Source organism: Panthera tigris, chromosome E3, assembly GCF_018350195.1.
Source record: "Panthera tigris isolate Pti1 chromosome E3, P.tigris_Pti1_mat1.1, whole genome shotgun sequence".
Lineage (NCBI taxonomy): Eukaryota > Metazoa > Chordata > Mammalia > Carnivora > Felidae > Panthera > Panthera tigris.
In genome coordinates this window covers 21,885,824-22,030,002 of record NC_056675.1, presented here as the reverse complement: position 1 = coordinate 22,030,002, position 144,179 = coordinate 21,885,824, and the positions used below count along the sequence as shown (strand labels likewise).

Sequence of the window (144,179 nt, the reverse complement as noted above, 5' to 3'; positions counted from 1 at the left end):
GTCTGAGGGCAGGGAGCAGGTGTTCCCTGTCTCTGACACCAGCTCGTCACGAAGGTGCTGGCCAATTCCGCACTCCAGTACCGTCCGTGGGAGACGAGGGAGTAGCCAGTGGTTCATAACCCCGTACTCAGCCCAACCGCATTCTCCTCGCGGCGATAGTAGGAGAAGAGGGGAAGAAAGAGTACCGAGAGTCGTGACTGTAGTAACAGGTCGTAGTAACAGGAGGAGTGGCTGTTGTAAGTGGCAACAGCAGAGACGGTCGCGGTGCTACTGGCAGGAACCGTGTACTGAACACCTGATGTGGGTCGAGTGTTGGGCTGAGTTCTCCATGCGTCTGCTTGTTTGTTCTCATCGCAACCCCGCAAGCTACTCTTCCGACCTCCGTTTTACAGATGAGACATGGAGGCTTGACGAGCTCAGATAATTGGCTGGGAAATAACAGAGCTGCGAGTCTAAGGTCACTGTGACTCCCAGGTTCGTGCTCTTCGCGGCCAGAGACAACATCTCCCCCAAGGGTCTCCGGAACGCGATGCTTCGTACCCTTCCAAAGGCAACGGAAATGCTGCTTCAGCAATTCATGTATAATTTAAAGGAATTCTGAAGCAATTTGAATATTTAAATTATATCTTATCGAGGCAATGTAAAAAAAAAAATCTGCTTCTCTTCAGCCTACTACTAGGATCCCCAGAGTTTTGGTGGACTATTTGAGAACCCTCCAGTCTCTAGTCCGTCTCCAAACACCCCCAGCCCCATCCGTGCCATCTCCAGCTTCACTGGTCTCCCGTTTCACTGAAGAAATGAGATTCAGATGGAAAAGTACTGGCACAAGCTTGACCGAGGTTCTCTAATAAAGACACTGTGCATCACGTCTCAGCTGCTGGCTGTTGCCATGGCGACAGCCACAATTTCTCCCAGACAGCTTGGGTCTGAAGGGAGGGTGGACCCTAGGGGAACAAGTGGATTTCTCCAACCTGTCAGTCCCTCTCACCTTTCCTGTTCCTGTCATCTCCCCCACTCCCACCAGCCCCCCCCCCCCGCCCCCCACACTTCCTTAGATGACGCTGACAGCGGGTACCAGCACCCTCCGGGCCATCGTAATTAGCATTTGGCTCTGAGCCCAGTCTTCTGGCAGCACATTCCTCACCTTCCTCGCCAGCCAATCTCCTTTCCCCAGCATCCCTCCATCGGTGCTGCCCACTGCTGCATCTGCGGCACCAACAACCTCAGCACCAAGGTCACCACCGGGGCCAACGATGACGAAGCACCCCCTTCCTCCTTGGTTGGGCATTACACCGGCTAATGCCTCACTCTTGTCTGAGGCACTCGGTGTAATAAGACAGCGATACTGAAAAAAGAGGGTGTCCTCAGGAGAACGGGTAAGGGGAAACACCAGTTCTTGGAGGGGCTAAGAGATTCCTTCGGTTTAGGATTCCTCAGTTAAGTTCTCCTGGACAGAAGGGACGAAGCCAAAGTGAGCACGGAATACCCCCAGAAAGGTGAGGAAAGAATCAGAACAGTTCACATGTGGAAGCAGCTTGGAGCCTGGGGCACTGAACATGGTGGTGGTGATGATGCAGGTGAGGACAAGGACGTTGACCAGGAGGATGACAACAGCTCATTGATTGACCAGGAGGATGACAACAGCTCATTGATTGAGCACTTGCTGTATGCCAGACACCCTACGAAGCACTTTGCAAGCATTATTGCACGTAATCCTCACATCAGCTGCACGGTAGCAGGTACTGGCCAGGTGGTAGCTACTGTTCCTACATCCAGTTCACAGGTGGGGATCTAAGATGTAGAAAAGTTAAGTATCACACCCCGAGGGAGAACAATCCCACAAATCCAAAATGTGGGCCATTCTACGAGACAGACCACTGGCCTGGACTCTTCAAAAATATTGATGTCATTTATGAAAGGGTAGGGATATCTCCCAGAAAAAAAAAAAAGAGTAAAGAGACTAAGAACCAAATGCAATTTGTGATCCTACGTGGAATCCTGATATGGAAAATAAAAACTGTATAAAAGACGTTTGAGGGACATTTGGTGGGATTTTAATATGGGCTGTGTATTAGATGACATTAGGAATCACTGTGAATTTTTATTAAGTGTGATACTAGTCTTATGCTTATGTAGGAGAACGTACTTATTTTTAGGTGGATATAGGCGGAAATATTTAGGGAACAAGTCTCATGATGTCTATAATTTACTTGTACATATACATACTCTGTGATGTTTTCCTTTTTTTTTATTTTTAAAATTTTATTTGAGAGAGAGAGAGAGAGATAGCACAAATGGGGAAGGGGAGCAGAGGAAAAGAGAGAGAGAATCCCAAGCAGGCTCCACACTCAGCACGGAGCCCAACGCAGGGCTCGATTCCATGACTCCTGGGATCACGACCTGAGCCGAAATCAAGAGTTGGACGCTCAAGTGACTGATCCACCCAGGCGCCCCTCTGTGACGGTTTCAATCAGTTCTCTGATTCTCTGGACTCCAACTGGGGTCTTACAATTCAATTGTGACACTACCCAGAGTTAGCTCAGACCCCACAGGTTAAGGGGTTGGTCCCACAAGACTGCCCCACTTGAGATACCAGCCCACAGTCCCCTCAGGAAAGCATTTTACGTATATTTACTGGTTTATTATGAAGGATACCACTCAGGAACAGCCAAATGGGGAAGATGCACAGGGCAGGGGAGAAGGGCATAGAGCTTCCATGCCCTGTCTGGGCTGGGCACACTGCCCTCCCAGCCTCTCCATGTGCTCACTAATCCCTGTTATTTGGAGGCTCTTATGGAAGTCTCATATCACATAGGATTGATGAAATCACGGACCATTGGCGACCTACTCAAATCTCCAACCTCTCTTCCCTCCCCAGATGTGGGGGGTAGGGGGGCTGAAAGTTCCAAGCATCTAATTGTGCCTTGGTCTTTCTGGTGACCGGCCCCCATCCTGAAGCTACCTAGGGACAGCGAGTCACCAGTCATTCATTAGCATACAAAAGACACTCTTACCACTCCTAGGGATCCAGGGGTTTTTAGGAGCTATGTGCCAGGAACCGGGGACAAGACCAAATTTTGATTTTTGTTATGATATCACACTTACACACACACATATAGAGCAAATATAGCAAAATGTGAATAATTATTGAAACTTGGTGGTTCATCATTGGGTTGTCAGTAGTATGTCACATGGGTCATCGTAGTACTATTCTCTCAACTTTTCTGTATGTATGAAATTCTTCATAGTAAGTGTGAGGGAAAGTAGAAAAGAAAGGTTGAGTCATTGCCTAAGGTCACATAGCTATAAGGTGTCAGAAGTGAACTCTGATCTGAGCCACCTGGCTTCAAAGCCTGTGTTCCAGAACCCTGCTCTACTGCTCACCTTAGAGATACCAGAAGCTTCCCTTTGTAAGGGACCATGTACTCAGCAAAGGTAAGGCAGCAGGTTCTGGCACGGTGTGAGAATTCCCACCGGCCCAAGCAGTGAAACAACCCTTCAACTATTCCTTCAAGAGAGATTTTTGTGAGACAACAATGTGACTGTCTGCGGCTAAAGAAACGCAGTTGTGAATGAAAGCAGACAAAAGTTCCCGCCTTTGTGCGGTTTACATGGCAACCCCTTTAGACTACATTCTCAGAGTCTGGCATCAGATACCATTTGAAACATATTTCTGGGTGCAGCCTAGGGAGGGGAGTCGGGAGCCTATAATTTTTGTAGCATCAAAATATCTGCAGTATCAATAACAACATCAACATTAACAATAGCATCAAGAATATGTCTTAAAAGCACCGAGTCCAAATTTTACTTTCAACATTCGACTTAACAAGCCTGCAAGTCTTAAAGTAATCATGTGGCCAACCAGGAACTCCGGCTGACTGCCACTGTCCCAGCATCGTTAAAAGAGGATCGTACTGTATATCCCTAGCCAGGGCAAAGATCCAAATTCAAAATCTGAAATACAGTTTCGACCGAACGCATATTGCTTTCACACCAACGAAAAGTCGAAAAATCTGAGTCGAACCATCGTAAATCAGGGCCATCTGTAGTGGTTGAAACATCTACTCAATCTTGAAGACATTCCAGCCACACATATGTAGATTTTTTAAAAAGTAAACTAATAGATTATCAATGAGTAAAAAAAAAAACCTTGGGATGTATGAAAACATTTAACAGCCTGAGGCAAATTACAAAGATCAAAGAGCTCGGAAGAAAATCTCTCTCCAGATACAAACATTTACTGCCAAGAAGGCAGCCTGTTTGAAAAATGCTCTCTACTCAATGAGATACAAGGGCAGGTTATAAACCAAGAATGAAAAGAAGAAATGGATAGAAAGGATCAACTTGGTTAAAATTTCACTGAAGGCAGGAAAAGCAGAAATGACACAGGAGAAAGTTGTATCAGTACAACAGAAGAAGAACTTGGGAAATGCAGAGGAAATTAATCAAGAAGAATAGAATCATGGAGCTTCTGGCTTCCCTGTGATGGGAAAGAACTGGCAGTGGCCTTAAAGCTAAAACTGGTGATGCAATACAGCCATGGTTCCCTCCCCGGAATCATTGCCATGTGGAAGAGAGACGATGGAAAAGGCTACACAAAACCCCTGGAGGTTTTGTTATAGGTGATCAAAGGCTGATTGAGGGGACATCACATCACACCCGGAAGCATCATGAGTCTCTTCCAGGGAGAAAAATCTACAGATTGCAAGTCATTTTTATTGACAATAACATTTTGCAAAAGTTAACTGTTTTCGGATCCTAAACGCAGGTCAGTGTCTGAACGTGAGTTAATAAAATGAAATGGGGGGAGGGGAGGTTGGTTTAAAACAAAAACAAAACAGCGGGGGGAATGATTTGGGGGAAGGCAGGTAAACATGAAAATGCCATCGGCAAATTAGTTCTGAAATTTTCCAGCCCGAGGTACCTCTTTCTAAATGCTACTTCCCAATGGAAAGCCATTCAGGGAGAATGCTAATGTTTACCAATGGCTTACTTTTTATTTCCAACTTGTAGGTGATTCTAAAAGTAAAATGGTAAGTAAGTGATCTGGTAGACCCGCAAACAGGGAGGCACCGGTTTTCCTGGGTGGACTGAATAATTTGGGACTAACCAGGAAGGGATTTTGCAAGTAATAGACCCTTGTAAGGACAGCAGGTGGAGGTGGGGTGTCCTCACCATTGCTACACAGTGACACACAAAAGCAGGTACACTGTTCAGTGCATTGTGACAGAAGCGGACACCCTGAAACGTGATCCTTTTAAGCATGAGTAAATACTCTCTTAAAATACCCCTCTCCCAACACACACACGTACAGGTTGGACTAAATCTTGAGCAGTCATGTTCATCAACTTGTTTAAAGGGTTATGGAAAGGCTTCCACACGACCCATCTTGGTGAATCCACTCCAGTTTTCCAGCCAACACTGCCAGTTTCGTACAGTTTTCTGATCCCAAGGGGGTAGGCAAGGCTTCTGGTGGACAGAGAGAACAAACCGAAATTGCAAAAGAAGTCCACGAAGACATTTCACGCGAGGAAAGCTATGATTCTTCCTACTTAAATAATAGATGCCTGGATTTCCTAAAACTCCAGGTTGCTATAGGATATGAATGCATTTCAGCTTTGGATGAAGATTCATTTAAAAAACTTTTTAATGTTTATTTATTTTTGAGAAAGAGCAAGAGACAGAACACAAACGGGGGAGGAGCAGAGAGAGGGAGACACAGAATCTGAAGCAGGCTCTAGGCTCTGAGCTGTCAGCACAGAGCCCGACGAGAGGCTTGAACTCAGGAGCCGTGAGATCATGACCTGAGCCGAAGTTGGATGCTTAACTGACTGAGCCATCCAGGGGCCCCGAAGATTCGTTTTAGAAAAGCGATGTTGAGTACCCACATGGGATCCAGGCGTTTGTGCCACACCCGCCATTGTGCTCCTGGAGATCTTTGCTTCTCTGTTTACTGGAGGTCCCACATCTTCACAACCACGGTCTAGAAGGATGCGCCACCCTGGCTGGTTTCTCTCCCCTCTGTTTCCCCACCTGTCGAAAGCAATCCTGTTCTTCTTGCCTAATGGAATGGTTCCCAACCAAAGCAACAGGACTCAATGAAAAGGAATTGCTGGCAGCCTCCCAGACACTAAAATAACTGCAAGGATGGACATTTAATTCAGATAATGCCTCAGAATTCACATACGTGCCAATGAGTGAAAGCAGGTGAGAGTGATTTGCACTCACTAGCTCTGTTCCTCAACTGTCTCCACTTCCCAGTCACCACTTCTGAAACCGTTCCCACCGGAAACTCTTCTCATCATGGTCACCTACAGCCTCCTTTTTGCGCCAAGGGAGGCATCTTGATTTCTTGACTGAGTTTGATGTATCTGATAACTCCTTTATTTTCCGATTCTTTGCTCCTGCAGAATCCATGGCAGCCCCTCCTTGTCTCTCTGACTTCTTCCTTACCTTCTCCTTCCTTTTTCCTCCTTCCTTTTGCCCTTCTCTTTCCTTTTCCCCACCCCCTAGATGTTCCCAGTCATCAGGGTCCCACCAGCCTTCTATTCTCTCTGTAGTCACTGATGTAGCTTTAAATGCCACCACCATGCCACTTATGCCTTATTTTCTGTCTCCAGTTCAGGCATCCCTTCTGCGCTCCTAGGTTGGTGTCCAGTTGACCCTTGACCCTTAAATTCAACACGTCCAACACTCGGCTTAGTATCTTCCCTGAGTCTATTCCGCCTCCCCTCAGGCAAGGGCACCAGAGTCCACCAGTTGTCCAACCTTAAAACATGGGAGTCACCCTGATCTCCTCCCTCCCCTTCACTCACCGCATCTAATCGGTCACAGGCTGTGGTGAGTTTACCTGTGACATCACTTGTGAATTGCATGACCGCTCTCTCTTCTTCCTTAAGCTTATACTCCAGTTGCTTTTTCTTGCCTCTGCTGTACTGTGAACTCCATGAGGTCTGTCTGCAGCTTGGTCTGTCTTGTTCATCATCGTATCCCCTGTACTAGGACAGCGCCTAAGCACAAAGTAGGTACTCAATACGTATTTGTTGAATTGATGAGCAGTCTGTGCTTGAGCTACGCGTGCTTCCTCTTTATATCCATGGTTCATGTAATTGCTGGATTATCTTTCCAACAGCAGACGACCTCCAAGATGGTTCCCAATGATTCTTGACTTCTTATCTTCGTGCCCTTATATAATTTCCTCCCCTTACGCTTGGGCTGAGCCTAGTGAATCACTTCTAATGCATAGAATATGGCAAAAGAAGTGACAGATGTCACTTCTAAGATTAGGTGACAAAAAGACTCTGGCTTCCTTTTTGCATGCCTTTTCTCGCTTGCTCTCTCTGAGGGAAGACAGCTACTATGTTGTGAGCTATCGAGTGGAATGACCTTCATGGCAAGGAACTGAGGAAGACCCTCCAACCAACAGCCAGCAAGGAGACCCCTCAACAACCATGTGAGTGAGCTGGGAAGTGGATTCTCCCCCACTTGAGCCACAGATGAAACTATAGTCCCGGCCAACACCTTGCCTGCAGCCTTGTGGGAGACCCTGATCCACAGAAACTGTAAGATAATAAATATTTATTGTTTTAAGCTGCTAAATTCCATGGTGATTTGTTATGTAAATATAGATAACTAATACATGACCTAAGGCTTAATTTCAAATTGCGATTTCTAATAACTGACATTAACTGTGGTATACCCATACTATGAATATTTTGGAGTGGTTAAGAGAAGCTAAGTCAATCTATACTAATGTGAAAAGGCTTTCAAGACACTGGATTTTAAAAAGCAAGGTGCAGGGGTGCCTGGGTGGCCCAGTTGGTTAGGCATCCGATTTCGGCTCTGGTCATGATCTCGTGGCTCACGAGTTTGAGCCCCACATCGGGCTCTGTGCTGACAGCTCAGAGCCTGGAGCCTGCTTCAGACTCTGTGTCTCCCTCTCTCTCTGCCCCTCCCTTGCTTGCGCTCTGTCTCTGTCTCAAAAACAAATAAAAACATATTTTTTAAAAAATATTTAAAAAAACAAGGTGCAGAGTAATACTTAACGTAGGGTATCATTCACGTAAAAGAAAAAACTCCAACACAACGCACAAAATATTGTCTATAGCTATGTGTAAGTGTATGCAAATGCATGTAAAATGCAAAATAATTCTGGAGCTAACCATATCCAGAGATAGCAGTGGTTACCTTGGGGTGGTTAAGAAGGACTTAAGCTTTGTCTATAGTTTTTGAAACTTCAACTCCAAGCATGTATTGATGGATAATTGCAAAAGCAAATATTACTCTGAAAAGGAAGGAAGGAGACATAGTGGTTTGGTTGTTCAAAATGGAAATTTCTTTAATTAGTAAAGCTTATTCCAGGAAAACTCAAATAATACAGACTGTGTAAAATAAAAGAGGAAAGTCCGTGATAACTCCCATCTCCCCAGTTAACCGTTATTAACAGTTTGTTCTATATTCTTCCATAGTTTTTTCTAAACCAAAAAATACAAATGGGATCCTACTTCACTTAGTGTTCTGTAGCCTGGAGTTTTCTTTAAAAAAAAAAAAAAATGTATTTATTTTTGAGAGAGAGAAGGACAGAAACAGAGAATCCCAAACAGGCTCCGCCCTGTGAGCACAGAGCCTGATAAAGGGGCCTGAACTCACAAACTGTGAGATCATGACCTGAGCCAAATTGAAGAGTCAGATGCTTAACCAACTAAGCCACTGATCTTTTTTGTTAATGATATATCATGGGCATCTTTCTATACTCACACATATGGAACTATTAATTTTTTTTTTCTGCGTATGCTTCCCGCTCTGTCCTTGGGGGTTGGCACAGTGCTTGAAGCCTAGTAGGTACTCCAAAAATACCCACTGAGTCCTTTACCTAGTCAACTACTGGTAGACAGTTGGTTTGATTCTGTATTCATCTCTATGGCTATTCAACTGTCAATATTGTCCTGGGGAACGGACACCAGGCAGAATGCACTGAGCCTACCCAGCGTGCTTGGGAAATTCATTTAAATGAAGAGTGCCGCAGTCGGGGTCCCAGCAGGAAAGAGAAGGCACACTCAAATTAGGTAATTTGAGCAACGTTTAACAAAGGGACCCTTTCCAAAGGAGGGTGGGGTATCAGAGCGCCTCAAGCATCCGCAAGGACTAGGTAGGAAGGCTCTGTTACCACCCGAGGCCTGCAGAGGCTGGCAGAAGGGCGGCTAACTACTGTAGCCTGGACCCTGACAGGCCCACGTGGAGGGGCTGGCTCTGTCACCCTTAGGCACCCAGAGACCCGACAGGAAGGAAGCTGGCAATTTAGTACCCCCAATCGTACTCTCCTCCTTCCCCCTCTTCCCCGTCACCTTCTGGGACTCCCTCTGGGTCAAAACCAATGGGCAGCCAGAGGGCAAGGGAACCCTTTGAGAATAGTCTGTGCACTTGGCCTTCCGAGGCATAAGGCATACAGCATACAGTAAGTGCTCAATAAATGTGTCGTTGAATATAACACTCACAGCAATTCTTCAAGGTAGGCACTTACGTTTCAATGGGGAAACTGAGGCTCAGAGAGATTACCTAACTTGCCCAAGGTCACACTAGTCTTCGAGGGCTCCTGAGCTCTGTGCTCTTGAGGGCCGCGGAGCTTGGATCTGAGGGCACGTAGGCAATAGTCAGCACAAACCTGTTGTCGAATGTTGAAATTCCCCAACACAGGGCAAAGCTGTGGATCCAAACTCTCCTGTAGCTTCTGTGACAGGCGAGGTGGTAGCTCAGGGCGGGTAGACGAGTCCCCAGCCACCATGGAGGCGCGCCCAGGAGAGGTGACAGTGCAGGCTGCAAGTCTGATTCTGGACGCAACTGCTCAAGTTCAAGTCCTGCTCTGCACCCCCTCCCCCCGGGGCTGTGTAACCCCGGGCAAGCTCCTTAGCTCATCCTGGTTCTGTCTGTCCCTCTGTAAAGTGAGGGTAATCATGGCACTTATTTCAGAAGGACTGTCGTGAGGGCTTCATGAGTGAAAACATGTGGAGCACGCGGCTCATTTTTCTCATGTCTACTCTAAGTCATGGAGGACAGCTGCCTTCTGGCCTCTCCTGCCCTGCAAAGGCCCTGAGGTAACATCTCTCCTTAGTTCGACTCTGCTCCCCAAAGCCAGAGGCGTCTCATCTAGGGCTGTAAAGGGCCAAACATTCGATGTTTCTGGCTTTATGGACCCTACATCTTTGTCACAGCTGCTCACCTCTGCCTTCCCAGGGCCAAAGCCACCAGAGACCCGTCAGTAAACGTGGGTGCAGCTGGGTTCCAATAAACCTTTATTTATGGACACTGAAATCTATATTTCCTGTCGCAAAATAATATTTTTTTATTCTTTTCCAATGACTTAACATTTCTCAAACCGTTCTTAATTCGTGGGCCAACGAGAGGCAAGCCAGAATTAGCCCCCAGTCTGCAATTAGCCAACCCCTAGTCTGAACCCCTTCAGGCAGAACGGCGCCCATGAAACCTGACTGTCTTCTGTGTTCGCTCGATGTCAGGCCTGGGAACAAACCCCACCTCTTCCGGTTAGAGATAAATCTACCACGGGGCCCCGTGTGATCCAGCTTCTGGCACTCGCCTCCGTGGTGCTGGGAACTTCGGCCCCTCTGGCCTTTTTCCAGTTCTTCCAAGGGGCCAACTCCTTCCTGCCTTAGGGCTTCCAGAAGGACACTTCCCTCTGTCCTGAATGCACCTGCCCACAGCGTGATCGTGGGACTGAACGTGTCTTTGTTTCCGCAGTACTGTAGTGCCTCGCATACAGTGAGTGCCCCATAAACGTGCATCAAATTTAACCCCACAACAGTCCCTCAAGGTAGGTGCCTCTATACCAACGGGAAAACTGAGGCTCAGAGAGATGACTTCACTTGCTCAAGGTCACACAGCTAGTTTTGGAGGCTTCAGAGCCCTGTACTCTGCTGCCCCTGAACCCTCAAAGCATCTCATGTTCTGGTGCCACCATCAACTATCTGGCGACCCTGGACGAGTCACTTAGTCTTTCTGTGTCTCAGTTTCCTCGTCAGTAAAATGGGCATGATAATAAGAACAATGCCTTTCTCATTGGGTTGTCGTGAGGATTGAATGAGCTCATAGACTTACAGTGTGTAGAAATGTGCCCGGCACACAGCAGGCACCAAATAAATGGTAATCCTTATCAGCATTAAGCTCTCAGCTGCGAAGGAGACTGAGGAGGAGGTCTTCTGGGCAAAGAAAAATGGCTTCCTCCTTCAGCCCCGGGGTGACACTGCCCCCAGAGACGCTGAGGGGGCTGGGGTGGCCGCGCAGCCCTTGGTGCTGAGGGCCCTTGGGCATTTCTAGTGAAAATCAGGACCTCTCAGACTAGGAGGTGAGGCTACCCTGGCTTCGTGGGGGTTAAGTCCAACCAGAACGTGTTTATTTTCCCCTGTGTCTGGAAGGGCCTCTCTGGTCTCCATGGCAACGTGATTTCCTGTCCTGGTTTTCCCTTGGACGAGATACCTGCTGAATGCAGAGACGTCTGGGCTAAAGCTTGGGGCGGAGGCCAGGGTTGAGGCAGGCCGCTTTAGCTGCCAACCCCACGCCAGCCGGGTGGGCAGCCCAGCCAGGGCCCATGTCACAAGAGCCTTTGTTTACCGGCCCAGACATCCAACTTGAGGGTGACGTCATGGAATCCAACCCGGAATCCTTGCTACGCCCCATTTTCTTTCTTTCTTCCTTTTCAAGGGTTTTGTTGCTTCCTGCGGCTGAGGAAACGGAGGCTCACACACGACCCCAGTTTGCTAAGAATATTTCTGAGCGCCATCTAATCACAGGTCATGCCCTGAGTCTGGAAATGTCACTAACATTCATTCATTCATTCATATTTTTTTTTTAGTAGTTGTTTCATTCATTCAACAAACATGTGCGTACTGGATTAAATGCCAAACTCTACTGGAGCTGAAGAAGCGAGGGGGAATAGATTGGGTCTTTAGTCTGTCTGAGGAGCATGGCCACTCGAGAATGGGGACAGGAGTGGGAGTGACTAAACACTCTCCAACATGCCTCGTGCCTTGACAGAGGACTCTGCAGGGTGCTACGCAACTGTGGGGGCAAGCTCAACCTCTGCCACCTGCCCGCATTCAGATCCAGCTCCCAAACTCCATGGCCTTATGCAAGTCCTAGCCCGAGCCTTGGCCTTCTCATCTGTACAACGGGCATACCCACTTGGAGCGTTCCAGAGCACGGTGGTTAAGAGTCTGCCTTCTGGAGTGGCACTGACTGATTCAGGTCTCAGCTCTATCACTTATCAGCTCTGTGTCCTGGGGCAAGTTAGATAACCTGTCTGTTCAGCAGGGACTGACCTAGTGCCCACTGCACAGAGCTGTTTGAGGTTTAAATGAGTGAATGCATGCACCTGGGACAACAGTCTTAGATCTGTTGTGTTATCGCCACTACCTCCGGGGACCCCGGGAGCTCAGAGGAGGGAGATGCTGGGTCTTCGTGGAGAATTGGAGGATAAGCAGTGAGAGAGGCCTTACCAGAGGAGGTAGCATCTAGATAATTAGCTATTCAACATCTGTACCTTCCCCTACCTCCTTGAGGTCAAGGATCATATCTGCATTATTTCCCCATCTTACTCCTACCTCCTAGCATAGTCTGTGGAGCAGGAGATCAGTGAATATGTGAGTGATTGAACAGCTAACGAGTAAGTCCAACCTCACTGTCACCCATACAATTTGACTAAGAACCATTGTAATGGTTAATTTTATGTGTCAACTTGACTGGGCCACAGGGTGTCTAGATATTTGGTTAAACATTATTTCTGGATGTGTCTGTGAGAGTCTTTCTGGATGTGATTACCACTGGAATTGGTAGACTGAGGAAAGCAGATTGTTCTACCCAGTGTGGGTGGGCCTCATCTAATCTGTTGAAGGCCCGAACAGAATAAGAGGCTGAATAAGAAAGAATTTTCTCTCTCTGCCTGACTGTATTCAAGCTGGGACATTAGTCTTCTGCCTTCAGACTCAGACTCAGGCTGCAGTTCATACCGCTGGCTCTCCTGGGTCTCAGACCTTCAGACTTGGTCTAGAACAATACCATTGGTTCTCCCGGGTTCAGATTTCTTATCCTCCATAATCATGTGAATCAATTCCTTATAATAAATCTCTTTATCTATGCTTCTTATTATTTCTGTCTCTCTGAATAGTCCCATCATTCACTTAATCTAATTTCTGGAAATTCTTCCTAGCCCACCACACTAGGCTCTAGTTGTAACAAATCTTAAGAAGACATGGCTTTAGGAGCACCTGGGTAGATCAGTCAAGCAACTGCCTCTTGGTTTCGGCTCAGGTCATGATATACAGTTCATGAGTTCAAGTCCCGAATCGGGCTCTGTACTCATGGTGCGGAGCCTGCTTGGGATTCTCTCCCAGTCTCTCTGCCCCTCCCCTGCTTGCATACTGTCACTCTCTCAAAAATAAATAAATAAACATTAAAAAAAGAAGAAGAAGCAGCAGCCACGGCTTTATGGACTGTCCCAACTTTCTTGTACATCCTTCTTTTTTTCTTTTTCCTGGCAGGTGAAACCCTACTCCTTCATTTACTCATTTACTCACATATATTCAAAATAACAACTATGGTCATTGAAGCAATAGTGTATGGGATGCTATGAAATACAGTAAAACCTGGGATTGTGAGTAGCTTGCTCTGTGAGTGTTCCACAAGACTAGCAAGCATTTCTAATACATTTTTTTAAATTATTTAATGTTTTTATTTATTTTTGAGACAGAGAGAGACAGAGCATGAGCAGGGGAGGGGCAGAGAGAGGGGGAGACACAGAATCTGAAGCGGGCTCCAGGCTCTGAGCTGTCAGCACAGAGCCTGACGCGGGGCTCGAACCCACGGAGTGTGAGATCATGACCTGAGCTGAAGTCGGACGCTCAACCGACTGAGCCACCCAGGTGCCCCTCTAATACATTTTAACTTAATAAAACGAGTGATGTCTTGCAATATGAGTCATACGTGACACCGAATGTCACGTGATCACAACTGAGCCAAAGGTTCTTGAAATTCACTTCAATATACAAGTGCTTTGGGTTACAATCGTGTTTCCAGAACAAAGTATGCTCACAAACCAAGGTTTTACTGTATTTCATCTTTTATGTCAGTGATTCAGAAATCTAGATCTACGTCAATCCAAGTATGGCATTCTCTCAGAGACAAGAACTGGGTTAAGGATGGGCAATGACCCAACTCAGTCTATTGAGGCCCAATGACTTAGAGAAGGACTCACAGCACTCAAGATACATCAGTCCCTCCTCTTCTGGACATTGTTGGGTGAAGAAGTGAGGCCAGCACTGAAGCTATTTTCTTTACAAGCCTGTGAAAGAAATCTATGCGTGACTAAAGCCCAGGCTACTGGAGCAGGAACCACTGGGTCAAATCAGACTTGAAATCTACGCCACATCTGGACTCTATTGGATTTGATTAATTTCTGTATTGTTTAAGTCAGTTGGTAAAAGAAAAGAAAAGAAAAAAGAAAAGAAAGGAAGGAAGGAAGGAAGGAAGGAAGGAAGGAAGGAAGGAAGGAAGGAAAAGGAAAATAAAAATCCAGGGGCATCCTAACTGGTATAAACATGTAGCCTGGAGATCCAGCCATCAAGAGGCAACGTAGGATCTTGTAGAGAAGAGTAACATGACTGGATCTAATGCTGTAAAAAGAGCCCTCTGGTGGTAGTGAGGAAAGTGAGTAGGATTTAAGAGTAGAGGTAGGACATCCGGTGTGAGTGTGTGGACCAAGGACAACGAAGGTAACACTAAAGACTGGAAGTAATATATACACACGGACAAGGATTATTCCTTAGGCTCCAAATGCCCTGAGACTGTGGGACCACATGACAGGCCAGGAGAAAATTTAGGAATATTTGTTCATTCATCCAACACATTTTTTGGAACTCTTCTGTGCCAGTACTGTGCTAGCTGCTGGGGACGGAGCAGTGGAGGAGACAGACACAAATTGCTGCCCTTCTAGACTCAATATCTTAGCGGAGGAGCAGACAATAAAGAAAATGAATAAGCACACCTCCAGAATTGGTTGTATGGTGATCTGTCCCATGAAGAAAAACTTTAAAAAGGGAAAAAGGAATAAGGATTTGTCAGGGAAGGGAAATTACAAGCCAGAAGTTCCCAATCCATGGCTTTCCAAAGTAGAGGTTTTTCTCAACAAAAAGTTAGGGGTTTTTTTTGTTTGTTTTTTGAAAGAGAGTATGAGTGAGAGAGGGGCAGAGAGAATCTTAAGCAGGCTCAACACAGGGCTCGATCTCATGACTGTGAGAATATAACCTGAGCTGAAAACAAGAGTCCGATGCTTAACCGACTGAGCCACACAGTGCCCCATCAACAAAGAGCTTTGACAAACAGTACCTTTCTGTACTCTGTGACTAAGTACACAAGAGTAACGCTGTAATGGTAGAATAACCCTGGTATTTATTGGGTGCCTACTACGTGAAAACCAAACACATTATTCCAATCTGTTCACAAACATTATTTTATTTAGTTTCCATTTTATAGATATGGGAACCAAAAGCCAGTCATGTAAAGTAAGCCACCCAAGATGGCACAATGGCAATAGATTGTGGGTCCAGCCAACAGCACTCTGTTTTCCTTTTTTTTAAATGTTTTATTTATTTGTTTGTTTGTTTTGGGAGAGAGAGAGCAAGCACAAGCAGGGGAGGGGCAGAGAGAGAGGGAGAGAAAGAATCCCAAGCAGGCTCCATGCTGTCAGAGAGAAGCCCCATCTGGGGCTCGAACCCACCACCATGAGATCATGACCTGAGCTGAAATCAAGAGTCAGACACTCAACCAACTGAGGCACCCAGGTGCCCCTGTTTTCCTTTTTGACGGTATGGTGGTAACTTAGTAGGGTCCAAAGTCATGTTTCTCAGAAGCTAGGAGCAGTGCTATTAGAAAAGAAAAGGAAAGAGAAAATGAATTCACTATGAAGGCTATGTGTGATCAGATGAATGAAATCTTTCCAGTGTATTCCATGAGAGGAAGCATAAAGGTTTTTAAAGGGTAAAGATAGTTAAGCCTGCCCTGAAGACCTGGTGAGGCTTTTCACCACAATTCTTGATTATCTCTGTCTCCATTGCCCACGTATCTCCTCTTTGTGCGTCCACGGTTATCATCTCTGGGAGCTGCCTAGAGTTTGTTAGAGTACAGGAACAGACCCAGAACGTGAAGGTCTTTGGAACTTGGAGCAGTGAGTTGACCAGATTTCAGAGAAAGGGCTCCTTGTTTCTTTCTCAAACCAACAGAAAACTATAGTTATGGAAACCCTTTAGGGGCAAAAGACCCAAGGGCAAAAAGCAAAGCAAAGGGTGCTCCATGGGTGCCCTTTCTTGGGGCCATTTGAACTACTCTCTCACCCACATCTTTTTTTTTTTTTTAATTGTAAGTTAGGTTGTTAGCACATCATTTTAATTTATACGTAATACATGAATCTATCCTCCTTTAAAAAAAAATAATTAAAATGTAACAGGTAAGGCTAAAGTCCCCTTTGGTTGCCATCACCAATCCTAGGCTGCTTTCTCCAGCCCCTGTTCAGTTTGGAGTGTATCCTTCCAGATGCTTCTCTAAATAGATTGTTTTTCTGTAGAATCCACATTCTGTTGCTATGTACATTTTTTTAAAAAATTAAACAGCTAGCAGCCTACTATATATGTAATTCTGAAATTTTCACTATTTAAGAAGTAGCCAACCCATGGGAATGCAAACTGGTGCATCCACTCTGGAAAACAGTATGGAGGTTCCTCAAAAAACTAAAAATATATACAATGGAGTATTACTCAGCAATCAAAAAGAATGAAATCTTGCCATTTGCAACTACGTGGATGGAACTGGAGGGTATTATGCTAAGTGAAATTAGTCAGTCAGAGAAAGACAAAAATCATATGACTTCACTCATATGAGGACTTTAAGAGACAAAACAGATGAACATAAAGGAAGGGAAACAAAAATAATATAAAAACAGGGAGGGGGACAAAACAGAAGAGACTCTTAAATATGAAGAACAAACTGAGGGTTACTAGAGGGGGTGTGGGGGGGGATGGGCTAAATGGGTAAGGGGCACTAAGGAATCTACTCCTGAAATCATTGTTACACTTATTTAATCTCCATGGCAGCCTTATGACTCATTTCATGGATGAGTAAACTGAGGCACAGGTAGAGTGAATCATAGAGCTGATAAATGACTCTGGAAAATTCTCTTTCCAGGGTCCATGCTCTCTTCCTTGAGATCTCCCCACAGTCTTTGGGGAGAATATCAAGGGAGCTAGAAGGTGGATATGTATTCTTTCACGTTCCTATTTTTACACCCAGCTAGTGTGGCCTGAGAGGTCTGGGCTAAACAATCATGATCTTGTGTCGCCTTCAAGATTTCCTTCCATCAAGACATTTGTTAAGTGCCTTGCGCATGCCTTGAACTGGGGACCCAAGGGTGAGCAGGACAGCACTCCTACCTCCATTGACTTGTGGGAGGACAGACAGACATTCTGGTGTGGTGTGATTAGCTGTGTGGAAGATAAGCAAAGTGGGCAGCACTGTGGGAGCACAGAAGAGGGACACCTGACCTGGAAGGATTGCAGGAGACAGAAAAGAGCCAGATGCGGCCTGAAGGATGACCAGGCGATATTCAGGCAAAGCTGGGTTGTGTAAAAGGGGCTTCGGAGAAAACAAAACCCTGCACTGGAGCGTCACTGATGCCACTTCATCAACAGCCAGCTCCAAAGGGTAGATATTATTATTATTTTTTAAAAAATGTTTATTTATTTTATTTTGAGAGAGAGGAGGGAGGAGAGGGGCAGAGAGAGAGAGAGAATCCCAAGCAAGCTTCTGCCTGTCAGAACAGAGCGTGGTGCAGGGCTTGATCCCATGAGTGTGAGATCATGACCTGAGCTGAAATCAAGAGTTGGATGTGGGTGCCTGGGTGGATGAATCAGTTGAGAATCTGACTTCAGCTCAGGTCATGATCTCATGGTTCATAAGTTTGAGCCCCACGTCAGGCTCTCTGCTGTCAATGCAGAGCCTGCTTCAGATCCTCTGTCTCCCTCTCTCTGCCCCTCCCCTGCTTGTACTCTCTCTCTGAAAAATAAATAAAAACATTAAAAAAAAAAGTTGGATGCTTAACCATGTAGATATTATTAATTCCCATTTTACAGACATGGAAACTGAGTCTCCAAGAGGCTAAGCAATGTGCCAAATGTTAGTGTTATGTGGAAAATAAGTAGCAGAGACAGGTTTTTAAATCTAGACCTGACACCAAATGCTGTGCTCCTTCCACTACGTGTTCTCCAGCCCCTTCTAGAATCAGGGACCCTATATCCCTTGGTGTCCAGAGACTTTGGCCAGCAGTAACCCCAGTATCTAATAATAACTGGTGTCGAAAGTTGTCCCCGAGGGACACCTGGATGGCTCAGTCGGTGGATTGTGCGACCCTTGATCTTGAGATTGCAAATTTGAGCCCCTTGCTGAATGTAGAGATTACTTTAAAAAAAATTTTTTTAATGTTTATTTACTTTTGGGAGAGACAGAGACAGAATGCAAGTGGGTTAGGGGCAGAGAGAGGGAGACACAGAATCCGAAGCAGGTTCCAAGCCGTCAGCACAGAGCCCGATGCGGGGCTTGAACTCAGAGCTGTAAGACCATGACCTGAGCCGAAGTCAGACACTCAACCGACTGAGCCACCCAGGCGCCCCGAGATTACTTAAAAAAAACTTTTTTTTTTTTTAATTAAAAAAAAAACTGGGGGGCACGTGGGTGGTTCAATCAGATGAGCATCCAACTCTTGATTTGGGCTCAGGTTGTGATCTCAGTTTCATGAGTTCGAGCCCCAGATTGGGCTCTATGCTGACATTGCAGAGCCTGCTTGGGATTCTCTCTCTCTCTCTCTCTCTCTCTCTCTCTAATAAATAAATTAAAATTTAAAAAAAATTTTTTTAATTAAAAAAAGGTGTCCTGGAAGTTTCCCTCACACTCTTCCCATTCTCTTTCTGCATTCTTGAACCCTTGTTGGCTGTGGCTCTCCAGGGTGGAGGTGGTTGATTGTCTGTGCTCGGTACCTAGGTTCAAGGTGATCAGTGCTGATGTTATCCGGATGGCTTTACCCAATGAGATCCTGGCCCTGGGGAATATCCCTCACATGTGTTTCCACTCCAATCCCCCCCCCTTTTTTTTTTTTTTGAGAGATAGAGAGAAAGTGTGAGCAGGGGAGAGGGGCGGAGGGAGAGAGAGAGAGAGAAAGAGAGAAAGAGAGAGAGAGAATCTCAAGCAGTCTCCATGCTGAGTGCAGAGCCCAATGCAGGGCTTGATTCCACATCTGTGAGATCATGACCTGAGCCAAAATCAAGAGTCAGACACTTAACCAACTAAGCCACCAAGGTGCCCCTCCACCCCTGATCCTTGATCCCACACCCCTTGAGACATTCCCCACTTGTCAACATGTTAACCATCTTTTCTAGCTTCTTTAACAAAGCCCTGAGACCTCCACCCAGACCTGCTCTCTGCTCTTTGGATTGGTCACTGACCCAATGCCAGGAGGCAGCCAAATGGAATCTGGTCATCCCAGGCTGAATTAATGAAGGCATAGGGCCCAGAACCTGGGAGGTGGACTTCGATCAGCCCTCACTGGGGAAGAACATTCAGTTCTGGGAGGAGGGTTGCCAAAGGCAGCCAGTTCACAGGATATCGTCCAGAGTGAGAGGCTGAACGCCAGGATGTATGAGTAACATCGAAAGAATTGGGGTTGTCTGGCCCGAAGCAGAGATGACTCAGGAGGAGGAGGCTCCCGGACGAGGCTGCAGGAAACCGGAGGGGAACCCTTCAGGAGCCAGGTCTCCTGCCACTTCAGAATTCCTTCCTCCGCTGGCCGCGGGGCCTCGGGTGCTCCTGAGTGCCTTCCAAACGCCCCAGTCACTGCCCTTACTAAGCTCTCAGTAGCTTTCCCCTCTCCGCAAACCCACCGCCCTGCTCCCCCTCTCTCATTTTTGCAAATTATTGTGACTTCTTTCCCGAGAAAATCGAGGCCAGCCAGAAAAAAACTTCTCTACACCACCAACTAATTAGTATCTGACCTCATCCGTTCCTTCTTCCTTCTGGTCTTCTGGAAAAGAGCTTGGACTCCTTCCAAGGTGATTTCTTCCTTCCAGACTCTGGGGGCCGGCCATCAACCTCATGCCCGCTCCTTCATCTCCCATTCTGCTAGTTCCTTCTCCTCGTCCTCCTTATACAGAAGCCCAGGCCTTGTCCATAGAAGCTCTATCGAACCTTCAGGCCATACCGCAGTCTGATGGTGCTATTGAAGATGCCCCAAGCTGTCAGCACAAAGCCATACAAAAGCATACGAAATGGCCATTTTTCTGGCAACAGCTTTATCGAGATGTAATTCGCATACCCTACAATTCACACATTTAAAGTGTACAGTTTGTAACTAACGTGACATTATGTGTCACCTATACCGCAGTAAAAAAAATAATAAGGTATACAATCCAGTGGTTTTTAGTATATTCACAGTCTTGTGCAACTATCGTGATCAGTTTTAGAACATTTTTAGAACCCCAAAAAGAAACCCCAACATCCTTTAATTATTACCTCCCTCTCCCCCAAACCCCCACCCATGCCCTCGGCAACCACTGATTTACTATGTGTCTCTATGGATTTGCCTAGTCTGGGTATTTCATATACATGGAATCATATAATATGTGATTTTTTTTTTTTTTTTCCAGCTTGGCTTCTTTCCCTTAGGGTAATGTTTTCAAGATCCATTGATGTTATAGCATGTATCTGTACATCATCCCTTTTTATGGCCAAATAATATTCCATTGAATGGATATACTACTTTGGTTATGCACATCTGTTAATAGACCTTTGGGTTACTGCTGCTTCCTGACTATGATGAACAGAACTGCTGAATGCGTTTATGCCCCAGTTTTTGCATGGATGTGCGTTTTCATTTCTCTTGGGTAGATTCTTAGAAGTGGAGTGGATGGATCCATATGGTAACTATGTTTAACTTTTTGAGGCCCTGCTACACTGTTTTCCAAAGTGGCTGCGCTGTTTGACATTCCCACCAACACTGTGTAAGTGTTCCAACTTCTCCACATTCTTACCGTTCCTTGTGATTATCTGTTGTTGGGTTTTTTTTGTTTTTTGGTTTTCTTGTTTTGTTTTGGTTTGGTTTTTTTTTTTTTTTTTTTTGATTACAGTGATCTTAGTGGGATGAGTAATATCTCATTGTGGCTTTGGTTTACATTTCCCTGGTGACTAATGATGTTGAGAGTATTTTCATGTGCTATTGGCCATTCGTATATCTTCTTGGCAGACTGTCCATACTGATCCTTTGCACGTTTAGTATTTGGGGCACCTGGGGCACCCGGGGCACCTGGGTGGCTCAGTCGGTTAAGCGTCCAACTTTGGCTCAGGTCACGATCTCACGGTTCGTGGGTTCGAGACCCACATAGGGCCCTGCACTGAGCCTGTTTGGGATTCTCTCTCCCTCTCTCTGCCCCTTCCTCACTTGCACTCTATCTCAAAATAAATAAAAATATTTTAAATATCTGATTTGCCAATGTTTTCTTTAAAATTTTTTTTCTAATGTTTATTTATTTTTGATAGAGACAGAGCACAAGTGGGGGAGGGGCAGAGAGAGAGGGAGACACAGAATCCCAAGCAGACTCCAGGCTCTACACTGTCTGCGCAGAGCCCAATGCAGGGCTTGAACTCGTGGACCATGAGATCATAACCTGAGCCGAAGCCAGACATTCAACTGACTGAGTTTTCTTAAATTATATGTGTGTCATCTTTTCAATTTCTTGGTAGTATCCTCAGATGCACCAAGGTTTCTAATTTTGATGAAGTCCCATTGATCTATTTAATTAATCTGTTTTGTTGTTGTGTTTCTTATGCTTTTGATGTCATAACTTAGAAACCGCTGCCATATCCAAGATCGTAAAGATATACTCCTATATTTTCCTCTAAGAATTTTATAGTTTTAGCTCTTACATGTAGGTCTTTGATCCATCTTGAGTTAATGGCATGAGATATGGATCAAGTTTTATTCTTTTGCATTTGAATATCCTGTTGTCCCAGAACCAGTTATTTGGTTTTTGTATGTGTGTGTGTTTTTTTAAGATTTTATTTTTAAGTAATCTCTACATCCAACATGGGGCTTTGAACTCATAACCCTGAGATCAAGAGTCTCATGCACTTCTGCCTGAGCCAGCCAGGTGCCCCTCAGCGCTAGTTGTTGAACAGACTACTCTTTTCCTCATTGAACTGTTTTAACATCCTTGTTGAAAACCAGTCGATCATAAGTGTGATCATAAGGGTTTACTTCTGGATTTTCAGTTCTATTCCATTGATCTAAATGTCTATCCTTGCATTAGGATCAAACTGTTTAATTACTATGTTTTGTAATAACTCTTAAAATTAAGAAATGTGCGGAGCGCCTGGGTGGCTCAGTCGATTAAGCATCCAACTCTTGATTTTGGCTCAGGTCATGATCTCACAGTCATGAGATAGAGCCCCACAGGTCAAGCTCCACAGTGGAGCCTGCTTAAAACCCCCCCCCCCTCTCTCTCTCTGCCTCTCCCCCATTTGCTCTCTCAAAATAAATAAACTTTAAAAAATGTTAATAAAATTGAGAAATGTAAGTCTTCCAACTTTGTGCTTTTTCTAGATGCTTTTAGCTATTCTGGCTCCCTTGCATTTCCATATAAATTTTAGGATTGGCTTGTCAATTTCTATAAAAAATGCAGCTGGGATTCCAATACAGATCGTGTTATATTTTTGGATCAGTTTGAAGAATGTTGCCACCCTAACAATGTTGAGTCTTTTGGATGTCCTTCCATTGTTTAAATCTCTAAAAAGAAATAATAAAAAAATAGAAAAAATAAACCTCCTCTAATGTAATTGCTATTTTTGTAAATTCCAAAACAGTTGAATATTCGCAGTGTGGGATGGTTCGACTGACTAGAGAGAGAATAGAAAGTCTTTCAAACTTTTCCACAAAGCCAGCATAATACTGACACGCAAATCAGACACAAATCTAGCAGCACCTTAAAATCATACAGTGCACCACAACCTGTTAGCTATGAGGGTGGTGGTTTCCTGTGGGGAGGGGCATAGGGTAGAAATGCGGGGAGGATGTGGGGATCTTCTGGGGTGGAGTCGAATGTGTGCCTTAACTTGTGTAGTGGTTCATCCAGCTTTGTGCTTTTTGCTCCCATAAATAAATAAGTTCATTTAAACAGTCGGAAAAGCTCAGCCCTACAGTTGTGGTTATTTCAGGAATACAACGCTAATGACTAATACTTATGGGGCATTCACCATGAGACATATGTTATTCCAAGGCCCTTGTGTATACTTATTCCTTTAAATCCTGCAACACTCCTATGAGCTGGGTGCTATTGTTGATTGTTTTATTTATTTGATTTTTTAAATAATCTCTATGCCCAACGTGGGGCTTAAACTCACAATCCCAAGATCAACAGTCACACTCTCCACCCACTGAGCCAGCCAGGCGCCCCTTGGTTGATTGCTTTATAAAGGAGGCAACAAAGGCACAGAGAAGCTAAGAAACTTGCCGAGTGGGCAAGTAGCAGGGCTAGAACTTACTTCAGCCTGACAACGTGGCCTCTCAAACTCTGTGTCACACAGACTCTTTGCTGATATTAGAGGAATCTTTAATACTGGCTACGGGAGAATGACCACGTGACCCTTCTTAGAGATTTGAAAGAGCATTCAATAAATTTCAACATCCATTATTGACATGATAACAACATGTTTCGGTTTTAAAATGCATCATGTCTAAGGTTGGACGCTAGAAGCATTTTCTATGAAAGCCAAGAACGAGCTAAGAGAAATATATTGCTATTACTTAACATTATTCTGGATGTACCAAGATGGAAAAATAAGAAGTTTATGAATTCCAAAGTGGAGAAAAATATGATAATTATTTTCAAGTAATTGAATTGCATATCTAGATAATCCAAGAATACTAATCGAAAGCATCTTACAAACAATGAATTAAGTCAGAATTAAGTTGGTTATAAAATGAATACCCCCAAATCAACAGCATTTCTATATTGCAGAAAAAACAGCTAGGAAAAAAAGAAAGAAAGAAAATATTGTACTTTAAAAAAGCTCCAACACCGACTATTACTACATCAGCCACAACAAAAAATGCAGGAAAATGAAAGAAGAAACAAATGAAGACATACCCTGTCCACCAATAAGAAGATTTAATGGTGTAACGATGCATGTTTTCTGTTAACTAAACTTTACATTAATTTTATATCAACAAAAAGTACATTCGGAGGGTTTTTTTTGGAAGTAGACTCACTGAGTCTAAAGTTCAAATGGAAAAATAAACAAGTGAGACTAGCCAGGAAAATTCTGAAAAAGGAAAGTAATAAAAAAGGTTTAACCCCAGTATGTATCGAAGCGTACTCTAAAGCTGCATTTATGAAAAAAGTTTGGTGCTGGTAGATGAGAGAAAGGCAGATTAACAAAACAGATTAGAATCTAGAAATCAACCCAAATGCATTTGAGAAGCTATTACACAGTAAAGCTATAGTTTTTTGAATCAGGGCAGAAAAAATAGAATGATACAGTGAAGTAATTGCCGTTAGGGTGACTGGCTAGCCGTTTGGAAAAATATAAGTTAATGCTGGATGCCTATCTGATTCCGTATACCAAATAAATTCCAGACAGATAAACAATTGAAATGTAAATGGATGAAACAAGGAAAGAAGAAAACGTGGAAGCATACGCGCATTCACACACGCAATTTTGATGGATAAAGTCTTTCTAGGCAAGAAATAAAACTGAGAAGCTAACAAGAAGGGGGTGCCTGGGTGGCTCAGACGGTTGAGCATCCGACTTCAGCTGAGGTCGTGATCTCACGACCTTGTGGGTTCTGCTGACAGCTCAGAGCCTGGAGCCTGCTTCAGATTCTGTGTCTCCCTCTTTCTCTACACACCCCCCCAACCCCACTCATGCTCTGTCTCTGTCTCTCAAAAATAAATAAACATTAAAAAAAATTGTTTTTAAGGGGGGGGGGCGCCCTGGTGACTCGGTTGGGTGTCCAACTTTGGCTCAGGTCATGATCTCATGACTTGTAAGTTCCAGCCCCGCATCAGGCTCTGAGCTGAGAGCTCAGAGCCTGGAGCCTGCTTCAGATTCTGTGTCTCCCTCTCTCTCTGCTCCTCCCCCACTTGTGTTCTGTCTCTCTCTCTCTCAAAAATAAATAAACATTAAAAATAAATAAACAAATAAATAAATAAAAATTTTTAAAAGAAGTTAAAAAGAAAAAGTTGGCTACATAAAATTGAAAATTAGGTGGACAGTATAAAAATAAAAATAGAACAGACTAAGTTAAAAGGTAGGTATCAAGCTAGAAAAGGTATTTTAAAATCCAGACAACAGACAAAAAAGCCGATGTTTTTCATATGTAAAGAGTTCTTATAAATAGACAGGAAAATAGGAATAGCTTTAAAATTGGACAAAGAATATAAAGTATCTCATAAAAAAGAAATTACTTATAAACACATAGAAAGTTTCTTGGGACACCTAGCTAGCTCAGTCGGAAGACCGTGAGACTCTTGATCTTAGGGGATCATTAGTTCGAGCCCCACGTTGGGTGTAGAGATTACTAAAACTAAATAAATTTAAAAAAAAAAAAAAAGAAAAAGAGAAAGAAAGTTTCTCAACCTCACTAGCAACTAAAGAAATATCAATTAAAATGAGATAATAGATTGGCAAAGATACAAGTGTTTCATAGTGCCCCAAATGAGAAAGGAAATAGGTGCTCTCATTAATTGCTGGCAAGAGTACATATTGGGCACAATCTTTTGAAAGGCAGTTTAGTAATATTTATTACATTCCTAAATGTTCATATCCTTTGACCCAACTAGTCTACTTCCTCGAATTCATGGCACAGAGATCTCAGATATGTCAACAAAGGTGTAAATAGAATAATTTTCTTTGACCATCACAAACTAACAGAAAAGCTGGGAATACAGAAAAAGAACTTTTTTCCTGAACCAACCATGGACACAGTCTGGAAATAGACCCAAATACATGCCTCATCAGTGTGGAATAAGATAGAGTACATTTCCTACAAGGTAGGAAATTCTCCTGCATAACCTCCACACGATGGTTGAAATCAGGAAATTAACATTGATATTCTCTAACCCTGAGGCCCCTTTCAAGCCCATAATTATCTTAATAATGTCTTTTCAGCAAAGGGATCCAGAGAAGCCAACATTGTTTTTAGTTGAGCTTTCTCATCCCTTTCAACCCCAAACAGCTCTCCGGTCTTTCCTGGACTGTCATTAACCTTGACACTTGACTGAATTACAAGCCAGTTGGTCTGAAGAATGCCCCACGGTTTAGTTGGTCTGAGATTTCCTCACGATTAGGTTTGACTCATGCACCTTTGAGAGAAACAGCACAAGAACTTCTCGTTGGATCCTACCTACCAGGTGCTGCTAGATTTTGAGGTGAGGTCCGCTGTTATGACTCCATCAAGGTGGTGTCTCTGAGGCTTCCCTGTTTTAAAGCTGCTCTTGTCTCTTTTAATTTGTAAGTATTTTGCGGGAGACGTTTTGATATTATGTACATACCCTCTTTCTCGTCAAACGTTTTTGTGTGTGTGGAAACCGCCTTATTGACTCACGTTTTTAAAGTGTGTAATTTGATAAGTTTTGACATATGTACACAGCTGTGAAACCATCACCACAATCAACATAATAAACCTCCATCGCCCCTGAAAGTTTTCTCCTGCCTTTCGACAATCTTCCCCTCTCATTCTTCCTGCATTTCCCCAACCCTAGGCAAGCACTGATCTACTTTCCACTACTATAGAATAAGTTGCATTTCCTAGAATTTTATTGAAATTGAATGACAGTTTTCTTCTTTTTGGAAGTCTGAGTTCTTTCTATCAGCATAATTATTTTAAAATTCATCTATGTTTTGCACACATCAATAGTTCATTCCTTTGAAGTGCTGAAGAATATCCCATTGTATGGATATACACCAATTTGTTTATCCATCGTTCTGTTGGTTGACAATGGAGCTGTTCCTAGTTTTGGGGTTATTACAAATGAAGCTACTATAAACATTCACACGCACATCTTTGTCTGGACAAATGTCTTCATGTCTCTTGGGTAAGTATCTAGGACTGTAATGGCTAGATCATATGGCAGGTGTGTGCTTACCTTTATAAGAGACTACCAAAACAGCCTTCCAAAGTGATTGCATGATTTTATGGTCCAACCAGCAATGTATGAGGGCTACAGATGCTTCATATCTTCACCAGCAACAGTCTTTTTTTTTTTAATGTTTATTCATTTTTGAGAGAGAGAGAGAGAGAGAGAGAGAGAGAGAGCATGAACAGGGGAGGGGCAGAGAGAGAGAGGAAGACACAGAATCTGAAGCAGGCTCCAGGCTCTGAGCTGTCAGCACAGAGCCTGACACGGGGCTCGAGCCCATGAACTGTGAGACCATGACCTGAGCTGAAGTCGGACGCTCAACCGACTGAACCACCCAGGAGCCCCTCATTTTGGACACTCTTATAGGTGTGTGGTATTACCTTACCACGGTTTAAATTTGCATTTCCCTAATTAAACTAAAGATGTTGAGCATGTGTACATCTTTTTTTTTTTTTTTTTTTTTTTGGAGTGTGTATATATCTTTACTGAGTGAAGTGTCTGTTCAAATTTTTGGCCCATTTAAAAAATAGGTTTTTTTCTCAGGGCACCTGGGTGGTTCAGTCAGTTAAGCGTCTGACTCTTGATCTTGGGTCAGGTCATGATCTCATGAGTTCGTGAGATCGAGCCCCACACCCAGCTCTGCGCTGATAACACAGAGCCTGCTTGGGATTCTCTCTCTTTCTCGCTCTCTGCCCCTCCCCCGCTCGCCCTCTCTCTCAAGATCTCAAAAATAAATAAACATGAAAAAAAAAATGTTTTTAAGAATTAAAAAGATAAAAATAAATAACAAATAGGTTGTTTTCTTATGGCTGAGTTTTATATCTCCTTTGTACATTCTGGATGCAAATTCTTTATTGGATACGTGATTGGCTGTATACCTATATCAAAACTTACCTTCCAGTCTGTGGCTTGTGTTTTCATTCTCTGAGCAGTGTCTTTTGAAGAGCTAAAGTTCTTAATTTTTATGTGTTATGGACTGTGTTTTTGGTAACTATGACATCATTGCCCAACTCAAGGTCACAAAGATTTCTCCTGTATTTTCTTCCAGAAATTCTACCGTTTTTGCTTTCAGATTTAGACATGAGATCCATTTTGAGTTTATTTTTGTATATGGTGTAGGGTATGAGTGGAGGTACTATTTCCCGCATATGGCTATCCAACAGAATTGTCTTCATACCCATTGCTGAAAATAGATTGACCAGAGTGTATAGATTTATTTCAGGATTTCCTGCTCTGTTACATTGACCTATTTGTCTCTCTTGATGTCACTTGATTACGGCTGCTTTCCAATAAATCTTGAAGTCAGGTTGTCTACATCCTCCAGCTTGGATCTTTTTCTTTTTTCTTTTAATTTTTATTTATTTACTTATTTATTTATTTATTTATTTTTAAACATTTTATTTATTTTTGAGACAGGGAGAGAGAGAGCATGAACAGGGGAGGGTCAGAGAGAGGGAGACACAGAATCTGAAACAGGCTCCAGGCTCTGAGCTGTCAGCACAGAGCCCGACGCGGGGCTCGAACTCACGGACCGTGAGATCATGACCTGAGCCGAAGTCGGCCGCTTAACCGACTGAGCCACCCAGGCGCCCCTATTTACTTATTTAAATTTTGAGTAAAGCTCTCTCCCCAACATGGGGCTTGAACTCATGACCCCGAGATCAAGAGTCACATGCTTTATGGTCAGAGTAGCCATGCGCTCCAGTTTTGGTTTTTTTCAAGATTGTTGTGGCCATTCTACCTCCTCCACAGTTCTATATGAAATTGAGGATCAACTTGCCAATTTTTACCAAACCAAGAAAGGCCAAGCCTGCTGGGGTTTCATTATCCTTGCATTAATTCTGTAAATCAGTTTGGGAAAAATTGACATTTTACCAGTATTGAGTCTTCTGATCCTTAAACATCATATATCTCCATTTATTTAGGTATTCTTTAATTTCTCTCAGTGATATTTTTGTAGTTCCGACTGTGGCTCAGGTAATGATCTCACGGTTCATAGATTTCAGCCCCACATCAGGCTCTGTGCTCACAGCTCGGAGCCTGGAGCCTCCGTTTGGATTCTGTGTCTCCCTCTCTCTCTGCCCCTCCCCTGCTTGTGCTCTGTCTATCACTGTCTCAAAGACAAATAAACATTAAAAAAAGAAGAAAGAAAATGGTCGTGCTTTTGGTTCCAATTTCAGATTGATCGTTGCTGTTGTATAGAAATGCAACTGATTTTTGGATGTTGCTTTTGTGCTCTACAACCTTGCTAAAGTCACTTATTAAATCCAGTAGCTTCTTTGTAGACGCCATAGAATTTCTGCAGAGATGATCGGTCCATCTGTGAATAAAGACAGTTGTATTTCTTCCTTTTCCCTCTTCTGCATTGGCCAGAAGCTCCAGAAAAATGTTGAATAGAAGAGGTTCAAGCAGGCATTTTTGTCTTGTTCCTGATATTAGAGGAAAACTATTCAGTATTTCATCATTAAGTGTGATATTAGTTGCAAAAGTTTTGTACATGTCCTTTACCATGCTGAGCAAAGTTCCCTTCTATTCCTCGTTTACTATGAGGCTTTAAAAAACAAAACAAACCAACCAAACAAACCAAAAAAAATCCCCAAAAACAAGAATGGATATTGGAGGGGGTATCTGGCTAGCACAGTTGGTAGAGTGTGTGACTCTTGATCTCGGGATTGTGAGTTCAAGCCCCATGTTGGGTGAAGACATTACTTTACAAAAATAAAAATATTAAAAGAAAATAATGGGGGCATAATAATGGCTTAGTCAGTTAAGCATTTGACTTCAGCTCGGATCATGATCTCACGGTTGGTGAGTTCGAGCCCCATATCAGGCTCTGTGCTGACAGCTGGTAGCCTGGAGCTGCATCAGATCCTTTGTTCCCCTCTCTCTTCCCACTCCGCAGCTTGTGCTCTCTCTCTCTCTCTCTCTCTCTCAAACAAATGAACATTAAAAAACAAGTCTTAAAAAAGCTTTAAAAAAATTTAAAAAATGGATATTGGATTTTGTTAAGAGCTTTCTCTGCAGCTATTGAGATAATCATATGCTTTTCTTTTATAGTTTTATAATATGATGAGTTATGTTGATTACATTTGTGGAATAATACCACTTGGCTGTGGAATATTGTTTTCATATATGGTTGAGTTTGGCAAAATTTTAAAATTTGTACATTTGTGTTCATTAGAGACATTGGTGTGTAGTTTTCTTGCAATATCTTAGCCTTTGTTACTGGAGTAATGTTGACCTCGGAAGGAATTGGGAAATAGTCTCTCTTCTTTAATTTTCTGGAAGAGTTTGATAGAATTTATATCATTTATTTCTTAAATATTTGGTGAAATAAATGAAGCCATCTGGACCTGGAGTTTTCTTCATGGAACGTTTTTAACCACAAAGTCAAATTTGTAAATAGATATAGGACTATTCAGGTCATCAGTTTCTTCTTGAGTGAGTTTTTTAGTTTGTGTCTTTCAAGGGATTTGTTCCTTTTATCTAAGTTGATGAATTTTTTTTGGCATAAACTGGTTCACATTATTTGCTTACAGTGATATCACATCACCTATTTCTTATTATTACTTTGTGTCTTCTTTTTTCTTGACTAAAAGAATTGTATGAATTGTATTTATTTTCTTGAAGAACAAGGGTCCCCCCCGCCATGGATTTTTATCAATTATTTTTCTGTTTTCTGTTTCACTTACTGCCACTCTGATCTTTATTATTTCTTCTCTTTATTTTGATTTTCATTTGCTCTTCTTTGTTCTAGTGTCTTAAGGGAGAAACTAAGTCCATTGATGTGAGACCTTCTTTTCTAATACAGATATTTAGTGTGCTATAAATATCCTCTACTCCGTTAGCTACATTCTACAAACTGTGGTGTGTTATGTTTTCATTTTCATTTATTCATACATTCTAGTTTTCCTTTTGATTTCTCCTTTGACACTCGGGTTATTTAGAAGGGTGTTCTTTTGTTTCCATTTTTTTTTTTTTTTTTGTTATCAGGGATTACTGTCTTCCATTACTTGATTTTCAACATCTTGAAAACTGTTGTCTCATAAATTTTGTGTGTATTTTCAGTTGTTTCAGGAGGAAGGGTAAATATAGCTTTGTTTGCTCCGTCTCAGTTGGAAGCAGAAGTCCTTGTTCCTCATCAAACATTGGATAAATGAATGAATGAATGCAATACATTTGTGTCTATACAAACAGATAGTTTCCTATTTTATTGAGTGGATTATAATCCCTTACTGTCATTGTTTATTTTAATGTTAAAATTATCCTAAGTTTGGTCAGTGAATATAAACCTTTTTAAATATGGAAATGCTCGGTGTGGCGTTTCTCCACCAAAATGAATGGACTGACAATGAAGGTGATTGGCCCTCAAGGAAAAGCAGGGTGCCATTATCACTTGGTCCATTCACACAAAAAATAAGGAAAGAACAATTGATTGTTATTTTTTGAAAGTTTTTTTTAATGTTTATTTATTTTTGAGAGAGAGAGAGAGAGAGCAGGGGAAGGGCAAAGAGGGAGGGGGAGAGAGGATCTGAAGCAGGTTCCTGTCCTGACAGCAGATAGCAGGATGTGGGGCTGAAACTCACAAACTGTGAGATCATGACCTGAGCCAAAGTCAGACACTTAACAGACTGAGCCACCCACGCGCCCCTGAAGATTTTATTTTTAAGTAATCTCTGCACCCAGCGTGGAGCTCAAACTCAGAACCCTGAGATAAAGAGTCATGTGTGATACCCACTGAGCCAGTCAGGTGCGCCAATAACTGATTATTTTAACAGTGAATGTCTGAGGGACCCAGTAAGGAGCAGAAGCATTCACTTTATTCTCGACACAATAGTGAAGGTACCTGATGGCAAAGGAACGCATTATAGAATGAATGTTATTTGCATCTTTAAGGTAAAGCAAAACCCAGCCAATCAGAAGCCAAGCATATGTCTAGGCGAATCTAGCTCTTGCTGGCAGTCAAGACGGTAACAAGCAAGTACTTGGGAGAACAACGATGTTCCTTGACACACATTATGGAACTCCTTGGAAGAAAAACGACGTTCATTCTTCATCATTCAACAAGTATTAATTCAATGTTTAATGCCTCATAGGCAAGGCTGTAGGTACTGGGGAATATAACACTGAACTCAACTGTCAGGTCCCCGCTCTACAGGGCCTTACATGCCAGCAGTGTTGGGATAAAATGAGCTAACTCATGAGCACATGTGAAATTCCAGCCACAAATGCTCAAGGGGGTCTTTCCAGGGAGCTGGGTTTCCACCTGAATAGGAGGGGACAAGAGTCCGTGAAGTCTAAGTTAGCATTGGTACTCGAATCCCATCTACGTTGTTATGAGGTCCAGAGAATCCCAGGGAAGGCTTGTCAAAACATTTGAACTGGGCTTTGAAATAGGAGTTTGTTAGGTGGACATAACAGAAGTATTCCATTCAGAAGAAATAAGATGTTTAAGTCGTAGAAGCATTGACAAAACGAGAGAGTAGCAACGATTCAGTATCACTGGAACACAGAATAAAAATTCTCAGAAGGGGACCTGGGTGGCTCAGTAGGTTAAGCGTCCAACTTCGGCTCCCACCAACCCGGTCATGATCTCCTGGTTCGTGAGTTTGAGCCCCGTGTCAGGCTCTGTGTTGTCCGCTCAGCGCCTGGAGCCTGCTTCGGATTCTGTGTCTCCCTCTCTCTCTGCCCTTCCCCCATTCACACTCTGTCTCTCTCCATCTCTCAAAAATAAATAAACATCGGGGGGAAAAAAAGAATTCTCAGAAACTGGGAAAGTTTGGTTGGTAAGAATTCTTGAAGGGCCTTTTATGCTAGGCAAGGAGTTTCAGATAATATCCTATAGAATAGAGAGAATTTTAAGCAGCAGCAATACCTGACCAGATTTGCTTGTTGAAAGATCATTTTGATGGCATTGTGGATATTTGAATAGAGAAAGGTGAACAATGCATGGAAAAATCATTCCTGGGCGCCCAGGTGGCTCAGTCCGTTAAACATCCAACTCGTGATTTCAGCTCAGGTCATGATCTCATGGTTTGTGGTTCCAGCCCTGCGTCGGGCTCCCAGCTGACAGCACGGAGCCCGCTTGAGATTCTCTGTCTCCCTCTCTCTCTGCCCGTGCCCTGCTCACTCTCTCTCTCTAAAAATAAACTTAAAAAAAAAAAGGTTGCTTTAGAAAAATGATTCCTTCACTTAGTAAATATTACTAAGAGCCGAATATATACTAGGCATTGTGATAGATGCTAAAAATGAGAGCAAGGAACCTGGTCCTTGCTCTCCTGGAACTTACAAAGAATCTGGAGAATCAAATATTGAATAAATAATGGCAAAAATATTCCATCACAAATTTGATAATGCTACAAAGAGGTAGAGACTGCCTTTAGAATATGTAATTGGGACAACTAACAGGTGGTGGTCAGAAAGTCCTTCCTGAGGAAGTTCCACGAGGATTGAGAGCCAGTACGTGGTTAACAACAGGCCGGGTCGAGGAGCTGGGCACCTTTTCAAAAGTGAAAGGAAGGCCCTTGGGTTATCTGGATTTATGAGCAAGGGGAATGACCAGAGATACCATTAAGAAAACACCATTGGAGCGTCTGAGTGGCTCAGTCGGTTAAGCGGCTGACTTCAGCTCAGGTCATGATCTCACAGTTTGCGAGTTCGAGCCTCGCGTCAGGCTCTGTGCTGACAGCTCAGAGCCTGGAGCCAGTTTCAGATTCTGTGTCTCTCTCTCTGCCCCTCCCTTGCTTGTTCTCTCTCTCTCTCTCTCTCTGTCTCAAAAATAAGCATTAAAAAAAAAGCAGAGGAAGAAGAAGAAGGAACCGCAGACTATGTTAAAGATGTTAGGCATTGAGTCAAGAGCCTTGGAAAGTCTTTGAATGATTTGAAGCTAGAGAATAAGATGATTAAGTTTTCATTTTAAGAGAAGATCGCTAAGGATGCTACATGGAGAATGATCTCAAGAGGCGAGGAGTGAACACGTGCAGTGCTGCCCAGCACGTGGGGCAGTGGGATCCCTTCCCAGGATTGGAAGTACAACCTGGTGGAACCATTTTAGGAACATTCTAGAGTTTCTCACGTAGTTAAACATACACGTATCCTGTGCTTCAGCAATTGTGTTCCTCGTTATTTATCCAAGAGAAATAAAAACATATGTCTACAGTCCACCAGAAAAGACATGCACAAGAATGTTCTTAGCAGCTTTATTCATAATAACCCCAGGCTGGAAATAACCCAAACGTCAATCAACAGAAGATGGTGAACAAGCTGTGCATCCATTCAATGGAATACTTTTCAGTAACAAAAAGAAATTCACTTCTGATGCTTGCAACAACATCAATGACTCTCACTGACATTGAGCAAGAGAAGCCAGGCACAAAGTCTTCCATATATATATATATATATATATATATATATATATATATGGTGTATGACTCCATTTATATAAGGTTCTAGAACAGACAATCCTAATTTATGGGGATGTAAGTCAGAAACGTAGCAGCTTCCTGGTGTCAGGTGTGTGTGTGTGTGTGTGTGTGTGTGTGTGTGTTGAGGGGGAGCAGATGAGTGACTGAGAAGGGGCACAAGGGAATATTCTGGGGTGTTTGACGTCTTCTACATGTTGACTGTGGTAGTGGTTACACGAGTGTATTTATTTGTCAAACTCATTGCATTTTGCACTTCACATGGGTGCATTTGTTTTACTGAAACAATACCACAAGCAAAAAATAAAAGAGGGAGGAAGGAAAGAATTTGTGGAGTTTTAGGGGGTGTGCTGGAGATGGCGGTGGAGAAACAGAGGAAGGGACGAATAAGAAAGACGTTTGGAGACCAAATAACTTACGGATGCATTGGATGGGGGGAGGGAAAAGTCAAAACGGATTCTTGGGTTTCTGGCTGGGCAGGTTCAGTGAGCTGAACAGTAACAGTCAGTTACTACTGACCTGAGGAAAACTGTCCCCTTGGAGACATGTTTGTGTGCGGTGGGGGAAGGAGGCAGAGGAGGACGTGAGTCTGAGACTCATCAGTCTAATGTACTTGGCCCCATCATAGTACCTTTACCCCATTTTCCTCCTCCCTGGCTGGAGTATCAAACCTCCTCAGGACTCATTCTGGCCACGATCTTCTCACTCTGTAGCAGTGGGTCTCAAGAAATGGTTCTCCACCCCCGTTCCTCAGTGGATGGGAGATTCAGTGGCTAGGAGCCGTGGGTGCTGGCCGGTCCCACGAAGTGGAAAATTCCCTCTCTCGCTCGGCAGGCACTCACACAAGTGAACGGCATGTTTCTAATCACCAGAGGACCCAATGCCTTACTTTTTTCAGTTTTAATGTACCTGAAAAGTTCTGGGAATGCAATTACCACGTCAGTTGAAGGAGAATTATTGTCTGGTCGTTCGGAACCTGACTGAGAGTTGTGCTGTATTCCGGATAAAAATTTGTCTCCAACATCACTACCGTTCTCGGTGTGTGCGTCATCGGTGGGACACTGCTGGGTCAGCCTGCATTTGTCATAGGGATTCGACCTGCAGTGGCCAGCTTCTGCCTACTTTCCTGAGGTTTCCAGTGGACACTATTCCCAAGCCCTTACCCAGGGAAAGATAGTTTATTTTATGATGCGTACCTTTCTCTTATTTTTCCTTTGAATCAGTCATTGCATACCTCTTTTGAAATGATGTGCTAGGTAGGTTATATTATCTATGGTTATCATTTGGGGAGAGTAAAGGGTGGTGTTACAAAATATTTGTTACCAAAAGGGCCTGTAGAGTCTAAAATGGTTGAGATAAACGAGACTACAATGTAGTGGTTAGTGACCTGGGCTCAGGAGCCAAATTGCTTGGTTTTACTACTACAATTATTGTGACTTTGGACAAGTTAATTATCCTCATCTGTAAAACGGGGAGCACTTTCTTACCTCGTGGGGGTGTGCGAGGAAAACCATGAGTGTTTAGTTAATATTTGTCAAGCACTTAGACCAATGCATGACTGGCACGTATTAAGCACCAAATAAATTTTAGTTAAATAAAATAAATACACTCTCCCTGGGAAATCTTCTTCATGTTCATGCCTTTAAGTTCCATCTATACATTATTGTGGAAAATTTTCTAAATTTAAAAACGTTTTGGGGCCCCTGGGTGGCTCAGTCAGTTAAGGGTCGCGTCGATGTTGGAACTCACGTTGTGTTTGTAAGTTTGAGCCCAATGTCGGGCTCTGTGCTGACAGCTCAGAGCCTGAAACCTGCTTCAGATTCTGTGTCTCCCTCTCTCTCCACCCTTCCCCTGCTCACGCTCTGTCTGTCTCTGTCTCAAAAACAAATAATGAAAACACTAAAAAATTTTTCTTAAATGTTTTGAGTCAGCTTTGCCTAAAAAATACATATATAGATATATCAGGATGACATTTGGTTAAAAAAAAAAAAAAGGCTTGGGAGGAAAAAAAAATCATTTTCTTTCAAGTACGTAGTTTCCCAAGTCAGGCTAGTCATTCACTCTTCCCAGTGAGAAGAAGAAAGGGTTGAAGAACATATATGTTCTGGTAACCTCAGAAACCAAAGAAACAAGAACCCAAGGAACAAAGACAAATGAAGAAAAGGTCTTATTTAAATTTAAATTCAGGAGCACCTGGCTGTTTCAGTTGGTAGAGCATGCAACCCTTAATCTCAGGGTGGTGAGTTCGAGCCCCACATTGGGGGTAGAGATTACTTAAACATAAAATCTTCAAAAAGTTTTTAAATTGGTACAGATTCTGTTTCATATTATGCTCAGCAAGAAGAAGCGAGAAGTTTCCTGACACAGTTACGTGTTTTTCCCAAGCTTTTTCGTTAAAAAAAAGTTATTGTTGGAAAGGTGTTTCATGTTCTGTACAAATTCTCAAACTGTAAAGTTCAACAATACGCCACACAAAATATTCTAATATTCATTTAATTAGAAAGTATGCTTTTTGTAGGAATGGCATTTGCTTACTGAAATGAGCAGTGGTAATGAAACCCATTACTGCATACCAGACCTCGTTTCTGGTTTTGTTCTGAATTGATTATGCAAAGTAGAATAAAAATGGTGGCTCCAGTGGATTTAAAGGCAAATGCAATACAGAACCTATTTTCATCCACAACAAGGACTCACAAGTATAAACCTCCAGACTGAGACCTTTCCTCTGCTGTTCCCTGGGTCCTGGTTTGCCTCTCCTCAGCTTTCAGCTCTCTGGTGAAGCTTCACATTTTCAAAGAAACCTTCTTTGACCACATAATCTATGTTACGTTCCTTCGTTTTACACTTTCTTGGAACACCTTCGTTTCCTTCTGTGTGTTTGTCATCGTTTGTTATTATATACTTTATAGTTTGCTTAAAAAAAAAAAAAAGAAATCTGTCCCATTAGACTTCATCCACCAAGACAGTTCCTCACAAATGGCAGGGAACCAGGCCCTAACACGGTATCTAGCACACAGTAGGTGCTCAATAAATATTTGTTGCATGGGTGATCTGTCATTTTGGCATTCTGGTATATACAGGTGAGATATGCGCTAAATACATGAATTTGAAAGTCTGCATTTGAACAGTATTTAAGTATAAGAGAGTCAATGAGATCGCCCATCCCAAGGAGAAAGTGGAGACAGAGAGAGAGAGAGAGAGAGAGAGAGAGAGAGAGAGAGGGAGAAAGAGTGAGAGAGAAGGAGGTTTGGAACAGAGCCTTGGGGATCCCGACATTTATTTGGTATAAAGCAGGAGATGCTGGCAGAGGGTACAAAAAAAGGAATTGCCGAGAGGTAAAAAGAAATTTGGGAGAATGGGTTGCCAAGACAGCAGGTAGAAGAGACTCAGTAGGAGTGGCCAGTTGTGGAAATACAGCTAAGACCTAAGTCAAGACCGGGCGAGAAATGTCACATTGAGTTTGGCAGTTTCAAGGTCAGTTGTGACATGCATAAGAGCAATTTGGGGGAGGACTACAAAGGATTTTTTAAAAAAATCAGCTGTGTAAATGTCAATAAATATTGTTGTCTTCATTACGTTATGCTGTTATGGAAAATTATTCATAAACCTGGTATGAAAACATACTGTGCTATAAATACATGTTCATATTTTTTAACTCCTAAAGAAATGATGTAATATAATTTTTTAACACTTTAAGTAGAAAGGACCATAAAAGAAAACCAAACCAAATATGCGTTTGTATGGACTTAATGGCAGGGGGAAAATCACTTAGGGTTTATTTGATGGCCTCTACTTTTACATTTTGTAAACCTGATTTTTAAAATTGTGTGTGTGTTTAACATGCTCGTTGTATAAAAATGAAACAAAACAAAAAAGCCGTATACGTTAAAAGAAGAAATTTAAAATCCTCAGAATATCATCAGCTAACGTTTTGGCGCTTATGTTTTAGGACTTTTTGTGCATGCATGCATTCATTCATTAACTTATTACACATCTGCCTCAGAGAGGAGAGGAACTGGGCAGGCAGTCAAGGGAGGTTTGGTTTCTTTTTAATGGGAGAGATTGGGGCATGTTTTAAAGGCAGTGCGAAGAAAGACCTAGTTTAGAAAGAGGGAAACGGGATGCTCCTTAGAGTGAGGTTTCTGCGAAGGAGTGGATTTTAAGCACAGAGAGGAGGAATCGTTTTTGATTAGGGGGAAGAAAAGCGCTTTGAGGGGATGGAAAGAAAATACACATACACACACGAACACATACATGTATTTTATTGTATCTACGTGTAGGTACTTTGCTGTATCTACCTGTAGGTAAGCAGCAATCTCCCATCGACACTTGGGTATATATTTTCACTTTACTGCACGAATGGAGCGTATTGTATTTACATGCTTCCTGCGGTGTGAGTGAGTTTGGAACCCGCTTCTTCGCTTATTCTATTGTAACCACTTTCCCCTCGCCGTCGTCCTTCCTCCCCATCATTTTTGCAATAGCTCAGTTTTTAAAGCCACCTTAGAGTGTTGGACATTTTGGCCGTTCACGGTTTTTCACCATCGTCCATGCCTGCACTTAACATCTTGACGGTGAAAATATTTGTAGATATCCAGGATTATTTTCGGAACAGAAATCCGTGCCCGTGGAATTGCTGAGTCAAACGGTCTGCAAAACTCGGTGGATAAAAATCGCTTTTAAACCTCCTAGCCCACCTCAGGTATGCATTCTTTACCTGAGGAGGAAGCAGAGGAGCACAGAGGTTAAATAACTGGCCCAAGGTCAAAAATAATTACAAGTGGCGGATTTCAAAAGCCGCGCGGGGTCATCTTGCTGCAGCAGGGGTAGAATTTGCGATTTAGGATTTTTTTTTTTTTTTTTTTTTTTTTTTTTTTGGTGTGTTTCGGTGGGGGAGGGGCCGGGCGGCAGGGAAGGAAACTTGTGTCGCAGCAAAGAAGGAGGAGGAGGAGGGGCGGGACTCCAGTCGGATCGCAGCCGGCAGCGGCGAAAGAGGCTGGGCCCGGGGCTCGGCGGGCTCCCCAGCCTCTGTGCGGGGCGCCTAGGAGGCAGTGAACTCCCTCAGGGAGGTCCGGGCCGCGGGCCGCGGGCCGCGAGCCGCGCCCGGGCGGTTGCCAAGGGCCCGTCCCGTCAGCGGGGTTAGTTGCTAGGACCTCCATCTTGAGGCCGGCGGCCGCGGCGCCCCCGGAAGGGGTTGCCGAGCGGGGCATTCACTTCCGGTCTGGGGCCTGCGGCGGCGGCGGCGGTGGCGGCGGCGGCGGCAGCGGGTCGGTGTAGAAAATGGCGCTGGTGCAGCGGCTCGGGCCTCTCCCCGCGGCGCTGCGGAGGGCTTGAGGCTCGCGAGCCTCACTCGCCGCGCCCCACTTGCTCCTGCACTTTACACACATGAGGTGAGCAGGGCGGGGGCCTCCCTTCGGGCGGGAGGAGCCTGGGGCGCTGCCGCAGGGCCCGCGACCGCGGGCGGCGGCGGCGGCGGGCGTCCCCGAGACCTCGGGCCTCGACGGGGGGGGGGGGGGGCGCGAGGGCGCCGCTGCGGAGGCCGGGCGGGAGGCCCGAGGGGCCGCGCCACGCAGCTGGGGCCGGGCCGGGGGCTGCGGCTCGCCCGCGCAGCCCGCCCGCAGTCCGGGCTGCAGCCCCGCAGCTTTGTGAGCACCCCCGGGCTCCCCTCCCCTCCCCCATCCGCCCCGGCGCGAGCCTCTGCCGCAGCAGCTCCGTTTTCACGCGCATCTCTCTCTCCCTCTCTCTCTCCCTCTCTCTTCCCCCCTCCTCCTTTTCTCTTGCAGAGAATTGGAAGCTAAAGCTACCAAAGACGTAGAAAGGAATCTTAGCAGGTAAGATGGGCGAGCTTCCGTCTGTCGCCCCATTAATCGTGTATTTGCACACTGGTTCGCCCTTTCTGGGTTTAGAAGTTCCCCCGTGTCATTTTCTTTCGCACGCAGGGAATAGGCAGACGGGAGAAGAGGCCGGAGGGAATACTGGATGGAGGGATTGCGGGGAGATGCGTAATTACGCGTGTGTTCTTTTCTTTGGGAGAGAAAAAAAAACAGCGAAAAGCAATTCTTGTAAACTTAGTTAAAGCATTCTCACCCTTTTAGAATTTAATTAGGGGACTTGTGCATTAATTACTATTGTAAATGGTTGCAGGCATTGTGTGACTCATGATTGAGGCGGCCCTTATGGCGGGCTGTCAAACTGTTTTGGCTTCCCCGTTATTACTTTGTAACTCAAATTGTTGCCTTTATAAGAAGATACTATGTTCGCATTTTTTTTTTTTTCGTCCAACACATTGTAGTCAGGCGGATTCTGTTGCACTGGAAACAGTTTTGCCCTTGAACTTGAACAAGCATAAACTGCGTTTTGTTTTCTTTTGAAACTAGGTTTATGTCTGTGTTCGGTGTGTGCTCTTTTTATCAGCTGGTGGAATAATTAAAAATTTGTTCCCAATGCGTGGTTATCATTTCTATTGGGCCTGAGTGCTGTTGCACTGGTAACTTAAATCATCACCACAAAGGGATTTTTTGTTTTTTTAAACGTTGCCTTTATGGAAATGTTTAGCTTTATTGAGCCATAATCGCTTAAAGCATCAGAGCATTGCACTGTATTTAACTCCTTTTCACATCCATTTCCTCAGTCTTTTTTTTTTTTTTATTTGCCATTTTCTTTTGAATCCTATTGAGAGACTCAGAGAAACTTCTAGATTAACCTTATCAGTGAGCACCTTTCTTTTTCACTTGGCCAGAGTAAAGTAAAATTTCTCCTGTCTCAGGTCTTAATGGAGTTTGTCCTTGACAACTGTAAGTTTTAGGTTTATGTTATGGTGAGGTTAATAACACGGAATTCAAATCATGTGAATATTTTTCACCACATAAACTCGTTCCAAATTGCTGGTCTTTTGAGTTTTGTAGATAATTAGTCTGTTAAGGTGATCATTAAAAAATCTTTTCAGTTGGTGAGGGTGGGCGTCATTGGCTTACTAAATAAGAGATCTTCTGTTATAATTATGGGGACTGGTTAAAGGAAATTAAGCCTGACATCTCTGACTAAATATCTGTCCTTTGGACATTTAATAAGTTTTGTTGTCAAAACCTTTAAAAAAAAAATGTTAAGATATGAAACCGTGAAAGAAAACAGGTTGAATTTTCAGCAGCAGAAGGGAGATTGGAGTCTCTTTCTCCTTCCTTTTTTGCTTTGTCAGGTAACTCTATCAGTATAATTTCTATGGAGGTTTTCTGGGGCTTAATTAAAAATTGCCTCTACTGTGGGTGTAATTTTCATACGCTATTCTAGTTGGATAGAACTTAGAGTCTCTGTATGAGCTATGTATCAGAGTTTGAATCCCGGCTCTGCCACTTGCAATATGACCTTGACTCTTGGCAAGTCACTTAGCCTCTCTGTGTAATCTATAAAACAAGGGGTTCGGGCCAGCCAGTTGCTAAGGTGTGTTAGGCCCCTTGGGTTGTATAGAAAGGAGTCCAATGTGACGCTTGGCAACAGAGAACTTGTTCAATCCGGTAGGAAGACTGTAATATGTGCACAAGTAACTAATACAAGGCAGATGATGTAGAGGTCAGGCCACCATCTCCTGCCATACTTGAAGATGGAAAAGGAAGGACGAGTATCAAGGAGGTTACAAGGCAGCATGTACTAAGGACCGTGAGGGGGTAGTGTTGCTTAAAGGTTAAAAGTGTTCCGAGGGGGGAGAGGTGCGATTAGGCGGGCAAATGCTTTCTGTCAACTCCATCTCTGTGCTTCCTTTTTCCCATATAAGGAGAGTGTGTCTGTCTGGAGGCATTTGTGCTCTCCCTAGGAAATCCAGGCATTATCCTGTATTCCTTTAGCAAACATGTCTTCAGCATCTTCTGTGTTCCAAACGCAAGGCTAGGCACCTGGGAGGAGAAGAGAAAGAAGTAGCTTAATGTACTGAATGCGTACTCTGCCTGGCACACTCTTCTCAAGACTTTACGTGGACTCCTCTCATCCCTGGGTCACTGTGTGAGGTGGGTGCCAGTGGTCCTGTTTTACAGGAATATTCCTGCTCTGAGACAAAGGAGGCCACACCACTTAGTAATTGAAGGAGCTGTCAGGCTTTAGATCATGTCGTATCATCTGTTACTAGAGACATGGTTCTTTGCCTTGAAAAATTCGAAAATCTCTCTGAGGAGGCAGAGACACAGGTACATATAATACTTCCAGACCAGAGGTTCTTAGTCTGGGCTCTGTTGATGTTTTGGACCAGATAGTTTATTATTGTGAGGTCTGCCCTGTGCATTGTGGGGTGTTCAGCAGCAATCTGCCTGTAGTACCCCCATCCAGGCGTGACATTCAGAAACGTCTTCGTTGCTAAATGTTCTCTGGGGGGCAAAATCACCCCCACAGCTGAGAACCACTATTCTAGATCTTCATGTTCCCCAAAGATAACCAAACATGCAAATTTTTAATGTTAAGTTAATTTTAACGTGTTTTAGTACTGTGGAAGTCCAAATGTTACTGTGTGTACCCCTGTTTTGAACCCTCCAGTCTCTGAATGTCAACGTCGTATTGCCGTTCTTCGTTCCCTCTGCCAAGTGGTAGATCCTCAAGACAGCGTGCCAGGTAGCAAGCGAGAGTTAGAATCAGCACAAGACAGAAATTTCGTTTACTTACCCGGAGTAAACTATAGTCCTTTCACAGTTGGCCATTAAAATGGTCCCTTTCTGTGGCACCTGGGTGGCTCATTCGGTTAAATGCCCAGCTTCAGCTTAGGTCATGAGCTCATGGTTCGTGGGTTTGAGCCCTGCGTCGGGCTGTGCCGACGGCTCGGAGCCTGAAGCCTGCTTTGGATCTTCTTGTGTCTCCCTCTCTCTCTGCCCCTCCCCTGCTCACGCTCTGTCTCTCAAAACTAAATAAACATTAAAAGAATTTTAAATTGTCACTTTATGTCAGTATCATGGGCATTGAAAAGAGGAAACTGTAACATCTAGATGGGGGTGGTCACATTGGAACAGAACTTTAAAGGATAGAATCACTTTTGAAAGGCAGAGAAAAGGGCAGTGTGAGAACAACAGAACTGAAGGCACAAAATCCAGGAAGTACAGGGAATTTTGAAATAACAGTGGGTAGTTTGGTTGGATTGGCATACAAGAGCAGGGACGGATGCAGTATTAGGTTGAGGACTTTGGGCATAGATCTTTCAGTAGTGTGGAGCTATCATACGCTCTTGGGGAGGGTAGTGTGATACGCTAGAATAATGGTAATTTGTGATGTGGGCTGGAGGTGTGGGAGGCCCGGATTACAGCGGTGGTAGAAAAGGCGTGAGAGTGGGAGATACTGAGGAAGCGCAATATGGGATTTGGCAAGTAACTAACCTGGGTTTAGTTGTGAGAGGGGCCTAGACATACCGGGGTCTCCGTGTTGGATGAATGGGAGATTGACTCAGCCTCTGAACAGAATAGAGGTCAGAACAGAAATAGGAATTTGGTGAGAGAAGATAGTAACTTACATTTTTGAGTTATAAAAAAAAATTTTCGAATGCAACTGATCTAATTTTAAAAAATCTTTTGCAGGCCATAGCCATAGAATCATTGGGTATTTAGAGCTAGACCATGACATCAGAGAGACCAGCCAGTATTCTGAGCCCTTCTTTTTTTTTTTTTTTTTTTTAAATGTTTATTTATTTATTTTGTGGGAGAGGGGCAGGGAGAGAGGGAGACACAAAATCTCAAGCAGGTTCTGTGGAAACAGCATAGAGCCCTACATGGGGCTCGAACCCACAAACCGTAAGATCATGACCTGAGCCGAAATCACGAGTCAAACACTTAACCGACTAAGCCACCCAGGTGCCCCATGACCCCTGTTTTACAGATGAGAAAGCTATGGTTGAGACAGATCTAGTAACGCAGTCAAGGTTGTATTCTCTCAAGTGACAGATCTGGAATTCCAACAGGCCTCTCAGTTCTATCGAGTTCTTGCAGCTGAGCAATATTTTATTTTATATTGCACAGTAAAAAAATGATAACTTTGGTTTCTCCTTTCGGGAAATGTAAAAACAATTATCTCAATGTATTTTGTGCTCATTCTAGTTAATTTGTTATAATGTAGGGTATATCATCTAAAGTAAAAGTTACATGTTTCATGTTAGCTGATTTTCCCCCCCCCAAACCAGCTATTGAATGCCATCATTTAAGAAAATTTGTTAAAGATGCTGCGATGCCATATAAAATAGCATCTAAACTGGGACATTGTTGTCCGAGGCACTTTTGCCTGGGACAGGTGCTCCATAAAAAAAGACTAGGGACGGCAGGAATGAACCAGGATAGCAGGTCTCCCTAGATGAGGTGGACCCTTCTCTTGTAATTCATCAGCCTTTAGCTGCAAAAAAAAAAAAAAAAAAAAGCCTTCTGATTTTTGTTACGCTTTTCTGTTGCCTTCCTGTGATATGGTTTGGAGGCCAGCAAATTCATAATGGTAGGTTTCTTTCTAGTTTAATTTGGCAGCTATGCGGTAAATCAATTGATAGAATAAATGAATCAAACCGTAAGCTTAGTTTAAAAATGCGTAACAACCCTCTGTGGAAAATTTAAATATGAACGTCATTAAAAAGTCTGAGTACTACTCTGTAACCTCTTGTGCTTTTGGCATCTGAAATAAGTCTGCAAGTAATAATTAAAATCCCTTACAGTTCTCTTTTCTGACTTCAAAAGTACTGCCCATGATTGGAGAGGCTAAAATAGAATGTGCTGTATGTATTCTCTTCAGGCTGTCTTTTGATAGGTCTCTCGCTCAAAGTCGAGAAGATGACCTCCCATTTAAAATTTTTAAAAGGTAATTCTAATCTTCAGCAAAATAGCAAGAATAGTGCAGTGAACACCTGTATCTCTTCCTAGGTTTACCCATTATTAATCTTTCGCCATAGTGTTTTATCATGCCAGTTCACGCCTAAGTAAGACAATGTGTACCTCCTAAGAACCAGGGCATTCTGCATAACCATCGCATTGTCATGCACGGGTAAGTTTAACTTTGTTGCAATGCCATTCCGTCCATATTCACATTTTCCCAGTCATCCCACTAAGGTCTTTTTTTTTTGTTTAACGCTTATTTATCTTTGAGAGAGAGCGAGAAAGAGACGAGAGAGCACGCATACGAGCACGCACCAGCGGGGGAGGGTTATAGAGAGAGAGGGAGACACAGAATCCGAGGCAGGCTCCAGACTCTGAGCTGTCAGCACAGGGCCCGACGTGGGGCTTGAACTCACAAACCGTGACATGACCTGAGCTAAAATCAGACACTCAACTGACTTAGCCCCCCAGGAGCCCCAGTAATGTCTTTATAAATATGTTGGTTTCCCTCTCTAAATTCCTTAATCCAGGGTTGCTTTTAGTTGTCTGTAATTTCCTTATGTCAGGAGCACTTCTTTATCCTCTCCTTCCCCTTTTTTGCAGGCTTCAGTTTGGATTTTTCTGATGGTTCCTGTAAGATTAGATTCAGTTAAACCTTTTCGGCAGGAATAGTACATAGGTGATGTGTTGTCACTAGGTCACATCAGGCTCCTTCCCCCACTGTTTTTCAACAGATTAACTGAAAGTTGACCCTGTACTTTTACCTTTATGTTAACTCAGTGTTTCTTTTCGTTTTCGGATATGCTGACAATTAGTTTAAACTGAGATACCATTTTAAATAGTTGAGGTTACGATAATTACAGGTCTTCATGCTTAAACTGATCGCTTGTAACGATTGTAGCTTTCTTGAAGGGTCATTCTGAAGGTAGCTCCCTAACTGTTAGACATAAAAGTTGCTTGTTTTCAACTATGACCGGTGATAACCTTGGTAAGAAAATGAAACATAGGGCCTGGGCTCGTGATCTGCTTCCTGAAAAAGGATGCCACCAGAACCGAGATTCTCATCCTGGATTCCACACAGGGATACAGATGGCATGAAGTAGTTTGAAAAATTGAATGTGTGCTTTAAAAAAAAATGGACCTTAGCATTTGTCAGATTTCAAAAGGTCATGGCTCCCCAAAGAGTAAGAGACAGTGTGTTACAGGGAGGGCATCAGGGAGCTGAATAGTCTCAACAAAAAGGGAGATTTTAAGATTCAAAGAGAGAAAGTAACATTTGACAGAGGCCTAGTTTCTCTCTTCAAAAAAAAAAAAAACCCCACAAAAAACCATGGAAGTAAATATAGTTTAAATGTCTTATGAAGGTGGTCTTATTTTAAAAACGATTTGCATACTCTGGGTGTGTGAGTTGGCTCTGAAGCAGAAATCCTAGCCTTTCTACTCTTGTAACTAGGGGAGAGCATTTTGAATTTGCAGTAGTATGTTGTGTGGCAATGACTCAGCTGACTTCCCGTCTCCGATGGAGCCCTCACAACAGATTGAAACCTGGTTAAGGAATTTTATACTTGGAACCTTACAAGATATTTTCCGCAAACAGCAATTGATTGGATTGGTATAGTAACCAACAAGATTCAACCAAGTCACTTATTTTGCTGTTCTTACTAGTGGTTTTGAGTCAGCTAGCATTTACTGAGCAGCTTGACGCACTGATCGTTGAATATTTTTATAATTTTGACATCTGTGTTTTGTTGACTTTGGTCTTTTCTTATTCTTTTGAAGTGTCCCTGCGAAACACAAGGCATTAACGCTGTGTGGTGCTTAAATATGCACCAATCTTAAATGTGATTTTAAGCATGACTCCACTGCTTGATAATTGTCAGAGAAACATGTTTTGCTTAGTATTTCTACTTGTGAAGCTCCAAGTGATGTGAGGTGTATGTGTGCGTGAGACTTTTCCCACATGAAGATAGGAAGGGGCATAGAGAGCATCCTCTCCGCTGCTGCAAGTTAATCGTCCTCAAGCGACAGTTCTGAGCGTGTCCCTCACTATTTAGAAACCTTTCCTGGCTCCCCAGTGACTCTGGAATTTAAGCATACGCTCTTGTCTATGCTCAGCTTATCTCTCTCTTTAGTGTTATCCAATCTATTCTTGCCCTATCCTCAGCTTTTACTGCAAACGTTTCTGTTAGTTTCTCCCTCCATTTTTTAAATAGCAACTTTATTGAGATACAGTTTACATACCATTAAATCCAACCTTGTAAAGTATACAATTCTGTGGGGTTTAGTATATTCATAGTCGTGCAATTATCACAACTGCCTAATTCCAGAACGTTTTTATCATTGCCTAACGCCCCCCGCACCCCCGCCAAAAAAACCCCTGTGCTTTACAGCGATCATTCCCCATTCACTCCTCCATGTTGTAGCATGCATCAGTTTATGGGTGAAAAACATTCCATTGTGCATCTATAACACAGTTTCTCTTTTTTTTTTTTTTGTTTTTATTTATTTACATAATTTTTCCACCCAGTGTAGGGCTTGAACTTGCAACCCAAGATCAAGAGTCGCATGCTTCTCTGACTGAGTTAGCCAAGGCCCCAATATACCACATTTTCTTTATCCATTCATCGTTTGATGGGCGTTAGAGTTTTCACTTTAGGGCTATTATGAATAATGATGCTGTGAACAGTCCTGTACAAGTGTTGGTGTGGCCGTGATGTTTTCAGTTCTCTTGGGTGCCTACTTAGAAGTGGCAATGCTGTGGCAGATGGGAATTCTGTGTTTGACTTTCTGAGGAGCTGCCAGACTGTCTTCAAAGCATCTGCACCAGCTCTGTATGACGATTCCAGTGTCTCAACATCTTCACCAACACTTCTTATTCTTTTTTATTGTTGTCATCTTGGTATGAAGTGGTATCTCATTGTGGTTTTGATTTTTTTATTTGCATTTCGTTAATAACTAATAATGTGAGCATCTTTGTGTGCTTATTGGCCATTTGTGTATCTGATTTGGGGAAATCTCTATTCAAATCCTGTGTCCATTTTAAAATTTGGTTCTTGGGGCGCCTGGGTGGCTCAGTCGGTTGAGCGTCCAACTTCAGCTCAGGTCATGATCTCACAGTTGGTGAGTTCGAGCCCCACGTTGGGCTCTGTGCTGACAGCTCGGAGCCTGGAGCCTGCTTTGGGTTCTGTGTCTCCCTCGCTGTCTGCCCCTCCCCCACTCGTGCTCTGTCTCAGAAATAAATAAACATTAAAAAAAAAAATTTAAAAAAATAAAATAAAATTTGGTTCTTTTTTGTTGAGCTATAAGGGGTCTTTTTTTTAATTTTTTTGGTAAGATTTGATTTTTTTTTTATTTTTTTATTAAAAAAATTTTTTTTTTAATGTTTATTTATTTTTGAGACAGAGAGAGACAGAGCATGAACGAGGGAGGGTCAGAGAGAGAGGGAGACACAGAATCTGAAGCAGGCTCCAGGCTCTGAGCTGTCAGCACAGAGCCTGATGCGGGGCTCGAATTCGCGGACTGTGAGATCATGACCTGAGCCGAAGTCGGCCGCCCAACCGACTGAGCCATCCAGGCGCCCCAAGATTTGATTTTTAAGTAATCTCTTAAAGACCCAAGGTGGGTGTTGAACTTACACAGCCTGGAGATCCAGAGTTGCAGCCTCTACTGAGCCAGCCAGGCACCCCATAAGGGTTCTTTATATATTCTAGATACAAGTCTTGTGTTAGATACACAGTTTGTAAATATTTTCTCCCATTCTGTGGGTTGCCTTTTTTTTTGATGTCCCTTGAAGCACAAAAGTTTTAAAATTCGATATGTCCAGTTTACCGTCTTAACCAAATCTGAGTGTACCATTTAGTGACATCAAGTGCATTACATTCACCATGTTGTGCAGCCAGTCACCACCAGCCGTCTCCACTGCCCTTCTCATCTTGCAAAATTGAAACTCTGTACCTATTAAACAATAACTCCCCATTCTCCCATACCCTCAACTGCCGGCAACCACTATTCTACTTGCTGTCTCTGAATTTCACTGTTCCAGGTGCCTCATATGAGTGGAATCATATGTTTTTCCTTCTGTGGTTGACTTACTTCTCTTAGCATAACGTTTTCAAGGTTCATCCATGTCATAGCACATCAGTCAATTGATTTTTGTATGTTGATCCTGTACCCTGCAGCTGTGCTGAACTTGTTTATTATTCCTACTAGTTGGTGTGTGTGTGTGTGTGTGTGTGTGTGTGTGTGTGTGTGTGTGTGTATTTAGGACTCTCACTCTATATATAACATCGTATCAGTGAATAGAGATGGTTTTATAACTTCCTTTCCAGTCTCGGTGCTTTTTATTTACTTTTCCTGCCCAATTTTTCTGAATAGAATCTACAGTACAGTGTTGAATAGAAGTTGGCAAGAGTGGACTTCTGTCTCGTTTCTCATCTTGGAGGAAAAGCATTCAGTCCTAACCATTATGTATGTTATGAGCTGGCAGCTTTTTGTAGATGGCCTTTATCAGATTAAGGAAGTTTCCCTCTATTTCTAGTTTGAGTGTTTTAACTTGTCATGAAAGGATGGATTTTGTCAAATGCTTTTTCTGTGTCTAGTGAGATCACCATGTCGTTTTTGCCCATTGTTCTATTACACTGTTGTATTACATCGATTTTCATATGCTAAACCAACCTTGCATTCCAGGGACAAATCCCACTTGGGCACTGTGATTAGTACTTTTTATACGTTGCTGGATTGGGTTTATTAGTCTTCTGTTGACGACTTGTGTCTGTATTCATAAGTGTTATTGGTCTGTAGTTTTGATATCTTTGTCTTCTTTTGGTACCTGGTACTTTGGTCTGGTTTGGAATCTAGGGTCTTGAATTGTTGTTCTGGCATCTACCTCATTTTTCATTGTGCTGTAATAATTGTTTTTATGTATTCGGTTCTGTTTTCATTTTGTCTTTTTAATTTTTTTCCATCTTTATAAAGGCAGGATTGACAATTGAAATAATTTCATCCCCACCCCACCAGTGGTTAGCGCATTGCCCTTGTGTGCTGTTGTTTTGTTTTTAAGATACTGAAACCTAACTTTGTGTAAGTCGAATGTGTACAGTGTGCTGATACAATGTTTATATATTGCAGTGTGATTACCACCATAGTGTTAGCTAACACCTCTAATCATGTCACATAATTAGCATTCCTTCTTTGTGCGAACATTTGAGATCTAGTCTTTTAGCAACTTTGAAGCGTATACTACAGTATTGTTGGCTATAATCACTCTTCTGTTCATCAGATTTCCAGAATTTACTCCTTCTAATTGCGGGTTTGTATATTTTAACGACTTCTCCCCAACCCCCCCATTCCCTGGCTCCTGGTAACCACCGTTCTGCTTTGTTTCTAGAAGTTCAGCTTTTTTTAGATTCCACATCAAAGTGATATCTATAGTGTTTGTCTTTCTCTGTTGACTTCTTTCACTTAGCACAATGCCCTAAGGCCCATCTAGTTATTGCCAATGGCAGAATTTCCTTCTTTCTTTCGGCTGAATAGTATTCCGTTGTGTACACACCCACACACATCCCACATCGCCATCATTCACTGATGGACACTTAGGTTGTTTCCATATCTTGGCTATTGTGAATCATGCTGCAGTAAACATGGGAGTGCAGGTATCTTTTTGATATCTTGTTTATATTTCCTTTGGAAATATACCCAGAAGTGGGATCACTGGGTCATTGGTAGTTGTATTTTTAATTTTTTTGTAAGTTTATTTATTTTGAGAGAGAGAGCACAAGTGGGGGAAGAACAGAGAGAGAATCCCATGCAGGCTCCACACTGTCAGGCACAGATGCAGATGTGGGGCCTGAGCTCATGAACCATGAGATCATAACTTGAGCCCAAATCAAGAGTCAGACGCTTAACCAACTGAGCCACCCAGGCGCCCCTGTATTTTTAATTTTTTGAGGAGCTTCCAAACTGTTTTCCATAGTGGGTTCACCAGTTTACATTCCCAGCAGTGCACAAAAGGGTTCCCTCTTCTGCCTGTTCTCACCAACGCTTGTTATCTTTTGTCTTCTTGATGAGAGCCATTCAGAGAGGTGCATCAGGTCTGTTTTCTGCCGTATGTTCTCCCTTCTTCAGTTTGCACCCTTCCTTGTGTCCTAACCTTAGCCTTATTTAGTACAGGATTTTGGATCTCAGTCTTGTAGCTAATGAGGAGTGTACACTTATTATGTGTGTCCATTAAGCACTTTCTCTGCATTACCTAATTTAACCTTCACAACAACCCTTGGGAGGAGGTATAATTTGAGACTTCTCATAAAGGGGGAGATGGAGGTTTGAGAGAAAAGAAACAAGTTGCTTACACAAGTAGATATTGGAGATTGAAGCGCTTAAGTAGGATCGTCCTTATGTAGAATGTGGGTAGAAGAGTGGAAAGAACACATATTTGGTGGTGGGGATCGGCTTAGAGTGTTAGTAAAAAGCAAGGAAGCAGGAGTTTAATTGCAGTGCCCAGTGCTGGGGAGCACAATACAAGTAGAACTGGTTTTTGCCTTCAGAGCAGCAAGTAGTCCTATTTGGAAGAGTGAGATTAACATCTGAAACAGTTAGAAAATGAGCATCGTTTAATTAGAGGTCAAGAGTGAGGTTTGTGTGAGTTGGAAAGAATCCTGAAGGAACTAGTAATTAAGCCTCAGAAGAGTAGAGTTTAGGAGAGTAGTTTAGCAAACCAGGTTTTGGGTCAGCCTTACCCGACTACCATATACCATACAAGTCTCTTAGACTTTCTGATCATTGGTTTCTTTAAGTTTCAAATGGGAAGAGCATCAGTTCTGTGTGTCAGAATTGCAGGTTCAAATAGATAATCTCTCAGAGCACTTGCAGACTATAGGGTGCTTCTGTCATTGTGGTGGGGTGTCTGTTCTCCTGTTTCTAATTTCACCGACTGTCCTCAACCTGAGCTTTTTATTTTAAGGGCTTTAAAAAAAAAAAGTTTATATGTTTAGAGGGAGCGTGGGCGGCGAGGGCAGAATCCCAAGCAGACTCCACACTCAGCGTGGAGCCCACCGTGAGGTTCGATCCCATAACCTTAGAATCAAGAGTTGGATGCTTGACCAACTGAGCCACCCAGGTACCCCTGAGCTTTTAATTTTAAAATAATTTCAGATTTAGAGAAATTTTACAAGAATAGATCAAAGAATTCTTGAGTATCCTTCACCTGTATTCCTCAAATGCTAACATTTAACCACATTTGTTTTATCATTTTCTCTTTTTACATCTATACTGCTTTTTTTCTGAACCCTTTTAGAGTGACTTGGAAGCATGTTGCCTCTTTAGCCCCAAAAACTTTTATGTAGTTATTTCCTAAAATCAACGACATTTCTTAATAACTGTATAGTACCATTATCAAAATTGGGGAAGTAATATTGGTGCAGGTCTTAAGAGTAAAGCTATAGACCTTACTCAGATTTTGCCAGTTGTCTCAATAATGCCTTTTAGAGCAAATAAAAAACAAAACAAAACTGTTCTCATTGGAGATTCAGCCCAGGAACACAGTTTGCATTTAGTTTTCATGTTCAATTAGTCACCGGCATTCTGGAAGTTTCTCAGTCTTTGTTTTTTAAGACCTTGAAATTTTTTAAAGAGTACAGGCTAGTTATTTGGTAGGATGTCCCTCATCCATATTTGTGTGTTGTGTCCTGTTGGTTAGGTTTTTTTTTTTTTTTTTTATTTTCGGGGCACCTGAGTGGCTCAGTTGGTTAAGTGTCTGACTTCGGCTCAGGTCATGATCTCACGGTTCGTGAGTTCAAGCCCTGTGTCGGGCTCTGGGGTGATAGCTCAGAGCCTGGAGCCCGCTTCGGATTCTGTGTCTCCCTCTGTCTGCCCCTCCGCTGCTTGCACTCTGTCTCTCACATTGTCTCAAAAATAAATAAACATTAAAAAGTTTTTTTCTAATTTTTTTTTTTTATTTTAGAGAGACAGGGAGAGAGAGTGCATGGGAGTAAGGGAGAGGAGTAGAGAGGGGGAGACAGAGGGAGAATCCCAAGCACGCTCGACACCCAGCTCCATGCAGGGCTCGATCCCAAGACTCCAGGACCATGACATGACCCAAGCCTAAACCAAGAGTTGGAGGCCCAACTGACTGAGCCACCCAGGTGTCCCAGGTTATGCATTTTGGGCAGGAATAGCACAGAAGCAGTGTTGTGTTTTGCCTGGTGCATTGTGTCAGGAGGCCGATGATGTTCATCTATGCCGTTACTGGTGACGGTAACTTCAGTTACTTGGTTAAGGTGGTGTATGTCAGGTTTGTAATTGTAAAGTTAGGATTTTTCCTTTTGTAATTAATAATTATATTCTTGGGAGAACTTTGAAACTATGTAAAACATCTTGTTTCTCACCAGGATTCTTGCCTCAGTCAATGGATTGCCAAATAGTGACTTTCCAAGGCCATTATTCTTTCCGTATTTGTTGACATTCTGCTGTAAGATCTTTCCCTTTACCCTGTGCATTTATCCATCCGCGCATTTATTAATATCATTAAGATCTCCCGGATTCTTATTTTCTTTGGTGGATTGTAATCCTTGACTTGAATTATTTGGTGCTCAGATTATGAGGCCAGGGGAAGCCCCCTTCAGGCTTACCCTCTTACTTTTTGAAGAGATCCAGACTCGGTATCACCATCTGGATAATGCATCGCTATCTCTGTCTTATTTTCCCTTCATTCTTTTTTTTGTTGTTAAGTTACTTATTTTGAGAGAGAGCGAGCACTCAAATGCACACACAAGAGAGTGCCAGGGAGGGGCAGAGAGAGAGGAAGAGAGAGAAACCCACACAGGCTCCATGCTGTCAGCATGATGCGCTCAAACCCACGAACCATGAGATCATGACCTGAGCCAAAATGAAGAGTCAGACACTTGACCAACTGAGCCACCCAGGCTCCCCTTCCTGTAATTCTTAACCAGAAGATACGCAGACTCTTCACTGCCACCTGTGCCTCTAAAGCTAAGCTGTCTGTGCTCTATGGTTCAAAATCAGATAGTATCTAGAAATATACATTATTGCCATCCTGATATTTTTTTATTAGTTGGTGTGTGCTTCCAGAATTTCCTTACGCAAATAAAACACAAGGGGATATGTATTTTTATCTCTTCCTATTAACACAAAACATAGTATACTGAATCTTACAGTTTTGTGGTTTTTTTTTCCCAACTAACTGAATACCTTCCAGAATCTTTCATACCAGAACATGGGGATCTTACCTGTTTTATAGCTGCGTAGTATTTCATTTTATGGATGTATCACTTTTATTGCACTCCTTCAGTATGTGTGGCTATTAAACTGCCTGTGACTCTAAGCTAGGCTCTCTTGTGTCACCCCATCTGCTGTCACTTTCTCTGATACTTATATTCCCTAGCCCCTTTTATCTGCAAATAAGTTCTAGTCTTTATTTTATTTTATATGTTTATTTATTTTGAGAGAGAGCAAGGGAGAAGGGGCAGAGAGAAAGAATCCCAAGTAGGCTCCACACTGACAGCACGGACACGGGTTTGAGCCATCATATGGGGCTCAGTCTCACAAACTGAACTGTGAGATCATGATCTGAGTCGAAATCAGGAGTCAGATGCTCAACCAACTGAGCCATCCAGGCGCCCCTAGTCTTCTTATTTTAAAAACAATCCAAAAAACTTCATTTTTATTGTGTTCTCTTTATATCACTGCCAAAGTTTTTGAAAAACTTGTCCAAACCCCTGATTTCATTCTTACCTATTTTTGCTGCATTTGGGTTTCCATCTCTACTATGTGGTGAAATTATTGTTTTGAAGGTTACTAGTGACTTTGTACTGTGTAGTGCTAGACTGGCTTTGGTGATTAATTTACGTGTAGGAGGACGAGGAGGAGAAAAGAAAAGGGAGGGTTGGCAAGCAGATAGAAAAAGGGGAAGCAGGAAGGCTGGGAGAAAATAGAATAGACAGTAAGGGGAAAAGTAGGAGAACAGCATTTTTGGCAGGAGATGTGAAATATATTTTCATAACCAGCTTGTCACATACAGCTGGCTTCTGTGTGCTGATGAGCTGGCTTATGGTAGGTTGCTGACTGGCAGGCTAGTTAGGCCCTGTGGAAAGCTGCCTCCCCCCCTCAGTCTTCTATTCTCTGAAGCAAGATATAACCTCTTGTCCCGTTATAGAATTACCATCTCAACACCAGAACCTCCACTTTTAAATGTTTGCTCTCTAAAATCTGGAGGTATCATCATTAACATGCTTCTCGTCATTCTTATTAATACCATCAACTATTCCAGCGTCTTATGGTTACCTTGGTGTGGTGATCTTTGCTTTTCATTTCCGGTCCACTGCTGTGGCTCAGGACATTGCATATTTACTCTAAGTATTGCAAGAGGCTTGTCACCCTATTTAGCAATTTATTTCCTACTTTTATCTAACTTTTCCTCCTTTTTTCTGAAATTTCCTCTGAGTACTGGTCCCTGAAATCACGATGCTAACAAATCTCTATGCTTTGCCATGTCTGTGCCTTTCTGTCCTCCCTTGCCTGAAAGGCCCACCTCTCTGTCTGTAGAAAACTCTTCAGGATCCTTTAAGATCACCTTCTTGAAGCTTTCCATAGCTGTAACAGCTCGTATGCATGTCTTATTTTCCTAAACTTGCGTACAGCCTCATCAGGCCGTGCGCAGGGCAGAGCCTGCTTGGGATTCTCTCTCTCCTTCTCTCTGCCCCTCCCCCACCCCTCAAAAATAAATAAATTGATTTAAAAAAAATAAAGTCATGTTTTATGCTTAGGTTCTCCTAGTGCGCAGAGACTGCTTGGCTTATAGGACATTTTTATTGGTATAGTGACTAATCATTGTATACGCTGTCACTAAATAATTTTGGGTGCAGAGTCAACTGGGTACCTTGAGGGTCTGCTCCCCTCTGCTTCCCTACTGTACTGTGGAAAATGTGTGCCTTTTAGTGGGATTTTCTTTTTGTTTTTCCAACAAATGATTTAGTGATCTGAATGTTGACCTTCTTTTGACTCGGCAATGTGTCTTAGGGACCTTTCTCTGTAAAGCCATGTTTGTCAGGTGGTCCCCAAGACCACCTTCAGGTTTGATGATTCCCTGGGATCCGGCATCTAGTGGTACTCGTGGCTGTGATTTATTACAGCAAAACTATCAGCAAAGAGAAAAGGCACACTGGGCAAAATCCAGAGGAAACTAGGTGCAAGTTCCAAGAGCTCTCTCCCTGTCGTGTCACACAGGGCATGCTTCATTTTCTAGCACCAAATTGTGACAACATGTGTCAAATGTCTTCCAGGAAAGCTCCTTAGAAATTCAGTGCCCAAGGTTCCTGTTAGGGGTTGGTGACAGAGGTGCTGTCTGCCAACATGTACCAAAATTCCAGATTCCCAAAAGGAAAGCACAACTGTGCCTTTTCAGCATGATCTGTATGGCTTGTACAGTTTACCATTATCAGTTAGGGAATGGTGGGAACCTCTCTGAAACCCAGGTTCCTTGACACCAGCCGAGGGCCAGCCTTTCTAAGGATCACCGTCTCAGACCTGCTGTGTCAACTCTTTCCTGCACACTGTAGAAGTCTACAACCCCCTTTCGTTTCTTAAACTACTGGGTAGGATTCCACGGTAAGAGTACATTATGGTGTGTTTAACTTTTCTCTGTTGATGGGGTTTTAGGCTATTTTGCAGTACCTGTTTTTGTACAGTTTCTTTTTTATGGGCTTAGATTGGAATCTATGGGTCATAACATAGTGACATTTGAAAATTTGATATTAGATACTTATAAATTGTTCACCTGTGGGCTCTATTAGTCCATACTCCCCACAGCAGTTTACAAGAGTATCCTTTGGAAGTGATTACTTTTGGTGATGTTCATGTTGGGGATGTAGGAAAAACGGACCATCAAGCATCAGGAGGAGCAGGACGAGGAAGGGCATTCTTGATCCTGGCTGTGTCCTGCTTGCCATCATGGGCACTCGCCTTACCCATTCTCTTCCTGCTCCCACGACTCCTGTTCTTACACTTTTGCTCCTTCCTCTGTCTCTAATCTCCCTCCATATTGCCTTGCCTTTAATCATTCATGTGGAGGCTTGTAACTTGTTTTTGTCTTTTATTATGGAAAATTTCAAACATACACAGATAAGAACAGAACAAAGAAGCTACGGGCACCCATTACTCAGTTTCAGCAGTTGCCAACGTGCCAGTCATGTTGCACTTTTCTCTTGTCCTTTTTTGGGGGGATGGGGTGGGGCTTGGAGTAGTGAAAGCAAATCCTGGACATTATGGAGTTTTAAACATTTCTTTGGTACTAATTTGTAAAAGTAACGTACCTGTAATGTAACATTTCAAATTGAGATATGCTTTTTTAAAAGTCTGTTTATTTATTTAGTTAAATAATCTCTGTACCAGTGTGGAACTTGAACTCACGACCCCAAGATCGAGTTGCATGCTCTTTCAACTGAGCCAGCCAGGAACCCCTGGGATACACTTTTTAAAAAACTTAATAATTTCCTTAGATACTTGGTCCAGTTGTGAGGTTACTCTGATGTTCCTAGTTCAGGAGGATATTTCCTCGTGACTTTCTCTAAATTCCTATAAAATTGTTCAAGCACATATAAACAGCTTGAAAAAAGTATGGGATAACATTGTTCACATTTTTGCAACTTGCTTTATATATTTATATGTCTACACACACACACACACACACACACACACACACACACACACACACTAACATTCCTAGGGCGGTTGGCATGCTCACTTGGTGGAGTGTGCAACGCTTGATCTTGGGATTGGTGGTTTTGAGCCCCACAGTGGGTGTAGGGATTACTTAAAATAATTAAATCTTACAAAATAAAATTTAAGAAGGACCATTCCTTCAAGTCAGTAAACAGAGCAACTCCTTTTCAATACAATGTGCTATGCTAACCGAGAGGATAGCCATTTCTTTGTTGATAGACATTCAGTTTCCGTTGTGAACCTCTCAGTGAACTTTGATATGCATATGGCCTTGCATACTGTGGGTTTATCATCAGATACATTCTACTGAATGGGTTGGCTGTCTGGAATGTATATAACTTCAGTTGTTAAAACACCACAGTACTTTCCAGTAGTTTTCCACCAGCAATAGAAGAGAGAACCTTTTAACTCTCACTCTTGCCAGAACCAGATATTACTCTTGAACATTTTTGCCAATAAAATTAGTAAAAGAAAAAAAGATATAACGTTATAGTTTTCATCTTTTTTTTATTGTTTATTTTATTTTTGAGAGAGAGAGAGTGTACAAACGTGGGGAGGGGCAGAGAGAGAGGAAGACACAATCCAAAACAGGCTCCAGGCTCTGAGATGTCAGCACAGAGTCTGACGCGGGGCTCGAACTCAAGAACCATGAGATCATGGCCTGAGCTGAATTCTTATACTGGCACATGCAGGCTTGGTTCACTACTGGAAAATTCATCAATACAATTAATTGTACCTGCCAGCAGAAGACAAAAATCAAATCATTAAATTCTGCCCCTGAAACCAATATTATACTATATGTTAACTAAGTAGGATTTAAATAAAAATCTGAAAAAAATAAAAAAGACAAAAATCATATAAGTGTTTCAATAGATACAGGAAAGAAACCTAACAAAATCTAGCATGCACACATGACCAAATCTCTTGGCAAACCAGAAACCTAGAACAGCCTTTTACTTTGTGAAGATCAAAATGTACTCATTTAATATTAATGCTTGAAAAAAATTGTTAATATTTAATTTTTTAACGCTTATCATTCACACATGGCTCAGAAATTAAAATACTATGAAAAGGTTTGTAGTGAGATCCTTCCTCCCATCCCCCATCAGCCCAGGTCCTCCCTCCTCCTCCCCACAGCCACTGTTTGTTTCTTAGGTGTTCTTTCAGAATCATTTCGTACACATACAGGGGAATGAGAGCACGTATCCTCTCTCTTGCTTTTTACACGAATGATAGTGTCCTGCGTATTCTGTCGTGCTCCTGGCATTTTCCGTCATGAGTTTTTTCTAAAGGACAGACGTTTTTGCTAATTTCTGGTAGCCTTCTAGCTACCTTCCTACTTCTCTCAGCTATTGAACTCCTCTGATGTGGGACCTTACAGCCGTTCACTAGTTGTATCTAGTTGTGTCTCCCACATCACCCTCCCACAAACATTCACGAAACAAATGCCGTCATCGCTCTGTTAAAGATCACCAGTGCCCAGTCCCCTCTTGTTCAGACCAGTGGCTGTGCAGTCTTTGTCTTTGATTTTTTTGCCGTTCTTGCTCCTGATGACATAGCCATGGAAGTGTTCTTGTAAAACGTGGAAGGAAATGAGGAAAGGATTGTGGAGGCACACAGTCTGGGGAAAAGATACGCTGTAAGTAAGAAGGTCTATCACGGAACCTGTCTAAAGCCAAAGGATTTCTTCTCTGTGGCTCCTGAAAGGCACTAGCACTTCACTTTGGGAGGTTTCTTGCTGGAGAGGAAAGGCCAGGACTTTGAGAGCCTTGATTTGAATCTTGGCTCTACCCTGCACTAGCTGTATGACCTTGGACCATTCATTTCTTTCTGAGCTCAGTCTCTTCATTTATAAAAGGCTACATCTTTATCATTTTTTAACAAGTGGTAACTATAAATGGGAAAATATGCATAAAGTGCCCAGCAGAGTCATGGACATTTTAGTCACTCCGAGGTTTGTTCTCATTCCTAGATCCAGAGCTTGCAGATTTGGGTGTCCTGCGACTAGCCTGCAAGGAATGAATGATTACTGATTGGAATGTTTTCTTTGTGGAGCATGTGTCAAGTATGATGGACCACGTAGATCAATCAGATCCATCACCCCTTCCTCCTTTTGATAGATCTGTAAAATGATAGATGTCTTAAATAAATCTCTGCTCGCATTTAAATCCTGAAAGCCAAAGTGTTTGGGCACAGGTAGGATATTTCTATATTTTTTCACGTGGCTTTCTGAAGGAGGAGGTGTGGGTCAAGTGTGGTCAGTTGGCTGTGGTGACCGTGCTGAAGAACAGAACTTTCCCCTGTGCTTAGAGTAGCAGCTGATACTGTAATACCTCCCAAGAGCTAACGTGCTGCATCTTGTAAGTACGAATGTCACCATTTGGGGCCAGAAACACACCTGCTAACCTCATCAGAAAGCCTTCAAAATGAAATTTGAGAAGAGGGACAAAACTCCGGATAAATAGCAAAGGAGCATGCCGTAGAGTAGAATAATACTGACCTAGGACAAGGGTGGAAAGCATCTGCTCTGTAATACTTACAGGAGGACACGGAGAGCAGACGCTGGGGGTTCCTGATGTTTCTGCACAAGAAGTGTCCGTAGACTCTTGACAAAAGTAAATACAGTCGTGGTGCCGCTGAGAATTGGTGAGAGGAGCTTCTAACTAGGCATTTGAGTGCTTGCTAGAGGCACCATGTTAAGTAAGCACTCCTCATTAAATCCTTACAAAATGTTATGAAGTAGATGTCTGCAGAAACTAATCTCCAATTTTAATGAAGACACTGAGGCTGAAGAATGTTCAGTAGTTAGAGGTAATAATCTGGTCTTAATGGGTAACATGACGGTGATGTAACTTAATTTGTTTGCTGATTTTACTTTCTCCTGTGCTGTGGCTGTCTCGATCCCCGACTTCCCCAGGGTTACAGAGAGCTTGCGCACTCTACTTGCCTCCCAGACACGGAAGAGGCGAAAGAGTGAGTCATGGTTGTAGTTGGCATGACCCTGTTGTGCTACTCCATCAGCCACACGACAGTTCTACTTGGAACAAAACGACAACAGATTACAGCAACCGTTACACTCTTCTTCCAGCTTCTAACTGATTTTATCGGTCATGTACGCAACTTCACTAAATTACCATCTGTCATACGTAATGTCCTCATTTTGTTTTTCACTGTCTACCTGCAGCTCCTCTCTGTTTCTTCCCTCCACAAAGCCAGCTTAAGTTTTGTGTGATCTCACTGCACTACACCTGCAGCCCTTTTCCAGTTTCTTAGGTATTTGCTTGTCTTTCTCATCTTATCTTCTGCATCCCCACTGTCATATGCATTTCAGCCTTGATCAATTATTTGCAGTTCCCCATGTCCAGCTCATGTCCCTTGAACCTTGTCTTGTCTGCCTGATATTTATAATGTCCCCTCTGGGAAGCTTCCTCAGGGCAGAGTTAGGTACTTTCTTTTTGTGTGATTTTCTTCAAGTATCTGATTTTTGGTCGCCTGTTGATATTATGGATGAAGGTTTAGGTTCTAGAATCCAGGGGGATTAATATGGGTTAACTAGAGTGAGTGTCCTCTAACTTTTCCTCCAACTTTCCTCATTACCCAGAGGCTCCCACCTCGAACGGAAGGATGGATACTGAGTCTATCTGAAAAGGGTGTTGATTGCCAGGATTTACTGGTGTGATGGAGAGTAGTTTCCAATAAAGAAGACTTTGATCTGGGGTCCCAAACCCCTTGAAGGAGTCCTCCCTGCCTCCTGCCAAGGTTTTGTTTCTTTGGTTTTAGATTCAAGTGCAGCTGCTGCCGGTGGCCATGTAGTCATGGGGATGGAAAGTGGAAAAGGAGGAGTGGAATGGTTATGGCTTTTCTATTCCTTAGGCAGTCTTTTTTTCCTCTGTGCCTATTCCTGCTCTCCTAGCTCTGTTGGAGCCTCTCTAGAGCTCCACCAAGGTTTGGCACATTCATCCATTCATGACGTTTCTTGTGTTTATTCCTGGGTTGTAGCTTTCTCTGCTCTTGTTTATGTATCAGCTCTGGATAGATTTATTACTTTTTCTTCCTATCATTTCAGTAAGGCGGAGTGGAAAGAAAGAGGCAAACCCATTTCCCTAATCTGTCTATCGTTTTTGAAATTATGAACCAGGGGTTCTGTTGACAACTTTGAGCATTTGGTTTTCTTATTTTTATTTTTTATTTTTTTTAATGTTTATTCATTTTTGAGAGAGAGAGACAGAGCATGAGCGGGGAGGGGCAGAGAAAGAGGGACACAGAATCTGAAGCAGGCTCCAGGCTCTGAGTGTCCGCACAGAGCCCGATTTCGGGCTCAAACTCATGAACTGTGAGAACCTGAGCCAAAGTCGGACGCTTAACTGACTGAGCCACCCAGACGCCCCAGACAACTTTAAGCATTTGTGATTTTAAGAACTGAAATAAACTTATATAGTGAGTAGATTATTGATTCCCATGTGTTTTATTGATAGAGTTATTTGGAATGTTTATGGGATATGAAATTATTGTAAGCTGAAATACATGATCTTTTTATGAATAACTTGTGTTTAAAAAATAGTTAATGCAGCTTTTTAGAGCAAGGAAAGCCAAAGATAGCCCAGATACCTGGGCAGAGAGGGTTGTGGGGAGGTCCCAGGCATTGCTGTTGGCTACTAATTGATAATTGGGGCCGGAAGCAAGGTTAACTCTGGCTCACATGATGTTTACGTTCTAGAATTGGAAGGAGTAGCTTGTTTCCCAGAGTAGAATTTGCTAATTTTAGGTTGTCTTCCTTGACATGACACGAAGACAAAAGCTCTGCTACCTGAGGAAGAGTACTAAATAGTAGCTGCGGGGTTAGATTAGGTTGCAAGTTGTGTTTTATTTCATGAATGTAAAAGAATAATTTGCCATGTCTTTACTTCTAATAAGAGTGAAAATGAATCTGTATGCAACCTTATTTGTATTTCTTAATACATTTTGGGAAAGTTAATTGCAACTGTGTGGTTCAGGGATTTAGTGCAAGAAGAAGAACAGTTGATGGAAGAAAAGAAAAAGAAAAAAGACGACAAGAAAAAGAAGGAAGCTGCTCAAAAGAAGGTAGTATATATATGTATAAACTCTATATTAAGTGGTCTAAACAGATTTAAAAAGAAAGTTACTCTTATTGGATTTTTTAAGGCATTTGAATGTTTTAACTTCAGTTGAGATTCATTTTAACATTCAGTGTTTTGAATATGCATATATAGTAACTTGTCAAGTGTGTACAATTTAATGCATGGTTCTTTAACCTTGCCGATAGTGTTTTCAAAGGTAAGTGCTTTATATAGGTTTTTGTCTTTCAATTAACTCTTCCTAGGTTTTCATAATATATTTATACCTTACTATACGTGAGAAGAGCATGGAATTTGTAGCTGCATAGAGGGCTGCATTGAAATCTGTCTCTCCCACACAGCATACCGAACGGTGTGTCCTTAAACTTCATTTAGCCTCTCTGGGCCTTAGTTTCCTGGTGTTTTGTAAAATGAGAATTTAATTAAACAAAATAACGTAATACGTATAATGCACACAATTGGGAATAAAGTGTCAATTTCCTTTTCACTTTTTATTTAGTACCTGGGCTGATTTCAAGAATTTGCTATTTACATTAAGATACTCTAAAATTAGCCTAGGACATAATTTACTGTAGATAATCTCTAGCCAGTACATTGTCAGAAACTGTAACTAAAGCAATAAGAATTGCAGAAAACTAAAAGATTATGTCCATGATTATAAAGATTTTTACAAATTAATACTGAATCCTGATGACAGCTGGGCAGTCCTCTCCTACTGTCTCAAGTTTTCAAGGACCTTAAAAATGTTCCAAAAGACCCACTGAAATTACTGTTCCACCTGTCTATTCTAATGAAAATTATGACTTTAATTTGTAACCTCTCCCTCTTTTGTGCCAGGCACTGTGTTACGGCTGCACACTTATCTCTGCATTATTTATTAGGGAAAAACAGTGCATACATCTGCGGTAGGTAGGGAGCTGTTGAAGCACACAGAACTGCTTCAGTCAGCCTGGAATGGGGCCAGGGAATGGGGACAGTTTCTTGGAATAGAAATTAGCCCAGTGAGCAAGGAGTGGTGTAGAAAGGGATTCCAAGCAGAGTCAACTCCGAGGTAAGCGTCCACAGCCTTACAGAAGTACAGGTTTTGATTGGCTGGGGTGAGACGCCAAGGGCAGAAACGTCCAAGGATGAGACTGCAGAGGGTGGTGGTAGCTGCCGACTCTTCTCTGGGTTTTGGCCATTAGGTGTTAGGGAAAACAGCGAAGGCATTTTAGCAGGGTGATGCGTTTGAGAACGTTTACTTAGCGGACTTGGACTTTGGTTGGAAGAGGTGGAAACTAGAGGCTAGGGTGCTGGTGGAGGGACCGAAGGGGATATGAAGGAAGAATAACTTCGGTTGACTCTTAAGTTGCAGACTGAGTGATGGAGTGCATCGTGGGAGCACTTAATCAGGTCAGGGAAATAGAAAGAAAGGGGGAATGAGAATTTCCTTCTGGAGTGATGAGCTTACAGCGTGACCAGTGAGTGCTGGAGGGGGCGGGAGGTAGAGTACAGACCACTGGAGAACTGAGAGTGAAGAGGTGAGAGGCGACCCTAGGCATTTGGGCTTTTGCTTGCTCTCAGGAGTGACTGGGAGGGATGCATCCATAAGGGTCACAGGGTTTGAAACACGTTTCTAATTACAGAGTTTTGGCATTGATGATGCCTTAGGCTTCTGTCAGAGGCCTGTTGATATAGGTTGGTCTTTACAGTGCGATCAGTCTTTCGCTCAGGATTTATTGTAGAGAATTGTATCCTCTGCAAGTCTGAGGTTGGGAGAAGGCTTATGAGACTCTTCTTGTTCCACGGTGTGAAGGCCATTTACTTAACGAAGAAAACTAAGAAATATCAGAGTCTTGTTGAAGAAGATGCTTAGGTGTACATTAGGTAGGATCGGTAGTTTGGCAGGTGTCTGCGTGTTGCATTGGACCTGTTGATCCCTGCTGCTAAGGAATTCAGAAGTTAGCTGGTAAGTCGGTATGTCTGTGAAATGGCTGGAGAAGAAGCCTAAGGTATGATGGAATGAAGCATGTTTATTTAGGATTTACCTTGTTCACTGAGGAAGTTTTGAGACAGGGGGGTCACTGGAATGATTTCTTTAAAATTATGCTTTTGAAATGTGCAATGTAAGTAAAAAAAAATTTAAGTTGTAACAAATACAAATAATGGCTCTAATTGCTGAAGTTCATCTTTAGGTTCTTTTATGACTAGATCTCTAAATCACCAAGTCAGTGTCTTTAATACATGAATAATGGCCTTTGTGCCATTTGGCTTCTCATCAGATCTGAAGTGACAGCTTTTCATATTCTTTTCCACTCCATCCCTGCCTCACCCATTCCAGTCTCTCCCCCTAACCATGTCCCACTGGAATCATCACAGAGGCTTAGCGATAATGGTGGGGGAGCATTGGTAGGGTACCCTGTGTGTCCTGTAGACACAGTAATACTAATCACTTAACACAATATTAAAGAAAGTTTAATACCTCTAATAAATGTTAAGTGTAGTAGGGTAGACTGCCATTGTAAATAAGACTGTTCTTCCAATTCCATCCTATAACTGAATTCAGATGACACACATCGGTGAAGCGAGGACAGCTGGTATTGCTATAGGCTGTTACCAAATAGCTATTAAAAAACAAAACAAAGAAGAATCCCAAGTTGGCACATGTACAGTCCATATGAAAGAATGTGAGTCACAAGACTTTTCAGACAGGTTTCCTCAAGCTTGCTTTTTGTCTGTAGAAGGAGCCAGCAGGTGTATGCAGGTAGGTGGCAGACAGCTACATAAGCCAGGTAGGCAGGCCCATTTATATAAATTTTGGAACATAAACTCACCACAGTAAAAACCATCTGCCTGTTTTATGTAATCTATGCAAATGTTAAAAAAAAAACCTATATGTTTTTATTTCTGAAAAAGTCTTCAGATACTATCTGTTCTGATCCATTCATTACAAATAGAAGGAGCCCAAGCATTAAAGTGAGTTAAGTGGCCAACCATGGTTTTGTCAGGATAACAGAACTAGGAATAGGATGGGAAGCTGCTTAATCCCCCAGCTGGCACTTTTCCAGAACTAGGTGCCATGGTGTTATCTTTCATCTTTTTAATTTAATTTTTATTTTTTTAAAATATTTTTGAGAGAGAGAGCGAACCAGCAGGGGAGACAGAATCGGTGGGGGGGGGGGGGGGGCAGAGAAAGAGAAAGAATTCCAAGCAGGCTCCACTGAATGTGGAGCCTGACACAGGGCTCCATCCCACCACCCTGGGATCATGACCTGAACTAAGTGAAGAGTTGGACCCCCAACCGCGCCACCCATGTGCCCCTATCCTTTTTACTTTTTAAAGATTTTATTTTCAGGTAATCTTTACACCCCATGTGGGGCTTGAACTCTGAGATCCAGAGTCACAGGCTCTTCCGACTGAGCCAGCCAGGCATCTGTATCCTTCATGCTTCTTGCTTCCCCCCCGCCTCCGAACCTAAAGGTGAACTTTAAAGCTGCAAATAATATATTGTGATAATCTCTGTAAGGCATTTAACAGGCCTGTATGCCATGCATACAGAAACAGTCCCTAATAGTCACTATAGTATTTTTAAGGAATTCTGATCACAGGTTATTTTCTATTTTTAAATTTTTTAAATTTTACTTAATTAAAATTTTTTTTAATGTTTATTCATTTTTGAGAGAGACAGAGCATGAGCAGAGGAAGGGCAGAGAGAGAGGGAGACACACAATCCGAAGCAGGCTCTGCACTATCAGTGCGGAGTCTGATGCAAGGCTTGAACCCACAAACTGAGATCCTGTCTTGAGCTGAAACCAAGAGTTGGATGCTTAGCCGACTGAGCCACCCAGGTGCCCTGGTTATTTTCTATTTTAAATTTAAAAAAACAAAAAACAAAAAAAAAAAACCCAGTGACCTAACTCATTATGTAAATTATTAGACACCAACATGGCTCACCGTAATATTTTTACTATGGTAGTTTTAAAAATTTTATCTTCTTCAATATAAATTTAGGTATTTAACTTCCTCTTTAAAGAAATGTTACACAAAGATTACATGCTTCTTATATTTCAGCCTCAGTACATGTCTCACAATGAAGGTCCATGTCTGGATGTCTTTATTTTTAATTTTGTTTTTTGAAAATATTTCTATTTCATATCTAAGAATCATGGCTGTTTACTTATCTTTTAATTCTAAGGCTTAGGAAATAATTTGATATTCCACGGGAATGTAGTTTCTGTGCTTAAACGGGGTAGTAGGCAGGCTCAGAATGGAGTCGCTCAAGCAATTAAAAGGCGAGGGCGGGGGGGCAACCGTGGTAGCAGTAGGTTGGATTTATCTCCAGGTTTTGTTTTTAGAAGAAATTTCTAGAAGGAATCTTGAGAGAAATGTAGGGAGGAGGGAAAAGGAGGTTGAGAAATAGGTTAATTATAGAGGGATAATTTGGTATAACCTTTAAGCATGTAATTGTAGTTCCTAGAAAGCACTTAAGAATTGAGGGGCCAGAGGGAAGCAACAGTACAAATTGGGACCTTTTACTGTTGAGATTGTTTTAAAGCCTGTTGAACACAGACCGTTGAGTATTTTTGTTACTGTGTTAAGAGCTGTGAGGATTTTTCTAGGCTTTGTGGATTTAAATGTACTCAGTTTGAATTTAAGCGGGACTTACATCGTAGAAAACTTCCAATTTTTATTCCCCTTTTTTGGAGATTTAAGTATTAATCGCCATGTCTCCTGAAGACCATTTTGTTCTGAGACTAGGGATCATGTTCAGCAGTGTAAGTAACATTTTCTCAGCAGCCTGGGCAGTAACATAAGCAGGCCTGGAGTGCTGCAGTCATCCAGGGAGGTCAGGTGTTCTCTTCCAGTCCTGCCTGTTTCACCTTGCTGGTCTCCAGTCATTTTTTTTTTTTTTTTTTTTAAACACTTTGGGGGCGCCTGGGTGGCTCAGTCGGTTGAGCGCCTGACTGTGGCTCAGGTCACGATCTCACGGTTCACGGGTTCGAGCCCTGCGTCGGGCTCTGTGCTGACAGCTCAGAGCCTGGAGCCTACTTCAGATTCTGTGTCTCCCCCTCTCTCTGACTCTTCCTTGCTCACAGTTTGTCTTGCTCTCTCTCTCAAAAATAAATAAAAACATTAAAAAAATTTTTAAAAAGCCACTTTGTATGCATCTAGCCTTGAAGGCTAGACTGAGTGCTGCTTGCTAAGAAATCCTAGAAAAGTTTTCTGAGCCCTGATTATCTCATTTAAAATAGGTGATTTCAAGCATCAGTTCTTTATTCCTAAGGTTCCTTTTTGTTTTTTTAAGATTTTATTTTATATTTACGTTTGTTTCTGAGAGAGAGAGAACAGGGGAGGAGGGGCAGAGACAGGAAGAGAGAATCCAAAGCAGGCTCCACACTGTCAGATCAGCGCCCGACATGGGGCTCTATCTAACTCACCAATTGTGAGATGGTGACCTGAGCTGAAGTTGGACACTTAACCATCTGAGCCACCCAGGTGCCCCTAAGGGTTAAGTAATCCCTACATCCAACGTGGGGCTCAGACTCATAACCCCGAGACGAAGAGTCACATGTTCCAATGACTGAGCCAGCCAGGTGCCCCCCTAATGTTAGTTTCTAATACCTGGCACTGTATTAGATACTGTAGATGATTAAGAGAAAATAAACAGGGACTTGGGAACCTGGAGTGTTTGAGTTGGGCCTTTTCCCAGCATGAAAGAATTGAGCCACTGCCACCGGCAGGTGTGGCTGGTGACAGGCAGGCAGAGACAGCAGCAGCTGCTAATACCCACTGAAAGCTTCCTGCCTGCGAGGCGCTGTCCTAAGCTCTTTTTTCCCCTCTGAGCTCTTCATGAGTTAGATCCTTTTAGTCTCACAACAGCTCTGGGGTAGGTGTTTTTGTTCTGCCCTTATAGATGAGGAAACTGAGCTTTACGGAAGCTAATTAATTTTGATCCAGGTCACGTAGTGTTAAGTGGTGGACCCAGGATTGAGAGTCTGGCTTCAGACACTGAGCTCTTAGCCGCTCAAGTCTGCTTAGGGATGCAGGGGTGGGGACAACTGGTGCAGAGCCTGACAGAAACAGAGAGCCTGGCATGTGGTGTGTCTGCCACCTGTCCGATACCTTTATGAAGTGAGGCAGTTGAGGTAATTGCTTGTCGAATCACAGTTCACGTTTGTTTTTTGAAGTAAGCTCTGTGCCCAACGTGGGACTCAAACTCACAGCCCTGAGATCAAGATTCCTGTGCTGTACCAACTGAGCCAGCCAGGTGCTCCTGTTTTTGTGTTTTTAAGGGAAAAATATTCAATATGGAAGTAATTTTGCTTCTAGATTTGACAGAAGCCTTTAATTCTGTCCTACAGTGATACCTCACATTTGAATAGTGTTGTAAAAAAAAAATCTTTTATATTGTACTTAGGCCTCATAATAGCCCTGAAAGGTAGGCAGTCCAGTCTCCCCTGCCCTCCTCCCCCACCCCATTTCAAGAATTAGGAAACCGAGGCCCAGAGGGTTTAAATTACAAGGTCATGTAAAAGTAAAAAAGAAATGTTGAAGTTAATTTTAATATATTTTATGTAACCAAATATATCCAAAATATGACTGTTATTAATGAGATATTTTTACCTTTTTTAAATACTAAAAAATAGAAATCTGGTATTTTACACATTGGTTTGGACTAGCTTTATTTCACGGGTCAGCCACATGTGGACAGTGGCTACCATTTTGAACAGTGCGGACAACTCTTAAAATTACTGATCCCATTTGGGAAATTCTCTTTAATAGTCTGAGTAATACGCTAGGTCCCTGGACCACATGTCGGTTCAGTTGCCTCCTAATCTGTTAGGCGCTCTTGGGTTCTATTATTCCCGTCCCTTTACTGTGGTAGTCGGCGTCCTGATGGGCAGACACCTTTGGATGTCTTCTTGGTGCCTTCTCTGTAGATGACAGAATACTGAATGAGGTTGGCTGTTCTGAAGCAACTTGGAGTCGTTTTTCCGGAGGAGTTGGAGAGTACACATCCTTTATGTTAAGGCCTACAAGAGCAACGCTGGCTGTCCGTCTTGGGATTTAGTAATGTGGTCGTGGCTTCCGTAACTTAGTTTCCTTTGGAAGTGAACTGTGGAAGAGACCAGGAGAGTTTTTTGGTTTTTTTTTTTTTTTTTTTTAAGTTTAGGATGTAAAATAATTTTTGTGCTATAATGTTTTGGCTTCAGAAAATTAGGTATCTTATTGTTTGACACGGTACGGTACTTGTCATAAACTATTCATATACCAAGTTCTCTCTAATAAGACTGTTTTTCTACCATCAAATTTTAAAACAATGTCTCCAGAAATAAAGGGTTCAAGCTAGTTGACTGGTCTTTTGCCATTGTCCTTCCATCGGTTTTTTGTTTTTTGTTTTTTGTTTTTTTTAATTTTTGATCCATATAGAGTAAAAGATGGGCCTCCATTATTTGCCACAGCATTAGTGCTCTAAAGCTTGGTAAAGTAGCTCACTGGCCACACTGACTCTGCCTCTCCAGGGGAAGATTGTTCAGTGTGGCTTCAGGAGTAGGGTAATTGCCATGTAGTCCTTTACCACCTAGTTCTATAATGATCTAATTCAAAAAATGATATTTCTAATGACAGTAGTTTCATATGACTAAGCAAAATTATCATGCCCCATGGCACTTAAGGAAAGCCTTGTCTTTATTTTGGAAGAATTCCTGGTTCTTCAGCTACTAATTATTTGGTCTTTCCTCACCTCCCTGCCTCTCCTTGTGTCTTTTATTTTTAGGACTCCCATGCAATTGATCTTAATAAAAAAGTTGATTTTCGCTTGTGGCCTCTGTCTGTAATCACTTCTTTCTTTTGGGGGCCCTTGAAGTTGGAGTCACAAGCCCTTGCTCCTCATGAGGAGACCTCAGGGTGTGCGATGGGGCAGGCACGGAAAGACGGGCTTTGTGGCAGTTCAGCTTCTGAACACAGTGATCTTACTGAATTGTCGGGTGTGTCAGAAGCGACAGATATGTTTGATATATTTTCTCCCACTAAGAAATACTTAAAAGTTAACCATGTTTAACCTAACCTCAGCTTTTCTTCCAGAAAACTTAATCCATCTTTTATCATTTGAAAGAAGAATTTTTGAAGCCATTTAAACATACGCAAAATTCAGTAGATCCACGAAATGTTAAAGGTGACAGTTACATAAAAATCATTTAAAAACTAAATAATGAGAACAGTGCAGTCCCTTTTTTTTTTATTTACTATCATACAATGATGTCTTCTGCTATGTATCTAAAAGAAACATTTCAAAATTTTTTATTACTAAACATTGTGTCAGAGACAATGGGGCACATCTGTGGGAAAAGCATGCTTTCTTTGCATATCTTTTCCTATGCAGTTCATCTGAGTGACAAATTCCTTAATAAAAGTGTATATGTCTTATGTAATAGTAATATATGAACATTTTATCATAACAATCCATTTCTTTCAGTTTCATATTTACATTGTTTTTTGTTTGTTTGTTTTTATTTTAGGCCACTGAACAAAAAATCAAAGGTACGTTGTTTAAAGCTATTTTTTATCCTTTTTTTTTTTCATAAAGGTTGTTGATATGCATTTTTATTAACCCCCAGGATGGGAGAGTGAAGAGCATGAAAGAAGAGAGGGGTGGGGACAGACTTCTTCAGTGACGTCCTTTGGGGTTAATGGTTACTGTGGTCTAGATTGCCACTTTTAAAATATACTGCCTCAAGACCTACCTTACAACTGTCTCCTAGGTTGAACACCACTTCCTAACATACTCCCTTGATTTGAGTCTTTGAGCACATGTACCTTCCCTTCAGTTTTCCATTTAAAAGTCTTCTTGTCTGGGGTTACCTCTGAGACTCTCGCCTCGTCCCTTGCTTTATTCCTTGGTCTCTGTGTACAGTTGTCCCCAGCTCCTTCCTAGAGGCAGACGATGATGCCCGCTCTCTATTTAATTACTAAGAATAGCGGATTGCTAACCTCATGGTTATTTTGCTAGGTTGAACAGCTCCAGGTACATGTCAAGCAAAAGCCTTCGGGGTGGTAAGGAGACAGGATCCTAATTCCTCTCAGATCCTGAATCAGGAATTTTTTGCCCTCCCGGGAGTTGACTGCCTGGTAATGAAAGGTGTAGGGCTCTCAGATGCTGAACTTGTTAGTTCGAAGATTCTGAGTTTTTACTTTTAGCTGTATCAGAAGTATATCCTCTACATTTGGTTGAGATACGCAGCCAGTACCTCCTGTTTTTATTTGAGGTCAGCATTCGTTAAGGTAACATTTATTAGGAGCAGGTGTGTAAGAGTGAATAAGAACAGTCTTAGCTTACATTTTACTAGAGAAAGTGGCAGTAGAAGGACACACCTATACATACGATAGTATGAGGTGATTTGCTTCAAGTAAAAATGTTGATGTTGTCCTGGATGCAGAGGAGTGACAGTTAGCTTCTTTAACACAGGACAGGAAGGCGCGGGGAGGAGGGGGGGGGGGGGCGCGGGTAAGGAAAATCTCCTTGAGGTGATGGATCTTAAAAGATGAAACAGCCAAACCCAAGAAAGAAGGAAATGACAGAGGGGATCAGCATGATTGAAAGTACAGAGACAAGAAATAATGTGATGATACTGGCAATGGACATCCCTAGAGCACCAAATGCCCAGCAGTAAGTAGGTAGAGGGTAGAAGGGTTTTTCTGAAGGGATAGGCAGGAGTTAGGTCAATGGAGGCCTTACATGCTCTGTGGACCCAGGAGCCTGGACGTGTATTTTATACACAGGAGCCATGGAAGAATTTAAGCAGAAGAGTGACATGGTTTGTTTTTTTGTTCTTTTTTGAAAGCTGTCAGTCATTGTGCATGGAAAGTCTTGGCTGGAAGATGGAGCTAAGAGAAGCAAGGCGCTTTGGGCAGAGGAAGCAGGTGGACAAGAAGAGGGAGTATTCAGAGAATAAGTGTGGGAGTGTTGGGGGAAGTGACAGAATATAGACCTGGAGGTAGGGGGAAATCGTAGGGCTTCCTGCTGGTTAGAGAGTGGAGAGCCAGCCCTGGCAACGTGTGGAATGGTTGAATCACTGTATTATGTACACCGAAAGCTAACATAACACTGTGTGTTAACGGTACTGGAATTAAAGTGAATAAAAATAAGTAAACTACTGATTTGAGTCTTAAAAAAGAGAGAGTGGAGAGCCAGCAAAGATCATGGTCATAAGCTATGCTTCAGGAATGTTTCTTTGTCAGTGGCGTCTAGTGTCACCAATAGAAACAGTACCAGGGAGGGAAGAGGAGGAGCAGACAGGGTAAAGATGATTTGAACTGAGGTCTTGGCAGCAGGGGTAGAAGATGGATGAAAGATGTGTGAGGTATAGAATTCGTAGGATTGCAGCTGGTGAGATCAGAGGGGGAATTGAGGGTGACATTGTGGCTTTGAACCTGGATATGTGAGAAAGTTACAGGGGTGTGGAATGATACAGGGGGGTGAGCATTTCCAAATTAATGTAGTAGGAACATGACCAAATTCATCTTCTTCACGCTCTGCTTTCCTCACACCCCTTCCCTCTGTAGGGATGTTACGTTGTCCCTTTGCCCTGCTTCAAGGCCAGACTTCTCTGCTTGGCTTTCAAGGCCCTCTTTGATCTGACCTCCCATGATCTAACCAGGCTGTTTGCCCCTCACTCCTTTATACTTGGCAGAGCATTCTTCTCTCTTTCATGTTCATCCCTGTTTCTGTTTCTTTTTGATCCAACTCCTCGGCCAAGGAGGCCCTTTCAATGTTTCCAGACTCTCAGAGCTCATCGTCTGCCAGATCGCTCCAGTGGCCATTGGTCCTCCCTTCCCGATTTCTTAGGCTATTATGACGTATCTTACTTTGGGGCACATGGTTATAGTCCATCTTAGATTTTTGCCTGACCCATGGGTGTACATCTATACTAAAATATGAATATATTTGAATCTTTTAGATTTTAGACTTTGCACAATTCTGAGAATGTTAGGTTATGAAACTCTTCAAGGTGTGCATTATGTTGTTTTGCCAGCGTTTTACTCGTTTTACCCTTCTTCTGATGGCATCTCCCTTCATAATTGGTCACGATTATTCTCGTTTATGAAAATGTATTGTTTATATTTGTGCTGTGTATAATATCTGTGAGGTGTTTGTGATTTGGGATTCGTGGTGTTTAGAGATTACAGACTGGAGGCTTGTGGGACAGTTTTGGCACACACAGTTGTTATTGTTTATTAAACTTTTGATTTTGGAATAATTGATGCTATATAGAAAAGTTGAAAAGGTAGTAGAGTTCCCATATGCACCCCACCCAGTTTTTCCATGATTCACATCTTGTATTTCTGTGACACCTTTGTCAAAACTAAGAAACTGATGTGGGTATTAACAGAACTCTAGACTTTATTGAGATTTCACTGTTTCTTCCATTAACTTCTTTCTCTTCTAAGATCCTGTGCAAGATACACAAATGCATTTAGTTGTCCTGTTTCCTCAGTCTCCTCTGGTCTCCACACAGTATTTTTATTATCCTTTAAAATTTTGATTGCCAACCTTTAAAAATCAGGAGAATCCACATAATCCAGAATATACTGTCAGCAGCATTTTTTGTCTTTCCATATTAGAGTCTGTATCAGGCCCAGGTTGAGTTATTTGTGGCTATCACATACTTGACAGAAATGTGACAGAGGGCTGTGGGGAAGAAAGCTGTGACCAAGGAACTGAATTTTAAATTTGATTAGGTCGCATAGCTCTAGAGCCTTCTTGATTGTCAAGAATCAAGATCTTAGTGTTCAGACTGAGCATTACCAGTTTGGCTGTAGCACCCTCTAGAGAGTTCTGACTTTAACGAGCTGTTCTTTCTAAGGCTACTGCCATTTCTGGTTAAATAACACTCATGTTGCTTTCACCCTGTGGTAAGACCGTTTATATAAAAGTTGGGTTTTTGTAAAGTATCATAAATTAAATTCTTGACCAGCTTTGTTACATGAAGACAAGTAGGTGTTTATTTCTGGGTGCAGTGGATTCATAACTCATCGGATAAAAATGTGAGCCAACATAATGCGAGACATAATGAAATTCTTGAAAGTTTTATTCTCACCTTGTGACTTGAACTTTTTTGAAAAACTGTAAGGAGCATGAATATTTGAATGTTTGAATATTTGAAATGTCTTTTAAAAATATGTGAGTTTCTCCTTCAAACAACAAGGGAGTCAAATGCTGAAAAATTTAGGGTGAGGTATGCGAATAGATGGATAAGTTTTAAGAATGCCCTGTGGCCTACATAATGTAAAGGCAGGGAAGGAGTTAATATTCCCCTGCTTCACGACACCCTTGGGAACTTGAGTAAGAAAAGTAATTTTTTAAAAGCAGCTTTTCAGCTCTGACACTGGCTTGTTTTGAAAACATGCTGATTATATATTCCTTGTAAAAGAATAAACACTGTTAATTTTTGACAGCTAACCTCTCCTCTTGCCTCCCTCCCTCCCTCCTCCCTTTCCCTCCCCTCCTCCTCCTCCTCCTCCTTCTTTCTCTCTCTCTCACCATCTCTCTCACCAGTGCTTTCTTCAGGTGATTTTTATAAGCAAGTTATATTCCAGAGAGTAACAAACCTCAGAGCTCTGAAAAGGAGATGAAGGGAGGCTGGGATGGAAGCAGTAATGGAAAATAGTAGATAATGATTTTTTTGTTTGCTGGTGTTCACATAGGGAAGCATAGTTTATTGCTGCTGTTCTCTTTCTGGATTAACTAAAAACTCTTAATGAAAATTGGATCAACATTTAAAACACATTTTTGTTCCTTGCCACATTTGGAAGCCTTTGTTCTTGCTCAGTCACTTCCCCCCCGCCCCTTCTTACTCAATTCTAGCCTTAGAGGATTTTTTTTTTTTTAATCAAACACATTTTCATTGCTTAAAACTTCATTGCTCCTAGAGAATGATCAAAATATTCAAGACCTATTAAATTGACTACATGTCAAGTCATATTGGAGACACCATAATAGCTAAGTTGGAGCACCTACTGTGTGTCAGGCACTGCTTTATATTTACTTCATTTAACCAAGGGAAATATTCTGAATATTGAATCACTAATAATGAGTGGTCACCAGTGATTCAGAACACATACTGGAGCAGTGTCCTAAAAGCTTCATGTGCTAAGAGTAATCTTTAGCTATTGAATTTGGGGAGATGTGTGGGACCCAGGGGAGGGGCCAGGGTAGCAGGCTGGGAACTCTGAGTCTTTGTGAAGTAGGATGTTGAAAAACTAATATGGAAGTAGGGCTTTATCAGTGTGTGTGCACAATGTTAAGTCTGCATTTACTCCCTTCAGCAGCCCTATGAAAGTAGATAGTATTGTCACCGCTTAGAAGTGAAATTGAGGCCAAGAAAAGTAACTTGCCTATTGGTTATGCAGCTGTTGAGTGTCTGAGCCCGGGTTTGAGGACTGACTCTACTGGGCTCTACTGCTGCTTTTTCTTTGAAAACAGCCCTGTATTTACATGGGAGACAAAACAGGAAGGCTACGCTCTTGCCCATGCTTTAATAATATTCAGTGAATAAACCAAATAAATGCATGTTTTAATGTTTATTTTTTTTTATTTTTTATTTTTGAGGAGGGGAGAGAGAACAAGTGAGGGAGGGGCAGAGAGAGAGGGAGACATGGAATCTGAAGCAGGCTCCGGGCTCCAGGCTCCAAGCCGGCAGCACAGAGCCTGGCGCGGGGCTCGAATTCATGAACCGGGAGATTGTGACCTGAGCCCAAGTCAGATGCTTAACCAGCTGAGCCACCCAGGTGCCCCTTAAGTTTATTTATTTATTTTTGAGAGACAGAGAGAGAGAGAGAGAGAGAGAGAGAGAGAGCGCGTGCGTGAGCGTGATTAGGGGAGGGGCAGAGAGAGAGGGAGAGAGAGAATCCCGAGCAGGCTCCAGGCTCCGAGCTGTCAGCACAGACCCCAGTGCAGGGCTCAAACCCACCAACTGTGAAATCATGACCTGAGCTGAAGTTGGATGCTTAACCGACTGAGCCACCCGGGCACCCCTAAAGCATGTTTTGAAAATATTCCAGAGAGATCTTTTAACAGGTTTTTATGGTATTTCCCTGAGCACAGAGAAATAAATAAAAACTTGTTATCACCAGCATAATTTCATGAATCGGGAAGGATCTGACAATTGCAGTGTATAAAGTGGTTGGCTTTTCAAGAATCACTAGAGAAAGCTCTGAAATTGTTTACTTCATCTCTGTTGATGAAAAAGAATGGGAGTTTTGAGGACCAAGTAAGAAGCCAATTTTCTAAAAGCTTTCACCGTGTGTCAGACTTCCACACAGTGAAAATGAATGAATCCCTTTTTGGTACAAAACCTGACTTCTACTAATTAAGCTTGGAATGCCTTGCTCCAGCTCCTTAATTAAGGAGGATGTAAAGAGACTCTGACCAAAAAACCGCAGAGCCTCCATGTCACGCACTCTTCAGAAGGATGGAGAAGTGTATTCTGAAGAGTCCCTTCTTTTTAGTATGCTCTTTGACTGGTGAAGCTGACACAGTTTGGCTTTGGGAATATGATGGAAATGACTCAATTTCAGCCCAAGGAAGAAAAGTGTGTAATTTGTTCCCTTCTCATTAATAAATAAAGCACTTCTTTGCTTTTTCTTTTAATCGTCACTGCCAGTGTCAGCTATGTCTCACAACCTTTGGGAAACAAAGATAAATGCAAAATAATTGTGCGGTAACCCATTTTCCCAAAGTTAGGATCCATAAAGTGTCATTGTTTTGTTGTTGTTGTTGTTGTTGTTGTTGTTCTTCATTTAACGTTCGTGAAGTATTTATTGTGTCTGATCCCGTCTCGTGTACTGTTGTCAGTGTTGTTCATGACAAAACCAACTTCAAGTCCTTGTCCCCCTGTGTTCCCATTCTCATCTTTGTGTTAGTGCAGATATAGGTAAATATATTTAGGTAAATATATTTACCTGTGGTCTCAGCTTATTCCTTCATAAGGTCTTAAGTTTTTCAGTCACAGTCCTGTGATACTGAAATTCAGGAACTTGGTGGCTTGGCCAAGAATTCCTGTGCTGCATAGATTTTCAGAGGAGAAGCTGAGACCCAAAAAGATGTGACTCAAAGTGTGTTGCCTGACCTGATCACATAGTGGCTCACGTGGAAATGGTATTGGTGGGGCTGTGTTAAGGTAAACAGCAGTGGCCACCCCCCAGCTGAAGCTGACAGTCCCAGAGAGTCTGGTTGTGCAGCCGCTGAGGTGCTCCTCCCCTCAGCACACCTGTGACTCTTTGTCACACAGGTTGGGAAGTTCTGTTAGAATTGGGGCTTTCATGCAGTGTCCCGTCCCCCCCCCCACACACACACATAGTATAACACGACTTCTGTGTTATAGGCAGGTATTAAGTCATAGAGACAGACCAGGTTCTGATCCCAGATGTGCCGTCTTGGTAACTTTTTGAAGGCAAATATGTGCTGACCTCTTTGAAGGAGAAGCAGGTTTCCTGCTGGTGAAGAATTTACTGATGGCAAAGGTGTTTCTTCTCATGGGAGGTGTCTTTGAGCTTTGTAAGTAACTCTGTTTGTAGCTCTGCACTAACTGGAAGGGGAAAATTCTGCTTCCCAGGGAAATAGTAAAATTACTCTGTTTAGGTATATCAAAGCCACCATTTTTCCTTTCCTCCTGTTGAGAAGGAGAAATGATTTATATACGTTTATACATGTAAATCTACATTTATGTGATCAATGAGGTAATGACACTTAAGGACCCCTTTTTGTTTGTAAGGTAAGGAACATTTTATTTCTAGCCAATGTAGATATGTTTGCTTATAAATGCCAGTAAATTATTAAAATAAGTAGAAATGAAAGATTTTGTAACTTTAGAGATCTGTGATGAGGCTGGGGCAGGACAAAGACAGGAAATAGGAGAGAAGCAGAGATCCGTGCAGTCAGCAGGCAAACTGTTGTTGGAAAGTAGATTCAGTGGCCAATGATCCCATAGCTGTTGGGGAGCTTGTGGGAGTATCCTGAGGTTGTGTCCTACCCTGAGATTCTGCCTTGGCAACAGTTAGGTCTTCAGTTTCAAAGGAAACAAACCCGGAGTCCTCTGGTTTAAATTTTGGAGAAGTCAGGAGAGATTAGCAAGAATAGCTTTATCAGCTATGACCAGGTAAGAGAAAGCTCCAGACTAGCAAATAACACAGCATAGGTCGTAATTTCCACTTTTATGTTCTTCATTTAGTTCTAATAAGAGTAGTAGCTGTGTTTCAGAATGGGTACTGAGTGCGAGCGCGCTCAGTGTTGTAGTCTTAGTGAAAACGCACTTAATAAAATCGTGCATAAAGACAGCATTTGGCCTGAAGCAGAAAGTATTGAATCTTCTACTGAAGATGATAATCTTGGAATTCTAGCGTAAACACAGCATAGTGTTAAAAGTCCAGGCTTCTGAGTCAGATAGCATTCGATTTGAATATCGCCTTTGTATTCTTATTTCTGTGACCTTGGGCACGTTTCTCAACCCCTAAGCCTCAATTTGACTTGGTTAAAAAGAGATAATCCAGGCTACTTGATATTGTGGAAATGAAATCATATAGAACATAAATCACTGGGCCAGAGGTTAGTAAATGCTAAATATAGACATCTTATGATAGAAATTTTTGATTTGCAGCTTTTAGAGTGGCTAAGCCCTAATCAGTGATTTCCGTATTTTCAGAGAGTTTGATTTTGCTCTTATAAGTAAGAGGAAACTTACTTTATACTAGGAGAAACATTGGTTTGGGGGTCCAGTTTGGTTTCACATTTCAGCTCTGCCATTTAGTAGATGTTGGATCATGGGCAGCCTTCTTCTAAGCCTTAGTTGCCTCATCTGTAAAAATGGAAATACTATTTCAAGTTTATAGAATCCTGAAGATAGATACCAGCTATATTGTCTGGCATCCAGCTGATACTTGGTAAGTTTTAATTACCACCACTGTGGTTGTGCAGTGTCCTGGCAGTCTCTCAGTCTCCAGAAACCGCATACAGTGTCCAGGTCAGTTCAGGGCTTTCCCTCACCCAGACGATGATTTGCTTTTTCCTCTCGCTAAAGTAGGGCCCAACCCAGCTTGGGTGAATCACAGGGCAGCGTCTCTGCCATAGTGCAAGGAGTATGTCTTGCAGCATTAAAATGGGCCATAGCATCTTTATAAATTTGGCAGGCCAAAATTAGTATGTTATTGGTTTGATTTACATTTGTTTATTGGTAAAATGGAATATCGTATGTTTAATCACTTGTACTTTTTTCATCTTATGAATTACCCATTCTTGTTTGTAACCCATTCACCCCTTGGGCCTAGAGCTTTTGTTATCAGCTTGCACGAGCTGTTTGTATAATACGCTTATTAGCATTCTGTCTGATATATTTGATGGAAATATTTCCAACATTACAGACTATGTCATATGTTTGAAGTTGTTCTGAGGATGAGATACCAGACAAAAATATCTAAATTTTGCCCAATACTAGATCCCATAAGGGGGTATATGTATGCAGAGGATGTAAAAATATATAGTCAGAAGAAGAAAAGCAAAATTAAATAACTTTTATACTCTTAGCTTGAACTCTGGCCCTAAATTCTAGTGGCTCTGTTGAATATTTCCCTATGTTAGCTTTAGGGGCCTTAAACCAAAACAGTACCTCCTTTCCCTCCCTCTGTTAGGGAAAATTGGGGTAGGCAGTGGGAGGGGAGAGAGAATGGATCCCTTTAACTTATTCCAAAGGACAAATATTTTTCCAGTTTGCCTTTTAATTTGGAATAAACACACACACACCCTTGAAAAAATAAGTTGCACTGCATAATTTCATTGGGTTAAGCTTAACAATCTTTTACTTTTTGATTACTTGACTTTTATAAAGCCTGCTGTTTATCCAGATTTAGAAAAAAATTTGCTTCTTTTCTAAAAGCTTTTAAAAATGCCAGCACTTTATGACATTATTAACTGATTTATCTGAACTTTATTTTTTTCTAATTAAGACAAATCAACTAACCATCCTGTATTTCCTAAATAATTTGTTATCTTCAGTAATTTATGACAATTTCTTTATTGCGTAAATTTGGTGACACCCCCCCCCCCTTAATTTTTTTTAAGCTTCAGTGTGTTTGGGACTTTTGTTGTTCCTGCTACTAACTCTTAGTTGAATTGTTAGGTATTTTCTTTTTTTTGAGTCACAAATGGAACTCAGAAGCTCTCCAGATATTTCTACACTATCTGTCATAACAGTTTTCCAAATTTATTCAGACATGAGAACCACATGCGACATTTGTTTTAAGAAATATAGATTCTGATTTATCTGTGAGGCTAAAGAATCTGTTTTTTTAAACAACTTTCCCTTAACAGCGCTAGTTAAACAAATTTAAGGATCACTTCTAGAATTTAAGTTATGAAAGATACTTAAGGGCAGTCTGACTTGTTTTTTCTTTGAAAGCGTGTACATCTGCCTGAAAACTCTTTCCATCATCCCATTGTTTCGAATCTCACATACTTATAGGACAAGGTTTGATGGATAGATTAACTAAAGATCTTGGAAATACCATGCTGTGAATGTTGTGTGGATATCCTCCAGCTGTTAGAGAAGATCTGTACTCTAGAACAGATTGCTCAGGCATTTTGCTGAAGAGTTGAGGATCGTATGGAGGCAAATCAGCAATGTTTCTCTTTGTGTTAGTAATTTGAGGTGGGAAATGTTTGGGTAGGAAGATCACGTTCCCTGAGGGATTAGAAGTGGGTGCTTCCTAAGACTCGGGAACAGGTATGCTTCCCATTTCTCTAGGGCGTGTGAAGCGAATTACAACCAAATGAGTTCAATTTAATATGTATTTTAAATTCAGTATTTACTTTTGAGTTGTTTATGATGCCGCTTGGGATTTTTCCTTACTTTAGTAACTTTATAACAAATATATTAAGATTTGTTTGCGCCTGTGTAAAATATAAATATAGCTTGTTATAGTTCATATTAGTTTTTAAGTCTTCAACTTCTTAAATAGCCATCTAGTTCAGCCTACTTGCTAAGGATTAACAGAAGCTGATGGATTGGCAGGCATTTAGGTATTTTGTCCAGGTTGACCAGTGGCACTTAACACTGCAGCCATTTGTCCCCAGTGAAAATTCTAACATTTACATCTGTGTGTATCACCTTAAAAGCCAGACTTGCCCCTTCTGTGCCATTCAGTGCCCTTCAGCACTCCAGAACTCACCAAAGTCAGTATGGGACAGGGAATGTATATTATGCAGGGGGAATATATTATAAATCCTCCAGTGTGTTTATTAATGAGTAAGAGGATTTTTATAGTAGTACAAAGTTTGGCTAAGTTTTAGATAAATTTGATTTGTAGGCTCATCTTAATTGACCAGAACGCTCTTTGCATTGTTTAACCAGCTGGCTGCTGCTTTCCCCTCCTGTCCCTCTTAAAATATAAGCAGGTGGAATTTGAGTTATTGTGCCTCAAATACAGGGGAAGTTGGTGAGCTGTACCTCCACAGCAGTTCAGTGACACTGTGCCTTTCTGCGTTTCCTGCAGAAAGCTATGGAGTGGGAAAGCAACAGAAGTTGGAAGCTCCTTTCTTTAGAATTTCTTGGTGTAGAGAATTTTCTAATCTGCTTGGAGTTTTTGTCAGGTTTGTGCTTTTTGAAACTCTGTCCCCTGTGACATTGCTGCTGCTGCTGCTGCTGCTAATCAGGAAAACGGGAAGAATTGATTTCACCTGTATGGGTTTGCTTTTCCTCTGATCATGAGGCAGATTCTATTGAAAACTACCGTATTATTTTAGCACAGCAGCTAGAATAATTGATTTGAGAGTTTAGGCTTAAAGAGATTATAATTACTTACTGGAAACATTAACAGTAGGGAAGAAAGACAAATCTTGTATGTGGTGTTGCCTGATGAGCAGTTACAGTTTAAATATACTAGTTTGTAACATGTTGACTTTTCTTCCAGAAGTTACTTTATTTTGTGGCTTTTAAGAGCATAAAATCATTCTCTGTAATGAAGATTTCAAAGAATGTTTATAGGTGACATTTATTTTTTAAAATACCGTTTGAGCAAAGGTAAGAATTTCTTAACCATCAAGCATTTGGAGTTGAGCCTAATTATTGACAGCTAGAAATGTTAATTTCTGGAAACTCTGGCTTGTTGTCAGTACCTTTTTATCTTGTCAATTACACGTCAAGTACCCCATACTTGTTTGAGAAGGTAGGGTGTTTTTTCTTATAAAAATAAGAAATACTTAGGACAACCCTGGACTTTTGCTCTTATGTGAGAATGACATTTTCCAGCTGAGGCCCTTTCATGGGTGCTTTTGCCATGTGTCTTCAGAGAGAGCTTGACACTTGTCTTTTCCTGTATGATGACGGGTACTAAGGGTAGGCATGCTTACTTCAGGTAAATTTTTTTTTTAATGTTTTTTATCTATTTTTGAGACAGAGACAGAGCATGAGCAGGGGAGGGGCAGAAAGAGAGGGAGACACAGAATCTGAAGCAGGCTCCAGGCTCCGAGCTGTCAGCACAGAGCCTGACGCGGGCCTGACGCGGGGCTCGAACTCATGGACTGTGAGATCATGACCCGAGCTGAAGTCAGACGCCCAACCGACTGAGCCACCCAGGTGCCCCTTACTTTAGGTAAATTTAAAGTTTGCCAAAAGAAGTCTTTAAAAGCACTGTGTATTCTATAGATACTTATTAAGTATTATTTTAAACTGGTGATGTCAACTATTTTAATTCTTTTAAGAATTCACACACAAATCCGTATATGGTTTCTATGTTTTGGAGGTCAATTTAATATTTCATTCTGTTAAAAGTGAAATCATGTGTTAAATGGCATTTTTGTATCCTATGCCTGCTGTTTATGCCAGTATTTCTAGAAGATTCACAATGTAGCCAATATGAAGACTCATACACAAAGCTAAATTATAGACTTTGGAAGGGTAGGACTAAAGGAAGGGCTTGAGGTATTAAGATTTGGTCATTCATGTTTTGGGGAGTTTGGTAAGCAATTCATGATACTGATGGCTGCTTTGTATTTCAACTATTGTTTCTATTAAACTTGTAGATAGCCAACAGGAAGTTCTCTTATTTACTGTTTTCTGAAATTTATTCAGATGGCATTTAAAATGTTATCTTAAAGATTAAAAGAAATAAATATTCATATAATTTTAATTTGTAATGACTGAGTAAATAAGTAAAAAAAAATTTTTACAAATTTAGAACTTGTATATTTAGGATTTTGGATATTAAATATCTCTTATCTAGTCCTAGTATTTTACTTGAATGTAGGACAATTGCTGTGGGTTTTTTTCCCCCAGTTAATAGACGTTTTTCAGAGCAGCTTCCAGTTTACAGAGTGATAGCATGCTTGTGCATAAGAAATCTCAAAACACATGAAAGTAGCACAAATTAATAATTTAATTGTCACATTGGTTCTTTCGGTTTTTTTTGCAAAGTGCGAAGTCTTGATTTGGAGCATGATTTAGGAAAATGTCGGTTTAAATTCTTTGCATGAGTAATTTTTCCATTCTAAAAAATGTTCTAAAACTTGTTGATTTCTGGGCCAGTTCATAATTTTGTCCATCTGCTTAAACTGTACAAAAGACCAGTTGGGTCACAGAATGGCAAAAAAATGTAAAATAAAAAAGTTTTAGTGGGTATGTGTGTTTTGTACTGGCCAAATGAAATTCCTTCAAAATATTTTTCTGGTATTATGGATAACATGATGTTGTGGCTAATTAGGGTAACTTCCCAGATAAACAATCATATTTACTGAACTTGTTCTGTGGATGCTAGCTCTGGGTTTTTTTTTTTTGTTTGTTTGTTTGTTTGTTTGTTTGTTTAGAGCAGAGATTTCTAACCACTGAGTTACTCAGCAACATACCACCCAGCTACCATCATCGTCCTTAACTCTTTCTTCTTTTGATCATTTTCTCTTTACCAGTTCTTGATTCTTCCACCGATTAAATGTCAGTGTTTCACAGTGTTTCATCTTCAGTATCATTCTACATTGTTCTTTGGGTTCATGTCATGCCGACAGTTCTTCGGTTGTTCATTCAGCCAGTAGTTCTTGGTTGTGTGTGGTGCTTGGGAATGCCAGTGATAAAGGGGAGGAGCAAGAAGGCGGCACTTAAGCACGTGCAGGGCGAGAGATGCATTAAGAGTTTTATGGGAAAGAGGAGGGGAAATTGCTTGTCATAAAATGCTTTTAAGACTGGCAGAACCTGGGGAGGGGTTGCAGGGTAGTTCATTGTTTCCTAGGAAAGGTGGACAGAAAGATTTTCAAGAAAGGTATCAAGGACGTGGGCACCTGGGTGGCTTAGTCAGTTGAGCATCCAACCCTTGGTTTCGGCTCAGGTCATGATCTTGCAGGTTTGTGAGTTGAAGCCCCACGTCAGGCTCTGCACTGACAGTGTGGAGCCTGCTTGGGATTCTCTGTCTCCCCCTCCCCTGCTCATGTGCTCTCTCTGTCTCTCTTTCTCTCAAAATAAATAAACAAACATTAAAAAAAAGAAAAGAAAAGTATCAAGGCATTTTAGGCACAAAGAATATCCTGAAAAAGAATGGTACCTTTTGGAGTATGGCAGGTTCTTGGTGTGAGAGAGAAGGAAATGCATGTTTATGCAATGGGGTATGAATCTGGAGAAGTGGTAGACCGGGGCCATGCCAAGGACTTTAGATGATTTCTGAAAGCACTTAATGATACAGACAACTTGGGGCAGAGAGATGATAGATTTGGGGAGGGGAGTCAAGATGGAAGCCCCAGAGACCAAGTAAGAGGTTTTTGCAAGAGTAAATTGGAGGGCCTAAATCACAGCAGTGACATTGGAGATGATAAGGATGCATTTGAATGCTGTCCAGTAGATAATCTGTCAGACCTGTTGCCTGAACGTGGAGGGATAGGGAGAATTTGGGGAACAAGTCCCTGCTTGAGTAAATAGGGAGGCCATTTTTAAAAGCTCTTTCTGTCCTGCCTCTCTGGCCACTACTGCTCTTCTGTTGGCTACAGTAGCCTCTCCTTTGGGTCTCGGTGATGCTTCTCGTTCTGCTGCTCGCGTCACCTTTCTCCCACCTCTCTGCTGAATGCTAAGTTGATTTTTCTGGTTCATACTTCACCGAACTTCAGAACCATATGTTCAGCTGCATTCTACACATGGATAGTCTAGAGCAGTGGTTTTCAGAATTTATCTGAGGACTCCCCAGAGGCAGTCTGAAACTTCCATGAAATTCACAAGGTCACACTATTTTCATAATGATAGGAAGTTTACTTGTGGTCTTCACTCTTTTTTCTCATAAGTACATAGTGGAGTTTTCTAGAGACTACATAATGTGGATGTCACAACAAATTGGATGCAGAAGTAGATGTGAAATCGACCTGCTTTCTGTTAAGCCAGATATTAAAGATGTTTGGAAAAATGTAAAAACAGTGCATGCATACATTTCACTCTCTTTTTGTTTTGGAAAACTTATTTCAGAAAATATATATTCATTCAGTGAAAACACATATTCGTGTAAGAGTTTATTTTTTTCTTTAAATGTTTATTTATTTTGAGAGAGAGAGAGAAAGTAAACAAGAAAGGGGCAGAGAGGGGGAGAGAGAATCCTGACTCAGGACTCAGTCCCATGAACCGTAAGATTATGACCTGAGCCAAAATCAAGAGTTGAATGCTTAACCAACGGAGACACCCATGCACTCCAAGAGTTTTTGTTTTTGTTTGTGTTTTTAAATTTTTTTTAATGTTTATTTTTGAGAGAGAGAGACACACACACACACACACACACACACACACACACACACACACACAGAATCCTAAGCAGCCTCCAGGCTTCGAGCGGTCAGCATACAGCTGGATGCGGGGCTTGAGCCCTTGAGCCAAAGTCAGAGGCTTTAACCGACTAAGCCACCCGGGCGCCCCAAGAGTTTATTTTTTAAATGAATTAATATATTTTTAAATATCTCTATAAATTTCTAATATGGTAAATATAGTTTTAACCCACATAAACAAAAGATCTTTGGTGTTCTCAATAACTTTTAAAAGCATAAAGGGGTCTTGAGACCAAAACGTTTGAGAGTTACTGTCCTACAGAAACAGTAAACCTAACATCAAAACCAAAGCTCATTCTCACGTATTTTCCAAACTTAGTTTTTGTCTTCTATTACAGTATCTTGGTAGATGGTACTACTGTCTACCCACATTCCAGGCCAGAAATCTGAGGGTCATCCTTACTCCCCCTTTTTTAACCTAGACAGCAGTAGTGATCACTAACATTTATTGGGTACTAGCAAGGGGCCAAGTACTATTCTCAGTTCTTTACATCCATTGTCTTATTAAAGCCTCACAACAACCCTGCATGGTGGAGGTATTAATACTTACCCCTGTTTTACAGATGAGGGGAACAGAGGTACAGGTTCTTAAGTGGCTTGCCCATGGTCATACAGCTAGTAAGTTGCAGAGCCAAGATTTGAATCTAGTCAGTCTTTTGAACCTGCACTTCTTTATTCTGAAACAGTTTGTGTAGATTGATAGGACATGTTTCTTAAGGATTTTATTTTTATTTATTTATTTTTAATGTTTATTTATTTTTGAGAGAGAGAGAGAGAGAGCAGGGGAGGGGCACAGAGAGAGGGAAACAGAATGCGAGCAGGCTCCAGGCTCTGAACTGTCAGCACAGAGCCCAACTCAGGGCTCGAATTTCATGGACCGCCAGATCATGACCTGAGCTGAAGTTGGACGCTTAACCAGCTGAGCCACCCAGGTGCCCCTCTTGAAGATTTTACATGCACATTCCCTATAAAGTCATCTGGGCCTGGTGCTTTTTAGAGAGGTAAATCGTGGAGGACTTTTTTCAGTGTTTTTTGATGTTGCTCTAGGATCTTCTCTATAAGCTCATTTGGGTAGATTATACTTTATAGGGCAGACACTGGGCCTATAGCTTGCAAATTTGGCCCAGTGCCTATTTTTGTATTCCAAGTTTTGCTGAAACACAGTCACATCTATTCATTTATGTGTTGTCTATGGCTGGTTTTTGTGCTACCATAGCAGAGTTGTAGTTGAAAGACTATATGGCCTATAAAATGTTTACTATCCGGCTCTTTACAGGAAAGATTTGCCAAGCCATGTTATGGAACATTGTTTACATTTGGAATTCTGTCTTTTTTAATCCCCGGCACTGTTTGTATTTCTTTTTTCTCCCCATTGTTCAGGATTACTAAAATTCTGTCAGACTTCCTGGTTAACACTGTTGGGTGTTCCCTTTTCTGCTGTGCTCTTCAACGATTTAAATAGCATTAGACTTAGAGTTACATGTTTCTTAGAAGTATTTTAGTAAAAACAAAAAACAAAAACACTGAATGGCAGTATTGGTCAAACTGTCTGATCCTGATGGGTGATTTCATAAATTCCTCCATTTCTTCTGTTCTAATTACTGTTTATTTTCTTGCCTTTTTCAGGGTCAGAGTTAAATCTCTCCTCCATCTTTTCGAGTTAGTTATAGAGTTGAGTCTAAAGAAATATCTTCATTTTAGAAAATCATCTCATTTTTTTCCTAATTTTAAAAAATCAGGTTAACTACCAGTTTATTTTTTTCATAAAGCCACACCTTGGAGTTACTAGTTTACTTTGTAAAGTCCTTGGTTTCTCCTTTTATCTCCACTAATACCTTCTTATGCTTCATTTAGTTCATTTTTTAACTTCAATAAGATGCTTTTTATTCATTCTTGTTTGTTGAAAATAGTTAAGGCTAGGAATTTTTCTTTAAGCATTGGTTTAGCCATATCTTAAAATTTATCATGTATTTTGTTTTCACTAGTATTTTTTTGGTAACTCTACAGTTTTGGTATTTCTTTTTCTTTTTCAGCTCAAAATTTATTTAAGGCCGTTTCATTTGCTACTTTTGTTGTTTCTAATGTGGTTGCATTGTAATCCAGAAATGTCATCTGTATTATTTGTACTTTTTGCAATATAGTGGTGTTTTCTTCAGTACTATATTGTGTGTGTGTGTGTGTGTGTGTGTGTGTGTGTGTGTGTGTGTGTACTTTTATACTGTTTCATCGGTATTTGTCAAAAAAAGGTGTTCTCTGTCCATCAAGGTAGATGGTTTTGCCTTTTTTCCCAGTTTTTCTGTCTCCACTTGATTTACATGTTTTGATACTAAGTTTTGGTATATAAAGGTTCTTTAGCTGTTTAAATTTTTTTAGTTGGTTTCTTTTATCAGTATGAAACATCTTGTTTTTTATAATGCTTTTCTGATTGAATTTTTTTAAACTGGACATTAATATTGCTTTTATTTAAATTTTGTTAGCGTTTTTGGTCATATATCTGTATACTTTTCCCCCTCAACTTCCTGTATTGTTTTGTTTTAGAAGTGATTTTTGCAAAGTACATTCCTTAAAGTTTTTCTTTTCTTAAAAAAGCTAAAGAGCTTTTATTAATAAGTAAATTTAACTCATTTACATTTATTTTGATTACAGATAGTTTGGAGCTTATGTGTGGCATCTTAGTCTATATTTCATATTAACTGCAATTCTGAAATAATTATTTTTATTGCATTTTCTGTATCTTTTGAATGGATTGAGTTTTCTTATTTGCTCATTTTTTTCTCTTTTCAGTGGTTTGGATATTTATTGATGTAATTAACCTAAATTTTAACTGCACAAACACACTAGCCAAAAATCATGCAGTAATTATGTCTGTTACCCAGCAACCCAATCCTTACCACCCTACCTTCACACGCAGTTAACTTCTTTACTCTTCAGTATGCGTCATGTTTATATCTGGAATTTCACTTCAGATTACTTAGTTCAGTTTTATAATCAGTAGTGACATTGTCTTAATATTTTTACTGGTTTTAGTTAACTCTTCTGGCCCCAGAAATGAGGACCTATCTCAGCCTTATTTTCCCCATGACACTCGACTGAGGAGTACAGCAGCTCTCTGAATTGGAGGCAGGGATGGGGCTGCCGGGTGACAGACGGAAATACTGCTTCTGAATTCCTGGTCACTTTTGGCATAGTGTTAAGGTTCTCCTACATTATTCACATAAATCGTTCACAAGTGTTTGCCTGTAGGTTATCTTCTAATTCCTTGAATGTATTAAAGACCATTTTCCTGTTGCTGTCTCATATAAATAATGTCGTTGGGTTTTAAATTGTTACAATCTTGTCTTTTCCTTTTAGTAATACAGTGGCAGGCAAGCCTGTGTTTTAGCAGTGGATAACCGTATTACAAGGTTACATTCAATTGCCAGATACAGTGCTGAACCTGGTACTAAACGTGCAAAGGTTGAGTTGGAGTTTTTGTGTTTTTTATGATTTCATAGTTATGTGTACTTTATCTTTTTTTTGGTTCCAGAGGTACTTTAGAATATTCTAGTGCCTTGTTTTCCTTGTGACAGAGGAATATACATTATTGCTGCTTTCTGGGAGCATTAAATTGTCTGGGAGACAAAAGTTTAATATATAAAGTAATTAGACCTAGAATATACTTGGGTCAAATTATTAATGTGAGGCTTTTTGGTTGCCTTCAAGAATGGAAGGGATTCCAAGCAATAGATGGAATGTAATTTTGTAATTTTTTCAGTGCAGTCCTCCTGAATGACAGTTTGCTTGTATTACTTTAGAGGAATCAAAATCACATGAAAAAATAAGAGACCAGATCCTGTATTAAAGAATACTAGTATTAGTGACGTAGACAAACTCCACCAGTGGCCGGGAGATAGAAGGTGGTTAGTGAGGCCAGACCTACATGAAGGAGACTCTAGAGCTGTGAGGCGTGGGGGTGGGGACGGGGGAGCAGGTAGCTGCTGGAAATGATACCGGTGACGTCCTTTATCACACCATCATACACATTGTAGGCATTTAACAAATATTTCCTGTATTTGGTCCACAGAATAGCTTCTGCCTGTGGAGTTTTTACATTGTGCTGGGTGCTAGATCAACACTGCCTGTACGGGCAAGGTGAAAGACACACAGACGACCCAGTTCTAGTGGCCGCTGCTCTAATTTCAGGCCTGGAGCTCTCAACCCTTGGGCAGCATTTTCTCCGAGCGTCCTCACTGGTCACATGGATACATTTCACTTTATTTGTTTGACAGTGGCATCTGTAAAGATGTGTCGAACTCTCACGGAAACGTTAAACGGCCGCAAAAGGTGGAATTGTGCCGATCATTAACAGATACCCGTTGTTTGTATCACCTTGTACTTGGTGCTCTGTAAGCAGTAACAGTTAACTCGAGGATAGCTCTGCAGGGTATAGGTGTTTCCCCATTTTACGGGGGAGACCACAGGCTCAGTCATTTCTATACAGCTTGTCCAAAGACACAGAGCTCAGTAAAGGCAGCACTGTGATTAAAACCTGGGTCCATCCAGCACTGAAAGTTCTTATACCACGCGGCATTTATGTAGTTCAGAGACTAGGTGTATCTTCACCGGCTTGAGTCCTTTCCATCAGTTTGTTTACTTATTTGATCTCTTTTAAGGGTCTAAAAATACACTTTATAATTCCAGATTGTTCATACAGTGGACAAATGGCTATTTCTCAGCTCTGCTTAAGAGAGGTTATCTATGTTACTTCTCCCATTTTGGTTAGTTTCATAGATGTCATTCTGTTATCTTTGTATTCATTTCCCCGTTCTGAGTTTGTCCTATTTGATTGAGACTTCATGTTTTAACAGCAAAAAATATTGTTAACTTTGTCTGTTTTTAAAGAAACTGTCAGATTGTTTTCTATCCTTTCTACCTGTTACTTGTGTTCAGTCTTTCAGAGATGAAGAATAGGAACCAAACACATTAAAAATGAGGCAGATTAAGAACAGTTTCCAGAGAATTGAGGATTCTTTTAGGATTACCAAAATTCAATTCAGCACATTTGTTCTTGAAGCTACTGTGAGTTCTCTGGTTGCACAATCAGGTGCTTGTTCTCTGATCAGAATAATATGGGACGGAGCTGGTGAGCATGAGCTGTCCAGGCCAGGGGGTGCTGATGATGTCCACGCCCTTATTGGAAAGGTAGTTAGCAGAAGTAAAATTTGACTCTCTCCTAAGAAAACCCTAGCCTGTGAGTGAGGATATCCTCACGCACTTGAACTTTCCGTTCCTTTAGGGTTGTTTTTCTTAGTGCCTTTTTACTTAGATGGCTTACTGTGGAGGTACACTTTACTGGCTAATCTTTTCCACCCCTTTTCTTTTGTTGGGATTAGTGCCAGAACAGATAAAGCCCAGTGTAAGCCAGCCTCAGCCTGCCAACTCTAATAACGGCACTTCCACAGCAACCAGCACTAATAATAATGCCAAGCGAGCCACAGCCAACAATCCGCAGCAGCCGCAGCCGCCGCAGCAGCCACCACAGCCGCCACAGCAGCCGCAGCAGCCGCAGCCGCAGCCGCAGCCACCACAGGCCTTGCCTCGGTATCCTCGGGAAGTACCACCACGATTTCGCCACCAGGAACACAAACAGCTTCTAAAGAGGGGTCAGCATTTTCCTGTCATAGCAGCAAACCTGGGATCTGCTGTTAAAGTGTTAAGCAGCCAGTCAGAAAGCAGTGCTTTAACAAACCAACAGCCACAAAATAACGGAGAGGTGCAGAACAGCAAAAACCAGTCAGGTGAGAGAAGGCATTTCTTACGAGACTCCCACTGTCATCATTAGCAGCGTAGCAAGTGTATACATTCGTGGCTTTTGGGGGGTGTATTTGTGTTCGTCAGTGTCTGCAAATAAGAGTTCCGTGCAGGGAGTTACGAATGGGGAACCCTAAAAATGTTTCCTGTAAGCTGACTGCCCATCCTGCTTTTTAAATGATTATTTTAATCACTGTCCCTCCAGGTTCTACCCATTTTAGTAAGTAGCTTATAGCTTAAATCGATAAAACTGTAGCTCAGATTGAGCACCCTCCCCCAAGGGATGTGCTAAGCAGTTATACACATTATTGCAATTAATTGTTGACAGCTCTGTGAGGCATAAGTTGTTCTTATCCTCACTTTTCAACAGAGGTAACTGGGGCACCAAGACATTAGCTAACTTGCCTGACCTCACTCCGTTACCATGTGCCATTAAAAGACTGTTGCACGTGGAAATTATATTCAGACAGCACACCCATTCAGTTATTGCCACAGATCAGCAAGGGTGGTGAGGCAGGAGGTGTATGTGATTACAGTTTTTCTCAAAGCTCGGTTTGTTTCAACATGTTCTGACGGGCTCTGATGGTTTGTTTGTCCGTTCATTTTTCAAACTGTTTTGAAGCATTTACTACAAGCCAGATAGAGACTTGAGGAGAGTCAAGTTTCCCACACATGCAAACACTAGCAGATCCTGGTTATGAACAAAGTTTCTAGAGCCAAATGGACCTGGCTTTTAAATCCCGGCTCTTTGGACATGTTACTTAATTGCGCTACGAGCCTGCGTCTCATCCGAGCAGCCTTTACTAACCATCCCGGCAAGAGTTGCTCTCTTTCTCTCTCTGTGCTGTCCTATGTACACCAGGAACTCCTCTGCACGTCATGTTACCGTGTCTCCCAGCTAATGAGGGGCAGAGCTCAAGTTCCAGCTCCAGAGCTGTGCTCCTGACAGCCGTGCTATATTTGGGCACCATACTGCACGGTGGTGGGGAAGGAGGAAGAGGACACAGATGTGATCTTTCTAGCATAGGTGATCAGAGCAGCACATTAGTATTGGAAAGGATGCAAACGTAAATTACCACCGCCCCTCCCCCCACACCCCAGCCACTTAACTCCCTTGTGTGGGCTTGCCCAATCACTTAACTTACTTGGACCTTCTCCTAATCGGTTAGTACGGACATTAGTGCCCAACCTATATGGTTGCTTTGAGGATTAAACTGTGCGATGTGTTTTAAGCATGTAGCTTGGCGCCTGATGTTTAGGTGCTGAATGAATTATCTTCCCCAAAACTTTTACAGAAGAACTTGTACTTTTCAGGAAGAAGAGTCTGGTTTAGACATTATATATGATGCCAAGCAGTTAATTTGGTGTGAAGTTCATCTGAGAAATCAGATTGGGAACAGATGTATTGAGTCATCAGCATGTTTTCTAAAAGTGTGGTTGAAACCTTAGGAGAGGCTACTCACACAACACGTGCTCGAGTACCTACTACACGCCAAACTGGTGGCATCGGAGTTCACAAAACAAACAGGGAAGTGGGCCAGTAAATTTAGAAAATGGTATGATGTTGAATACGCTTTTTCAGTTTGGGACGTGAAAGAACAAAGGTGTTTTTGAAATGGACCAATAGGAGTGTAAGAGTGTTTTTCTCAAAAGTGGGTGGTGGTCAGAAATCCCCAAGAATGACAGATGTGCATTCAGATGAAAAGAAGGCCTGTGTGAGCATAGGAAGAAATCTTCAACAGAGGCTGAAAAGGAAAAGTATCCTGCGTGTTTCTCCAAGGACTTTCCGAGGGGGCACTGCGTTAATGTGGAGGTGGAGCCGGAAGCCAGGAGGGTGCGGCATCGGCAGTCTGGCTGAGCCCGGAGGCTTGTGAATGACAAAGGCAGAGTGCTCTGCAGAGAAACCAGACTTGTGCTTTTATCTGTTTTGAAAACATTTGCGAACCCCCCTTACCAGCATATGTCGCGTGTTTACATTAAAACCTCTTTGTAGGCGTTACTCGGAGTAGGAGCAACTTTAGCCACGTAAGAGACCACCGGGTGTCTGTGAGCCAGGGAAGCCGCCTGAGACTGTCAGGCCTGCCCTGGCCTCTGAGGGGTATTTACAGCAGTAACGACTAACCTTTAGCGGGTGTTCGCTACGATGCACACACCTCACGAACACATTCAAGCCTCATTTTACAGATTCGAGCTTAGGCTAGTGATCAGTGAGGAGCGGCGTAGGCTGTGTTGTAAACAACTTGAGCAGCGGTCCACAGACACAAAAGCCGCGGTGTTGTGAACCGCATGCGGTTCCGAATTGTACGAACACAATCTTAACTTTTAATTTTTGTATCCGTGTTTGACATTTTTGTTTCCCGAACAGATGCAGTTAATGGAGATGATTTGACATGTTAATCAGTACATACAATAAATACGCAGCTATTTGCTTAAAGTTTTCATGATAAAAGTGAGGAGTGCTGGATACACCTCCCTTGTCCTCACAGAACTCATTTCTCGTTTATTCAGTGCAGTCAGGGAGCAGGGGTCTCACCTAGATGAGAATAGTACTTCGTGAATCAGAGGTCACAAGCTCAGCCCCTCCGAGGGCCTGGCAAGTAAGTCAAGTAGAAGATGAGAAAGAGTGATGGGAACTGGGGCAACTGTACTGAGTTTTGTACCCTTCCGAAATACCTGTGCCAGCCTTTAGAACCCTGCTGCGCCGGTCAAACCAGACTGCTCTGCGTGCCCAGCTTCCCGTTTGTGGCCGGGCCTCAAACACGCATGATGCTTTCAGTCCGTGCCAAGGGACTTAGAGCCTTCGGGTATCGGGCTTTGCTGCTGCCCAAATAACACTTCAGTTTGGGGGACCTAGAGGCCTTTAGGTAATAAAGGATCTGGGCGGCGCTGATGCACCTAACAGGGCTGGCAGCAGTATTGTTCTCACGGGGCCAAAGTGTTCCGACCCACGTTTTATTATCCAGCTGGGATAATAAGGGATAAAGGGAGAAACAAATCCCCGTGTACCCTGCACCCAGATCCAGCGGTTCTTAGTAGTTCCCACCTTGACTTCACATACACACCTCCTTCCCTCACCTTCCTCCTTGCCTTCACGTGTACACTTCCCCATCATGTGTACATACATGTGCACACACGTGCACATTCATTACACTTCACCTTTAATACTGCTACAGGAAGTTCCCCAAGAATAAGGATCGTCTCCTGTGCAACCATGATGCCACGATCCACCCCTGCGCAAAGAGGGGGCACGTTCAGTATCTTGTAATACGTAGTTCGTGTTCACAGTTCCACTGGTTCTTCCAAGAATGTCATTTTGTTTGTTTATGGTAGGATATCGTTTATATAAAATATAAAGCCTGCAAAACGGCATTCTGTATTGCTTAGAGATGAGTTCAGATACAGCATTTTGAGTGGTTACCCCTCGGTGACTCACTGGGGAAGGGAGGAGATGTGGTCAGAGAAGGGTGCACAGGACTTTTTTGTATTAGTTATTTCTCACGGGGAGGGGCATGTGGGTATTGTCTGCATTACTTTTCATAGCCTTTACTACGTTTGAATTTTTTTTTTTTTTTAAGAGATCTCAAGGTCATTTGAGCTATCATGGGGAATGACCAAGAAACGGGGCTGTTTTAATGAAAAAGAAAATGTTAAAGTTTCCAGAGGTGTTTCAAGATGAAAATATTGTCCATCCACCTGTGCTCTTTACTGCCTTTTCAGTGTGGTTCATGTCCTTGCTGTCCCGGAGCTTCTGCTTTTTGCTCTCTACTCGCACCTCTTCGCCCTTAGTCTATAAACCTAGTTAAGCTTGTATCGTCTTTTTAAGAAAAATTTAAACTCCCAGTCTCCTGAGGAATCACAGAATTTCTCTCCTCCACCGTCTCGCAGAGTGGTCTATATTTGTACTCTCCGATACATCACTTCGGTCCTCTGTAGTCTGGCTCCTGCTCACTTGACTAAAATAGCTCTTCCTAAGGTCACTGATCTTCTGAACGACAAATCCAGACTAACTTATTTTTAGTTTTAGTTGTGGCAAAAAACAGACTTTTCCGTTTTTATCTTAATAGACACCTACATTTTTATTGTTGATCGCGCCCTCCTCCTGAAAGCTCTTGCATTCTTTCCCTTTTCTTTGACCAATTTTCAGGTTTTATTCCCCCCCATGGCTTTGCTTCAGATCTCTCCCCAGTTTTAGGTTCATGTCCTCTGGATGTCTTCAGCTGATGTGAGGCCCCTCAAACCCCACACGTCCAAAATGGAACTTCTCATCTGGCCACATTCCAGTGTCTCTTTCTGGGTTCCATTGCTCAGAAGGTTGGCACCCCCATCATCCAGCACCAGCCATCTAGAAATCTTAAACTCATGTCTCACGGGCCACTGGTTGTCCAGGTCCTGCTGGTTCATCTCCCACATGTCTCAGCTTTCCTCTCCCGGGGATGGCCATCACCACTGGCCCCATCGAGGCACTCACCATCTGGTCTGGAGCAGCACCCCTGAGATTGTCTTTTATGGTTGTCTCCCAGCAGCCTCACCTCGTGTCTCAAACGAGAAACCAGCCATGATCCGTGCATCACATTTGGTTGGTAGTATTGCTTTTGTCTTCTTTAATCTAGAAGAGGATGGCTTGCAGCCCATTCCAGTCAAGTTTTACTGGAAGACTGCCACGCCACTCGTGTCCACATTGTTTTTATGCCTGCTTCCAGGCCACAGTGGCAGAGTGGTTGCCACAGAGACCATCTGACTGGCAAGACTTAAAATATTCACTAATCGGACCTTCACGGGAAAAGTTTTCCCAGCCCCTGGACTAGAGGCCAGAATAACTGAAAGAAACGTTCTAGACTTTGTCCCTTGAGTGCTGTTTGAAATTGTGCATGTCAGCCTCTCATATTCCCAGTGATACTGCATCATCCTTCCCAGAAATACTATGACACGGAAGTACTATTTACTTCTGAAGGACTTTCTCCTCTGGTGAGAATGAAGTCTTTAAGGCAGAAAGCACATGTTTAACTGTTAAATCTGTTATATGCTATATATTTAATAAGAAAAGTAAATGAACTTTCTTGAATCTAAATTCTTCCTGAGCAGATTATACTGTTAATTTACAAATCACTTGAATTATAGCCAGTCTGTGCTCTGCCTGCACACGCCCGCTTTGATCTTTGTGCAGAGGCTCTAGGAAGTGATACCTTTCTTCTTGAGATGTGATGCTAGAGCTGCCCCCAGCACCCTTGAGAGACTAGGAGCCGGTGGTAGTTTGCATTTCCAGTGTTCTGCAGTTAAAGCACAGTCATACGGATCTTAGTTTGCCCACATCATTGCCGTGTGTACAGATTTGTGTTTTGCACCACACTCAGTAAAACTCCACTGTCCCCTTTCCTCACGCCAACACGGGGTTTCACAGTCTCGCTGTTGCTTGCTGTTTCCTGGAAAAACTTAACAGGATTGTTAATAAGGTTCCTCTGGGTCTATCCTCTGGATCATTTGTGATGATGGGTTTTGGTTTCCTTATCTGTAAAGGAAACATACTAAAAATTTGACCTCTCCCAATTCTGAAATAATCTCAGTCTCTGAAATGTTTTAGTTGCAATCGCCGAGGAACCCTCTTCTTTTTACACCTTAATTAGACGAGGATCTCCCCACCTCTGTCTAAACTGCACATTTTTCATAACCAAAAGGTCCTTGGTAAACAGTTTTCAAAATACTCTTTTACGTTTTTTTGAAAGTATCAAATAGTTTTCAGATTAAAAATGGAATTTTAGCTAATAAGTGCTGATGGATCTCTCCTTTTCCTAAAATACATAGAAATATATAGCAAAAGACACATTTAGACCACCACCACCTCCAAACCAGCTCATGACTAGATTCTGAGAAATTTTTACTAACATTAAAGGTGATAGAATTTGGTTTGCAAAATGTATCATGCTGTTTGCTGGGGTTTTTTTTGTTTGTTTGCTTGCTTGCTTTTGATGTATTCTGACATAAAAAGGCTTCGCATTTGGGGCAAGTAGTCAGATCTAGGTCCTTTGTTTTGTGGGTTTTTTGTTTTTTGTTGTTTGTTTTGTTTTTTTTTTTTTACTTTTTTATGTATAAAAATTCTCATTCACTGGTGACTTCATGGTTTCACCTTTTAACACAATCATATGAAATTATTTTTGACAAATTTTGTCTCATTTCAAGAAATCTTTTTAAAGTATTGGATATTCCTTTTCTCCTGTTGATTTAAAATGCTAACATTTCACAAATGCTTGGATCTGTTTCTGGTTTGCTTTTACTGTTCGGTTAAAGCTTAGACACTCGGGCAGTGCAGCACTGGCTAGCTGTTGCATGATCATGCGGTTCCCCCCACCCTCTCCCACTCCTGAGATTTTTTTTTGAATTTTCTTATGTTCTACATGAATCTTTAAGTCACTTAAACCAAGTTACAGACTCCTGCTGGCAATTTCTTCTAATTGAATTAAACTTTAAGAAATAATATTATTATTATCTTCTTATTCAGGAACAAGTTTCTGTATTTAATCAAGTTGTCTTCTGTGGCCTGCAATCAAATGTAATCATAAATGACTAAATATTTTTGTTAGCTTTGTTCCAAGCTGCTTTATAGTTTCTGTGGCTGCTGCAGTTAGGATCCTTTTTCAATCACATTTTCTCATTGACTATTTCTGGTGTATAGGAAAACCATGGCTTTTACATGTTAACCTGCTTTGTTTCCTGTCTGCTCTCCGTACCTTTTTCTGGATCATCTTCCAGCACAAGGCTGCGTATTAGTGTTGACGACACCTATCCTACCTTTTTCCTGTCGTTATGGGAGTGCTTTTGCTGTTTCAGTGTTAAATTCCAGGTCTGTTCGTTTATTTTCAGCTTAAGTAGTTTTGTCTAACATTCTTGATCTTACTTACTGACTCCTGCTATTTGGAAGTGGCAAGAAAACACGCGCTTGCAGAAAAACAAAGAATGGAAACAAGTACTTTTGCTCTAGCCTTTGAGATGATGATGATGGTGGTGGTGGTGGTGATGGCGGCGGCGGCGGTGGCGGCGGCGGCAGCGGCTTGATTATTTAGATTTGGAGATGTGGATGGATTTGGGGCTTGGCAGCGTTTAGGATTTGCCGTGCTCAGGAAGCAAGCAAGGATAAATCTTAGGTTTTAGGAAACTTACTGAGATGAAGAAAAGCAATAAAGAAGCAGGAACTTTTTTCCCCCTTTGAGAGGAGGTGCCTGTGGGGGAATAATTCAGGAATTAGCATTCTTTGTGAGTTATGTAGAGATTTAAAGTAAGCAGGTTGTTGTATGCTTTCCAGTTTTGTTCTTCCTGAGATAGACGTGATGGAGTGAAAAATGTGCTTTGGAGACAGGACTGAAAAATCCCAGTAATCGTCACTATATATTAATCAGTGATAATAACCGCCCTCATTTATTAAGTACCTACTCTGGATCAGGTATGGTTCAAAGCACTTTTAATTATTAACCACTCAATCTTCCAGCTATTTGTGATGGGTATTATTATCGTCCCTGCTTTACAGATGAGGAAACTAATTTGCAGGAAGACGGAGCCTCTTGCCTGTGATCACACAGCTAGTAAATGGCAGGGCAGCTTTTAAGTCCAAGCAGTCTGGCAACAGAGCTGTGCTCTTACTCACTGTACCCAGTTGGCGCTCCGTGGAGCAGTTCCTCGAAGCTGGTGTTGAACTAAATACTTTACACAGGACAGTGTAGCTCCCGGCTGGGTGGCGTGGTGCAGTTTGTGTCCCCAGTCTGCAGACTTGGTCATACAGCTGCTGCATAGAGCCCGGACTTGAACCTCTGTGTCTCTAGAGTTCCAGCCGTGTTGTTATTAGCCACCTAGTTTTTTCACCCAAGTGCTGAATCCGCTCTTCCTCACCTGTGCTATAACTTACCCTCTGGGCCTCGATTTCCCCGTCTACAAAGTTGAAGGTAATAGCTGTGCTTTAGGGTCGTTCCAAGGAGTCAGTGACAAAAATGCATAGAAAACACATGACCCATGGTACTGAATGATGTTGCTGGCGGTGCAGGTGCTAGTCCGTGTATTGGCTTGTTTTTGCCCAACGAGACAGACTGTTCGGTGTCTTGTGTTTTGTGACAAAAATCCTTCTCACAGGCAATGAAAGATGGCAAACTTGATTTGGCAGCTGAAAAAACCTGACTCTCAAACAGGGAGCGGAGACCAGAGTCTCTCATAGAACTTTAAATTTCATGTATTTAGTGAATTATATACATGCTTTTGGTTTCTCTTTAGTCCTTTTTTCTGCTACTCTTTTCTAGCTCATAATGTTTTGCTGCTTGGAGGTTGTGCTTTGAGACAAAATGATACCAGGTGAACCTGGTTTTCCACATTAGCAACATCCTGATAGTGAGTTATATATGTTTTCTAGGCCTCCAGTCCCTGGCGGTTGGCTCATTGGGTCTGGGATATGACTTGAACCCGTGGGTTATTTAGAAGCACCACATAGGATTCTGATTACCACTCTAGTCGAGAACTACAACATAAGCGACCCCCTAAAGGCAGTCTAAATGCAGACATCTTATGCAGGTTAGCATCTCTGAGAAACTACTAACTACCAGATCCTTAAGCCAAATGAGAGTAATGAATCTGGGAAGGTATTAGAAACATGAGAACTGCCTGCCCCCTACCTGCGGCAAAATAACTAGATGATGAGATACAGCGGTGAGGCCAAGAGTATAGGATTATATGACTGGTCGGTCATTAATAGTGTCCAGTGTCTGCCCTTGATTTTTTTAATCCTCGCAATTCTGTGATCTTCTAAAAAAACATGGCTGTGAAGGTAAATTAAATTTTTATGAAGGGGAATGGAACTAAAAATATGCTGACTTGTGTGCAGTATTTCAGGTTGAGTATAAACACTAATGAAATGGAAATATAATGGAAAAGACTTTGTAATTTTTATAAGCATGTTATAATACCCAAAAACAGTTGTGTGAAAAAGCCGTTCTAAGAAAGGGAAGACAAGAAGGCATTTCTAGTATATTTCTAATACATTTAATCAAGTTTGTCTATTTGTCCGTACCCATCTACTTTCCAACCCCTTCTTTCTCATGTCAGGCCTCTAGGCCTGGGTTGCCTCATTATGCTAATACGCTTACTATCACCTAGTCCTTCCTGACACCAAAATTCTTTTCTTTGCTGATAAGGTAACAGTTTGTTCATTCAGCAGATATTTATTGAGAGGGGGCTCTTATGTTCCAGGTGCTGCTTTAGGCTTATAGGATAACATCAGTGAACAAAGCAGCAAAATACCCTTCCCGTATGGGATTAACAATTGGATGAGAAACGTTGGCGGCTGGCATATACCCAGTGCCTTTGTAACCATACTGCCAAGTATCGTATTTGTCAGTATGGCGGAACCACATACATTTATAACGTACTTATCATTTTCTCAGACCCTTCCTAAGTGTTTTTGTACTTCTCCTTTACTCTAGATCTAAACCACAACACTTCAGGATCCCATTATGAAAATTCGCAGCGGGGACCTGTGTCTTCTCCGAGTGACTCTAGCACAAATTGTAAGAATGCTGTTGTGAACGACTCCCCTGAGAAAGAAGTATGGCCCTCAGTCCCTGGCAGTGATCCAGAGTTGGCTTCAGAATGTATGGATGCTGATTCTGTCTCCAGTTCTGAATCAGAGAGAAACATCACTATCATGGCTTCAGGGAACACAGGTGGTGAAAAAGATGGCCTTCGGAATAGCACTGGACTTGGTTCCCAAAACAAGTTTGTGGTTGGTAGCAGCAGCAATAATGTGGGCCATGGAGGTAGTACTGGGCCATGGGGTTTTTCCCATGGAGCCATAATAAGCACATGTCAGGTCTCTGTGGATGCTCCTGAAAGCAAATCAGAAAGTAGCAACAATAGAATGAATGCTTGGGGCACTGTAAGTTCTTCATCAAATGGAGGGTTAAATCCAAGCACTTTGAATCCAGCTAGCAACCATGGTGCCTGGCCAGTATTAGAAAACAACGGACTTGCCCTAAAAGGGCCTGTAGGGAGCGGTAGTTCCGGCATCAATATTCAGTGCAGTACCATAGGCCAGATGCCTAACAATCAGAGTATTAACTCTAAAGTGGGTGGCTCTGCCACCCATGGTACCTGGGGAAGCCTTCAGGAAACTTGTGAATCTGAAGTAAGTGGTACACAGAAGGTTTCATTCAGTGGTCAACCTCAGAATATTACCACTGAAATGACTGGACCAAATAACACTACTAACTTTATGACCTCTAGTTTACCAAACTCCGGTTCAGTACAGAATAATGAACTGCCTAGTAATACAGGGGCCTGGCGTGTGAGCACAATGAATCCTCCTCAGATACAGGCTCCGTCAGTTATGAATGGCACTTCCCTTTCTCACCTTAGCAATGGAGAGTCAAAAAGTGGAGGCTCTTACGGTACTACGTGGGGTGCCTATGGTTCTAATTACTCTGGAGACAAATGTTCGAGCCCTAACGGCCAAGCTAATGGTGACACTGTGAATGCAACTCTAATGCAGCCTGGCATGAATGGGCCTGTGGGCACTAACTTTCAAGTTAACGCAAATAAAGGAGGAGGCGTGTGGGAGTCCGGGGCAGCGGGTTCCCAGAGTGCGTCATGGGGAAGCGGGAATGGCGCCAGTTCTGGAGGAAGTCGAAGAGGGTGGGGAGCTCCCGCACAAAACACTGGCACTAATCTACCCGGCGCGGAGTGGAGCAAACTGCCTAGCAATCAGCATTCCAATGACAGTGCAAACGGCAATGGTAAGAAGTTTACAAACGGATGGAAATCTACTGAGGAAGAGGATCAGGGTGCTGCCACATCCCAGACAAACGAGCAGAACAGCGTGTGGGCCAAAACAGGAGGAACAGTGGAGAGTGAAGGTAGTACAGAAAGCACTGGACGCCTCGAGGAAAAAGCAACTGGGGAAAGTCAGAGTAGAGAGAGGAGGAAAATTGATCAGCACACATTACTCCAAAGCATCGTGAACAGGACTGACTTGGATCCACGTGTCCTCTCCAACTCTGGTTGGGGACAGACTCCGATTAAGCAGAATACTGCCTGGGACACCGAAACTTCACCTAGAGGGGAAAGAAAGACTGACAATGGGACAGAGGCCTGGGGAAGCTCTGCCACACAGACTTTTAACTCAGGGGCGTGTGTAGATAAGACTAGCCCTACTAGTAACGATACCTCATCTGTATCGGGGTGGGGAGATCCCAAACCTGCTCTGCGGTGGGGAGATTCCAAAGGCTCGAACTGCCAGGGGGGATGGGAAGATGATTCTGCTGCTACAGGAACGGTCAAGAGCAATCAGTGGGGGAACTGCAAAGAAGAGAAGTCCACGTGGAATGATTCGCAAAAGAGCAAACAGGGATGGGGTGACGGGCAAAAATCAAACCAAGGGTGGGCCGTGTCCGCCAGCGATAACTGGGGAGAAACTTCAAGGAGTAACCATTGGGGTGAGGCTAATAAGAAATCTAGCTCAGGAGGTAGTGACAGTGACCGGTCCGTTTCCGGTTGGAACGAACTTGGTAAAACTAGTTCTTTTACTTGGGGAAATAACATAAATCCAAATAATTCATCAGGATGGGATGAATCTTCTAAACCTAATCCTTCCCAGGGATGGGGAGATCCTCCAAAGTCTAATCAGTCTCTAGGTTGGGGAGATTCGTCGAAGCCAGTCGGTTCTCCAGACTGGAACAAGCCACAAGACCTTGTCGGATCCTGGGGGATCCCGCCAGCTACAGGCAAACCTCCCGGTACAGGCTGGCTGGGAGGACCTATACCAGCCCCGACAAAGGAAGAAGAGCCCACAGGCTGGGAGGAACCATCCCCGGAATCCATACGTCGCAAAATGGAGATTGATGACGGAACTTCGGCTTGGGGAGACCCAAGCAAGTACAACTACAAAAATGTGAACATGTGGAACAGAAACGTCCCGAACGGCAGCGGCCGTTCAGACCAGCAAGCACAGGTCCAGCAGCTGCTCCCGTCTGCAAGTGCCATCTCCAGCAAAGAGACGGGCGGCGGCTCCGGTAAGTTTCCACCGGGTCGAGTCTGGTGGTGTCACACAGCACCCCCCAGGACTGCAGTAGCCTCGTTTCGTTTACCGCTGCTGTTAAGATTTGTTTCACAGAGTAGTTGGATATGCACGCAAAGGGCTTTTCTGCTCTAATGCAGGAGAAGCTTCTAGGGAAGATGGTAACGGGCAAGGTGTGTAACATGAGGGAGCGGAGCTCTGCCGGTGGCCGCGCTGGTTGTGACCCTCACGCGCTCCATTCTCTGTTAGGAAGGCTTCAGAAGGCAGAGTCGGAAAAGTGGTGTCGAGTGGGAATGCCGTACATTTCCCACTTCTCCGGAGCCTAGCCGTCACTTCTTGGTTTTGTTATTTGACTACAGTAGTCCCAGAAATACAGCAAGCATCCAAGTATAATACTCTAAACACCAGGTGCTATATTTGGCCTTCAGAGACATTTATTTAAGGAGGCCTGAAATCCAAGTCTGTTAGACACACAGTGTGTATGTGTGCTTAACACATTTGATAATACTTTTCTGGTGGTACGTTCCACTTTCCTCCCATAACAAGGAACTGATTGCCATCTCTGCAGATTATCTTGACAATGAGGTTTTCATTAAGTGTCACTGGAATGCATTGTCTTTGTTAATGGAGGTTTTATTGAATAATAATCCCACCGGACGTAGCGATAGCAGTGTTTTCATAAACTAACCTCTCAGCATCTAATAAGTCTCCCAAGTAGAGCTTATTGTATTAATTTGAATTTAATTCTTAGAAGAAACAGGTGCCTATCTGAGGGAAAGGCTGTTTGGGTTCTTTTAAACAATGTTGATGGGTTTGCTTTGGGCAACTTAACACTTCAGAATTTTTAAGAAGCATTGTCCAGCAGGTATAAAAATCGGATACCTACCTTTTGTTAGTCTGGCAGTTCATTTTTGTTTATCCCAGAACAGTGATGTTGTAAGGTTGCCCTTAGGGTACAAATTTCATCCACACGCTGTTACGCGGCTTGATCACCCGCTTGAATTCACTAGGTTTGGCTCAGAGTGACTTGACTTTCCCAGGAATTAAGTTCGTCTTCGAAGGAAGATAACTGGCCATAATCGGGGTTATTGGAAGCAGTCTGCTCTACACCCAGAGGGCAGTTAGGAAAGAAGAGGTGGAAAAAGTCACATCACTGGCTAAACTATCATAATGGGAAATGACTCGTCATCTTTGCATAAAACAGATGCCATCTGTTTTTGCGCATCACAGCATCATTATTAGATACGTGAATGTGAAGGTCTTCATCTTTTGTTCCCTAAAGTATTCCTTACTGCCCCTTATTCCACCGCCCCACCCTACCATGTGCTGATGACTTCTTTTCCCACACTTTCTAAAGGCTGGGGTGAGCCCTGGGGGGAGCCTTCTACTCCAGCCACAACTGTGGATAATGGTACTTCAGCATGGGGTAAACCCATAGACAGTGGTCCCAGCTGGGGGGAGCCCGTTGCTGCGGCATCCAGCACGTCCACGTGGGGCTCCAGCTCTGTTGGTCCTCAAGCGTTAAGCAAATCTGGTAAGTTGTTGATAATTCCTGGTAGCTCTTTTGTCACAGTGGTGATCGGTCATTGACTAGGACTGTAAATAATCAGATAATGTTTATATTGTAAATGTATTCCTGTATTATCATACTGGATGATTTCACTGGCTCTTTGAATTCGTAACTTGGTTTGCTCTTTTATCGTTGTGAATTTTCTTACCTTTCCTTAGAACTGTGCTAACTATTAAGGATTTGCATATACTTCACCAAATCTAAATTACATTTTACCAAATAAGATTATCTAGTAACGGTCAAGCAACTTTTATGCTGTCCGGCATGAGTGACTGAATATATAGTCATGTGGACGCATATCCAAAATGTCCGGCTGAGGTTTCAGATAATTCCCTGAATATTATATGTAAAATGAACAAAGTTCAAGAAGGACCCCTGTTATTTAGATGAACACGGTCACTGTCCCATAAGTTGTGTGTGGGGTACCCCGTAGGACTTCCAAAGGCTGAGTATAGAGATGAGATACTTTCTGCTTATGATTTGCAATACTTTTTGGCCGTGCTCGTTGAAAATGTATTTCAAAATGAAGTTTTAAATTTTTTCTGTCCTCTGCCCTGTGCGCTGCCATGCAGAATGTTAAGGGTGAACAAGAAGGCTACCATTGTTCCATCTTAGGTACCTTCTGTTTGTAAAAGCATGGGAGATGTTTCATTGAAATTTTTAATTTAAAAAAATTCTCAGGCTTAGGCGTGCCTGGCTGGCTCAGTCGGTAGAGCATGCGACTCTTGATCTCGGGGTCGTGGGTTTGGGCCCCATGTTGGGTGTAGAGATTACTTCTAAAAAGAAAAAAAAATTCTTGCCTAATGGAACTTTCAACTCAGTATAAAACATACACTTCTGCCCTGTAGATTTGGGAAGGGAAGTAAAAGCGGGGTTTTTTTAGGTACCCCCGTCTCGCCCCACCCTGTTAATGAGTACTCATCCTCTAGAAAGAATTGTTTGATTAAAGCATGTTTCTCTTTGTATCACAAATCCACAATCAGGGCCAAAATCTATGCAAGATGGCTGGTGTGGTGATGATATGCCATTGCCTGGAAATCGCCCCACTGGCTGGGAAGAGGAAGAGGATGTAGAGATTGGAATGTGGAATAGTAATTCATCTCAAGAGCTTAACTCATCTTTAAATTGGCCACCATATACAAAGAAAATGTCATCGAAGGTAAACATTTCAAGGGCACAGCCCTTGCAACTTTGAATTCCAAAGGTAGTTTACCCTCAGAAAAAATTGCTGTCCTGCCTGCCCATTTATGGCAACCAGTACAGTCTAGGCAGTCCCCAATTTAGGTGTAGCCTCGTGTACGGGCAGCCACCTAGAAAACCATAAGACCACAGGAACTTCCTTTCTCCCCACTGCTACAGCTTGGGATTTCTCTCCTCCTCCCCTTCCACCAGTGCTGCCTGGGACAGCCCCTCACCCAGAGTGGTGCCCGCAGTGGTGGGGATGAAGAGAAGGGCAAATCTCCATGTTGACTCTTTCCATCCCACCGCCAGCTCATCTCCCATTCCGCTTCACCCGGAGCCCCCAACCCCCCTTTACCCAGAATCACCGTCTTCCTTTCTCATCCCTCGTCCTCAGCCCTTCCCTCACCCCGAAAGGTCCTGTGACAGAAATGCCCAGAAATGATCAGAGTTGTTTGGTTTGTCTCCGATATGTGGACAAATGTTACCCCCAAACCTGTCGGCACATCAGAATCATAATGGCATTTGTTAAAAGCACAACCTCCTGTACCCCAGACCTGCTGTAGTTTTGGAAATTGGACCCCAAATGTCTCTGATGCAGAGCCAGGTCTGAGACCACTGACATAAAGCACAGGTTCTTAAGAGATGGTATTGGATGCTGGTGTCAGATTCTCTTGGGGACCATTTTCAAAATATATGCCCAGCCCCCAGGTGGTTCTCCCTGGGGGGCCCTCCCCTGGGGGTTCTCCCCCCTCCCCCCCCCCCCCCCACCGCCGCCGCCGCCTTTTTGAGAAACGTTTGTTTTGTTTTGTTTTTTACACCCCCCTCCCCACCCCAAGGGACCTTGCAGGTAAAATATCCAGTAGCTCCCTTAGCTGGCCACCAGGGTCCCTCCCTTTCAATCCTGGGATTCTCAGTCTAGGACCTGCCATTTTCCTTTACAAAGATTTTCATTTGGCTGAATTTGCCTGTTGCCTCCATGTAGTTTATGAAGTGTTTTCCCATATTTTACATAAGCCATTTGATCCTCATGACCTTTTGTGATAGAATACTGATTAGGAATTTGAGACCGGAAAAGGTGGTGGCATGCCCAGAGATACATAACTAGTAAGTGACAGAGCGGGAACTTAAGTTTAGGCCTTCCAGTTCCAAACCCTGTGTTCTTCCCACTGGACCATGCTGTTTTGTGACTTTGTCTTTCCTTACAGGGTCTGAGTGGCAAAAAAAGGAGAAGGGAAAGGGTGTGTAGCCTTTTTACTCTTTCTCCTTTGTTTCTGCTAGTAAAAATCTTTTAGAAAGCAACTGCAAACATTTATTTAGCCTCTGCTGTGTGCCAGGTACTGTGCTTGGTGCTGGGGGTTCAAAACCACTAGGACATGAGCTGCACCTTCAAGGAGCTCAGAGTCTAGTGTGGGGCCATAGGAGAGCTCTAAGGAGTGCCCACTTGAATTTGGAAGATGCCTGGGGGTGGGATGTGCTAAGGAGAATAGTAGCCTGACATACTAAAATGTGGAATCTCTGGACAGAGGTGACAAGAGATCTGGCTCTATAGTTAGATGAAGGGGCAGGTTGTAAAGTCTTTTCAGTACCGTGCCAAAGAACTTGAGCTTTATTCTGTTTAAAATACAGAGCCAGTGAAATTGCATAGAAGGCAACATGAACTTGGGTTTTTTAAATTACTCACTTTAAAGAAAGCTAACCAGTGATCGTATGAAAGATCATTGGCACTGAGGAGGGACCAGAGTTGGGGATCTCAGGAAGCTTCTGCACTCATTCGGGTGAGAAGTGAGGGCCTGAATGGGGAAGCAAGAATGGATGTGTAGTGCAAGGACTGATTGGAGAGACATTTTGAAATGGAAGGGACAGAAGGCCTTGGCAGCCAGTTAGGCGTGCGGGTGGGAGTGAGAGGCAGAGGAATCAAGGACGACTTCAGAAACCATGGCGAGGGCTGTTAGGTGCTTGCTTCAGAGACCTGCACTTGGGGGGGACTGTGAAGCTGTGTTCTGTCCCACAGTCGGAAGGAACAGGCGGTAGCAACGGGAAAGGGAAATTAAGGCAGCAGACCGAGAATGGCCCCATGGTCTTCACATTCACGGGACACCTTGGTCCCTGTGGCTTCCAGCCTCCCGGTCGACCGGGCATGTCGTGGACCATTCACCCCCTCGAAGCATGTCTCGGTACATTCTGTACCGCCTGTTCCCGGCCAGCACCGGGGTGGAAGGGGGGGTCCCCAGCCTCAGCTGCTGCTGGGGTACTGTGTTCTTGACAACACGGATCATAATTTTTCAAGTCTTTCATTTGGAAACGTGTGGTGCTTTTTCAGTACAGCGCATGCAGCATAACTAAAGTACGCGTTATGTGGGTTTCTTTGGATGAACCCGAGAAACCTAATGACTACTTTTACATTAGTGTGGTGTGAGAGCTCCACAGATCCAGATTATGAGTAAGCTCTCAGAGCACCATCCAGTTATAAACTGGAAACTGTGTGACGAGCAGTTCTCCGTTAGTCCGAGGACCTTTTTTCCTTGTGTGGGTCATCAAGGCCCTTTGCTTCCGTCTTTTCCTTCTGACTGCTTGCCTTTAGGGATTTCTCTGTACATTACAGCTATACCAGAGGACTGGAGCAAAGGAAGTTGAAAATCAAATAAGTTGATTTGTAATTGTTAACAACTCGGATAAGAGGTGGTTGAAGGAGAAATTAATTGGCTAAAAATGAGAGTGGGGAATTGTCTTGAAGTTATAGTAATCCATCACTGTACCCAGATCAATAGAGGTGGCCGTGGCAGCTTTCTACTCTTTTGTTTTGCAAAGGGAACCATGAAAGGTGGAAACAAACAAGAAGAAGCGTGGATAAATCCATTCGTTAAACAGTTTTCAAATATCAGTTTTTCGGTAAGTATGTTTTCCCAGCAGCCCCCTCCCCTTTTAATGGTGGTCTGATACCCCATAATGTTATAGGTGGTCTGTTAACCACCTATAATGATGGTTAAATTACCCTAATTTAACTTTTTGTTTTCTTAACAAATTATTACTTACGTTTGAGGCCTTATGAGTCTGCTGGAGGTTACAATAAAATGGGCCATGAAGCCTTCTTTATTTTTATAGTTGTAGCTAAAAACATCGGTCACATATCCTCTTTGCCTTTTGACAAATAACGAAGTAAAGGTTTTCATTTTTAATTTCTTTCCATTGATGAATGAAGGCCTGCTAACATGCCCCATTTTCTTCCTTCAGAGAGACTCACCAGAAGAAAACGTACAGAGCAATAAGATGGACCTTTCTGGAGGTAAATCAGGTTGAGTTTGTATTCATCACTGATGGACAAACGGATCTGTGACATGATCCTACTAAGCGAGCACTGACCTGGGCCAGGAGAGGGCAGGTCTGGGTTCCCGTTACGGTATCCTGTGCTCTCCAGCCCGCGTTAGAGTACGGTGGTTTATAAGCCTTCCAAGTGCACATCGCTGTGCAAGGTCTGAGGTCATGGTGATACCAGTCTGTGATTACCTCAAATCTAGTCCTGTCAGGAAGAGTCATCCAGGTTGGGTGATAGAGTCTTAGTAATTCAGGGAACGGTATGTGTAAAGGCTCAGATAATAGGACAGAGACAGTATAAGACAGCTAGAGAAATGGCAAGTAGTTCCATGCAGTGGGAGAAGAAATGTAAATTGGTTGTGGTGGTGGGAGTGTGGTAATGAAGAAGCTTTGCCTAGGGAAGGTGCTAGAAATGAGGCAGAGGCTAAAACATAGGGAGCTGGGGGGTTTGAACTTTATTCTGGAAGCACAGAATTAAATGATTTGAAGCAGGAGAATGACATGATTTGGGTTTATGTTTTAAGAAAATTATGATGGTAGGGGCACCTGGGTGATTCAGCCAGTTAAGTGCCCAGCTCTTGATTTCTGCTCAGGTCATGATCTCACCTGAGCCCTGTGTCGGACTCTGCACTAACAGCATGGAACCTGCTTAGGATTCTCTCCCTCCCTCTCTCTCTCTCTGCACCTCCCCTGCTCATGCATGCATGCTCTCTGTCTCTCTGTCTCTCTCAAAATAAATAAACTTTAAAAATAATAATAATAATAATAGTAAAATTATTATGGCTGCAGGTTGAAAATGTCTTAGGACAGGAAAGATTCGCGGCAGAGGACTAAGGACAAGATACCAGAACCAGTGTGAGATTTGTTGGAGTGGGATTTCAAATCCAGTGAGGATTTCAAAACTCTAAGATAGTAGGTGGGAAGACTCTTAATTCTGTGGAGATTCAGGAATTAGAATCGACGAAAGTTGATAACCAGTCTGAACCAATTCATTGTGGAGGGTGAGGGAGCGGGTGTGATAAAAGCTGATTTCCACTTTCTTGCCTGAAAACTTTAGTAGGTGGTGCCGTTTTTCTGTTAGTCTGAGTCCGGGCAGGAGAGCGGACTATGCAGTGATTTGAACAGGAAGGTTTGATACAAATCTAAGGAATTATTCGAGTGACGAGGCTTTGGCTAGTAGGAGGTAAGGAGCACACTGAAGACAGACTAGCAGAGGCAAGGAGAGGTCTCTGACCTTAGGACTGAGGTGGCGTGCCCGTGCAGGGGGTCCAGACTCCTGGACCCGGCCTCTGCTCACCGCGTGGCAGAGAAGTCACGGTGGTGTCGCCCACGCGGGACTGCAGGAGCTGTGCCCCGCGGGGAGGTGTCTCACGGGAGGCTCTCTGCCACTAGACCGCCAGAGCCGCTGCCGGGGGTGCCGCGGCAGGGTGGGGTCTGTGCAGCAGGAGGGGGTGCCTGCACCCGGGAGACAGCAGTGTCTCCTGCACCCTCTGCCCGCAAAGCTGCAGTGTCGGCCGGCCAAGGGAAAGATACGGAAAGGGTCCGGGGCTGACGAAGTGAGTTTGGAGCTGAGAGGCGGTAGGTCGATGGATGGCACGGTTCACCCCGCCCTTCGACCACCGTCTTCCACACGCGCCCTGTGCGCACACTGCCCTGTCCCACTGCAGTGGCAGAGCGGCTCTGTCTTAACGAGACACGGCTCTCTTTCTCTTTCTGACGGGTGAGGAAGTCTGCCCTCTCACCAAACTGAGGAGACACACACGGTCCCAGTAGTCATTGCATTGTCATTGGCGGTATTACCACCCCTCAAAGTTAGTCACAGTTGAGACTGAAAGACCGAGTTGTAGAGCGAACTTTCAACAGTTGGATAGGGTAGGAACTTTCATCAGTTCAGAGTGGATAAAATGAAAATGGGAGAGAGAAGGTTGGCCTATCCAGATAACCACACTCATGTAACAAACCATAGGAAACGTGCGGAGCTTGTACTGACCTCGTTTCTGTGATTGGTCAGACCTGTGGCTGGTGTCCTGGCTTGCTTCTGTCGCCACTCGTCCCACACTGTCCTGCTCTCACCAGTACCTCAGCGCCCCCGGCTTCCTTTGCTGCTGGAGGGATGCAGGTCTTTGTTCCCAAAGAATCCAAGCCCTGAATCATCCTGCCTTTTCTTGGTTGCTCTGGCTCTTCATTGGCCTTTACTTGTGGGCCCGGAAATGCGAAGGAGCACCCCCAGAGAACCCCCTGGGTTCTAGAGTCCTCGCGGCCCTCGTTTTGTATCAAAAAGCCCATTTCCTCTGGTGATCAGAGTCACTTCAGCCAGCAGATGAACCCCTTTTGCCTGGCGGTTCAGTGGCACAAGGAGGGCAAAATGTCCAGGTGCCGTTTTCATCTTCCAGTTCAGCGGCCTGATGTGTCTCCTCGTAGAAGGGTTTTCTCTCTCTTGAGGACTAAGGTCTCCAAATCTGTAGAGTTGCTGGAACAGGAAGCAAGAATTCTGAGTGGCTTGTTAGGTATAACAGAGAAACCATGCCGACTCTCACCTTCTGATACCCAGACCTCTGTGTTCTGGTGATGTGGGTGGCAGTGTGCGCCATGAAGCAGAAGCCCATCCTTGAAGGATGTTGTCTCCCGACTTGGTTCGTAACCAGTTCTACCTGTCAGTTTGGCTAGCTACTTTTGGGTGACGGCGTATATGGTCAGACCGCTTGATCCATGGGCGTGATCCCATGACCGTCCTCCCTTTGCTCTGGAGTGAGTTCCGTGGTCAGACACAGTGCTGTGGGGATATAAGGCCTTCCGCCAGACTGGGGATGCCAGAAGCTTTTCAGGCAGGAAAAACAAATCCGTATCCGGACCGTGGGTCCGGGTTCTGTGAGGAGGAGGCCCCGCCTCCTCCATGGCTCACTGAATGGCACTCGAGTCGCTGTGCTGTTGTGCTGGTGGCACTTGGTGGAAATCTGTCCGCAGAGCCGTGTCTCACTAGAGTCTCTGCTACAGAGCCATGTGGAGGGATGGGGGGGGATTCTGGGGGCTGCTGGGAGCCCATCGAACTTCCTCCCACAGCGTCTCTCCGGCGCCCTCTGCCGACAGAGCCTCTGCACCAACTGGCAAAGGAAAAACTGTAAAGAGCCCAGGTGTGCTTTGACCGGGCAGTCAGAAAGGGTGAATTTGGAGCTGAGAGACAGTAAACAATACGTGGTTATTATTAAAGATGAGATACATATAGGAATAAGAAATTGAGTTTGAGGTTGCAGAGAAGGCAGAATGTGGACCGTAATGGGAGAGGAAGACCTGAGAGAGGAGAAGGTGTGAGCATGTCTTGTCTCCAGTTTCCCCATCTGCTGAATGGGGGCGAGAAGAGTAGGGTTACCAGCATGAAATTAGAGCACACGTTTGGGACAGTGAGTGCCCGGCACATTGCGCGCATCTGTCCCGATGGCGCATTCTCGTGGCGGCTGTTTTTGTTATTTGTAACTGGAAATTGTTTTTATTATAAAGTTTAGGTTAAAGATGACCAAAGACATCTTAACCTATTTACTTCAGGTTAATTGGTTCAGTAAAACAGCAGCGTCTGCTAAACCCAACTTTACTTGTGAGGAATGCAAGATTTACTAAATGCAAGCGCATTTTTCACACGTCCTTCTCAAGGCAGAAGCCCTCCCGCAGGGAGGAAATGTTTTGCTTTCTACTGTAAATTTATCTGAAGCCAACTGAATCGTCTTCCTACATGGTAACATCATTTCCTGCCTTTATTAGGAATGTTACAAGACAAACGAATGGACATAGATAAACATAGCCTAAATATTGGTGATTACAATCGAACGGTCGGGAAAGGCCCTGGTTCTCGGCCTCAGATTTCCAAAGAGTCTTCCATGGAGCGCAGCCCTTATTTTGATAAGGTAAGTTGTTTGTTTGTTTGTTTGTTGTTTGTTTGTTTGTTTCACCCCTGTGGCTAATAACCAGTACACTTAATGGCATAATTTTCTCATTAGTGGTTAGGGCATTTAATGTAAGGTACTGCTTATAATCCAGTGCCAAATCCTACTACTGGATTTGTAGTTCATTCTCCCTTTTATGTTTCAATTTAGCATAGGGATTGCATTTTGTATTTTCTTCTGAATCCCATAAAATGTGTTTGGTTCTTTTTATGTACTCTAGAATTAACACTAATCTGATCTCTTCTGTTCTCTACCTGTTTCCTGTTGATGCTGGAATGTCATGTGACTTCTCTTCTGTTCCTGCAATGATTTCTCCCTTCTACTTGTTTGCTTGGCTGGTGTTGCACATCTTTCTGTCTGTCCAATCAGGATGGCATTGTAGCAGATGAATCCCAAAACATGCAGTTTATGTCCAGTCAAAGCATGAAGCTTCCCCCTTCAAATAGTGCACTACCTAACCAGGCCCTTGGCTCCATAGCAGGGCTGGGTATGCAAAACTTGAATTCTGTTAGACAGGTAAGTCCACGCGTGTATTTTAGGCTCTCTGTTGAATGCTTTGTAGAAGTAATAAGATCTCTCTTACTTGTAGTTACTGTGTTTAAATCAGTATTACAGTGTGGTATTGCGACGTCCGTCCCTAAAGAATCCCACTGGGGTTCTGTTGCTGTCGTTTGGTTTTGCAGAATGGCAATCCCAGTATGTTCGGTGTTGGAAACACAGCAGCACAAGCCCGGGGCCTGCAGCAGCCTCCAGCACAACCTCTTAGTTCATCTCAGCCTAATCTCCGTGCTCAAGTGCCTCCTCCATTACTCTCCCCTCAGGTAGCGACTGCGGGCGTGCTCTCCCCTGTGTACCTGGAAACACTTGATATTTGAACGAGACAGTTAGGTGCTCATCACGTCGACTGGCATCTTTGAGACGCAGCTAATGCAGAATTAGCTGTCTTTACGAACGGATGTGGGTTGGGTCAAGAAAATGAGTCCAAGTTCAGTTACACCTGAAATTTACCACTACCTTCCAGAAAACACGTTGAGGGGAGGAAGACAACAGCAAAGTAAATTGGCCGCTTTAAGATTTCACCCCTGTCCTCTTGTAGTTAACCCAGAAAAGTTTATATGAACGATAAAGCAAAGCAAGAACTTAACCAACCTTCCATGGTAATAGTCCACAGATTTAATTGCTCTATTGACAAGTCAAAATACACAGCACATTTAGTTAGTTTTGAGTTATTTGATCAACGTTATTAACTTGCCATTGTGATCCTAAGGTTCCAGTTTCATTGCTGAAGTATGCACCAAACAACGGTGGCCTGAATCCGCTCTTTGGCCCTCAACAGGTAGCCATGCTGAACCAGCTATCCCAACTAAACCAGCTTTCTCAGATCTCCCAGTTACAGGTGAGTCGGTTAACAGTCCTATTCAGTGCAAGTCTGTTGAGCGTCTACTGTGTGCTAATAAACCCAAGACTCTGCGGGAAGCGTGGCAGCAAACAGTGGGTGCCGTCGCCCCCAGGAAGTTTACAGTCTGTCGGGGAGGACAGGTCGTGAGCTGGAAGGGCGGGATGCTCTTCGAGCACCACCCAGTCAGATCTGGGATGGCGGAGGGAGTGGGATGGGGGCGGGGAGGGGGGGGTGAGGACATGTCCCTCATGAAGCGCAAGTAGTTTAGACCGAACCAAAGACCGAATTCAACAACGGCTTGAGGCCAGGGAGCCCCAGGAAGAGGGTACGCCAGATGAGGCCACGCCTTAGGTCCACCTGCAGCCATCCCGAAGCTTGCTCTATGACACGACTCTGACGAGGTGCTGACGGTCTTTTCGCCATCTCCCCTCCAGCGATTGTTAGCGCAGCAGCAAAGGGCGCAGAGTCAGAGAAGCGTGCCTTCTGGGAACCGGCAGCAGCAAGACCAGCAGGTAGATCGCACCTTTCTTTCCCCTTTTGCTTCGCTTGCGCTGAACTCACTTCATTCGAGCTTGTGACAAGAGAGGCGAAATGCCTGTATCAAGATACGACAAAATATGTGATGCGTTAAGTCTCCTGTTTGCCCGGAGGCCGTGTTAACTGGAGTGTGGTGATTATTCACCTTCCTGCCGGGGAGGAGTGGAATTCGGCAGTTGAGGGGGGAATACCTGGGTATCCCTAAAGACTTTCTCTCCAGTGTTTCCCGATCACTTGGTTGTTTTCAGGGTCGACCTCTTAGTGTGCAGCAGCAAATGATGCAGCAGTCTCGCCAACTGGACCCCAACCTGTTGGTGAAGCAACAGACCCCGCCAGCTCAGCAGCAGCCACTCCATCAGCCAGCCATGAAACCTTTCCTCGAGAACGTCATGCCCCACACTACACCCGAGCTGCAGAAAGGGCCGTCACCAATAAATGCTTTCAGCAACTTCCCTATAGGTGGGTTTCTCCTTGGCCGGGGCATTCACCTGACACCAGGAGCCACTGCCCGACGTCTTCTCCCTTGGCGGCACCGTTCTGTCCCCTCGGAACCGCGCCGGTTCTGTGGCTCGTTCCTCTCTGGGAGCTGCCCTGCCTCTCCCAGGGTCAGCCTATCTCCCTGCTTCCAGGAAGGCCTCTCTCCATTCCAGAAAACCATGCTGTTTCAAAAACTCCCTGCTCATTTAAAGTGGGTTAGAATAAAGGTGAAGTTGCTCTCGAGCCCCAGGTGGTTTCCTTGTAGAGTGGGGGGGGGGGGGGGGTGGGAGGGTGGTGAGTAACCACATGCCAGAGACACCCGGAGCAGTGCCGCTTTGGGGAATAACTGGGATGAGTGGCTTCTGTGGGGCAGCGCCTGAAATTGTCACGATTGTCTGAGTCTTTAGGGGTGATTTCTGGCTTGAGTGTTGAGTGTAGGACACAGAGGCAGGAGGGTTGCCTCTGTTGCCCTTGCAGTAGCCCCCCTCTTCCTTTCTTTCCCTGTCTCCCTCTGGAAACGTCAGGCTTGTATGTTTTCCCCCTCCCCGGGTCTCTTTTCTCTTTGTGCCTCTGATTATATTTTGAGCCTTGATTGTCGACACTCTGTTGATTTTGCTTTTGCTTTCTCTCTTTTCCCTTAAAACGGCTTCTCGAAAGCCAGCTTGATTGGTAGCCAGCCCAAGTGTGTTGAAGACCGCTAACGAGCTAGCCTGCTCTTGGCCGTGGGCGGGGTGGGGCCTGCTGTTGCCCTGCTTCGCTTCACTCTGGCTCCCCCTCGTATTGCTGCGGACTCTCAGCAAGGACAGAGAGATACACTTTCCTGGTTAAGAGGTCTGCCTAACCCATACCAACACAGCATGGTTGTCTAAATCAGGCATTGGCAGACTGGAGCCTGTTGGCCACATTTGGCCGGTGGCCTGGTTTTGTAAAGAAAGTTTTATTGGAACACAGCCATGGTCTTTTGTCAGCGTATTTTCTGTGGTTGCTTTTGTGCTACAACAGAGTTGCACAGAGACCCACAGACCTTGTGGCCCACAGAGCCTGAGATACTTACTATTTGAAGCTTCACAGAAAAATTTGCCGAGTCTTGGGTCTGGTTGATGAGTCCAGAGAACAGCAAATGTAATTGCTGTCTTCCAAAAATTGGGATGATATTAGAGAATTTACGTTATTAAAGTTTTTTTTTAATGTTTTATTCATTTTTGAGAGAGAGACACAGAGTGTGAATGGGGGAGGGGCAGAGAGAGAGGGAGACACAGGATCCGAAGCAGGCTCCAGGCTCTGAGCTGTCAGCACAGAGCCCAGTGCGGGGCTCGAACTCACAAACCGTGAGATCCTGACCTGAGCCAAAGTTGGTCACCTAACTGAGCCACCCAGGCGCCCCACGTTATTAAAGTTTTTAAGTTTGACCTGATATCACATGGACTGTCGTCAAACCCAAGTATTTAAAACTATTTGTTTTGAAATTTTAAAATACGAACCACCTGGCTATGTGGCCAGAGATTCTGGCTCCCATTGAAAAGTGTTCATTTTTAACAAGAATCTCAGATGATTCTGATGTTGATGGTCCCTGGATCACACTTAAGAAGCCCTGGCTTAACAGTCAGTTTTCTGACCCACAGTATGCAAGATGGAAATTTCCATCCTGTTCCAACAGAGTATCTGAGTGTGATGTGTTTCATCACCAAAGGTCAAGGAAGTTGCGCCTTGAGATATGGGAGTCTCTATTAGAGCAGGACGTTTTTACTTTTTTTTTTTTTTTTAATGTTTGTTTTACTTTTGACAGAGAGCACAAGTGGGGAAGGGGCAGAGATCGAGAGGGGGTCAGAGGATCCAAAGCAGGCTTCGCACTGACAGCAGAGAGCCTGATGCGGGGCTCGGACTCACGAACCATGGGATTGTGACCTGAGCCAAAGTCAGATGCTTAACCAACCGAGCCACCCAGGCGCCCCAGGACATTTTTGCTTTTCAATGACGGTGTCCTTTGGCTGGCCAGCCAGTTGAAAACTTTTGTTTATAAGCAAAAGATAACTGAACGTGATTCCCTATGTTTCTTCATGCGTGGTGCTCTTGGGGGATAGCTAAAGAGATCTATTTTATTGGAGATAAACTTTAATATTGAGCTTCCTTAAAATTGTCTTTTTACCAGGGAAATTTATTTGTTTGCTTGTTTATCGTTTGAGAGAGAGCAAGCACAAGAAGGGCAGAGGGAGAGAGAGACGATCTTAAGCAGGCTCCACACTCAGCATGGAGCCAAATGTGGGGCTTGATCCTAGAACCCTGAGATCATGACCTGAGCCCGAAATCAAGAGTTGGATGCTCCAACTGCCTGAGCCACCAAGGTGCCCCACCAAGGAATTTTAAAATAATCATATTCTGTAGAGAAATAGTTTTCCACATTAACACAATTATAGTTTTAACAGTTTCTTGGTTTGAAAACATTGGGTTATTGAATATTAGAATATCTATTGAGGATTTCTACACAACCTTGGCCAGGGGCCCACAGTGTTCTGCCTACCTTGTGCTTGTCTGTAATCATTTGGCTGTGCACATTTGTAGGGTGATACCTGCTAAGGAACAGTCACAGGTCACAGGATTAAAAACATTAGATTAGTTACATGTTTTTTTCTAGAAAATGGAGGTCGTGGTATTGGAAGGAAAACATGTTATGTTTTATAAAGTGGTTTTCTATTAAAATATTGTTTTGTTTTTAGGCTTGAACTCAAACTTGAATGTAAATATGGATATGAACAGTATTAAAGAGCCACAGTCAAGACTAAGGAAGTGGACTACAGTGGACAGCATTTCTGTGAACACATCTTTGGATCAAAACTCCAGCAAACATGGTATGAAATACATTCTTACATGTTGTACTTAAACAAACAAACAAAACAAAAGCCTGTAGAATACTAAATTTAGGCTTTTATTTTCTCTTAAATGTCTGTATTTGTAGCCAAATCCACGTAGACCCTTTCCTCATTATTAAAAAGTGCTTAGTAGTTATTAAATCTTAGTTAAATTTTTAAAAAGGCACAATTAACACAATTAATGATTTTGTACAAAATCGAGATTCAGTATACATTTGGGGTTTAAAAATTTGTCCCTCTTTAATGGTCATTTAGGTTTTTGCAATAGATTTGGTCGTTCTAGTGTTCTACTTAACATTTACTTAATTTAGTATGATGGGGAGGGTATTAAAAACTCCCAGCATAATTTGATTTCTGTCAGCGTTTTGTATAATGGCACATTTTCTTCATGTATTTTGTTGCTTTGTGTAAATCATAGAGATTTCAATATTATTGTCTTTTCATCCGTTAATTACATTTGTTTTTTAGAAATATAATTTTCAACCTGTTTAACATCAATCCATCTAGCAAATGTTAGTGGAACATTTTCTGCTTTCCAAAGGACCGTTCTTGGCCACCTGGCCTACATAGATACACATGCACACGCACGCACACCATTGAGCATAGATGAGCCAGGAGCAGTACTTGCCCTGAACGGAGCTCTTTGGTTTGGTAGCAAAAGTCAGCATGTAACAGCTTTTACACCCTGTGGTAGGTGCCAGGAACACGGACGGACTGAGATGTTGGCACACGTGGGATGGCAGTGTGCGGGTCCACTGTTGGGGGGTGGCAGGGGGCAGGAACGACAACCTGTCGGTGCGCTGGCTCTGGAAAGGCTTTTATATGGAGACTAAGAAGCGGGTCTTCAGACCACATGAAGGGGTAGAGAGAGGATGGCAAAAAGAGTAGAGCATTTGAAAAGTTCAAACGCAGGACAACCCCGCGGGGTTCTGTTATGCACGCGTGTCACGGAGGTGAGGGGGCAAAGGGAGGAAGAAGAATCTAGGACAGTAGAGGCCAGAATGAGCAAATCACAGACCACTTTGTGCCGTAAATCATCTTAAACTTTCAACCCAGAGACACAGAAGACTCCAAGCAGTGTAAGTGAGGCAGAAGGCAGTGGATGAGGAGAGAGTGCACCAAAAAGAGCCTTAGAATTAAGGATGGAAGGGCTGGGTAACTAACATAAGTCCTTGTGCAAATACATGATTATCCGTAACGTACCTCCTGGGCCTCTCTCCTTCATCCCAACCCCTTGACCTTTAAGACTGGGCTTGGGGTGGGGTGCCTGGGTGGCTTAGTTGGTTAAGTGCCCAACTCTTTTTTAAAAAAAGAATTTTTTTTTTTTTAATGTTTATTTTTGAGAGAGAGAGAGAGAGAGAGGGAGACACAGAATCTGAAGCAGGATCCAGGCTCTGTCTGAGCGGTCAGCACAATGCCCGTTGTGAGGCTAGAACCATGAGATCATGACCTGAGCTGAAGTTAGACGCTTAACCGACTGAGCCACCCAGGCGCCCTGCGCCCGACTCTTGATTTTGGGTCAGATCATGATCTCACAGTTCATGAGATCTAGCCCTGCATCAGGCTCTGCCCTGACAGCATAGAGCCTGCTTGGGATTCTCTCTGCCCCTCCCCTGCTGACACTTTTTCTGTCTCTCAAAATAAATAAACTTTAAAAAGGGGGGGTAACTCCTGGGTGGCTCAGTCGGTTAGGCGTCCAACTTCGGCTCAGGTCACAATCTTGAAGTTTGGAGTTGGAGCCCCACATCGGGCTCTGTGCCGGCCGCTCAGAGCCTGGAACCTGCTTTAGATTCTGTGTCTCCCTCTCTCTGCCCCTCCTCTGCTCCTGGTCTCTTTCTCTCGAAAATAAATAAAACATTAAAAAAAAATGTTTTCTAAAGAAATCAGGAATAGAGGCCAGCGCTCAGAAGAAAAATCTGAGCTAGAATAAGGTTTGGTATTCATCAGAATGTTGAGGTCATGGACATGGACGAGGTTGCCCAGAGCAGTGGAGCCTAGAAAAGAACAAGGACAGCATCCGGGTGTGGCTCTAGTGAAAGGAGTGGCTGGAGAGGTCAGATGTAGAGAGCCAGAGAAACGCTTCTGTCATACGGTTTTCTGTCTTCTCAGGGTAAAATGGAGTTTTCCATGTCTGCCCTGCTTATCTGAGCCTCAGTTTCTTTGTAAAAATGACCTCTTGCCTTCCGTGCACTGCTGTGGCAGGTGTCACATCCCTCATGTACCCTACAGTGCTCGGCATACTGACCCAGGGCACGCCGGTACATGGTGTGTGTCACATAAATGGGGTCCTCAGCATAGATTTTAAAGTCACATACACTTAGGATTTCATCCCAGTTCCTAAACTCCTTAAGCCACAGTGTTTGCACCTGCAAAAGGAAATGAGCCCTCCCAGAATTGTTAACGGGACTGAATGCGGTAACAGCCGTCAAGCTCTTCCCTTGCGGCTTGGCACCTGGTGTGTGCCCATTTGGGCGGCGGGGCCTTCCTGTAAGCAGCCCGTTCCTGTGTGTCCTTCATTGGCTTCAATTAATCAAATGATTTTGTATTTATATTTTATCTTCTTTTACAACTTAATGTTGATCTTTTTTTCCCACTCATTTTATCGCATGGACTGTTTTTGCATAAATCTGCAGTGTAAGCAGTAAATTCTTAAGTTTTTTAGTTACTAGCTTAAACAGTAAATACTTTCATTCTTATATATGTTCTAGGAAAGTGCTCTTCTTCCGAATAAGGAAGAGGTTGATCCTTTTTCTTTGCTCCAGTCTAGATCCCTGCTGTTCTTTATTTACTTAATTTGATGCTTGAAACTTAGTCATTCTTTCTTTTCTTAAAAATATTTCTATTAGTAATACAAATTACTTAATATTTACATGCTTCTCTGCTCCCAGAATGTTCTCCTTGTCTGTACTTGAGCAGGTGGCATAGCTGATAGTAACTAACCCAAGACCAGTGGTTTTTGTTTCATAGGTATTATTTCGGTATCTCCAGACTTACATTTCATCCCCTTAAGAATTAAGAATGGGGCACTGGGTGGCTCAGTCAGTTAAGCGATCGACTCTTGAATTCAGCTTGGACCGTGATCCCGGGGTTGTGGGATTGAGCCCTGTGTTGGGCTTCGGGCTAAGCATTGAGCCTACTTAAGATTCTCTCTCTGTCTCTGTCTCTCTCTCTCTCTCTCTCTCTCGCTCTCTCTGCCCCTCCCCCTGGACCCCCTGCACAGGTTCTCCTTCTCTCTCAAAAATTTTTTCAAAATCAAGAATGTTTGATCTGATGTATTCTGTTTGGTTGCTTTGATTCTTTCTTTGTCATTGTATTTTTTCCTCCTCTGTAAAAATGATTTCGGAAATACTTCTTGACCCGGTTGTGGTTTTGGTCTTCAGCTCCAGAAGGAAAGATGGTTTGATATCTGTATGTGAGAGCCTGCTAAATGTCGAGTCTCGGAGTGTTGGCTTTTTCAAAAAGCTTTGCAGTCTGTGTAAAGAAGTGCTTTTTCTTACACTACTACCCTCCAGTTCCTCACACTCTCACGTTCTCCCCTCCCGGGGCTGCTCCTTCCTGATCGGTGGCTCCTGCTGGCCTCTCTCCCAGCAGAGACTCGGAATCTTTTTTGTTGGCTTTGTTTTTCCCTTTCCTTATATTAAGAAGAGGGAGAGGAATGTTAATCATCCTATTCCCATTATTGATAGTTCACTGCGGTTTCCCTTTCTCGCTTATAATCAAATTCACACCTGGCTGTCGGTGTTCAGCGAGGTGCCGGCCCACGTGTTATGTTTTGTTAGACCCTCACGATTTTGAGATCATCTTTTTCAGCATCCGTGTAAACATTCAGAAAACTTCACGCACAAATTCAGACTTGTGGCGTCTCTTAGAAACAAGCAGGCCTGGCGGCACGGAGCTCCGGAGCAGTGACCACCCGGAGCGGGGTAGCTGCCTGCTGGTGCGCTCGCTGCCCCGCCCCGTGGTCCCCACCCCCACCCCCCACCCCCCACCCCCCACCCCCGACCAGCCCCGGGTGGCAGCATTTGCCATTTGCGTTTGCACGTACTTGCGAGTGCGGGGCTTGTTCCGTTTCTCTTCTCCCTCCCCTCACACCTGTGCCCTCCCTTCCACTGGGGGAAAGAGATTTGCCTACAATCCCTAACCAGAGAGATCTCGCTCTCTAGTCCTGCTCCCATTTGGGGAAGGACCACGGGAGTTTGCCTGTAGCCAACCTCCCTCGCGTCTTCATCAACCCTGAGTTCATGTTGGCATTTGTGCTTCCCTGTCGTGGAAGAGAGGGGCTGTTGTCCCCTAGCAGTGGAGCAGGGTAGAGATCATCTTTAAGGGGGAGGCATGTGATGGTAGTGTTCAGGCTCGCGTCAGACCCGAGCTGAGGCTGGGGAAGGCTTTGGCCGGCATTGACTGCTCACAGCACTGTCTGAGATGGGGTCTCTGTTTATCGCCATAGAGAGCTAGTAATAAGTTACTTGTGGAGCAGAGAAGAAAGGGCGAACCCAGGAGACCTTCTGTGTCAGAAGTCCCCAAGACCACTTTCAAGGTCACTGGTTTGCCAGAAGAATTGACAGAAGTCAGGAAAGCCGTATGACTCATGGTTATGCTTTATTACAGCAAAAGAATACAGACGGAAGTCAGCAAAGGAAAAAGGTGCATAGGGCAGAGTCCAGGAGAAGTTTCCTGTTGTCCTCTCCCAGTGAAGTTTCACGGACTTCATTCTCCGGCCACAGTGTGTGAAACCACATACAAATTATTGCTGACCAGAGAGGCTCACACAAGCCTTGGCATCCAGGGTCTTTATCGGGGGGTCAGTCACATAGGCATTAGCACCTGCGTGGTTGTGTTACGCGGTCTCCAATCCCCGCACACCTCTCAGAGATCTGATAAAAATACTGTATGACCCAGGCCTCGGGCAGACAGAAGTAGATGTTCACCAGAAGTCACCTTGTTACCAGAAATTATCTGGCTTGGCTGAGGGTATGCAAAGGTACTCTTATCTGCAGGATATGCTGTGGGCTTGGAGGAGCCCAGGAGTGAGGGAGGGCCAGTCTCGTAGCTCTTTGTAATGTGTACTCTGGGCCTACTGTCCTAACTCTTTACTGCACACCTTCCGGCGTAAGAAAAGACAGATTCGTTAAGTGAGGTAGGGTGGAATGGCAAGGACATCTGACCAGGAAGTTGTGCGTGCGTCGCAGAAGGGTTGGACCAGGTTATCTGGGAAGCTTTATGGTCTTAAGTTCCTACAACTAGAAGGCAGTTGATAAAATCTTTTCCCCTCATCAGCACCCAGCACGTTGTTCTGTGGTGGGGGTACATATATAGAATATTTATTTCCGTCTTGGGGTTGAGGGCAGTAGCTGAAGGATTCCAGAAGAAGGTTGTGATCTCTTAAGCTGAGATTACGAAAGATAACAGGAGTTAACCAAGCAGAGGTGATGAGAGGGGAACCCAGGGCTGATGGGTGGAGGCCTTATAAATGATTGAAGAGTTTGAGTATTCCCCCCTCTGCAATGGAGACCTGTTGGAGAACGTTCAGCTGGGAAGTGGCATGTTTTGTATTTGGGATTACTCTGGCTGCTTTGTGGAGACCTGGGGAGTGGAGATCAGCTGGGGCGAGGAGATCAGCTGGGAAACTTCTGTGCCTGATCCAGAGCTTAGCCAAACAAGAGACAGTGTAGCCTGACCCAGTGTAGTCATTACTCAAGAGCTATATGATCATTTCACAGTACATAAGAGCATCAAATTCTTACGTTGTGCACTTGAAACTAACACAGTGTTATACGTCAGCTATATCTCAGAATTTTTTGAAGACGAGATTAAACAAGTTACAAAGACAGCCACTGAAACAAAAACGTAAGTCTTCCACATTTTCAGAAAAGAGAAAAACAGGTATTTTTAGAGTTTTTAAGGAATCTATAAAGAAATCGGGGCTCCTGGGTGGTCAAGTCAGTTAAGCACCCGACGGTTGATTTCGGCTCAGGTCTTGATCTCACGGTTTGTGATTTTGAAGCCCAAGTCTGGGCTTTGTGCCGACAGCACAGCGCTTGCTTGGGATTTTCTCCTCTCTCTCTCTGCCTGTCCCTGCTCTCATTCTCTCCTCCCTCTCCCTCCCTCTCTCTCTCTTTCTATCAAAATAAGTAAACTTAAAAAAAAAAAAAGAATCTGTGAAGAAATAAAAGGCATCATATAAAATAATATGAGAAACTAGAACCAAAATATATATAAAATTGATAAGCAAAATGAGCCAAAGTAATTTATCAAAATAAATTCAGATTGAATCATAAAGCAAAATCCAACTCTTTGCATACAAGGGACCCAAAACAAAATAATTCAGAAATCACTGCATTTGGGGGACCTGGGTGGCTCAGCCGGTTGAGCATCCAATTCTTGGTTTCAGCTGAGCCCATGATCCCAGGGTCATGGGATCAAGCCCCGAGTTGGACTGAGATTGGAGCCTGTTTGGGATTCTCTCTCTCCCTCTTCCTTCTGCCCTGCCTTCACTCGCTCAGCGGCATGCGCGCTCTATCAAAACTAAATTGTTGCAGTTGTGCAAAACAAAAAATTGTAGGAAGCAGAATTGATAGGACTTAGTGATTTAAGATAATGGGCGTGGGGGGGGGGGGTTGGGTGGCAGCCAGGAGAGCCTCTCTGCTTTCTAACCTAAGCAGCATCAAATCTGTCCCTCTGATTAACACGTTTGTGACATTCGGTCCTCTCCACTGGATTTTTATCTTGAAACTTTATTTGAGTAACCTTGGCTTAAAGGTCAGTTTGCTAGTTTGTGAACCTTGGACTGATGATTATCAGAAATGGAAGGTGAAATGGTCACATGGTAGAAAGAACATCGAACCCTGAATCAAACAGACCTGAATTCTAAGTTACATTTGCCACTCAGTGGCATATCACATTTGGAATTTTTCTTAAGCGTGGGAGTGGTAGTTGACATGATGGCAAAATGGCAAAATAGACACAGACCTGGGATTTGAGACCTAGCTCTGCTATTTATTAGCTGTTGGCAAGTAACTTAACCTTTACCTGCTAAGTGGGAGTATAATAATACCTCCTATGGTGTTTGGAGGGTGAATAAGGCAACACCTCAGAAGCACTCAAGCACTAGGACAGGGTGAGACACTAGTGCCCAGGCGGTGTTGGCCTTCCTTATGGTCACCGCTCACACGCCCGCCTCTAAGACACAGCATTTCTGTGGCGTAAATCCAGCTCTGCTTGCTTCAACTACACCTGCCGCCTATACGATCTCATTTCCCATCTTCTGCACCTTCTCCCATGAAGCAATTAATAGAAGGTAATTAGGGGCCCCCGCATAGTTCAGACAGTTAAATGTCTGGCTTTGGCGAGGTCATGATCTCACGGTCCGTGGGTTCAAGCTCTGTGTCAGGCGCTCTGCTGTCAGCAAAAAATAGACAAGGTATATCTATTAAAAATAAATAAACAGGGGCACTTGGTGGCTCAGTTGGTTAAGCATCTGACGTTGGCTCAGGTCATGATCTCACGGTCCGTGAGTTCGAGCCCCACGTCGGGCTCTGCACTGACAGCTCAGAGCCTGGAACCTGCTTCCAGTTCTGTGTCTCCCTCTCTCTCTGCCCCTCCTCGACTCATGCTCTGTTCTCAAAAAAATAAATAAAGATGTAAAAAAAATTTTAGTAAGACAAAACAAAGATCAGTGTGGAGAATAAATCATCAGGAAACAAGTGACGATTTCTAAGTGAGCATAAATTGTCTTTTTGTGGGATTTCACACTCAATTTTGATAACAGGTAGCTTCACTAATGTGGTATGGTCACGAGGGGGTGTGTATAAGTAGAAATATAAACATCCTGAAAAAAAAGGATATTTGTCTTCATTACATGCATAGCAGTCTCGATTCTCGGGTACACCTCTTTGGCACTCACAGTGTTCCCCACCATCATTCTTCCTTTTCCACGGATCTTTTCTTCTCTCCATCACTCCTCATCACCCCGTGCCCATCCTCCCCCCACACACACCTCCTGGACAGAGACTTCACTGTGCTCGGTCTCCATGTAGGCCAAGATACCAGTGTTTTAACGATTTGAAAAGAAGTGTGTACTCGTACCCATACCCGGGTCACTTGTTGATGGCTCTGGTCCTTATTATCCTTCCGGAAATAAAATTCATGATGATAATTTCCAGATGTCGGTACATGAGAGCGTGAAAAGTGACTGAAGTCTGGGTGGGAGAGTGCAGAGCCTTGTTTTCGCCTTGCCTTTTCACATGGCCTGCAGAACACAACTTGGAACCCGCAGACCCATGACGAGTTCTCTCTTGCTATTGGAGAAACCGCAAGAAATAAATCACGCGTATATTTTGCCTCATGTTCACTGTCCTGTGTCTTCCTCTGTAGGTGCTATTTCAAGTGGTTTCAGGCTGGAAGAGTCTCCGTTTGTTCCCTATGACTTTATGAACAGCAGTACTTCTCCAGCCAGTCCTCCAGGTTCAATAGGAGACGGCTGGCCACGTGCCAAATCGCCTAACGGCTCTAGCAGTGTTAATTGGCCACCAGGTAAAGTGCTGCCGGCTTCCTCCGTGGGGGTTTCTTCCCAGTAAGGTTGTGTTATCTCTAGAGGTTGTAGGTTCTACTGTAGCCCAGTCCTGGGCCGAGGGTGGGGGGGACACAGATAGGACGCATGGAAAGCTGAGCATCAGGTCTTGGGCCAGCGAGCGGGTCTGGCCCGTTACCGGTGCCCCTACGCTCCAGGCGGCGAGAGCGGAGTCAGTCCCGCAGGCCAGCGTGAAGAATAGCACAAAACCTCCGTTCGTTGTTCCTCTTCGCCGTGTTGGGGGACCAACTTGACCGTGTTTTCTGTGGGCTGAGGAGTCACCAGAAATGTACTTACGGCCGCCTTTTCTGTTGCGTTGCTATGGCTTGTGATTTAATAAAGCGCTTTAAAATGTTAGTGTTTAAAAATATGCAAGCGCAGAGAAATTATTTCACTAGCAAAAATGTGCAAATTGTTCATAAGTAGCAGCTTATGTTACACTAATTCTGGTAACTGAATCAGGAGAATTGCGTGGACTTTAGGAATCAAAGTTTTGGATATTTAATAACGGATTTTTAAGTGACAAATAAGCCTGGACTAATTTTAAGTATTTCCTTCCCAGAATTTCGCCCTGGTGAACCATGGAAAGGTTATCCAAACATCGACCCTGAAACTGACCCTTACGTCACTCCTGGCAGTGTCATAAACAATCTTTCAATTAATACTGTGCGGGAAGTTGACCACCTCAGGGACAGGAACAGTGGTACGTAGGCGGCGCAAGTCAGAATTTCTGAATGATGCTGGATGATGTGGTTTAAGAATGGTCCAAAGCAGATGTGAAACTTACAGCACAGCACCTGACATCCAAGGGAATAGTGAAAATAAAAAGAGAATTCTCCATTTTCCCAGAGGTGACTCTTTGCCACTTTAGAAACGATGGGGACTTACTAGCACTTGATATGGTAAACAAACATATTCACTGCATCAGGTAACACAAAGCTCCAGCGAACGTTTGCTCTCCAGTAATTGTAGTAACAATTAAAAGGTGTTTATCTGCTTTATATGTGGCTTCAGTGTTGACATCGTTAAGAAACGGGTGCTGCTTTTTGTAAAAGATTTTCTGTCGTTAATTGTTTATGCACTCTGGGTGTTAACACAGGACTTCGTGGGAAGAAGCAGTTGAGCTTTCCTTGTTTTCCCGAAAGTGAAAATTAAGGCCAAGTTAAGGGTCTCGCTCAGACACACGTTTTAGTGGGGTATCAGAGGAAATCGTCCCGCCACCTACCATATGGTTATTCTTCAGCCCAGTTGCAGGGTTCTGTGCACACTCCTGGAAAAGGATGAATGAGATGGAAGTATTTTCCGTTTCTGAAACCTGTATCCTCCTATTCCGCTAGCCAGCTTGTAATAAAATGTAAAGCGGTCAGCATTTTACGGTAAATGCATCATTCGTGAACAGGTGTTGGCCATATCACAGTGGTAAGGACGGAATCCTCCTCGTTGTAAAATGGCTGAATTTAGGCCGCTGTGTAGAAGTGGTGGACGTACCCACTGCTCTCCCAGAGGAAAGCAGGACAGAGCCAAGTGTAGAGCCTCACAGCTTCTTAACGGAAGCATCTGGTGGCTTGCAGAAACGGGCTTCTTTTTGTACAAGATAGCCAGAAGAGGAGTTTGGATTCGATGTTAGAAGAAGCACACCATTGAAGGTTTTGAGCCCCAGACTTGCGGTCGCAGGTGGGCGGGCGGGCTGGCCGCGGCGAGCAGGGAGGACTGGAGTGGGAAGCCAGGACAGAGCTGTCACGGTCCAGCCCAGAGTAGCGAGTGGTGCTGGGCAGGGGGCGTGTACCAAAAAGTCCCTGGAGCTGAGACGGGGCTTGGGGGCGGGAGGATCGAGCCCTCCTGGAGCGGGGACGGGGACTAGGAGGCCCGCTGTCTCCGAGCGTGTCACGGATAGTGACACGGACGGTGCTGAGAATCAGGCGGAGGAGGGGAGCCACATCCCCGAGCCGCACCAGGATGATGAGCGGACAGGAAGGTGCGGCTGTGGGCACGGGCAGCGGCCCCGGACCCCGGCGTCCGCTTTCCTTTCTTGGGCCGTGCTGTCGCGTTGCAGCCTCACCGGGTGCTTCTGCTGCTTCTCAGGCACCACGTACGTCCCTTGCTCTGGGGATGACTAATTGGGCTCTTCCCCCACGTAGGGTCATCCTCATCCTTGAACACCACGCTGCCTTCAACTAGTGCCTGGTCATCCATTCGTGCCTCCAACTACAACGTTCCCCTCAGCAGTACAGCACAAAGCACTTCAGGTGGGCTCGTCCGGGCTTGCCGAGGCCCCGTCAGAGCGCGTGGGTGGGGGAGGGCTCTCCTTTTTGTCTGAAGGCTTTTCGGGGAGGGAGGAGAGTATATTTCTGAGCCTGGGAAAGTACTCGTAACCCCATTGATCCCTTTTGCAAATGGACCGTACCCAGCAGTCTTTTCCGAAAACAGCCTGCTGTCACTCCTATCTGAGAGCCAGCTTAGTTAGTGCGCGTTCTCTCAGAGCGCTTCTCCAATGAAGAAGCTTTTATTTTTGTAATTTCTAATCCTTCACAGACTGATAATTTTATGAAGTGTAGTAAACTTGAACTTGGAGTTGCTGGAAAAGTGCAGGTTGTGGCAATGTCACGTTGCTGTCGGTTTACAGACACTCACTCTGAATTTCTGTACTCGGCTGTCACACACCAGTAGGAAACTGTTGTGACCAGTCTTCTGACCACACTCGAAGTCACGCTGACTTACAGGACGTGCACGTTATGAATCAAGTAGAAAAATGGTGGACAGTGACAGAAGTTATAAAATTCTCCATCCTCTTGCACCCCCGCCCCCCCATGGTTTTTTAGCATTATTTTGAAATAGTTTACCGTGTGCCTGATCCCACACACCCCGATTGCCACGAGGCTGCATGCTTCAGGAAGTGAGCTTGCTGGCTTTTTTTTCCCCCTTTCTTTTTTAAGCCACACAGGCCTAGGTTTGAATCCTGGCTGTGTGCGGGACCCATAGGCAAGTTGCTTAACCTCTGTGCTCCTCGGTAGGATGTGTGTCGGGACTAGAGAGAGAGCACACACCAAGTGCCCAGCAGCTGGGCGCTTAGCGCACACAGGCCCCCAGTGAACGTCTGCGGTGGAGACCCCCTGAGGACACCGCCTGACTACTATTGTGGTCCTTTTTCCTGTGTGTAAACCAGAGAGTTCTAAAATCTCTGTAATGATCCATGTGGCGGTCTCGAGTGGCTCACTTACGGTCATGAAGGGAATGTGCTCCCGGTTGCTATTTTAGTGCAATCCAGAGTGTTTTTAGCTTTGTTTCAGTTTCGATTACAGTACAGTTATGTACACTGGGCTAAGAATTTCACAAGTCTTGAAATTATTAAGAATGTTAGATGAATGGTCTGAGTTGTTTTGAGTCAAGGGAGCAGTTTCATTTTGGTTTTTGTGGTTTTTTGGCTGTTTAGTTTGATTTGGGGATTTTTGACAGTCTTTTGATTGGTTTGCTTTTCGTGGGAGAATGGGTGCTATCATTATTTAAATTTTCTCTTTTCTAAAAGTATTATCTCCCCCCCTCTCTGCTGTGTTTTCTCCCTGTGAGTAGCCAGAAATAGTGATTCCAAATTGACATGGTCTCCTGGTTCAGTTACAAACACCTCTCTGGCTCATGAGCTGTGGAAGGTCCCTTTACCACCTAAAAACATCACTGCTCCGTCCCGCCCACCTCCGGGACTGACTGGTCAGAAGCCACCCTTGTCTACGTGGGATAACTCTCCCCTTCGTGTAGGTGGAGGATGGGGAAATTCTGACGCCAGGTATACCCCAGGTAAGATGGGTGAGATGTGCAGGGTGGTCTCGTGTGCTTTATTTGCTGAACAGGAACCGGCACGAACAGTTGAGTTTAACAGAGACTGAAGTAGCATATGTTGCGTTACCCTCTGTGGAGCAGGGTTAGACCTTAGATAAACACACGGTTCTCCGTCATCACCATCTTCCGCAACTTCCATGTCCTTGTCACTCTTAAATTTTACTTTAAGTTGTGTCTGGTTTACTTAGGAACACTTACACCCAAACACACACAACAGTCAGTGGTCCGGTTCACGAAACGGGCATCACCTCTCTTTGAGAGGTTCCTCGGGAACGCATCTGAAACCGTACAACAGCTTCCGGGTCGCAGCAGCCCGCAGAGGATCGTCGTGTCACAAAGACACGTAGAGGCTGGGCAAGATGGAAGCAGCCCGCCTGGCTTTGCAGACTGGGCCCTGTTCAGGGAAGCCTGGCCTGTGTTGCAGATGATGCTGACCTTTGCTGTTTCAGCAGGGGCACACGAGGGTGAAAGGCAGTGCTGACTTAACCCCGTGGGGCCAGCAGGCACAGGGCAGCCTGTCCCAGGACACCGCCACACACGCCTCCCCTCCTCCCTTCCCCTAGCATGGGATTTGGACGGGCGTTGTGTCCCCGCCCTGACACACACACTCACACAGCCACAGATTTAACTCAGAGCTGTGTACCGATTCTACCAGTAAATACAGTTCCAGTCTTCATTCTCCTCCAGGCCCAGAACTGTAGCAGCCTTCCCATCTCTAGGCTGAAAAGAGTAGTAAAACCTCCCAGTGATTTCTGATCTTTACACCCGTGACTGGCTGAAAGAAAGCTTGGCAGTGTTTCACTTGGGGGGACATTGGGGGGGGGGGGTGGAGTTTTAATTACATGAAAAGAACACTTGAATGTGTTCCAAGCTGCTAAATGCCAATGAATGTCATTGGTGTCGGGTGTGTGAGTGGATCTTTCAGGCCCCAGGCATGGCTGGGCGTGGCCAAGTGGCTGGTGGCAGTACCCAGGGAGGGGAGATGGTGAACGTGGCCTGGGACCCCCACCCCCACCCCCCTTATGAGGGTGGGTGCGGCTGAGGGTGAGTAAGCCACGCAGAGCAGAGGGAGTAGCGTGTGCCCGGGGCGCAAGTGCTCCTGGGCAGAGTCACTAGAGACGTAGGGGGAGAAAGGACAGGCAGGAGCCCTGTCCCGCGGCATCTTCCCGAGCCACACTGGAGACTTTGTGAGGCACCCTGGATACCCGTAGGGATGACTTGAGCATGTCTTAGTTCTGGGAGTGGGTGCCCTGGGGCTGAGCCGGAAGGCCAGACTTGGGGCTCCTGGCCCCCCCCCCCCAGGCAGAAGTGGGAACGTCTGGGCCATTGCAAGCTTTCTCTTTGTAACTGAAGTGCAGCTGACACACAGCCCTGCAGTGGCTTCTGGTGCAGGACGTATGATGCAGCAAGTCTGCACGTCACTGCTCGCCACCGGTGTGGCGACCGTCTGTCCCCATGCGCTGTTCCGGTGCCGCTGACCGTGTCCCCGATGCTGTGCCTTTCCTTCCTGTGCCTTATTCATTGCACAGCTGGAAGCCTATGCCTACTCCCCCCCCCCCCCCCCAAGTTGCCCACCTCCGCCCCTTGCCGCGGCAGCCATCGGTTTGTTCTCTGTACGTATAGGTCTGGTTCTGCCTTGTGTGTTCATTTGTTCTTTAAATTCTGCATATGGGCGAAATCATACGTGTTTGTCTTTCTCTGTCCAATGTATTTCGCTAAGCATCATACTCTCTAGCCCCATCCGTGTTGTTGCCATCCATACGCGGCAGCATCTCTTCCCTTTTTGTGGCTAAGTAATATTCCGTTGTGTGTATAACCACATCTTCCTTATCCATCATCTGTCGATGGATACCGATTGCAAGCTTTTAAGTCCCCTTAGAGCTTCACACTCTGTACGACAGGCATGCAGAGTCATGGAAGGATACCCGAGGTCGTCCCAAACTGAGGCCTTTCCCAGAGAGCACCCTTTTGAGGTCGTTTTAGCTTTACAGTTGAAAAGGTCGCAAAAGGATCTGGCCTGTTGTGCCTCACCCGCTTGCCATGTGATGAGCTGGGGGCTGTCTGAGCTTACTCTCCCCAGAGGCAGAGCCACGTGTCCCAGGAAGTCAGGCCCAGTCAGAGCTGGGGTGAGCTGGCATTCTGAGCCTGGGGGGAGAGCGCCCCGTGTACGAGTGCAGGTAAGAGGGAAGCGATGCGCGCCACGGGCCCAGGTGATGCTCCTGAATAGCTGTCGTTTGACTGGGAAGTGTGTGTCGTAAAAGACATTCAGGCCACAGCCTTGGAAAACTGACTCGCCCTTTTTTGTCCTTAGGTTCCAGCTGGGGTGAGAGCAGCTCAGGGAGAATAACAAATTGGCTTGTTCTAAAGAACCTTACACCTCAGGTAAGAGTTCCAGGCATCCTGGCTGCTGGGCACACGCCAGCCGGCACAGGAGCAAAGGGGTCCAGTCTGCTTTGAGAGGAGGTTCTGCCCAGGCCCGCTAAGTGGGACAAAGCAGATGTCAAGGCCGGGCAGAGGACGCAACAGGGCACGATCTTCAGATGCCTCAGGCAGGCTATGGTCCGACCTGGGTTTTTTTTTTTACCCTGTGAAATGTACCCAGGAGCCGACCGAAGTACAGGTTCCTCGGGGTCTGCATTTCCTAAGGGCATTTGAAGCAGTTTGGAGCAGGTGGTCCTGGTCCTTCCTGCACTCGAGAAACCCTGGTCCACCCTCTCAGACTAGAACATTTCCTTAGTCCCCGGACCACCCTCCTCTGGAGGCCGGATGTTAAGAGCCCACCCCCTCCTCTCCCAGGGAGCAGTGCCTTGATGAATCCTGTCCTCAGGGCAGGGAAGAGAGAAGACACGAAGCCACAGCAGGGGCATATGGCTAACTAAGGAAGTGGGGATCTGGGGAGTGTCCAGGAGTCTAGAGGCCACAGAGGTACGGCTCTGGGACCAGTGGAGGTGGGGAGGGGGGCACTGTACCCCATCACAGCAGTGAGCCCCAGTGACCAGTGGCAGCAGGAGAGAGAGCAGCGGTGTCCCAGCCGGGGACAGCCTCCCTGGATGGTCCCCGTGGCGGCTGGTCTGACGGGCGGCCCCCCACACTGTTTCCTAGATCGATGGCTCAACTCTGCGTACTCTGTGCATGCAGCACGGCCCACTGATAACATTCCACCTGAACCTCCCACATGGAAATGCCCTGGTCCGTTACAGCTCAAAAGAAGAGGTAGTGAAGGCACAGAAGTCTCTGCACATGTAAGTTCCGGCCGGTGCGGGACGCCCGCAAAGCGTCCTCACGATGCAAGAGTTTGGGGTTCCCTGTGTGCGAGGGCACAGCTGATGACACTGTGCGGCGTCTCCGGGCCCGCGTGCGGGGCCCCGCGGTGAGAGCGCCTCACAGGGCGGCAGCCTCGCCGTGTCTCAGGCTCCCGGGTCAGTACTTGGAGGCGAAGCGTCTTCCGCCACAGTGGCCCCCAGACCTCTTCAGTCGCCTGTAGGAGACCGGAGCCTTGGTCTTGGGGGCACAGCCACACTCCCCGGGGCAGCTTTCGGCCCGGGCAGCCGGCCTGTCGCCGCCTCCCCGCCTCCCCTGGCCCTTGGAGCAGAGGCTGAGTTCTCCCCCCACTTGGGGTCAGACCCCTCGACACCCTGAGTTTTCACCGCGCCCCGTGTCTCTTCCCTCCAGGTGTGTATTGGGGAACACTACTATTCTTGCTGAGTTTGCCAGTGAAGAGGAGATCAGCCGTTTCTTTGCACAAAGTCAGTCTCTGACCCCTTCTCCCGGCTGGCAGTCTCTCGGGTCCAGCCAGAGCCGGCTGGGCTCCCTCGACTGTTCGCACTCGTTCTCCAGCCGGACCGATCTCAATCACTGGAATGGTGCTGGGCTGTCGGGAACGAGCTGTGGAGACCTTCACGGCACTTCACTCTGGGGGGCCCCCCATTATTCCACAAGCCTGTGGGGGCCTCCCAGCAGCAGCGACCCCCGGGGAATGAGCAGCCCGTCCCCCATTAATGCTTTTCTTTCTGTTGACCACCTGGGTGGGGGTGGAGAGTCCATGTAGCGCGTAGACGCAGACTCACGAACTGTGACCTCAAGACGCGAAAGAAAGGAGCACTAAGTTGGGCTCGCCGCCTGCAGCCAGGGGCCACCTGTGGGAACAGCTATTCTCTGCACATTTTCCACTTTGTTTTCCCTGAAACATATCAGTTTGAATACTTGAATCATGCAGGCCAATATTATAATGTGAAAAGGTATCTATCTATTTACACTCCCAAATAGCGCCATACATGCTAAACCGTATAGAATGAGCTCACGTGTATAGTCATCATGTTTAGCCTTTGGGTTTGGTTTCTTTTTGGTTTTTTGTTTTTTGCCTTCCTTGTTTCCCTCCCCGTCCCTTACCCCATTTTCGTTTTCCTCCCCCCCCCCTTCTTTTTTTTCTTTTCCTTTTTTTTTTTTATTTTTTTTATTTTTTTGGCAAAACCATTTTTTTGGGCTGATAATGTATGAGCTTTTAACTTTGCACTGAATGATGTTCTCTCCGTCTCATCGGCAATATGGGGGGGCAGCTGTTCCAGTGTAAATGTTTACTCAAGGATGTTCTTAAAAGGTGTGCGCTCTCTACTATGCCTTGATGTTTGCCTACCTTATTGTGGTGTTGTGGAGTTTAAAACATCGAGTTCTGATGCTGACTTAGGACTATAAATGAAAGTATTGCACCAGTGTTTTCATGTTCTAAAACTAAAGAATTTCGCTCTGCAGTTTGAAAAACTGTGGCCACAGCTGTGACTTGCAGCCCCCCCTGCCACCCAGGACGGGCCCTGCACTTTGAATAGGCTTTCCATTTTGTTTTGAAGGTTCCCACGTTGAACCTTCTTGTTTACAGATTTTTTTGTTTGTTTTTTGAGAAAAAAAAAAATGTTTACTCTTCCATCATTTAAAAAAAATGTAAAAGACAAAAAAAAAAAAAAATGGAGGATGATTTACAAGATGCTTTCTATCTCTGGGAAAAAGGAGCAGCATTTGGCCATGTTCTTTTGTTTTTCTATTCCTGTCCTAAATCGAAGAGCATGGTTCTCAGGAAAACCAGTTCCCCAGTTAGGAAAAAATAAAAAAATAAAAAATTTAAAAAAAAAAAAAAAAAAACCTCCTTGTAGTTTCTTATAGGAAAAAAAGAAAACCCCGACTTTTAGCACTGATACTACACATTGCTCTGTTCAAGAATTTTCTCTGCCAAAAATAAAAAAAAATAAAAAAGAAAAAACAAAAAAAACGCTTGAAGCTGGAGTCGACATTCTGCTTTCAGATGCTGTCTTTTTATTAGTGAGTGATGATGGTTTGCTAATAATCAATAGGTGATAATAATTTTTGTAATCCCATCAAGTGGCTCTCTGTTTCTGCTCTCTTGTGACTGTGTTAATGTTGAACTGTTGTACCTTAAAGCCGAAATCAGTAACTATGCATACTGTAGCCAAGGTATTGGGCTCACAGAATTGTTCGTTGTATAAAGATTTTAAATGTTGTTGCAAACTAACGAGTTACACCGTTTTTAAACTTCCTTTCTCTCCTCGCCCCCCCCCCCCCTTTTTTTGCCCACAAATGGTATTATAATGCTTGCTTAGTCAAAGAAGACGGGCCAAACGAGGGTAAACATTTTAACAACGCAGAATTTGCCATCATTTCATTGCCTTGATGCTAACTGTTTGTGTCCTAAGATGCAAAAGAAGTCAGTGGCTTTTAACTGTTTACAAATAGAATGTGATTGTAAAATGTACAGTTTGGTTGTGTTTGAATTATGAAATCCCTCCCAATATAATAAACCATGACTTTTTGGCTGCTCAACATTAATTGTCTCTTTTTTGTGAATTTATTTGTACGCTCTTTTTTTACAATGAACGTTTCAACGTTGCTGTGTATGAGGGTCCTCATAGAGCAACCGAGTAAAAATCTAAGCAAATATTTGAACATTCTATCCGAACTTCTCCACAATTTCACCCTGAAATAATGTGAGAACAATGGGAAACTGTAGCTTGCTCCTCCCTACCCTCTTTGAGCATCTTCGGGATCCGGTTGCTCAAAGCTCTTCTGTGACTTCATCTTCCCCACCATTTGTGCCCACCTCAAGCCTCAGCAAGAGACCGTTTGGAACATGAAGCTTAATGACTTGACAGTGTTCTAGTGTCAAACTCATACCTCTGTTACAAACGAGAAATGCCACAACCTGGACTGGCCTTTTTCTCCCCCCTTCACGGCCCTCTGTCCCGGCCGCGGGAGCTCGGGGGCAAACCTGCGCGTGTATTTCCGTGGAGGACTCCAAATCGCGCTCCAGCTTGCCGGGTGTGAGCTGCCACTGGACAGCTTCCTACGAGCGAATGTTCAGTGCGTTCAATGTATATTGACTTCCACACTGGTTTTTCCAAAAACCAAAGGTAGCTTTGAAAAACCACGTTTGGAAATGTTTGGAACGTTAAGCTGATTGACCTTTTGGGGCTTTGAGTAGTATCTATAATTGAATTCATAACTGCGTTAACTGTATTGTTAAAGTGTTTGGGAGTTTTTTGCGCTTGTTATGTGGAAAATAAAGTGTTTGATTTAAAAAATGAAAAAGTGGTCTTGATTTTTGGCCCGTCCTGCCGTTATTACAACTCCCGTTTCCCGAGCGACCGTGTTCCTCAGTCTTCCGTCACCCCTCGCAGGCGCTCGGGCCTCAGTCCGGGCCCGACCTCGACGTGTCCCCGGGCCCCGTGCTGGCCCCACGGCCTCGAGTCGCCGCCTGCCTGCGGGAGGCGGCCTAAACGCTTTACCGTTCCCGGTCGTGCGTTCCTAAGGACCGCTCGAGACACAGTCGCGTGGCTCCCGTGCCCCTGGACGCGTGCCGGGCCCTGGATGTCCTGAGCTGCTCTGCTTTGCTGCTTTGGTGCTGCTGTCCCCAAGCGGGCCTGCCCAACGACTCCCACCCTACCTACCCTCGAGGACGGTCCTCGCTGAGCTCGCCTCACCTCCGCCCCTCCCCCTGCCATTGCCGCTTGCTACAAAATCGTCATCCCCTCCCTGGTCGTCATCCCGAGGCTCTGGGCCAGGCCACCGTGTGGGCTCCGGCTCGCCTGTGGAAGCCACGTGCTCAGTCACGTGGTCGGTGCTAAGTAAACACCGGAAGGCGTAACCGCTGTTGCCCATTGACGTTCGAGGACCAAAAATTGCAGTGGTGCCTCTCTGTTAAACTGGTTGTACCAGGGAAGGTGGGGGTGAAGTTCTTGACAAGGTGGGGTCAAATTCAGGTTAAAGGGTATGGAGGGAACAGTGTGAAGATAGGGGATTGGGGTGAAGGGGGCAGATGTTCGGATCGAGGACAAAGGGAAGTCGCACCCAGCAAGCTGGCTCACTCACCACTGGGCTAAGACACCACTTCCCGAAGCACTGGCTCTGTGCCGTCCTCCCTCTTCCCCAGAGTTTCGCTCTTCTCCTGCGGAGCCCTTAAATTCAGGTGCGGGCGGCGGGGTCGCAGGACAGGAGCCGGAATCGCAACCCTAGCGAGCCTTGGGAGCCCCTTCCGGAGACCTGGCCTCTGGCCCTGGCAGGCCCTCCTCCGAGCAGACGTTTGCAAGGTCATGGGGAAGGGGGAACAAGAGTGATGGTAACTCAAGGGTCCTCCGCATGCCCAGTGCTTTGCACACGTTGTCTCGCTTGACCTTCATTCAGAGCACCCCAACGTGGCCCTGGAACAGGAAACAAAGCATAGCGCAGCAACCCTCAAACCCCCCACCAACACACCCCCAAAGTTAAGCAGAGGGCGGAAAAGTGCATCTCCTCGGGATTAGGGTGCACAGGTTTAAGCTCTGCATCTTCAGGTCAAAAAAACATGTGTTGCATTCTGCACTGTCACTGTTTTCATCCACAGATAGTGTTTTAAAAAGCCAGTTGCCCTGCTCTGATGCTTGCAAAAGGTAAGCCATGGTGAGGCCCCCAGGAGCCCCCACTTGGGTCGGCTTGGGTGGCAGAGACTGAACTCCAGCAAAGGGGCAAGAGAGTGATTCCCCTAGTCCAGGAGCCCGGTCCAAGCCTTGGGGATGCCCCTGTCCTGGCTGGCTGTTGACCTAGGTAAGGGAGCACCCAGACCTGCTGGTAGATGAGGGCCCAGCTTCCGATAGTGAGGGAGGCTGTACCTCGGTCCAACGAACTCACAGAAAAAAAAAAAAAAAAAAAAATGACAAGCTTTAAATGCCCCTGGGTCTTGAACAGTCTGTAGGCTGAATTCAACTCAGACCCCCTGTTACATTACCACATCACTGAACCACCTTGAGTCTCCACTGACTTCGTAGTTTTTAAAACCAACTTATTTTCTATTTTAATGTTTATTTACCTTTGAGACAGACACTGTGAGCAGGGGAGGGGCAGAGAGAGAGGGAGACACAGAATTCGAAGCAGGCTCCAGGCTCAGAGGTGTCAGCACAGAGCCCGATGCGGGGCTCGAACTCACAAACCGCGAGATCATGACCTGAGCCAAAGTCGGATGCTCAACCGGCTGAGCCACTCAGGCACCCCTAAGACCCACTTTTAAAAAAAATTTTTTTTTTATAACATTTATTTTTGAGACAGAGAGAGCATGAACGGGGGAGGGTCAGAGAGAGGAAGACACAGAATCTGAAACAGGCTCCAGGCTCTGAGCTGTCAGCACAGAGCCTGACGCGGGGCTCGAACTCACGGACCGCGAGATCATGACCTGAGCCGAAGTCGGCCGCTTAACCGACTGAGCCACCCAGGCGCCCCTACGACCAACTTTTTAAAACAATCGCTTGGTGAAGGAAAATTGGCGATGTCCTCACTGTGTGGAAAATCAGTGCCACTTGCTGTAAAAAAGCAGGAGCTATAAAAACCTCACACAAAAATCTGCTCGATTCTGGTGTGATTCGGCCCAAGTCAGGGGGGGAATTAGAGACGGCCTGCCCGACGTGGCGGGGACACACCTGCCGGGGCGAGGCTGCATTAGCCTGTGAGGGGGTGTTACTCCTTTAACTAAAAAGCTCCAGGTTTCCCTCGCCCCTGAGGGGTGGTCCCCCTGCACTGGGCACGGACCCCAAGCTGCTTCCGTGGTCCACGAGGCCCTGCCCTCCTCCTGCCTGGCCCCTCACACTCCCCACAAGGGGGCTGGGGACATCCTGCTACTCTGGTCACAGCCCTGGGGAGCAGACACCCCCCACACACACACAAGGCTCGGCTGAGAAAAGTAGATTCGGTCCATATTCAGGGATGGGAAGACGCAGTCCCTGGAGCTTCAGGGGGGTTATGGGAACCCGGGAAAGGGAGCCGCTTCTGAGCCATCCTGCTCTTCTAGAAGGACAGCCAGCTGGGCGGTGGGCACGAATGGCAGTGGGAGAAAGAGCTTGAGCCGGAGAGGCGCTTGCAGTGGGCGCCCTGGCCAGGCCAGGGAGCGTGCGCGGATAAGAGTGCAACCCGCCCAGAGGAGCCCCGCTTGGAAGAGGCAGGGTTCTGGAAACCAGAAGGGGAAGTTCCAGATCCATATTGAGAGTGGAGTTTCAGAATAAACAGGATGGAATCCGGGATGGTTAATTTTATGTGTCAGCTTGGTATGTTTCTGTGGGGGTGTGTTTTTGGATGAGATTTAAATCGGTGGCCTTTGAGTACAGAGATGGTCCTCCATGTGGGTGGGCCTCATCCAATCAGTTGAAGGCTTGACTAGAACAAAAAGGCTGACCTCCCCTGAGCAACAGGAGCAAACAGTCTTTGAACTTGAAATGCACCCCCTTCCTGGGTGTCCAGCCTGCTGGGCTGCCCTGCAGGTTTTGGACTTGCTAGCCTTTACAATCATGTGAGCCAGTACCTTAAAACAGATCCCTTTTGGAGGCACCTGGTTGTCTCAGTCGGTGGAGCGAGTGACTCTTGACCTCAGGGTTGTGAGTTTGGGCCCCATGTTAGGTGTAGAGATTACTTAAAGTCTTAGGGATGCCTGGGTGACTCAGTTAAGCATCCTTTTTTTTTTTTGTTTTGTTTTTCCTTTTCAATGTTTATTCGTTTTTGAGAGATGGAGACAGAGCACGAGTGGGGGGGAGGGGCCGACAGAGGGAGACACAGAATCTGAAGCGGGCTCCAGGCTCTGATGGTGGCAGCACAGAGCCTGATGCGGGGCTTGAACTCACGGACCATGAGATCACCACCTGAGCAGAGGTGGGACGCTTAACCGACTCAGCCACCCAGGCGCCCCAAGCGTCCAACTCTTGATTTGGGCTCAGGTCACGATCTCATGGTTTGTGAGTTCGAGCCCTGCATCAGGCTCTGTGGTATCAGCACAGAGCCTGCTAGGGATTCTCTCTCTCTCTGCACCTCTCCCACTCATGCTCCCTCTCTCCCTCTCTCTCAACATAAATAGATAAATATTTTTAAAAAGTTAAAAACTCTTAAAAAAGATCTCTTTCTCTCGATATATACACAATTCTATTGTTTTCATTCTCTTTCTGTAATACCCTGACTGATGCATCCCAGAGTGAGATGCTTTCTATTCTCCTAATAGAAAGCATGTGGACGCTGGGCCGGAACGATTGGTGAGTATCTGGACGCAGGGTAGGTAGGAAACCAGTGCTCAGCAAAACTAGAACTGTTTCAACTGTATGTGTCCAGTGGGTGGTGACTTCTGGGAAGGATTGACCGCATTTTTGTCTGTGCTAATCTGTCCCCACCTCCAAGAGCATCCACTCCTTAAAACAGCTTTATCGAGAGCTTGTTAATGGGCTGTGGTGCCCTCGTGGCTGTAGTCGAGTTTAGGACATTTCCATCGTTCTGTCCCCCTTATGGCAATCATCGTCCATTTCCCCTCCAATCGCCCCGCCCCAGGCAACTTACTAATCCACTTTGTATAAATCTGCCTGTTCTGGACACTTCTTATAAAACCCTCTACGTCTCACAGTACGTATGGTGACACCTTCTGTGTCTGGCTCAGCAGAAATTTCCGTGAGCGTGATGTTTTCAAGTTTCATCCACGTATCAGTACTTCATACCCTCTATGGCTGAACAATACGCCATTGTATGGATGGACCACATTTTGTTTCTCCTTCGTCAGTTGGACAGTTGGGTCATTTCTGTTTTTTGGCTGTTGTGAATAAGGCTGCTGTGAACACTCACATACAGTGTTTGTGTGAGAACACCAGCTTCCTAAGAGAAAGCGGTTGTCTGTTTTGCTTACTTCCAGCTCCCCGGTCCCTGGGAGACTACGTGGTTCATGGCCGGCAGACAGGGACGACGCAGGGCGTGAATGCTTTCTTGGGTGGCCTTGTACACGATACTTAATATTTCTGCCTCTTCGGCTGTAAAACAGAAATACAGTCTGAGTCTATCATTCCGAAATCCAGGAGGCTCTGAAAGACCAAATTCTTTTTGGTGAGTTTGTAAGCAAACTCGCTTGGTGCGAAATTGATTTGAGGCTATTCACGGGTCTTATTTATACCGTGAAAAGTTCTGCAGTCTCACTGCAGAAACAGTGATGTGCTCGATGACGGAGAATGGCCCCAGTCCCCACTGAGGTGTCGGTAAAATACAGGAACGATACTGAGCCACACGGGGGCG

The 144,179-nt window shown here is 43.9% G+C and overlaps 1 protein-coding gene across 13 annotated transcripts; it reads left to right on the top strand.

The window, feature by feature from the left end:
• The first annotated feature begins 39,518 nt into the window (after positions 1-39,518).
• On the top strand, positions 39,519-139,211 carry TNRC6A (trinucleotide repeat containing adaptor 6A). Of its 13 annotated transcripts, none has more exons than XM_042971855.1 (25): positions 39,519-40,047; positions 40,441-40,488; positions 63,198-63,285; positions 71,798-71,819; positions 92,481-92,885; positions 102,351-104,933; positions 106,296-106,472; positions 107,492-107,667; positions 108,896-108,928; positions 110,499-110,579; positions 110,922-110,973; positions 114,756-114,898; positions 115,307-115,453; positions 115,621-115,758; positions 116,205-116,333; positions 116,771-116,848; positions 117,122-117,332; positions 120,065-120,196; positions 128,591-128,749; positions 129,349-129,489; positions 130,925-131,032; positions 132,354-132,575; positions 134,929-134,999; positions 135,720-135,859; positions 136,290-139,211. In XM_042971855.1, the coding sequence occupies exons 1-25, from the start codon at positions 40,043-40,045 to the stop codon at positions 136,663-136,665; spliced, it is 5,865 nt and encodes a 1,954-aa protein (XP_042827789.1). In that variant the 5' UTR covers positions 39,519-40,042; the 3' UTR covers positions 136,666-139,211. The 13 variants fall into 13 exon arrangements, 12 of the variants coding, with proteins under 12 accessions (XP_042827789.1, XP_042827781.1, XP_042827783.1 ...); XM_042971847.1 differs by lacking the exon at positions 115,307-115,453 and adding an exon at positions 45,520-45,640; XM_042971852.1 differs by lacking the exons at positions 39,519-40,047; positions 40,441-40,488; positions 115,307-115,453 and adding exons at positions 44,436-45,640; positions 60,176-60,268; positions 61,121-61,962.
• The last annotated feature ends 4,968 nt before the right edge of the window (positions 139,212-144,179 follow it).

Bases quoted from the DNA above. Each gene is read 5' to 3' on its own strand.
- TNRC6A (XM_042971855.1), top strand. The intron at 108,929-110,498 runs GTGTGTAGCCTT...TGTTTTGCAAAG, and splicing joins AAAAAAGGAGAAGGGAAAGG to GGAACCATGAAAGGTGGAAA. The intron at 116,334-116,770 runs GTGAGTCGGTTA...TCTCCCCTCCAG, and splicing joins CTCAGATCTCCCAGTTACAG to CGATTGTTAGCGCAGCAGCA.